The 144,179-nt window shown below is 38.8% G+C and overlaps 3 protein-coding genes across 5 annotated transcripts; 1 reads left to right on the top strand and 2 right to left on the bottom strand.

Moving 5' to 3' along the window:
* Window positions 1-13,813: 13,813 nt before the first annotated feature.
* LOC142841285 (mitochondrial glutathione transporter SLC25A39-like) lies at window positions 13,814-15,234 on the top strand. Of its 2 annotated transcripts, XM_075958113.1 has the most exons (2): window positions 13,988-14,222; window positions 14,264-15,234. In XM_075958113.1, the coding sequence occupies exons 1-2, from the start codon at window positions 14,125-14,127 to the stop codon at window positions 14,967-14,969; spliced, it is 804 nt and encodes a 267-aa protein (XP_075814228.1). In that variant the 5' UTR covers window positions 13,988-14,124; the 3' UTR covers window positions 14,970-15,234. The 2 variants fall into 2 exon arrangements, with proteins under 2 accessions (XP_075814227.1, XP_075814228.1); XM_075958112.1 differs by having other exon boundaries at window positions 13,814-15,234.
* Window positions 15,235-69,534: 54,300 nt separating this feature from the next.
* Window positions 69,535-88,794, bottom strand: Pwwp3b (PWWP domain containing 3B). Of its 2 annotated transcripts, XM_075957848.1 has the most exons (6): window positions 88,687-88,794; window positions 87,964-88,043; window positions 86,105-86,224; window positions 77,515-77,643; window positions 74,368-74,551; window positions 69,535-73,547 (listed from the first exon to the last, which is right to left on the bottom strand). In XM_075957848.1, exon 6 carries the CDS (start codon window positions 73,333-73,335, stop codon window positions 71,209-71,211), a length of 2,127 nt encoding a protein of 708 aa, XP_075813963.1. In that variant the 5' UTR covers window positions 73,336-73,547; window positions 74,368-74,551; window positions 77,515-77,643; window positions 86,105-86,224; window positions 87,964-88,043; window positions 88,687-88,794; the 3' UTR covers window positions 69,535-71,208. The 2 variants fall into 2 exon arrangements, with proteins under 2 accessions (XP_075813963.1, XP_075813964.1); XM_075957849.1 differs by lacking the exon at window positions 87,964-88,043 and having other exon boundaries at window positions 88,687-88,782.
* On the bottom strand, window positions 88,683-133,271 carry LOC142840296 (uncharacterized). The gene is made up of 4 exons (XM_075956884.1): window positions 132,722-133,271; window positions 92,498-92,601; window positions 90,832-90,916; window positions 88,683-88,891 (listed from the first exon to the last, which is right to left on the bottom strand). Exons 1-4 carry the CDS (start codon window positions 133,269-133,271, stop codon window positions 88,683-88,685), a joined length of 948 nt encoding a protein of 315 aa, XP_075812999.1.
* Between the last annotated feature and the right edge of the window lie 10,908 nt (window positions 133,272-144,179).

The raw sequence follows: 144,179 nt of genomic DNA, 5'->3' as shown, positions 1-144,179 counted from the left end.
ATCAGTTTTACAACCGAGAAGTTTTAAATGTTATGTTTATTTCTCACTTTCCCAAATCATATCATATAAGCTCGAAAGTGAAAGTACGTTTCCAAATGACCAAATTCTGAGTACTCAGCTGCTGAGCTGCGCTCCTTCACTAAACCCGTGAGTCCTAAAACCTGTTCTTCAGGCCCACACTTTCAAGGACCGTCTCCCACTTAGACAGGAGAGGCAAGGCAACTCAGAAGGCCGTACTGGTTCATTTTTCATCTTTAGACAATTGTTTTAAAATTATAGTGGATACTCTCCATTTAATGGGTCAATACTGTAGCACACTTAGGATTATTTGTCCAGTCTCATAGACCAGCATTCTTTCAAAGGTTCCCTTGCTTCTTTGGTTCCTAGTACTGTGTAACACTGGAGGTATCTAATACTCCTTGAAACTGAAATGATAGCACACACGGGGAATTGGAGAGATGGCTTAGCAGCTAAGTGCTGCTTTTCTAGAGGATCCAAGTTTGGTTCTTAACACCCACATCAGAAATGTATAGCTGCCTGTAACTCCAGCACAAGAGGAACTTGAATTTTCTTCTGGATTTTAAAGGCACATGCACTTTTTGTCTTAGTGACAGTGTCCTTTGCTTTACAGAAGCTTCTCAGTCTCAGGAGGTCCCATTTATTCAATGAGGCCCCTAATGTCTGTGCTGCTGGGGTTATATATAGGAAGTGATCTCCTGTGCTCACGTGTTGTAGGGTGCTTCCCACTTTCTCTTCTATCAGGTTCAGTGTGTTCAGCCTGATATTGAGGTCTTTAATCCATTTGGACTTGAGGTTTGTGCATCGTGATAGATATGGATCTATTTTCATTCTTCTACAGATTGACATCCAGTTTTGCCAGCACAATTTGTTGAAGATGCTCTCTTTTTTCCATTGTATACTTTTAGCTCCTTTATCGAAAATCAGGTGTTCATAGGTTTGTGGGTTAAAGTCGGGGTCTTCTATTCGATTACATTGGTCGACTTCTCTGTTTTTATGCCAATACCAAGCTGTTTTCAATACTGTAGCTCTGTAATAGAGTTTGAAGTCAAAGATGGTAATGCCTCCAGACAATCCTTTATTGTATAAGATTGTTTTGGCTATCCTGGTTTTTTTGTTTTTCCATATAAAGTTGATTATTGTCTTCTCCAGATCTGTGAAGAATTTTGATGGGATTTTGATGGGGATTGCATTGAATCTATAGATTGCTTTTGGTAGAATTGCCATTTTTACTATGTTGATCCTCCCAATCCAAGAGCAAGGGAGGTCCTTCCATTTTCTGGTGTCCTCTTCAATTTCTTTCTTCAAAGACTTAAAGTTCTTGTCAAATAGATCTTTCACTTCCTTGGTCAGAGTTACCCCAAGATATTTTATGCTATTTGTGGCTATCGTGAAAGGTGATGCTTCTCTGATTTCCCTCTCTGCTTCCTAAAAAAAAATAAAGGCACATGCACGCACATAAGACACATAAATAAAAATAAACATAAATCTTACAAAAAACTCATACAGTATTTTCTATTAAAAGATAATAGTAACTTATTTTCCTGATAGTGAGATATCTGTAATTACTAATATTCAAATGAGTGAAGAGCATGTTTATTTCTGAATCTAATGATATACTTGTGCTGTTATGATAAACTACAACATAATAGGCCATTACATTGTAATTTATCATAAGAACAATGTAATTGAATATAACAAACCTGTTGTGCATGAGACAGACCGAACTATCTCTATTCTAAACTAACACTAATAATTTATTCATCAATTACAAAGATTAATGTAGGTCTTAGTATAGTGACAGAGAAAAATGCAACTTAAAAAATTCAAGTCAGACACCAGTGCAATACAAATGATGCAGGTTTTATACTGGTCAGCTCTGAAATCATATACATTTGAGCAACATTATATGGACTGAACACATATTTACATATTTAGGATATTTGTGTGTGTGTGTGTGTGTGTAGGTGTGTGTGTGTATGTGTGTATGTGAGAGAGAGTGAGAGAGAGAGAGATTAATAAAAAAGAAGCCATGAATTTTAGAGAAATCAAGAGGACACATGTGAGTGATTGAAGGAAGGAAAAGGAAGAAAATTCTGTAATTATAATTTTAAATGCACACCATATATATTTACATGAACTGAGTGATGCCTTTAATCCCATCACTGAGGAGATAGAAGCAGGCAGATGTCTGTGAGTTTCAGGTCATCTTGGTTTACATAGGAAGATCTGTTGCAGAATAAAAGACAAACATGAACAAGAAACAATGCTACATATGCTTAACTCAACATAAAAGTGTCAGTGTCCTAAGAGTATAGAAATCTGATAACATGGATACAAAGTAAACAAAAAAGAACAAATATGGAAGCTGATGGTGAAGCAGGCTTCATTTTCCCCATAATACTATGAAAAAAGGGAAATGCATTTGCATATGTGTGTGCATTTATTATGGGATAGTCTTGGAAGATATAAAACACCAGATAAAAATGAATAAAGGTAATCACAGGAAAATGGTATTGCACAAAAGAGTATATGAGGAAAACATATTTGAAACTTTTTTAGACTGATAATTCACATTGATCATAGGTTTTGTACCTAACCACACAAAAATATGCAAATGTATTGCCTTGAGAGAGTCTAGAGAAGCAGAATATTTAAAGGAACATAATAATGAACAATAGAAAGTAGAATATTCAGGATGTCTTAATCAAATCTCCAATTGCAGCTTTTACACACCAAGACAGACACAAATACACACTCCTACACATCACCTACATACCTTGAAGGACAATAGCAAAAATTCCTAAGACCAAAGCCTGATGAAAAACTTGAACAAAAGTCAAAATGAGGCATTATCAACCATCTCCCGTTTTTTGAAGAAAAAAAAAACTTCAGTAAGAGCTCAATATTGTTATTTGGAGACCAAAAGAAACAAATAGGGACAAATGAAATAAAACAGAACAGTAGACAAGAACAAGCAGTAATCCTGATATGGGAAAAAGAAAGCAAGGTAAGACTCATGCCATGGTTCTAAAACCTTATCAGCATGAAGCAAAAGACAGCCAGAGCCAGGGCACCAGCCTCTTAGGAATTGGGATTGCCTACCTAGACAAAGTTTCAAATCACTCAACCGTCATGCAACTCAATGATGACAGTGACCAGATTGCTGCTTATACTACAGCAGTGGGATCTTGGAAGAAGTTACTCTCAAGGTTGAGACTGAAACTCGAAGGGCAGAGATTGTTCACCAGCATGCTGGCACTGGTCTTTCTGAGAGGAAAGAATGTGGAGTCTTAGAATTTGAAGACAAACTTTACCATGGATAATGGATCATTACTGAGACCACCTGGTCCTGATTTTGTGTAGGGCATTTACTAGGGTAGCACCAGGAGGAGCAGGGTCAGAGGAAGTCAAATACAGCTTCTCCTTCCTTTGCACTGTCTGTGTCACTCGAGTGAACTGAAGTGGAATAGCCTAGCGCAGAGTGGACTAGAGGAGGGAAAGTAGCCTTGGCATTGTCCCTATCACAGAACATGGGTTTTTAGCTGCTACAATTAGGTAGCCATTACCTAGCACTTGCTGTCTTCTCAAGCATGTATTCCAACAGACAATATAATAGTGGATCTCTCAGATGCTGTATATTTCTTTTGAAATCTATTGAATACAGAAATTAACATTGTTCCAGCAGTATTCACTCTAAAAATGTAAAAATTAAACGAATCAAGCCTGCCCCAAATCAGTAGATTTGCTAAGGGGCATGTCCCCTGGGTACTATATGTAAATGGGAAGCTATTTATTGATTTAAGACTGTGGGATGGTGACAGGAAATAACCTTTATTGCAAGTATTTGGGAATTCATGTATCAGCTATAAACAACTAGCACTATGTCAGAAGTACCAAGTGGTGATCACAAGAGTAGCTTTGAGAATTTATAAAGGAGCCCAAAAGGAAGAAATATGACGACTTCTCTGAATAGTGGCCTGTTTAGAAGACATGTGAAAGATAAGATATTGTGACCAAATGATTAGAAGGGATACTGCTAGGGAATATTCCAGGGGCTTCCAGGGATAGTTCATTATTTTTCTTCCATTAGTTTATTTTCCCACTCTGAAAAAGATGAATGTAAACATATAGGAAACTTACAGTAATGCCAGAGCTTCCTTGTCCATACCTATACCAAGCATTTCTATTCTTTTCAATTAACATTGTATTTTGTCCTACTAGAAAAAAAATCAGATGTTCAAAGTAGAATTAGTTTTTCACTTTCTTCATACTTACTGAGGTAAATATAAATTAATACGGCATATAATAATGGCATAAGAATCCCAAGGATAGCAGAATAACATATGAAATCTGGTACGGAGAGGCAACAAAAAGAAGTGTCCATGATGGGGCATGCCTTTAATCCCAGCATTCAGAAGGAAGAAGCAGGTAGATCTCTGTGAGTTAGAGTCTAGCCTGGTCCACAAAGTAAGTCCAGTTCAACCAGGGCTACATAGTGAGACCATGTTTCAAAAAGAAAAAGAAAAGTAAGAAATAGGACTACATCAAACTAAGCAAAATTCTGTACCTAAAAAGAAACAACAGAGAAAGGAGATTATCTAAATAGTGGGAGAAATTATTATTAAATTATACATCAGACAAGGGATTATCAGTAAAATAAGTAAGAAAATTAAACAACACAATGGCAAAACAAACAGGCAAATTACCCATCTTCCTTGCTGCTGGAACTCAAGCTCAACACTCAGTGTCCTTAAACTTTAGAGGAGCTCCAATGCCTTCCCACTGGCATTTATGGGAAGGCAGAAAATTGGAGATACTAAATTTAGGAAACTATTTCAGTCTTATAAATATATCAAATGTTTTCTCTCATTTTATACAGACATATATGACTTGAAAACAGAAATTTTGTTATCTGGGAAAGTGAAGACACATCAGCTCCTTTTCTGTGGCTGTGATAAAATGCTGTGACAAAGAACAACTTATGGAAGAGGTTATACAACCTTCTAATTCTAGAGGGATGAAAGTCCATCTTGGCAGTAGGCTTGGTGACCCCAACAGAAAACTGAGAGATAAAAATTTCAGCCAAGAGCACAAGGCAGAGAACAAATTGGAAATGAGGCAAGACAACAAATTCTCAAAACCCGATCCCAGTGATGTACCTCTTCAAGCAATGGTGCATGTTCCCATACCCTCATCAACCAGTGGGACCAAGTGTTCAAATGCCTGAGCCTATGAGGGCCATTCTCATTCAAATCACCACAGGGACTAATGTGGGAGGGAAATGAGAGGGGAAAGAAGCATGGGGGGAATGTGTTCAAAGAGCTTTATATACTTACACAAAAATGACTTTAGAAAATCTAATACCACATACAATGAATATGAGATGGTTTTTAAAAAGAAATTTTCTGAAGGTTTTCCAGCAGTGTCCAGATTTGATTCCATTGTCATAAAGAAACACCACTGACCTCCTTGGGATGAACTCCGATGACAGGAAGACATTCAACAGACGGACCATGTTACATATTTATAACATGTGCTACTGAGTAAAAGTAGGCTTTATTTGGCCACAGTTGAGAAAGATACTCCACCAAATATCAATGGGATCAAAAACTTCTACCTCAAAGTTATTCTTAAGGCCATGGGGAAAGGGAAATATTCATTTTTAGATATCTTAAATACAAAGAAAGATTCACATGGATCGTCTCAGATGTTTTGAAAAATGGAACACCCCAAACCTGCCAATCTCAAACGTAATTAGTGACACACAAGGTTGTTGAGGTTGGTGCCAGTACAAAGATAGGTGAAAGAAAGCTTAAAGACCTCAACAGGTCTTAGGCTTCCAGTGTCTATAAATACTCACTGGAGAAATGGATTAACATAGTCATTAAAGAGTTTGTCCAGGGCACGTGAGATGACTCAAAGGGTAAAGGGGCTAGCTTCACAAACCCGGCAAACCAAGTTCAACCCCTGGAGCCCAGGTAAATGGAGAAGAAAAGAAGCAACAACTCCGCAAGTTGATACCTGACCACCATACATGCACTGCGACACATGCATCCATATATGCCTACCATGTACACACACATATAACAAATAAAAACATTCAGAGAGTTGTTCTGCGTTATTTGGAAGTCCATTTGTCTATGTTGTACCTGAAGGATAAATCAAAGGGACTAGTAAAGTGAGGCAGCTTACCACTCACCTTTCTACCTTGATATTGGATGACTCCACAATAAGAGTTCTAGCTCAGAAATGCTGCTCTTTCATTCCAGAAAAATAACATTCTAAATATGAGCAATGATTCATTTTTTCCTATTTATTCCTGTTGGTATTCCATATTCAATTTACTTGAAGACCTCACTAGTCACTGTAGGTAAAAGGCCTCCACTCTAAGGCCTGTAACATCCCTGCAGTTTTCTCCATAGCTGTCTTTAATGAGGACTCCACAGTAACATTAGAAGGAAGACCACTAAGCCAAGAAGACTGAGTACATTCCAAGATAGGTGCAGCATTTATGAAAATAATAGCTGAGTTTTCTGCTAAGCTCTCCTTCTATATTTAAAAAACAAAACTATGTTAGATAACAAGTTAAACTTGCCACAACCTAAAATTACCTTGGAAGAAAATTTTAATGTGGAATAATCTAGATCAGGTTGTCCTGTGGGCATATCTGTGGAGGCTACCTTGATTCTTTTTTTTAATTAGATTGATTTATTTATTGTATGTATATGAGTGTTTGTTTTCCTTTCACATATGTCTGTGGGCCACATGTGTGGCTAGAGCACAAAGAAACCAAAGTAGTCAGTGGATCCCCTAAAACCGAAGCTACAGTTGGTTGTGAGCCACAACATTTGCTGGAAATCAATTCGGGGTCTCCATAAGACCAGCAAGTGTTTTAACAGCTGAACCACATCCCCAGCCCCACTGACTAGATTCTCAATTGATGTGGGTATACGCACCCTGAATGTGGATGGTACCACTTCATGGTCTGGCTCTGGATTGTAGGACAGTAGCGAATACTAGTTGGCTATTTGTTTCTTTTCTATTGCTTGGATAAAACATCATGACCAAGGCAACTTATAAAAAACTAGTTTTACTGGGCTCATGGTTTCAGAGGCTTAGAGTTTATGATGAAGTGAATGCATGGTAGCAGGAAGCTAGAACAGCAGCTGAGAGCTTACAACTTGATCCACACATAGGGGCAGAAAGAAAGAGCACACTAGCAATGTCAGTGTCTGGAAGCTTCAAAGCCCACCCCAGTGACCCACTTCCTCCAACAAGACCATAACTCCTAATCCTTCTCAAACACTTCCATCCAACTCGAGATCAAGTATTCAAACATGTGAGCCTATGGGAAAGTGCCATTCTCATTCAAACCATCACATTCACATTCCACTCCATGGTCTCCAAAAACGTAGCCATATCATAATGGAGCGTGTATGTATCCCAACTACAAAATCTCCATAATCCGTCACAATATAGTCTAAAATTACAAAGTCTCTTCTGAGACTCCATGCACTATTTTAGCTGTAATCCCCATATAAATCAAAAAACAAAATACAAACTTTCAACATACAGTAGTATAGAATATACATTACCATTCCAAAAGAGAGGAACTGGGGCATAGTAAGGAAACACTGGACAAAAGCAAGATAGAAATATTGCAGGGACAATTCCAAATGCTACATAGCTCCCTGTCAGATGTCAAAGGAGTGGTTCTGCTTTTTGGGCTTTGCTGCCTGCAACAAACTTCTCTCTCTTTAGCTGGTTCTTACTGCCTGTGTGTAGCTTCATTGGCACATATCACACGGCTCTGGCACCGCTAACATTTTGGGGTCTACAACACAATCAAAGCTTCACTTTTACAGCTCCATGAAGTGGCCTTTCAGCACGTCTATGTAGGGCCTCTCTGCAGGGCCTTCATTTAAGGACACACCTGCCACACACTTGACTCATAGCTCACTTTAACCACAGAAGAATATTCCACAACTACTTTGCTCATGTGTCTTTCATGACTTCAAAGCCAGAACTGTGTGGATAGCATTGCCATGTTGCCTGCCTGCTTGCCCTGGAACCTGGCCCCTTGAGTCACATTTGCAGAAGCCTTGGCACACTGTAACATTTTTAGGAACAAAAAATAGGTCTTTTCTTCTCCTAAGTTGGAAGCTTAGCTGGGTGGTTTTGCCCCAAAGTTGCCAATCCCTTTGTTGCAATGAGGATCAGGTCTCTCCTTAACCTCATTCCTTCCACCTTGTCTCCCAAATTAAATTTCCTGGGGCTTTTTCTTTTCAAACTGTTCGTTTTGTTTTTCTTTCTGCCACACTTGCTCTTTTTCCTTGAAGATTTGCATAAGAGTCATAACAACCATGAAAGAAAGTCAGGATAAGGCTGTCTTAAAATCTACTCTGCCAAAGAAATTAATGCATTGCCTTTTATTTAGCCTCAGACAAATTCTTAGAACAAAGGCAAAAGGAAGTCACATTCATGAAATTATCACAAAAGTCTCTAGACTAAATTGCTAGTATTATTTTCGCTCTGAAACCTCTTAAGTTGAGATTTCAAAGTTCACATAGCTCTCAGCACTGTCTAGGTTCTCTGATATTGTGAATTGTAGGCTGGTTTTTCTTTGCTTTGTTTAAAAGTCACTTTATGAGTGAGTACACATGATATTTGTCTTTCTGAGTCTGGGTTACCTCACTCAATATGATGTTTTCTATAGCCATCCATTTGTCTGCAAATTTCGAGATATCATTTTTCTTTTCTGCTGTGGAGTACTCCATTATGTAAATGTACCACATTTTCCTTATCCATTCTTCAGTCGAGGGGCATTAGGTTGTTTCCAGGTTCGGGCTATGGCAAACAATGCTGAACATTATTGAACACATATCCTTGAGCATGGCATGATTGAGCATCTTTTGGGTATATACCCAAAAGTGGTATTGCTGAGCCTTGAGGAAGGTTGTTTCCTAGTTTTCTGAGAAACCACTATCCTGATATCCAAAGGAGCTGTACCAGCAATGGAGGATTGTTCCCTTTACACCACATTCTCTCCCACGTAAGTGTCATCAGCGTTTTTGACATTGACCATTCTTAAAGGTTTAAGATGGAATCTCAGAGTTGTTTTGATTTGCATTTCTCTGATGAGTAAGGACGTTGAATATTTCCTTTTAAGTGTCTTTCAGCCATTTTAGATTCCTCTGTTGAGAGTTCCCTGTTTAGGTCTGTACCCCATTTTTTATTGGGTATTTGTTCTTTTGATGACTAATTTATTGAGTTCTTTGTATATTTTGGAGATCAGATCTCTGACTGATGTGGGGTTGGTGAAGATCTTTTCCCATTCTGTAGGCTGCCATTTTGTCTTGTTAACCATGACCTTTGCTTTACAGAAGCTTCTCAGTTTTAGGAGGTCACAGTTATTAATTGTTTCTCTCAGTGTCTGTGCTACTGGGGTTATATTTAGGAAGTGGTTTCCTGTGCCCATGCATTCAAGTGTACTTCCCACTTTCTCTTCTATGAGATTCAGTGTGGTTGGTTTTATGTTGAGGTCTTTGGTCCGTTTGGACTTGGAGATAGATAAAGATCTACTTTCATTCTTCTGCATGTTGACATCCAGTTATGCCAGAACCATTTGTTGAAGATGCTTTTTTTCCCATTGTATATTTTTTGCTTCTTTGTCAAAAATCGTAGGTGTGTGGATTGATATCCAGGTCTTCAATTCAGTTCCATTGGTCCTCCTGTCTGTTTTTTATGCCAATTTTAGGCTGTTTTCAGTACTATAGCTCTGTAGAAGTGTTTGAAGTCAGGGATTATGATTCCTTGAGAAGTTCCTTTATTGTACAGAAGTGCTTTGGCTATCCTGGCTTTTTTGCTTTTTCATATAAACTTGAATATTGTTTTTTTGAGGTCGGTGAAGAATTTTTTAGCACTGTCTTCTAAGTTCCTACCAAGATCACCAATTAAGCCCTACTCACATTATTCAGCTACTTATCTACTCTAAAGTTTCTCCAAAAATAACATGGTCAAAATCTGTCACAGCAATAGCCCAGTTCCTGGTATCAACTTCTGTCTTAGTTTCTTTTCAATTACTATACTAAAAGATCACAATAAGAAACTATAAAAGAAATACTTTAGTTGAGATTATACTTCCAGATGGTTAGCATTTGTGATGGCAGAGTGGAGGTACTGTTGCAGGCGGCTGGATCAGCAGTTAGAAGCTCACAGCTTGATTTATGTGCAGGAGGCAGAGAGCACACTAGGAATGGTGTGAATCTTTTGAAACCTCAAATCCTGCTCCCAGTGACACATCTCCTCAAACAAGAACACACATGCTAATCCTTCCCAAACTGTTCCACCAACTGGAGACAAGTATTCAAATATACGATCCTACAGAGGCCCTTCTCATTCATACCACAAAATATTTACTGTACATATGATACCACAATTTCTTCCTTGACTTTCCAGCAATAATGTACTGTGACCTGTAATTGTAATGAAACTAGAATGATGATCTACCAGGAAGGTAGAAAAAGGAGAACAAACTTTCCATGTAGATCACCCATGTAAACTCTTAGCTTAGATGGATTACTCATCAGATTAGATGGATTACTAGGCATTCAAAATTTCCTGGATAGTTACTGTGCCTCCATACTCAAATAACTGTCAGATCAGTTCCAGCTCAATTACCCCAACTTCTAAGGCAAACTATATCATGTTTTCAGCAACAGGTCCTTGCCTTCAATTTCTGGGAGACAACCAAAGAAAATGGCAACAGCCTGTATTATTTTTGTGGAGGTCTCTTGAACTCCCCCAACTAACAACTCAAGAGAGGCTTCCTCATGCAAAGTACTAGAATTTTGGTTAGCGAGTTCTTGGAGAGGGCATTATCACCCTAAGTGGCATAACTTCATATATATGCATGCATATATAATTTTAGGTAAATATAATGTAAAAGTGACTGACTCCCTATGTCTTTCTCAATCATCTTTAGTTGTTACTAATCCCTCCTCCCTCACTCTCTGTTTCACCAGTATTCTTCCTTTCCCCAGGTAAAGCCCCACTCCATCCTCACTCTCTAGTTAAAGCTCTTCTCCCTTCTCCCTCCCCAGTTAAAGCCCCCATTTACTACTATTTCTTGGCATATGCCTAAAAGCCTTGATATTCTATTCCACAGATACCTGCTCAGCATGTTAATTGCTGCTCTAGTCACAACAGCTAGAAAATGGAAACAACTTACATGTCCTTCAATTGATGAATGCAAAATGAAAATGTAGCACACATTCACAATGGAATTCTACTCAACTCTAAAGAACAATGAAATTAAGAAATTTTCAGGGAAAATAGATGGAAATATAACATATAATACTGAGTAATATAATTCAGACTGAGAAAGACTAATATCACATATCCTCTCTTATTTGTGGTTCTTAGCTCTGAATTTATAGATGTTGGTATATAATATGGAGCAACAACAGAATCCAGGAAGCTAAAAAGGGACCAGGGAGGAGTGAGCTCTAGAGTGGGTGACAGCAGGACATAGGTACTCAGAGACTTCCTAAAGAATTCACAAAATAATACTTTCACATGTTATGGGGTAATCTGAGGACATAGGAACAAAAAATGATGATAGGTGACTAAGTCATAACCTCAGATTCTCTGCAGTATGAACTTCTAGACTATTCAACAAAGCAGGAAGATTTACAGCCTCTAATATCTAATAAAACAACTTACCTTACACACACACACACACACACACACACACACACACACACACCGTACTTATCAAGTCACATTTTTGCTATTTACCCCTTCTAACCTGTAAACAGCTTTGTTAAACATTTCTGCCTTGAGTATTTAGTTGACATATCCTAGTTGTCATAGAAACCAGAATCTCATTAAAAATTCTATCGTTGGTGTAAGCATTCCAAGGAAACCAGAAAATTCACATAAATCTCATCTTACTTGAGCCCCAAGCCAGAAGATCAGGCCCCTACTTCAAACGCTCCCCTGAATTTAGAGAAAATGACAATTAAAGGGAACAATAGAAAAAAATGGTTTTTGTTTTAGATTTTGGCAAGAATTGGGAAAGAGAGAAATCCTCAGTCCTGCTATACCTTGTTTGAAGCAATGTTATAATTTATAGAAAAACAAAGGGCATGGAATATGTCCCTGTAAATTTAAATTTCAGCCCAATTTACCGGAGTTAAATGTAGGTCATCTTTCTTTTGGTGATGTGGGAGAGTCTTCTGTTTTGTGTTGATTTCAATGGTTAATAAAGAAACTGCCTTGGCCCTTTAATAGGACAGAAAATTAGGTAGGTGGAGTAAACAGAACAGGATGCTGGGAAGAAGGCAGTGAGATCAGATGCCATAGCTCTCCTCTCCGAGATGGAGGCAGGTTAAGATCCTTCCTGGAACACATTAATAGAAATGGGTTAAGCAAGATATGAGAGTTAGCCAGTAAGAGGCTAGAGTTTATGGGCCAGGTAGTGTTTAAAAGAATACAGTTTCCGTGTAATTATTTCGGGGCATAAGCTAGCCAGGCGGCCAGGAGCTGGGGCAGCAGGAACGCAGCCCATCGCTCCTACTACTACATCGTGGGAGAACAGTTGCCTCTCTGGTGCCAAGCTGGAGGACCTGGATATGATAGCAGGGATCTAGATGGTGGAATGAAAACAACCTACCTCTGGCTTTCACATCTTTACCCCATGAACACAAAGAAACAAATATAAGTATTTTTTAAGGAAAAATGAAGATGAAACACATGAATTCCAGAGAAAAAATCAATAACTAGTTTTGCCAGGGCCAGACAAGTTGAGCCTGCATTAGGACAGATGTTCCTTTGATGGTTTGTGAGGACAAAACAGCTGCTGAGGACATAAACAACCCCCACAAAGTACATGGTCACACTGGATTAGATATGCAACCTATAGGAATGAATGATTCCACAGGTTCTTAGAATAAAAAACACATATCAACATGAGTTTCTCCAGTTTAATGATCAACCTTATCGAATTCAAGAGATCATGAGATTCTGGAAACAAACAAACAAACAAACAAACAAACAAACCCAACAGATTCCGGTTTTAGTCTTTCAAGTGTCATTCACAAGCTCTGTCATTTTAAATCTCCTAGAAAACTTTACAATCCAATATATTAAATGATGTGGGATTCCCCTCTGTATACTGTAAATAACATAGGATAAAAAAAAACTGCTTTGGGCATGTTGCAGTGCAGGATAGGGCAAGGTGGCAAATCTGATATATAGAGAAAGTAGGCAGAGTCAGAGAGATGCCATGTAGCTGCCAGAGGAAAAAGACACCCTCAAGAGCCTACTAAAAACTTGCCTGTAGGCCACGACCTCATAGTGATGCACAGATTGGTGGAGATGGGTTAGTTTAAGATATAACAGCTAGCTAGCAATAAGCCTAAGGGATTGGCCAAGCAGTGTTTTAATTAATACAGTTTCTGTGTGATTATTTCAGGTCTGGGTAGCCAGGAATGAACAAGCAGCCTCTGCCAATAGTTAAACTGAGTAGCAACATCATGACTGGATATTAACTATAAGTACTTTTTCAGAAAACATGAATTCTTATATTGAATTATGAAATGGATTATTTTGTTATTATTAATAATAATGTTATTATTTTGAGAGAATAGATTTGAAATAGTATTATTTTCCAGTATTAGTAGACAGGAGTCACATAAGTAAAAAACTGGTAAAATTTTTTTCTATGAAAATGTTTCAAAACAAAAACACAAATAAACCTCCTAGGCGGCAGCTGTGCGGAGCGGGCACGCGCGGACCCTGCACCGGCAGCGGAGCCGCTATGGGCCCGCCAGGCCCCTGGCGCGGCGCGGGCGCAAGCACTGGCTCAGAGCCAGGATTGAACCTCCAAGATGGATGATCAGGATCCTGGGGGCATTAGCCCCCTTCAGCAAATGGTGGCCTCAGGAGCTGGGGCTGTGGTCACCTCCCTCTTCATGACACCCCTGGATGTGGTGAAAGTCCGCCTTCAGTCTCAGAGGCCCTCAGTAGCCAGTGAATTGACAACTCCTTCCAGATTCTGGAGTCTCTCTTACACCAAATGGAAGTGTCTCCTCTACTGCAATGGTGTCCTGGAGCCCCTGTACCTGTGCCCCAACGGCCCTCGCTGTGCCACCTGGTTTCAGGATCCGACCCGATTCACTGGCACCTTGGATGCCTTTGTGAAGATCGTGAGGCATGAGGGCACTAGGACCCTGTGGAGCGGCCTCCCAGCCACCTTGGTGATGACTGTGCCAGCTACTGCCTTCTACTTCACTGCCTACGACCAACTCAAGGCTTTCCTATGTGGTCAGTCCTTGACCTCTGACCTCTACGCACCCATGGTTGCTGGTGCCCTCGCTCGCATGGGCACTGTGACAGTGATCAGCCCCTTGGAGCTTGTGCAGACCAAGCTACAGGCTCAGCACGTGTCATACCGGGAACTGGCTACCTGTGTTCAAGCTTCGGTGACCCAGGGGGGCTGGCGCTCACTGTGGCTGGGCTGGGGTCCCACAGCCCTTCGAGATGTGCCCTTCTCAGCTCTGTACTGGTTCAACTACGAGCTGGTGAAGAGCTGGCTGAACGGGCTAAGACCAAAGGACCAGACATCCGTGGGCGTCAGCTTTGTGGCTGGTGGCATCTCAGGAATGGTAGCTGCCACCCTCGCTCTACCCTTCGATGTGGTGAAGACCCAGCGGCAGATCGCACTGGGAGCAGTGGAGGCCATGAGAGTGAAGCCCCCAAGAGTTGATTCCACCTGGCTCCTGCTTCGAAGAATCCGAGCTGAATCGGGCACCAGGGGACTCTTTGCAGGTTTCCTCCCAAGGATCATCAAGGCTGCTCCCTCCTGTGCCATCATGATCAGCACGTACGAGTTTGACAAAAGCTTCTTCCAGAGGCTCAACCAGGAACAGCCTCTGGGCCACTGAAAGGCGAGGAACAACCAGCTCTTGCATGGGTGGGGACAGGAGACTAAGCCAAGTGCCTTCCCCCCAACCCAGTCATCTAGTACCCCACATTTCCACTGTTTCCCTTCCTGTAGTCAGCATTTGTCCACCTCCAAGTTGAAGACCAAATCTGACAGCTGCCCCTTTCATTGTATCTTCTTGATGTCTGTTGTAGCTTGGCCCTTGGTAACCAGGCTCTCTGGGCCAGGCAGCCTTGTTTATCCCCTGTCTAAAGAAGATGACCTTCTGTGCAAAAAACAAACAAACAAAAAAAAAACAAAAAAAAACACAAATAAAGAATCCAGGAAGATGGCCTTAAGTCTGCATCAAAGTGTCCATGAGCTGATTTTCCAAAGAGCAACTGTCTCTTAATTTTTTTTGATGGGGAGAAGAGTGCTGTAATAGATCCAGCATTTCCACATATAATAGTGCACATACTACACACAATAATATATCAGGATGGGAGTATATTCAGCATTTCCCAGTGGCAAGAATTCAGAATATGGTCCACTGATGGGGGAGAGTCTCCTGTTTTGTGTTAATTTCATTGGTTAAATAAAGAGACTGTCTTGGCCCTGATAGGACAGAAAATTAGGTAGGTGGAGTAGACAGACAGAATGCTGGGGAAAAAACAGCAGAGTAAGTCAGTCGCCATGATTCTCCCACTCCAGACAGATGCAGGTTAAGATCTTTCCTGGTAAGCCAGCTCGTGGTGCTACACAGAATATTAGAAATGGGTTAGATCAATATGAAAGAGCTAGCCAATAAGAGGTTAAAACTAATGGTCCAAGCAGTGTTTAAAAGAATACAGTTTCCGTGTAATTATTTTGGGTGTAAAGCTAGCCGGGTGGCAGGACGCAGCCCCGCTGCTCACACAACAGTCCACCAACCAGATGCTCTTGTGAACCAATTCTCAGAAGTTCTATACTCTTTACCTAAAGAGAACAAGGCAGGTATGTGCATCATCATATCTGAGTGACAATTTTACCCAGACATAATATTTTGACCTCTATTTCATACCTGAATTACTTTGCTCATAGAACTTTGCATCATCACTATTCACTACATTGAGGTCTACTTCATGTTTTAGGAGCTGTGCTCACTTTCATTGTGTGTATGCAATATGTGTGTGTTCCCACTATATACTCCATACTATATTGTGAGCATCCTTGTCAATACCTTCTTTCTGAGGAGTTGCAAGGGTATACAAAGAGGCAACCTGTTGAACAAAGCTTGTGCTTTGATCAAGACACTAAAAGGAAACAAAAACTGGAATAACCACAGATAATTCAGAAAATATTTTATAGTCACTCAGATATTCTACAGTGACCAATAGATTACAAGGATGACCTGAGTCTGTGTTTCCTGTGTTATTATTTGAATACAAATTCAAATAATTCTCCCAAAGCTCATATGTGCTAAAGACTTCACCTCACTTGGTAGCACTATTTTTGGAGGGGCTGAATATTTTAAAGACGGGCCCTACCCAGAGAAGATAGGTAACTCTTGGGCTTGCTTGTAGAAGGGTTTTTCAATTTTGGCCCCCTTTTTAAAATATCTTCTAACTTCCTAGCTATCATGAGGCAAGCACCTGTGAGGTTCATGCTTCAAAACCGAGAAAGCCAGGGAGGCACAGAGACTGCAGCCTGAAGAGACACTGAGAATCACTTGAAGACTGGGCACAATTTATGCATTAGAACAGGATGCAACAGAGGAAAGAGCTGCTGGTACCCACACACATGGCCAACACGCACTGTACTACTTTAGCTATTTTGTCTCATGTCAGGTATCCAACCAGCTAGATGTTTAAACATAAACTGGTTCTTATTGTCCCCAGTTTCCGTGGTGGCTCTCCTTAGTTACCAACTTGACTACATATGAAATTAACCTTAACCCCAGGGGCTGGTGACACATGTATTGGATGTTTATTTTAATTAAATTGTTTACAGAGGGAAGGCCAACATTTAATCCAGATTTTTTGAGGTGGCAAGATCCAACTTTAATCCAGACCTTTTGAGGTGGGAAGATCTACCTCTTATCTAGGCCACACCTTCTGATGGCAGCCTATTTGTAGGACAGGTAAGAAGGAAGCTTGTTCTCTCTGTCTACTTGCTCTGACTCTTGCAGGCAAATCCGTTCCTTTACTGGCATTAGAGCCTACTTATTTGGGATTCTGGCATATACTGAAGGCCATTTGAGACATCCAACCTTTTAGATCAAGCAACTACTGGATTCTTGTTCCCTCCATTGGCAAACAGCCACTTTGGGACCAGTAGGACCACAACCTATAAGCCATTCTAATAAATCATATGTATTCAGTTCTGTTCCTCTAAAGGACCTTGACTAATACAATTCTTCAAAGTGCCATCTGCCTCATGCTTTCACCACCATGGTATTACCTTTCCTCATTTCCATAGCAACAGACCTGAGCCAACCCCATGACAAAGCCTCTAAAAGAATGCACCAAAAGAAATCCTTCCTCCTTTTAAACTGTTTCCTCAGGTGTTTGCCACATGATGAAATAGTCTGAGTGACACTGCCGCACTCACAAGTTACATAAGGACACATTCATCTCTTCATTTCCCCAGCATGGAGGGAGGGAAGTCCTTCAGAGCCCTCACAGTTGCTCTGCAGGTTCAAGGTAAACAAGCAAGTCTATCCTGCGCTCTTCTGTTCTGCCTCTAGACCCATTTTATGAAGACTATGACACATCATTTAAAATCAGCCCTTCCCACATTGACCAGCCCATCAGAATTCTCATCTGCCTTTATTCAGTGTGAATTACTAAACATGATTCACTTGGGAGCTATGGGAAAGGTGACTTGAGGGAGGAGTAGGTTTTTTGACAAAAGCAGCAACTCCATTTCAAAGATGAACAAGAAATAGAGGTTTTCTCTCAAGCCAAACCCATGAAGTCACCTGGTCACCTCATTCAGCTCCTTTCCAGCTCAGTAGAAGCTGATATGTTTAGGAGGATATACTGGACATGACTCAAACTGTTTAAATAAATCTCAAATTCCTCAGAAGTCCTTGGGTTTACAAAAGTACCCAGAACTTAAAAATGTTTTTAAAATATGAACTCTAACAATTAAAAAAAATGAATACTAAGGTCTGGATTTACTTCAAGTGTTTCTCCAAGTTCACAGGCTTCTAAGGGTCATCTTAGGATGAGTTCCAAGCAATTCCTTATTATTTACTAAGATATTCTTATGACATTTATGTTTTCTACTATACTTTTACACGTTAGAATCATGTTTATATGTTACTAACATATAATACTTGGAGGTCAGATGTTGGTAGCCCAGTTCCTATGAAGGGTCTGTGAACATTTATGAGAATAATCTTCTGTGTGTGAAATTTCATTTCACAATGACCAAATTTCATAAGAGGGCCTTTAATCCCAGAACTTGTGAGGCAGAGGCAGGCAGACGTCTGTGAGTTCGAGGCCAGACTGGTCTACAAGAGCTAGTTTCAGGACAGACTCCAAAGCTACAGAGAAACCCTATCTCGAAAAAAAATTCATAAGATCATGTTTATATGACCTATTGAAGATTTGGTAAACGGGTATAGATGATTAGATATCTTGGGGTAGTATCAGTGATTTGCTGAACTCAGGTCCAGGTGCTCTACCGACATTCTCTCTATGAAGGTAGTTTTCTCATTGTCTTTGATCAGGTGACTTTACTGGCCTGATAAGATGGAAGCTGACTTGTACAAAGCTAATGATATCAATCTTTCCTGTTATTCCTTCCCTAAGCAGTTTCTATTCTCAAGTCAAACAAAAACATAAGTAATAGGTCTTACCTTGAGGATCTGAGAGGCAACCAAGGGGTAATGGCAATAGTCTATATTGCTTTGGGTATCTCTTGAACTTCCATAACCAAGACAATTGAATTCTATTAAGCTGTGAATAAAAATAAATCATGAAATACCACAACGAGTGAGGAAACCCAGACCAAAAAAGACAAAGCCTGGATGTGGTTTCTAATTTATGGATTTTAGCTCTGAAACTTTAGATGTAATTATATAACCTAGAGTAACCACAAAACTCAGGAAAGTCAGAGGGACCATGGGAGAGAGCTCTAGGCAGGAGGCTGGTGGGACACAGGTGTTATTAGAAAGGAAATGGGAAAATGGGGTGACTCTAACTGGGGGTGAGGAAAGAAGGCAATATAGAAAGGGGGAAGAAAAAAGGCACAAAGACTTATTGAAAATGTCATAGGTAAACATTATTTTACTTAAATATATATAATATATTATATTTAGGTGCATGTGTATATGCATATAAATAGTTTAAATGAAATACGCCATTTTAGGTAATAATCTTTCCCCCAAATGCCATAGATCATCTAGCAAATACTCTAGAAATGTTGCTGCAAGTTAATATTTTTTTACTATTATTTAAAGTATGTTTGTTGTGTTGGACACACCTGGAAAAGGAAACTACCACAAAAGAATTGTTTTCCTAAGACTGGCTTGTGCTGGGCAGTGGTGGTGGACACCTTTAATCCCAGCACACTGGGGAGGCAGAGGCAAGCAGATCTCAGTGAGTTCTAGGCCAGCCTGGTCTACAAAGCAGGTTCCAGGACAGGCAGGACTACACAGAGAAATTTTGCCTCAAAACAACAACAAGGCCTGTAGGAGGTTGCCCCTTTCTGAACAGAAACAGAGGAGGAGTAGATTGGGGTGGGGCCTGGGGAAGGAATGGGAGGAGAGGAAGGAGGGGAAACTGGTCAGGATGCAAAATAAATGAATAAATAAGAGTGGCCTGTGGGTATGTCCTTGGGGGCATTTTTTGATTACTAATTTATGTAGGAGGCCCAGCCCACTGTGGGAAGTGCCACCCCTAGTGGGTAGGCTTGGGATGTATAAGAGAAGAAGTTGTGCATACAAGAGGGAGCAAGTCATTAAGCGGCATTTTTTAATTTCTGCTTCATGGTTACGTAAGGAGAGCTATAATGTTGGCAGACAAATTAAAATTTAAGCACAAATTTATAAAATAGAGATGCTAAGAATTTGTGCCACTCTTTATATACAGAATTTTTTTACAAAAATAAATACCACTAAAGTTAAAAGAAATTGCCTCTGAGTTTTCTGATCCCCAAACAAAAAAAAAGTATTGTCCTGGTTGGGTTGACAACCTTTGTTGGGTTGACAACCAAAGAGATGCAGGAAGGGACCTGTGATCTGCTCCTCTCTCCCTTTCAGGATTATTCCATTTCCCTATAACTTTATCAGTGAACAAACTGGTACAGCAGCCAGGAATCAAAGGAAAATACTGATGTGGGAAATCAACATGCATCATCGGCATATATGATAAATATTAGATTCACATTTTCAAACACTTCTTCACTGATACCCGATTGTCATTAAGCACAATTTAAGTACAAACAACATGGGACATTGAGTCTTAATCCTGTCACTAAGAATATCTGGTGCCATGCACAAAAACGAACACAAAAGAGCCATTTCTAAGAAAACTGCAATGCCACACACACAGGACTATCATAGAGAGATCTAATTAAGTGGCTAGAAAACACACAGAATTCTAATTTCCAAAGTCATTCTCTACTGTGGCACAATATGCAAAGCAATGGGGACATTAAAATAAAGAGAATAAACAGTAAAATTTGCAAAACTTTCAAACATCCGTTCTTTTCTAACATCAGTTAACAAATGAATGGACTGAGAGTGCAGGCTGGCTTGCCATGTCTCTATTTATTTTTCTAATAAAATGTATTGGCACTCAGTGACCCTCAGTTTTTATCCCAATGCAATACCAGTATTATGGCAGAGTTGAGCAATGGGGGGGGAATTGTATGGCTTTTAAAAACAGTAGTAAGCTAGTTAAGAAAATAATTTAAATAATAGTTTTGAAGGGTAGATAATATTTCTCCTCGAAGTCCTCCCTTATTCAACAAAAATTCCAGGGCCAGGTATGCTATATTGTCATATGTATTTCAGGAAGGAGTACTGTGGATTAATGTATTCTAAGTATGACATCGCTACTGCATCCATGAACACACAGTAGTAGTTACCTGTGGAACCACCATCATTCCATCATAGTTAAGGGAGAAACTCACATGACTTCATGCATCCCTCAGGAACAATAGGCCGTTAATAGCTACTGGGGAAGAAAGAATCATATTTCTTGGCAACGTAGTCACTATTAAGTTGCCTTTATCCACCTATGCTCATGCAATTAAAATTGAATGCAGCAGGCTAGAAAAAAGACATGAAGATAGAAAGGGAATGTTTTAGTAATATGAAGGGTTTTGTGGGAGTAGAAACAGAATAAAAGATTATAATGGGGGAAATGTGATCAAAGTACATTATATATTGCATGTGAAAGTAGTAAAAGAATAATTTCTATTGCTTGAGAATTTAAGACTCTAGTAAGATATGTTTTAACAAATCTACACTCCATTCACTTTCCCTAAATTCCTCCCAAATCCCCCTATCACAGAATATTCCCAAAGGCATATCCTATTCTTAAACCCACTAAGTCACTTGGTATAATTACTTTAAAATATAATTGATCCATACAACATAATAAGGTCAAATTCTTCCCCAACCCAACTCATCCCAGATGCTGCCCACTCCCATAAACAACAAACTTTATGATTTCTCTCTGTTCTCAATAAAATAAGATAAAATAAAATAAATAAGAACAAAATTAAATGCCATATGACAAAAATTAAACAAAAACAAAGCTAAAAGTACACAAAAAAATCATGAAGTTTCAATTAGTCAATTATTCCCGGACATGGGGCTAGTGTGGTTGCTATATCAAGTGACAGACAATAGGAGAAAATTGATTTATGCTTTCACAGAAGGTATTAATTACAAATAAGTAAAATCTTAAGTTTACATTTAAGTTAGCAATAAGTCCTACCTGGCGCACCACTGGAAAATGTGCCACATTCTCCATTTTAACAATAATTATGAATGGGTTTCTTAACCGGCCATAAGGGATATTATGCCTTCTGTAATTTCAGTGACTTATGATCCAAGTTAGTGGTAGTCTTTCATTAATCAGGAGTGAATCCAAGGTCTCCAACATGCTAGGCAAGTGTTCTACCCCTGGATACAGCACAGGCTAATGACTCATTTTTAAAAAGGCCACAGAAAAAAAGCCTTGAGGAAAAGAATGCTTGCTTATAGAAGTTCAGAAACATGTGATTCATGAAAGCAAACACTCAAAGGCTGCCTAGCACAGCAGCCCTCTCACCTGAAGTCACGGAAGCAAGCAAGGAAAATCTGTGATGGTGACTCAGCCTCTTCAGGCCACTCTCAGCAAGAGCTGGCAGAATCTCTCTCCCTCCCACACAATAGGAAGAAGCAAGGACCTGCATCCTAAAACTAATACGTCAATAGCCAAACACGACTCACACAGACACAATGACATCACTGACTCTCTGTTGCTCGCTAATTGATTCAAAATTTAAAACATTGTTCCTCTAAATACAGCTGATTCATTTCTCAGGGAACAGTTGCATTGAGAGCTCACATAAACACAGGCATGCTGTGTTTATCCTGCATTAGAGTATGTAAGCATAACGTGGAGGATCTATGCCACTCTTTCTCATGGAGAGGTCCATCATGGAGCAGTCATTCATTCAAGTCATATCAAGTCAAGACATGAGGTACCACACACAGGAATAAACTAGCTATATTTATGTTATGAGATTTTTTTTTAATTTTTAAAAAGAAAACAATCTTTTTTCATTTTATATATGAATCCCAGTTCCTTCTCCGTCCCCTCCTCCCATCCCTTCCACCTTCCACCCCCCACCCCACCCCTATCCACTCCTCAGAGAGGAGAAGGCACATTGCTTTGAGGAAGAACTCTAGGCCCAGCAAGGTATCCATACAAAGAGAATGGGTTCCAAAAAGCCAGTACAAGCAGTAGGGATAAATCCTGATGCCACTGCCAGTGGCCTCGCAGTCTGCCCCAGCCACACAATTGGCACCCACATTAAGAGGTTCTTGTTTGGTCCTATGCTGGTTCTTTTACTGTCTGGCTGGATTTGGTGAGATACCATTAACTCAGGTAAACAGTTTCATTGGGTGTTCCCATCATGATCTTGACCTCTTTGTTCATATTCTCATTCTTCCCACTCTTCAGCTGGACCTTGGGAGCTCAGCCCAGTGCTCTACTGTGGGTCTCTGCCTCTGTTTCCATCAATTGCTGGATGAAGGTTCCATGGTAATATTTAAGACAGTCATCAGTCTGACCACAGGACAAGGCCAGTTCAGGCACCCTCTCCACTATTGCTTAAGGTCTTAGCTGGGGTCATCCTTGTGGATTCCTGGGAATTTCTCTAGTGTCAGGTTTCTTGCTAGCCTCCAAATAGCTCCCTCGATCAAGATATAACTTTCCTTACTCCATGTCTGTCCTTTCCCCACTTTGACGTTTATATATGTGTGTGCTCTTGTATTTGGGGCATAGATATTCAGAAATAAGACTTCATCTTGATTTTAGTTTGATATTAGGATAGCTACAACCTCTTCTTTCTTAGGTCCATTTGATTTGAAAATCTTTTCCCAACCCTTTTCTCTGAGGTAGTGTCTCTCTTTGAGGTTAAGGTGTGTTGTTTTTATGTAGCAGAAGGATGGATCCTGCTTTTGTATCTATTCTCTTAGCCTGTGTCTTTTTATAAGTGAATTTAATCCATTGATATTAAGAGATGTTAATGACCAGTGATTGTTAATTCCTGTTATTTTTTGGTGGTAGGGTTTGTGTGTTTCTATTCTTTGGGGTTTGTTGGTGTGAGGTTATCTGTTGCCTGATTTTTTTTTATGTACGCAATTTAGCTTTCTTGGGTTGGAGTTTTCTTTCTAGTACTTTCTGTAGGGCTGGATTTGTGGATATGGATTGTTTAAATCTGTGTGGTTGTAGAATATCTTGTTTTTCCCATCAATGGTGATTGAAAGCTTTGCTAGGTATAGTAGTCTGGGCTTGTATCTGTGGTCTCTCAGTGTCTGCAACACATCTGCCCAAGACCTTCCAACTTTCATGATTTCCCTTGAGAATTAGGGTGTAATTCTGACAGGTATGCCTTTATATGTTACTTGGCCGTTTCCCATTGCAGCTTTTTCTTTATTCTTTCTTTATTCTATATGTTTTTCATTTTGATTTTTATATGGTAAAGTGAAGTTTTGTTGTTTTTTTTTTTTGTTCAGTCTGTTTGATGTTCTCTAAGCTTCTTATATCTTCATAGGGATAGCCTTCTTTAGGTTGTGAAAGTTTTCTTCTGTGATTTTGTTGAATATATTTTCTGTGCCTTTGAGCTGGAGTTCTCCTTATATTCCTATTATTCTTAGGTTTGGTCTTTTCATGGTATCCCAGATTTCCTGGATGTTTTGTGTTAAGAATTAGTTAGATTTAATATTTTTCTTTGACTTATGAATTTATTTCCTCTATAGTGTCTTCAACACCTGGGTTCTCTCTTCCATCTCGTTTATTCTGTTGGTAATGCTTACCTCTGTGGTTCCCATTCATTTACCCAGATTTTCCATTTCCAGGAATCCCTTGGTTTCTGTTTTCTTTATTGCCTCAATTTTAATCTTCAAGCCTTTAACATTTGATTCACCTGATTGATTGGGTTTTTTTTCTTGGTTTTCTTGGGTTTCTTTAAGAGGTTTATTAATTTCTCCCATTTTTTTGTTTGTCTTTTCCTCTATGTCTTTAAGGGAATTTTTCATTTCCTCCTTAAAGGTCTCCATTATCCTCATAAACTTATATTTAAAATCATTTTCTTCTGTTTCTTCTGAGTTAGGATGATCAAGTCTTCCTTTTGTATAACCATTAGGTTTGATGTTACCATGTTGTTTTTTAGGTTGTTGAATGAATTCTTGCATTGACACCCACCCGCCCAATTGGTGCTGACAGTGTCTTTGCCTCTTGGTCCAATCTTTGCAGTTTCTGTCTGTGTCTTTGGGAACTGTTCTTGGTCTGCTCTGTACTGTCACTGTCTGTGTCTCAGGGAGCCACTGTGGTATCTGTCGGCCAGCTCTCTTGGTCCACTCTCTTGGTCTGCTCTCATGCTTTACTATTTTGGTCCACTCAGAGCAGTCACAGCCTGTGCTTCAGAGTTCCTCTCTTGATCCTCTCTGTGTAGTTGCAGCCTTTACTTCAGAGTTTCTCTCAGGTTGTGGGGGGATGGCAGGATTTCATGGAGGAGTGTTACTTGAATCTATATGTGTGATTGTTGGGTGGAGTGTTGGAGAAGACTACCTGCAGGAAGCTTGCCTGCTTGTTGACTAAAGAAGCTGAGGCAGGTTGGGGAGGGTCCCGGGTTTTGCCCCAGTATGGAAGGCCTAGAGCGTCGGGTACCATGCTGGTTGCATGATCACTTACCTCCTGGTTCTCTCTATGTAGTTTTAGCCTGTAATTTAGAGAACCTCTGAGGTGGCAAGTGATAGGAAGATTTGGAGGTGGAGTGGGAATTATAGCTTACATAGTCCAGTCGATGGTTGCAGCCTACCTGCAGCATGTTATGAAATTTTTAAGAGACATGATTTTTCAGACACTATGTAAGGGCATAAAATTTGGATTGTCCATAGACTCTAATTTCCCTTCAGACTCATTCTGGAGAATTATTTCATTCCAACATTTTCCCTGTTTGGTTGGGAGAGGATGTCACCATTGGTATACTCCCAACTTTGCTCTGATAGTTGGTTAACAGAACTAACACCTAGACTCAAAGATGCCAAAGTTATATAAGAATGTATGGCATTCCCTTTATTATGAGTGACTCCCATGAGACGAGGCTTCTGCTGTTTGCTACCAGTGGCCAAACAGAACTTCAACTCCTTCTGACTGATTGTCAGAGGAAGTCCTGGCAGTCACCATTCAGACAGCAGAGATAAGCTAGCTCTGCTTCCTGCTAGATGTATTAATCCCGACATAATCACTGTGGCAGTGGATGGACACATTGCCTAAGTCCCTGAGTCACAAGATGGAGAACTCCTTCCCATGGTATATTAATTTTATCCTCAAAACGTTAGCACAAAAACAGATTCAAAGGTCTCTCTTATGACTCATGTAGCTCTATGGAAGTGAAGGCAGTAGCAGAGAAAGTGTCAGAATCTGAACTTAAGGGGACTTGATGGTCTTCCGGGTAATACATAAAATGTGAAGTGATATGTTATTGTAACAGAAGCCCCCAGGGTGTAAGTCACGTGGATAAGCTATCTCTGACCCCTCGGGACACTTTAGCCCAATGCCATGATGTCAGAAGAGAGAGTTGTCATAGTCTCCAGGTGCCACGGAAGCAGCCAAATGCTGAATTCTGCTTCTCCCAGGACAAACAACACAGATAAGTCAATAAATCAATGACAGAGTAACTCCAGTATCATTCTTGGAGTATGCCTTTTCCCACAGTCTCCACAGCTTAGATAGCTCAGTGATTCTCAACTTTCCCAAAGCTATGAATCTTTAATACAGTTACTCAGTTTGTGGTGAACCCCCACGCCATAAAATTATTTCATTGCTACTTCTTAACTGTATTTTGGTACTGTTAGAAATCTTAATGCAAATATCTGATATGCAGGATATCTGACATGTGACCTCCAAAGAGGTTGAGACCCACAGTTGAGATCCACTGTGATCCATGAAGATCTTTTGGGAAGCAAATGTATGGCTTTGACCAGCAGCACAGGCATGCATCACTGTCTACAGATACGTCAGTGTAGCGTTAAGAGCCACTTCTCCCTGATTTAAAGAGCAGAGACAATTGTCCTTGTTATTCATTTCATGACTATGATGGATAATTCCCTTGTCAGATGGTTGAATTAAAAATTGCCTTGGGCTTTAGTGAGTCATTGGTATGTGTGCGGAGTGTTCTGAGAGATGTTTAAGTGAGAGAGAAGAGCAATTCTGAGTGTGAATGGCACCGAGCAGGGACTGTAGTCCCAGTCTATTAATTAGGGAGAAGGGAGGCTGGCCTCATGAAGCATGTAATCATCCTAAGACCTGGGAAGACAAAGCAGGAGGATGAAGACTTCAGCAAGAGCCCCTGCTTGCCACATGCTGAGTTTGTTGCCAACCTGGCTGACATGAGATACTTTTTATCACCTTTCCCATTTAAAAGACAACAGAGGAGCAAACAAGCCCTCTGTGAATGCTTGCTGGCTCACATCTGTGCCTCCATCAGTCATCCAGTTGAGGGAGGACTGTTGTGAGCTTAAGACTTGCCATGGCCCATCTACCCTTCCCCACTCTGTAGCAGGGAGGCCCACTTGTTTGTCCTGGCCGCCCAGAACTGAAATAACCACACGGAAACTGTATTAATTAAATCACTGTTTGGTCTATTAGCTCTGGCCTCTTATTGGCTAGCTCTTACGTCTTAATTTAACCCATTTCTATTCATCTCTGTATCATCACGAGGTCACATCCTACCAGCAAAGTTCCAACACATCTATCAGCAGATCCATGGCGTCTCTCCAGCTCTGCCTCCTTCCTCCCAGCATTCCATTTAGTTTTCCCCACCTACCTATGTTCTGCCATATCAACAGGCCCAAAGCAGTTTCTTTATTCATTAATGGTAAGCACAGTTATACATAGGGAAATCCCATATCACCATTTTCCTTAAAATTCTCATCTTTTTTTCACTAATTGTTGGAGAGATGGCTCAACTGTTAAGGCTCTCTCTGTTTGTCACATTTGTGAGCAAAGAAGCTAATAAGCATAAGAGTCCCCCATCTTTCCCTGGGATACAGAGGAAGGCCCTGCCTGGGCAGCATCATCATGTCAAAGTCTAGAATAGTTGCCAGCCTCTGTCTATCAAGATAAGAGAAGACAGGTAACCAATGGCATCCTGGCTCTTGGCCTCTTCTGAGTGTGAAATAGTGTTGCAGCTCTCTGGGTAGCCTTTTCCACCAGAGAACAATCTGGAAAGGCTGTTGGGGATTAAGCATGTCGCTGCTACTCAGGGGAGAATGGCGATAAGTGTTTTCCTCAGCTGGTCTGTCTCCTGGTCTCCTTTCCTGAGACACAAAAAAGTCAACATTGCTCTATGCTAGCTATGGTTGGAGGACACAAAAGGACACCATGGGATTTAAAAATATCCAGGGCAAAGACTGAAGGTAATCCCTGGTGCCAGGAGCCACATCTGAACCTCAGGAGCATCAGAGCCTGTAATTATGAGCATTGAAATTGCCTGCTCATAATACATGCATATGTAACATTTGTCACAGGTGGCATGGGGAATGCAAATGTGCACTTTGTACCCCTCAGGTCCAAATAGGGAAATAACATATTAATGGACACTGTTCTTGTGAAGCAATAGCTTATCTGGCAATAATTAATGATCGTAAGTGGGACCATTCTATATTTTTTCTTAATTCAATCATGAGAAATATAAAACCTATACAGTAATGTTTGTTTTGAGTCTTAAGGATCCCTGTTTGTAATTAACTTGTTACTTCTGAAGTTTATACCAGGCAGAATTGAGGAACTCCAATTTCACTTATTTTTCATATGTAACTAAATCAGGTACTCATGTTTCTTAAGTATTCATTACCCCTTCATGACTTTTAAACTTTGACATGTAGTGTCTCATTACTTCCTTTCAAATCATTATATAACCTTTTCATTTCTATTTTCTTCTGAAAAGTAAAACATATTGACAAATGTTAATTAAAGCTAGAACTTTCAAATTCGAATGAAATCACTCATGGACCTTCAGCCACTGTATATCCCAGTTTTCTATGTCATCTTATTATGTACATGAACAATCTAAGTCTTTGGTGTGGTAGTCTGAATAAGAATGGACCCTTCACGCTCCTACATTTGAATGCTAACCTATCAGGGATTGCACTACTTGAAAATGTTAGGAGGTCTGACTGTGCTGTAGGTGTGACCTTATTGGAGGAAGTATGTCACTGTAGATGGGCTATGAGGTTTCAAAAGCCCAAGCCAGTTCCAGTGTCTCTCTTCTTTCCTTGCTGCCTGTGGATCCAGATGCAGGATTCTCAAGCTGTTTCTCTAGCATGTGTGCCTTTATGACACCATGTTCACCACCATGATGGTAATGATGTAAACCTCGAAAAACGTAAACTAGTTCCAATGAAATGTTTTCCTTCAGAAGAGGTGCTGTGGTCATAGTGTCTTCACAGTGATAGAGCACTGACTAAGACATTTGGGAATAGATGGAAAGTTTATCTCAAGCTTGATAAGATTTTGATTTTAATGTCATTTCGTTTCTGACATGAGATTGTTTGCTACCTTTTTTTCTCATTTTCTTTTCTGTACACTTTACTTTCTCTTGTTACATAGCTTAAAAAAATTTTGTTAGGCATATTTTAAATTATAGACATGAATGTATACATACCCTATCCTATCATATATCACATTTTAATAAATTAATATCATCTATAATAATATGCAGAGTTATAAATAAAAAAATCATGTGATGCCAAGTATTGTGTACACAACTAGACAGCAAGGGAAGCATACCCATGAGACAGCAGGAGAGTTTCAATTTTAATTAAAACACTTTCTCTTCCCTCCTTGCTCTCTCTCTTACTCTCTTTCTCTGTCTCTTTCTTTCTTTTTTTTGTATGTATGTAGGAGGTTGTGAAGTTGGAAGAAGACCATGAAGAGATAGTGCTCTTAAGAGAGTGGGACAAAGGAATAGAAGGGGAGGCTAATGGACTACATGTGAGCGTGACATTAAAGCAGAACGGGGCATTATATTTGAAGGTGAAAGAAGCCTAGGGAGAGAGGAATAGGAGGAATGAGACAGGGCAGTGATAAGGCGGTGAGTCAGAAGAAAACACAATGATAGAAATGTGTGGAAATGCCAAAAGGAGGACCATTACTTTGTAAGGTAACTTCTAAATTTTAAAATATATTTAAAGAGACCAAAGCTGTCTGGCCTAGTTGGTAATTTCTAGGACAGGTAGGACTCTGTCTCAAAATGCATGTTGGATGACATCTGGGAATCAACACTAGAGAAGATTGTCCACTGGCTTACATTAGCATGTGTATCTGAATACACCCCACCCCCCCCCCACACCCCACAAACACCTTCACACTCCCACACATCCCCATGCACAGGAATGTAGAGACACACAAACTTAAGAAATTGAAAGTATGACTTTCCTAGCATTTTTACATTTCTTTAAAATGTGTCCACATTTACAGTAGTGTTCATAGACTTGAGTTTATTTTTATCATTTTTGTTTATAATCCATGTCACTGAAGTGAGTAATTTCACTATGTAATCTCTGGAAATTTAAGAATTGTTGGGTGATTGTTTTTTTTTTTTTTTTGCTTAAGATGAGCAAGTAAATGTTTTTAGTATAATTACCACAGTTCATAATGATACAGGGCGATTGAGAAACATGTAAAACATGACACTGCAAACACCGCCCACTTCAGAATAAGCAAAAGGCAGATGACAAATAGCAGACGCAGAAGCATTTGAATCTTTCGATTGCTTTCTGCAGTCAGAAAATCCAAGCTTTGTTGTGAGAGATATACTCTTTCTACCAGAAAAGAGGACTATTTCTTCACTGGGGAATCACAGCTGAGAGAATTCTGTCCAAACAGACCCCCCGTTGAAATGAATCTTATCTTCCTTTATTCAGCCCACAGACTTGTTACTTTTCCAGAATTGTCTCTCTCTATTCAAATATAAAAATATTTAGGTTTTTTTTTTTGTCATTTCCCCGAGTCTTTTTCTTCTTAAGAAACTTTTGATAATGACTTTGGGGTCGGATTTGTAAGACAATTGAGGGAGAATTTAGGGCTTAATATCTTTACAGTCTCAAAAGTGTATTCTTGTCTACCAGCAGAATTCAATGTCGAGAATCAAAGGCTAACGAACTGGACACTCCCTGCACAGGTGCTGGATTATTTTAGGCCACAGAAACAAGGGAAGTGGCCGAGTAACTGGTGACTCAGCTGCTTGCATTGCTTCTCATGAGTAGCCAGTGGCTCTCAAGTTCCATGGTTGGAGCAGGGGTGGGAAGGTGAAGGAAAGAATAAAAACCAGATTTGTCAGACAGAAACACACATTCATACATTCTCTCTCTCTCTCTCTCTCTCTCTCTCTCTCTCTCTCTCTCTCTCTCTCTCTGTGTGTGTGTGTGTGTGTCTGTGTGTGTGTGTCTCTCTCTTAAAGTGATACATACCAAAAAGATTGTTATAGATGCTTATAAATATTCTGGCAAACTGGTTTTACCTTTTGCCTTTAGAGAACATAACCTAGTTGTCATAGCAACCAGAGTATCAGAATAAAAATCAGTCTTACGTTAGCTTTCCACTGAACTTAAGAAGTACAAATTCAGCCTCAGAATCAATATAATAAATGACTGAATATTATAAGAGATCATATTATTATTTCCCAATTGTTACCATTAGAATAAAATAAGAGGAGTTGTAAACAAAGGGATTAAATGAAAGAAAAGGCTGCTTTACTATCCTTTTAGTCACTTCAAAACTGGTCGCAGTCAAACTCTGTTTAGGATAGAGGTAGAATCTGAACTAACTGCTTCTAGTGATAGAGGAAATCTCAAAATCAATACATTTCAAAACTCCCCTAATCCTTGCACAAACTTGCAGGGTAAGACCTCTCACAAGATTAACACATTCTTTCTATTGCATGTGGAATTCATTGTGTGGGTCAGAAATTTCCATCACGAATCAGTGGTTTACATATGACTCATTGTAATTGAATAAGGTAGAAGACAAAAATTTAGAATTTGGACATTGAGCTAGTTATGTGCTCTGTGTAATATGTGAAAATAAATTTTGTCTTCTCTGATATCTTTGTTAACAATGGACCATTTGCTTGCAGGAATGCTCGGGAGTATAATGATGTCATATTTAGAGATATTCAGTAGCTGAGGAACAATAAAGAAGAGGAAGCTTAGTATTAGTCCTCCTGATATATGTCTAATTATATGACTAAATGCCATAAATTCACTTCCTTTCTTCTAAATATCACAGGAATAATTCAAGAATCGATCATCAAAGGATTCTTAAAGTGTAAGGATGAAGTTGTTAGGTCAGGGAAGCCAAGGCAACACCACTGTGATTTCCTCAGAATTTCTTTTGATCTGATGTATTTTCATTCCCGCCTTGGTTCTAGAAATTCCTCTAACCGAGAAGTTGCAATAGGCATAGAAGGAAAATAATAAGCAAGCAAATCTTAGTCTTTGTGACCCAAGGAACTGGACACAAATGAGACATAAGAGGTGTGCTCTATCCAATAGTGGGAGCAGTGCAAATAGGATTCAACAGCACAACAGATGCATCAGGGTTCAGACAGTAATTTTTCCTACAGTCTATGCACGGAACTGTTTTGGGCCATTAAATCATGGCATCAGTTACCAATGCCCTCTGTTTTATGAACTCTTATCCAATGACATTGAACAAACAGAAAGAACCTTCTGAGGTCAGTGGAAAACTAGCAGAGCCAGAACACAGTGAAGGAGATAACGCTGACCAAAGCTCTGAACACTGAATTGCCATTGAAGATCAAGGTCATAAACATTGGCTAAGATATTCAAGCTAGAACCAGATGGAGTGAGTGCCTATTAAAACTGAATGTTATTGTAGGTAAAAGAACCCTCTGACATGATGTTCAAAATGTTCAAGCTTGAATCAGAACTAACTCTTGAAGACAAGTATGGTACTACATAACTGTTTGTCTCAGAACTAGGCTTACTGGTAACATTCTAGCAACTTTCTCCTTCTGCAACTACATAGTGTCGCTTTGATTCTGCCTACTCCCGATACATATCTCCCTTCGATTTCCTTCCTGACTTTACTCTGCTAAACTACTGGTCAAAACAGCTTTATTCATCAGCCAATAAAAGCAACGCATAGACAGAAGGACATCCTACATCAGGTTAGTTTGACTGGCCAGTGAGCACAGGGTTTCATCTGTCTCTACCTTTCCATACAAGTGCAGACCTTTTTTAAAAGTACCTTGCCTTTTTTACATAGGTTATGAGGTTGTGCTCAGGCCCTTATATTTGGAAGGTAAGCACTTTACTAACAATAAAAAAAAAAACACTTTAGACATCCCTTTCCTTGAGGATCAAATGGGGGCTTGAAACCAAGACACAGACTGTATCCTTTATATTTTATGACAGAAGATAAACAGTAGTAATATACTGGATTTAGTACCTGATATTACAGAATGGTCAATTAAATTTGAATTGCAAACACACAAAAGATGTTACATAAGTTATGCTCACATACAGACGGAAAAGGTGCAGAGATCCACAACCAAGTACCAGGCTGAACTCTGCTAATCCAGTCAAAGAGGGAGGAGGAAATATATGAGCAAGGGAGGTTAAGATCATAATGGAGAAATCTACAGAGACAGCTGACCCAAGCTCGTGGAAACTCATGAACTCTAGACCGACAGCTGTAGAGCCTCCATGGGACCAAACTAGCCCTCTGCATATGGGAGACAGTGGTGAAGCTTGGACTATCTGAAGGGAACCTGTCAGTAGGACCAGGATCTATCCCTGATATGTGAACTAGTTGTTGGAGCCTATTCCCTATGGTGGGACGTCTTGCTCAGCCTTACTGCACAGGGAGGACCTTGGTACTGCCCCAACTTAATATGCCAGACTTTGCCGACTCCCCATGAAGCCTTTACCTATCGGAAGGAGTGAATAGGAAGTAGCAGGAAGAAGCGGAGGTCGGGAGGAGCAGCGGGAGGGAGAACTGTGGTTGGAATGTAAAATTAAATTTAAAAATTTAATTAAAAAAGGACCAAGCTTGCAGAAGGTGAAAAAAAAATGATACGCCCACATTAAAAATGTGTTAGTCTCTACAGATACAGGGAATATCTTAAATGAGGGAACAGAATGCTTAAAAGAGCCAGGGTACTAAGAACACTGCTTAGACTTAGTGTCTTCTGGACATGAATGAGAGGTTGCACCCATAAACTCCCAATTATTTGTTTACATGCACAAGATATACCCGTGAACATTTCAGTAGGACTGGGGGAAGGGCACTCAAGGACCCACCATTAGTTGAGCTATATAGGTGGTTCATGGCTGCTGAGGGAGGAAAAGTCAGTATTTCTTGAGACATGCCCCCTCATAGGTTGCCCATACCAAATTAGCAATGCGCACACTCCAATACAAATGGACAGCAGTAACTGGACCCAGTGGAGGATACATATATACATACATACACATTGAATACATATATGTATGTGTGTATATAACAATAGTAATTATAGAGGAAGGGGACAGGGATTTGAGAGCAGAATATTGAGCCATGAAATGAGTTGAGAGGGAAGAGAAGAGTAGTTATAATGAAAATATATTGTATTCATATGTGAAATTATCAAAAAACAGTCTAAAATGTTATATTGTACATCTGAAATTCAATTTTGTATCCTATAATTTTTTCTCTCATTGGAATCATTCATAGCTGTGCATTTTAATCAGAAAGGCAGCTAGGAAGATGTGTGTGGGCTTGAATCTCAGCTCTGCTACTCAGTAGCTGTATTATGCTCGGTGCATCCTGTTTCTTATTCTTTTTTGTTGTTTCACTTGCAGTTTGTTTTAGCATTTCATAGAGAATCTTTTCAATTTAGCAGCTACGTTAACTGTCCTCTCTAGAAAAGTCACAATCAGTCAACAATTCAACAGGCCAACATACTTTTATTATTCTCTTTAGTCTATTCAATAGGCCAAAAAATCTTTTATTATTCTCTTTCATCTATTATTTCATACCGGAAAGTCTGGAGATTTCATATGAAACCTCTGTAACTTTAGATGACTAAGAAATGAGGCCTGGAGTTCAGTATCCAATGGTGTATCTTTCAGTGGAAATATTGCTTATAATGAGAAACTGTACGTGAACTAGATGTGCCATTGTTTCATAATCTATTAATATATCTATGCTGTGCTCAAATCTTTGTCACAAGATTATTATATTCCTTTCATAAGTAATAAATGCAAGCAAATTGCAAACAAGAAATGCATTTTGAGGGGATAGAATAAGTAACAGAGAGACTTGACTAAAATGAAATATTGTAAATAAAATACAAAACTAAAATAGATCTTAATATATTAATAGAGACAAGCTGATCAGATGAAAAATCAGATTATATATCACAGAGGCAAAATTATCTCATTTCCATTATAGGTAGGTAGGTAGATAGATAGATAGATAGATAGATAGATAGATAGATAGATAGAAAGTTATAAATACCCTATAGTTTTTTCTTAGGACTTTAAGATATGCCTATATCTACAGAAAAAGGTCTCATATACAAAATGGATGAAAATAATTTGATATGAAATAAGTTAAGTGAGACAATAGAAGATGATGTTGAAGAGAACCGGTGGTAGTATTGCAATTATAATTATGGACTTTAACTAGAAGAATACATTTCTATCTGACTTACACACATAAACAATATCCTTTGAAAAGCAATAAAGAGCTATAAAATATATATGTTGAGAATACATCTTAGAAATGTTTGACAAGCTAATATTGATATATAAAAGAAAATTTCTAGGGAATACTTTTATTGATAATTCCACACATGAATATAATGAATTTTGATCAAATCCACCCCCCATATTTCATTTCCTCCAATACCTACCTTATTCCCCAATAACTTTTCCTCCAAACTCCATGTACTGTGTACAAAATGATCAGCCCTGAAATATACGTACAAGTAACATTATAAGGGCCCAATAAGATATAATTAGGACTTGTCTTAGTTAGGGTTTCACACCATGACCAGAAAGCAAGTTATAAAGGAAAGGGTTTCTTTGTCTTACACTTCCACATCACTGTTCATCATTAAAGGAAGTCAGGACAGGAACTCAAACAGAGCAGGATCCTGGAGGCAGGAGCTGATACAGAGGTCATGGAGAGGTGCTGCTTACTGACTTGCTTCCCTGGCTTGCTCAGCCTGCTTTTTTATAGAACCCAGGACCACCAGCATCAGGGTGGCACCACCCACTATGACCCTCACCTACAAATCACTAATTAAGAAAATGCCCTCGAGCCAGGTCTTATGGACATATTTTCTCAATTGTGGTTCCCTCCTTTCAGATAACTTAGTTTGTATGTAAAGTTGACATTAGACTAGCCTGCACAGGAATAGAAGTCTGTATAATATACATATATGCATATAACAACAATCCATGGATAGAAGAACAAGGGTTTGAAAGAGAACACAAAGGGTAAGATTTTGAGGGAGGAAAGGGAAGGGAGAAATGATATGATTATATTATAATCACGAAAATAAAATTGCATAAATGGAGGTTTCTCTATACCATCCAACAGCCATTTCTAAATAATCACTCAGAGGCTTAATATTAATTATGGAATGATTTACCTATAGTTTAGGTTTATTACTAACTAGCTCTTAAATTTAAATTAACCTATTTCTTTTAATCTATGTACTGCCATGTGGCTGTGCCATTACCAGACTGCTGACATCTTGTTTCTTGGGTGGCTAGCTTGCATTTCCTCATACAGGATTGTTTTAGCTATCCTTGGTTTTTTGCTTTGCCGTATGAAGTTGAGTACTGTTCTTTTGAGGTCTATGAAGAATTTTGCTTGGATTTTGATGGGCATTGCATTGAATCTGTAGATTGCTTTGGGTAAGATTGCCATTTTTACTATGTTAATTCTACCTACCCAAGAGCATGGGAGAGCTTTCCACTTTCTGGTGTCTTCTTCAATTTCTTTCTTCAAAGATTTAAAGTTCTTGTCATGCAAGTCTTCCACTTGTTTGGTTAGATTTGCTCTGAGATATTTTATGCTATTTGTGGCTATTGTAAAGAATGATGTTTCTCTGATTTCTTTCTCAGCCCATTTATCATATGTGTAAAGGAGGGTTACTGATTTTTTTGAGTTAATCTTGTATCCTGCTACATTACTGAATGTGTTTATGAGTTGTAGAAGTTCCTTGGTAGAACTGATTCTCTGCAATTTTGAGGTCACTCTGGTTCCAGGGTAGCCATGCCTACATAGTGAGGTCCTGTCTCAAAAAAATCAATCAATATATCTCAATTGGCAACTCCTAATCAAGCATGTATAAAGAGCAAGGAAATGGCATCTCTGTGTATGTCTTTCAGTGTTTGGAAATCTAATCTAATTCAATAAGTGTTGAAAGACAAGGATGTGATCAGAGATTTGGATTCCCAGAACAAGTGCCACATGAAGGATATGAAAGCTTTTATGTGTGTCCTAAGGGGATTTTTATCCTGTGTAGTTACAGAGGTCAGACTGCTGAATATCAAATACAGACTATCTTCCTTTGATTGTCTGAATTACAGTGCATGCTGAATTCCTAGCCTTTCAGGGGCATTGGTTGGGGAAGAATAGTAACCTGTACCTTGAAATGAGAATGTGTGAAAAGATCCCAAAGAATCTGGGGACATAAGCTGAGTTTTCTTTGTCAAAAGGAGTTTTCTCCACATTGAATATTAGAGGCCTCTCCAGCCCAATTGGAGAGGACTAATTTTTCATTGCCTGATAAAATAGTAATGACTATTCATAGTGTGTGTGTCATGTCAGATTATTTTCTGATTGTCTGTAGGATTCATCTCAATACAACCCCTGTGCCTCTAGACTTATAAACACACCCAAGGCCAACAGGTCTCTAAAAGTGAAATAAAATGTGTTGCCTCTGCACTATGAAAGAACTTGTTTCAGTTTTTCATTTTTATATACAGAAATCTTGGGAGTATGTGGGGAAATGGATATTGAAGATGTAAGATTATGGTAGATGGAAGATAAATTTGGGTAAGTCTGAGTTAGTTAGAGTTTTAGTAAACAGAGTTTCTGTATTTAATCCTACAGCCTAGGGATTTAGGAAGTGCTCTGGCAGCTGATTTTGATGGCTGAAACATGGACACCAAAGTGGCTCATAGTAGATGAATTCTGTACTAAACTTGTCTTGAGATAATGTAGAGAAATTGATTAAATATTTTAGGTGGATTGAAATGGTAGAATGAATTTGTCACTTAAGAATTGTTCACTCATGGAGATGTCCATAAGATGTACCTGTTGTCACTTACTCTGAAAAATAAATCGGTGAGCAAAGCCTCAGGCCAGGATCTTTAGAGAGCTATGTTATTGTGTTACTAGAAAACTATAATCGGAGGCCTGTAGCATACTTCCTTGCAAAAGAAAAATGGGAGACAAGATTTAGTAAAGAGAAAACGGTTTATGTATAGTGTGGGGTAGAACATCAGTAAAAAAAAGATTTCTCAACATCTATCCATAGCTCCTGTATCAGTGTTACAACTGATAGAAAAAGATGAAGCAAAAGCCAAGAAATGTGGTTATGCACATTTATCTGTGCACCAAGTTATCAGTCCTTTCCTGGGGATGAATAGTTCACAAGGTACCAAGGTTTCTTACTACATCTATTCTCAGCATAGGAGTTCTTGAAGGAAATTAATTTTTTTAGAATCTATTATTTCAAGTTCTCTGTGATACAATAATAATTATTCTTCAACTCTAGCCAGTTTTTAGAGTGGGCACTGAAGTAAATCAATTTAAACCCCTAATGCAATGGAAATAATAGGATCCAGGAGGATAGTAGGGGCCAAGAGTTAGCACTCAACCACTAAAAGTAATTGTAGTCATGGTTACTGTTATAAACAGTAGTACTGAATAAGTACTCAAAATAATTAATATGAGTTATACAGACCTGTGGCATTTGCGACATCACTGTGCTGTTTTCAGAGGTGAAATAGGGAGACTATGACTTTTTTTTTTGGTTTTTCAAGACAGGGTTTCTCTGAGAAACCGAAACACTGCTTTCCAGAGTGGTTGCACAAGTTTGCATTCCCACCAGCAATGGGTGAGTATACCCCTTCCTCCACAACCTCTCCAGCAAAGGCTATCATTGGTGTTTTTGATTTTAGCCATTCTGACAGGTGTAAGATGGTAACTTAAAGTTGTCTTGATTTGCATTTCCCTGATCGCTAGGGAAGTTGAGCATGACCTTAAGTGTCTTTTGGCCATTTGAAGTTCTTCTGTTGAGAATTCTCTGTTCAGCTCAGTGCCCCATTTTATAATTGGATTGATTAGCCTTTTATGGTCTAGTTTCTTGATTTCTTTATATATTTTGGAGATCAGACCTTTGTCAGTTGCCTGGGTCTGAAAAAGCATGGGATAAATCCGGACTAGCTGAACATAGCGGACAATGAGGAATACTGAGAACTCAAGAACAATCGCAGTGGGTTTTTGATCCTACTGCAAATACTGGCTATGGGGGAGCCTAGGCAGTTTGGATGCTCACCTTAGGAGACCTGGATAGAGGTGGGCGGTCCTTGGGCTTCCCACAGGTCAGGGATCCCTGATTGCTCTTCGAGCAGATGAGGGAGGGGGACTTGATCAGGGGAGGGGGAGGGAAATGGGAGGTGGTTGCGGGGAGGAGGCAGAAATCCTTAATAAATAAATAAATAAAATAAAAAAAAGACAGGGTTTCTCTGTGGCTTTGGAGCCTGTCCTGGAACTAGCACTTGTGACATTTTTACATGATCTTCATAAACAGAAAGGTTATATTTTAGCTAAATAGAAATCTAATTTGATTTATGACAATAGAGAATTATAGTCCCTCGATCAAATTTCCAGAATAAAATCAGTTTACAGATTTAGAACTCCTTGGGTAACAGGGAGACCAAGGCCCCTTGAGAGAAAATCTTAGTGTACTGCCAAAGTTGTATGCTTCTGTTCTTTCCCCGAGTCTTCTAGGTATCCATGGCCTTGTCTCTGAGTAGCCAGAGTTTGTGGAAACAGTAAAATCACAACAGTTGATCACAAATAGACAATAGATCTTACCTGACAAAATTCCAGAAGATTCAAGTGTATTACTATGGTCCACCAATCAGCATAGGGGATTATGGAGATCAGGTGGTCAAGAGAAATATAGCTCAGGTTTCTAAATCCATTTTGAAGCAGTTTTCTTATTCCAGGATGCATAATTGTAATAGAACCAGTCAAAAGTGGACATATTATCCACATTGATTACTTAACCTGTAGAATGAGGATCATTGTGCTGGGAAAGACCAAGTTAAAACCACTAGAATTGTATCTGCCTAAGAATATAGCATATTTGAAAGCAATATTATGTAACTAGAAAGATTTTTAGGAATTAGTGTCACTCTCAAAGACTTCGAGATGCAAGGGTATGGATATTTACCATATTGACATCTACCTCCTGTTCTGGCATTTTAAGAAGACAGGTGGATCTATGAAAATGACAGGAAACAATCCTATAATTAAGGCTATGGCGAATGCAATATGAGGTATTGTGCAGTTCTGGTTTCCATACTCGATCACATTTCTTGTTAACTAGTGTATAATTATTTATGTACTGAGTGCCTTTTCTGCTACTTATTAGTAAACATCACCAGAAGCTGTTTTCATCTGAGACTACATCTTCACTGTCCAACGTTAAGGAGATATGTCAGCCTTGTGCTTAATTTAATTCACCGGAATCATGAATAGCCTATTATTCTTCATGGTATCACACAGGTCCATTATTGGTAATCTCATGATCATTGTGTTAGTGATTAAAATCAATAGCAAATATTACAAATTTATAATAAACATTTCACATAAGAAGGCCAGAAATACACCTAACAAAAATTAAGTGAACATTTATCTCAGTGAAATTTCTAAGATCCTTAATGATAACTGGCAATAGAAATGCTAAGACAGCTCTCAACCCACATAACCTCAGTGGGTTAAAACACACACACACACACACACACACACACACAGAGAGAGAGAGAGAGAGAGAGAGAGAGAGAGAGAGAGAGAGAGAGAGAGAGCGAGCAGATCACCAAACCAGGAAAATACAAGGAGGACGTGTTAAAATGAAGGAGGGGTTCACTGGGAAGAGAGGAGCACAAAAGAGTAATGGGTGTAAAATGACTAAAATATCGTATATAACTGTGAAAATACTGATAAATAATAATAAAACAGCAATAAGATATAAAACAATAACTAATAATAAACAATAACATTGATAGCAACAAATAAACAGTAATAATACATAAATAAGAATAAAAATCCAACCAATCAAACAAACAAAACAACAAAAAAAGGAGCTACACATCCATTAGCATCTACCATCTACTTAGAGAAAATTATCTTTTGGTAGTTAGAGGCCAGGCAGCATTTTAAAAAAGAAAAGATCTCCTGTGCCCATCTGTTGTAGGGTACTTCCCACTTTATATCTTCTATCAGGTTCAATGTGTTCTGACTGATATTGAGGTCTTTAATCCATTTGGACTTGAGTTTTGTGCATGGTGATAGATATGGGTCTATTTTCATTCTTCTACAGGTTGACATCCAGTTATGCCAGCACCATTTGTTGAAGATGCTTTCTTTCTTCCATTGTATACTTTTAGCTCATTTATCGAAAATGAGGTGTTCATAGGTTTGTGGGTTAAAATCCGGGTCTTCTATGCGATTCCATTGGTCGACTTCTCTGTTTTCATCACTGTAGCTCTGTAATAGAGTTTGAAGTCAGGGATGGTAATGCCTCCAGAAGATCCTTTATTGTATAGGATTGTTTTTGCTAACCTGGGTTTTTTCTTTTTCCATATAAAGTTGATTATTGTCCTCTCAAGATCTGTGAAGAATTTTGATGGGACCTTGATGGGGATTGCATTGAATCTATAAATTGCCTTTGGTAGAATTGCCATTTTTACTATGTTGATCCTATCAATCCAAGAGCAAGGGAGGTCCTTCCATTTTCTGGTATCCTCCTCAATTTCTTTCTTCAATGCCTTAAAGTGGACTGTGACTGAAAAAGCATGGGATAAAACCGGACTCTCTGAACATGGCAAACAATGAGGGCTGATGAGAAGCCAAGGACAATGGCATGGGGTTTTGATCCTACTTAATGTGCTGGCTTTGTGGGAGCCTAGCCAGTTTGGATGTTCACCTTCCTAGATATGGACGGAGGGGGGAGGACCTAGGGAACCCTGACTGCTCTTTGGACTGGAGAGGGAGGGGGAGAGGAGTGAGGGGAGGGGGAGAAGGGTGGGAGGAGGGGGAGGGAAATGGGAGGCTGGGAGGAGGTGGAAACTTGTTTTTTTCCTTTTCTCAATAAAAAAAATATAGTAAAAATAAAAGAAAAGAAAAAAATGTTAGCAGACTCACATGCAGGATATTCAGTATTTTATGTCTGTGTCTTTGGCGCTTTGGTCTCAGATGTCTATACATGCCTATGTGCATGGTTACATGCACAAATGCACATGCGCTTTTGCACAATAATTCATGAAAAAAATGCATAGCCAAGCCCCTGTCCCTAGGTTTCAGTTTTTCCCACACTTGTAGCTTGCTTTGAATACCAATTTGGTGGTAGGTATCTATCATGTTCTTTGCAAGACTTGCTAGTACATCACTGGTGTTGACGCAGGGCATCATTCAGTGGCTGCTCATGATTACATGGCAGTGAGACAGGACGGCCTTTCTTATGGTCTACAGATGAAATATTCTGTTAGAGCAGTTACAATACCCTTTCCCTGCTTTTAGCAGACAAGGACCTAAAACAGATGGAGGAAGACCTATAAACAAAAGCTCTATGACAAAGAATAGTACCAGGAAGCCACAAACAGTGACAACCGTCACATCTCTATATTTCTGGAGGCAAAGGCAAAAGGATGCTCCTACCCAAGGTTTCAGCAACACCCCTGCCTTCTCTTCTATCCTTGTTCCCATATCATTCCCCAAATGATTTCGAACTCATCCTAACTCCATTTCCTGACTGAGTGCTGGGATTACAGATGTACACTTCCATAGTTGCTTTATATGGTGCTGGTGGGAATTGAACCTAGGGCCTAGTGCATGTTATGTAAGCAGTGAGTGATCTCCTCAACCCTCCTATACAGATTCCATTAGCTTTACCTTTCATAAAGATTCTGAATCTAACCATTTATTGCTATTTCCTCTGTAAATTGTTGGCCATAATCAATGGCAGCTGCCCCAGCAAGCCTAACCAGAATCTGAAGACTCTAGCAGGAACATCTTGTGGCCCTTACACTAAATTATGCCCATTAAACTTAGGAACCAGTGAAGTCAAAGACAAAAAAAGAGAAAAGGTTAAGATGCCCTTTCTCTGGTGAAGGATAAATCATCTGGCTCTTTCTGCATCCAAAAATAAAAAAAGAAGTAGGGGCAACATGCTCCTCATTTAGACTGTAATTGTGGTTCAATTGACGCATTGATCTGAAATTCTGCTAGTTTGGGGTGACCTCAGAATAAAGGAAATTCTCTGAAACAGCTTCAAGCTGCTTTGTAAGTTGCTCTGCCAATTGGTCCACATGGTCCAGCTTACCTAGTGGTTCTTCAAATGCCAGAGCCAAATGACAGCCTCTGGCAGGCCATGACAGGTAAGTTACACCACAGGGTCTTAAGATTGTGAAGCAAAGCCTTGCCATCCTCCTTGGATAACTATTTCATTTTTAAAGGTATTCTTTTAAGGTTTCATTGGAATTTTGCCTGTTTGCCCTTACATTGGATGGCAAGTTCATCCATCCGTCCAGTTGCTGAGGCATTCCTTTGGGATTCCAATGTAGACGGAAATTTGGCTGCTCTCTAGGACTTCCCTGGGACTCCAGCATTGGAGCGTCCAGTCTCAGGGACTGAAAAACTTCTGGATATTTGTCTTTTCTGTCATGGGGTAGCCACTGTTGAACTACCTGCACCATAGCCTATAAGTTACTCTAATACATCACCTTTTGATACTAAAAATTTCATTCATGCATACAATGCATCTTGGTCCTATCCATCCACTCTAACCCTCCTCAGCGCCAGCAATACATATCCTTCCCAACTTTTTGTTCCTATTTCTGTAATAGCGCACAGATTCAGATTAGTGTTGGCCATGTGCACATGGGAGTAGAGTCTTTAACCATGGCACAGCCAACCTATAAAAGGCTTTCCCCCAAAGGAAAGTGATTCTCCCTACATCAGAAGCCATCAACCCTCCACCAGCTCTTCAGTAGGAATGGGGTAGAATGTTGGGAGACCTTCTCAGCACTTCTGTGATGGAATTTGAACTAGCTTCATCTTATGTGGTCTTGTATAGGTAAATTGTGGGCTGCTGTGAGTTCATATGTCCAACAGTCATATTACAGCTCTCCTCCTCATCCTCCATCTCTTATGTTTTTTCTGCTCTATCTCCTTAAAAAAACAACACTTGGTCTAAAAGTTGACTTGGACTGACTGACTAAAATTATCATGTAACCTGAGCAGCTGTCCTTTATAAAAGCTACAAAATTGGGCCCTGCATTATGAAATGGAATATATATATATATATATATATATATATTTGTAAGCTAGTATTACATGCACAGGCAAGTTACATTAAGAAGAGGTTCAAATGCCTATGATAACGAGGTACTAAATGACTTCCTCTTTCTCAGCCCCCATCTGTGGTTTCAAACACAGTTCTCTACAATCATTTGAAGTAAGATAAAATTCAGATTGATAAACAATACTTCATAATATTCAGTCACTACTCAAGTGTCGCTGACTATAGCATTGCAGCCCCTGTCCAGCATATCCCAAATGAATGTGGGGATATAAACCTTCATGGCGAACAAATTTGTGATTATTATACTGTGTTATTCATTTTGATGGGAAGTAGCTTAAGAGGTGACTTGGTGCTAATTCAAATCATGTAGCCAGTGGTTTGGTTGGATGTTCAAACATTTGGAAGGACTGGAATGTGATAAGCAAGTTTTAAGATGTGTGTATGGATATATTTCCCTGAATGGCAAAAATGGGAGGCATTTGTGTTTATATGAACATGGAGTGGCTTTAGAAAAGAATATTTTAATGATGATGTGAGTAGGAAAACCCTTTTGTGGATATTAGCCAAATATGTCAATGGCCAAGGCTATGGTAGCATGAATAGGGGTACTCTCAAGAATGACCTTGTTCTTGCCGCTGCTGTGTGCCAAATCTCCCAGCAGCAGAGACCAACACTGAGCGTTCAACATAACTCAATTTCCTACCTGATGGTATTTGATTGTATCAGACTACTTCTATTATATGCTATTATATGACAGATGTACTGTTGCTTCTTATTGAAATAGATGCTTTGGGTTTGTATTTGTCTTCTTCGCACACAACACTTCTGCTTAAACCTATCATCCGTAGACATGGGGTAGCCATTTCTTTTCTGATGCTGTGATAAAATAACGCTGACAGAAACAACTTAAGAGAGAAAGGATTTATTTACTGGGGTTTACAGTTCCAGAGTGTGAAGCACAATTTTAAAAACTCAGAGAAAGATATTGGGGTTTCAACCTGAAGACCAGAAAAACAAAGCAGCCATCCACTGGCTCTTATTTCGACCTCAGTCTGAAATGGCGATCCTGCCTCTAGGAATCCTCAGAATGAGACTGTGACTGAGAGCTGTCTCCTCCTGTTTTATATTCCTCTCTAGTTCTGGGATTAAAGTCATGCACCACTATTGCCTGATTTCTATGGCAAACTAGTGTGGCTACTGAGATTAAAATTGTGTGTCATTGCTGCCTAGGCTGTAAGGCAGGCTAGTGTGCCTGTTTTACTCTTCTGATCTTCAGGCAAGCTTACTTGCTTGCTTGATTTATTTATTTAATTTTTCTCTCCCAACATTCTTTTTTTTTATTAAGTTTAAATTTTGTTTTACATACCAACCACAGTTTCCCCTCCCTTCTCTCTTCCTGTTCTCTCCCCACCTCCTTTTTACCCACCTTTATCCAGTCCCCAGAAAGGGTAAAGCTTCCCATGGGGAGTGAACAAGTTGAGGTAAGACCAAGCTCCTCCCCTGTGTATCATGACTGACCAAGGTATCCCACCATAGAGAATAGGTTCCAAAAAGCCAGTTAATGTGCCAGGGACAGATTCTGGTCCCACTTCTAAGGGCCCTACAAACTGACCACAGCTAGAGAGCCTGCATGGGGCCAACCTGGGCCCTCTGCATGTGGGTGACAGTTGTGTAGCAGGGTCGGTTTGTGAGTTTCTAATCATTTTTCTAAAACAGAGGTATTAGGACTTTTCTCCCAGTGGAATTCCTAAGAGGAAAATTCAGTTTCAAAGGTGGCCGGTAATGTTCCTTAACTTGGAACTATAGGACTCCAGTTTTCATGCGGCGTTCTCTAAAACAGACTTACGTTGTTGGGCTTAATGTGTATTAGGTTAATGAATGATGATCTCACCTTAAGATGTTTAACTTAATTACACCTGCAAAGACTATTATTTTAAAGTAAGTTCTCATATGCAGGTTCCAAGGGTTGTGACATGGGCATATCATTTGACCTACTGACACATGGTAATATATATATATATATATATATGTATATATATATATATATAATTTCAATTATTTTGTCTAAGAATGCAGGGGGAGGGGTGACCAAGGGAAAAGAAGATATAGACTTTGAAATTTTCATACTACTGGTTGTATCTGATTATGCCTGATGAAAACTGAGATAAAATGATTACTGTATCTCAGGGATTTATCAAGGAAGCAAGCATGCTTTATTTATAAAAATACAAATGAAATGCCACTCCAAGAGTGATGACATTCATCATGGTGGAGAAGGCATAGTGGGAGAAGCATGGAAGTTGTCACAGTGCATCAGCAGTTAGGAAGAGAGAGTGAATAGACAGTGAAGCAAGGTCACAAACCTTCAAAGCCCACCTCCAGTGATTGCTTCCTCCAGCCAAAGCTAAAACTTCTGAAGGTACCGTGACATTCCCAACCAGCACCATGAGTTAGGGACCAGGTGTTCAAACACATGAACCTATGAGGGACATGATTTGAACCACTGTTATGATATTTATCAAGGAGATAGGAAGCTAAAAAAGAAGTGAAGGAATCATCACAGAAAAAAAAAGTGAAGGAATGAGCCGAACACCCACAGAATTAGTTGGTTCGTGTTCTCCACAACCTGAAAGCAGATGATTAAATATAGCCGTGGAACATTTTGTTTTGTTTTGCCTCACCAACAAAATGTTTGTTTCTTGATCTTGTGCCCTTATGTTCTATTGGTTTAGAGGACTTAGCTTCACTAACAAAATGTTTGTTCTTGATCTTGTGCCCTTATGTTCTTTTGGTTTAGAGGACTTAGCTTCACTAACAAAATGTTTGTTCTTGATCTTGTGCCCTTATGTTCTGTTGGTTTAGAGGATTTAGCTTCAAAAAGTTGATCACTTCAACCAGAAGAAAAGACAAATATTTCATTGAAACAGAAGTTAAAAGTTAAGACTCCATCCCAAAAGGATAGTAGGACACAAAGGAGGTTATTTTTTTTATAATGGTAAAAGCTCAATTCTTCAATAACATGTAATAACTACTCTAAGGTTCTTGGTCTTCTGAGAAGTTGTCAGGGGTGGGTTCCATCTCATGGAGTAGGCACTAAATCCAATCAAATATTGGTTGGTTAGTCCGATAAGCATTGTACCTCTATTGCAATAGCACATCTTGCATTTTGGTCACTATTGTAGATTGGAGGCTTTTAGGCTGGGTTGGTGTATACCTTTCTGCTTTGTCATTGTGCAGAGTACCCTACAGTATCCTGAGCACTACTCAGAAGAGGTAAAGACTCTTGGAAAGCACCGGCTTGACTTCTCTATGTTAAGTGAGCTGTGTATGTGTTGTTTTCTGTAGTAGGGGTTTATCATCAATTTGTGGAGAGCAACCAAAAGCCTTGACAATAGACAAGGGGGTTCCCATGAACATATATTAGCTGAAAAGTCAATTAGAGGTAAACTATTCCCATAACTAGAGTCTTCATTTGGTGACAAGAGGTGTACGGTTTGGGCAAGAGGTACACAATTGGGGCTCCGTCTCCCCTGTTATTTGGTGTTTCCAGTTATATCACCATCATATATGTATACATTTTAGGAAACTTTTTCTATATTAGGTTTCCATACATTCCCCCCAAATGGTCCTTAGTTTTAGCTGTTCCTTCCTGTATAGCCTCTTCTACTTCCCTGTCCATGCCCTCCTCCCATTCCAGTCCTTCCCCAATCCATAACTATTCTATTTTCCCTTCCTAGGGTGACCCAATCATTCCCCCAGTCACTTAGTCCATACATAACCTTTGTTTGTATATGAATTGTAGCCTGCTTACAGAAGAGTGTTTCTCGGGCTGTCTTTAAAATCACTATTTTAGCCAAGGATGGCCTTGAACTTCTGATCCTCTTCTCTCTACCTCCAAAGTGCTGGGATTACAAGTGTGCACCCTTGCATCTTTTTTTCTCAGGGCTTTGTATGTACTAGGCAAGTATTCTATCAACTGAACTACACTCAGCTGCAAAGAAAACCGATGAAGTGAAATACACAAATATATTTTCTAAGAAGCAGCTATAGCAATCATATAGAATAGCATCTTAGACACAATGAGTGGTATAGAAACAATTTTCAGGTGATGTCTGATATAATACAACAACCTGAAGTGACAACAATAAAATTCTAAAATGTGGGGCTTTCATGAGATGCTTAAATGTTAAAAAAAGTGTTTACAATTTAGAGTTGGAAAAGAAAGTCCTCAAGTTCTGTCTAAAGGAGTAGGCAATGCTCACTATTCTGAGAGAGCTGATATTTCTCTTTTTCTTATTAGTAAACTTCATATCACATACAAAAATTTTATTAAAAAGCAATTAAATGCTAACCATAAAATTATATAACTCATAGATGAAAGTATTGGAGACCATCTTTGTGACCATTTTTAGATGTGATAATAAAAGCGCCAGTCATAACAGAAGAAATAGATAAACTTCACATTATCAAAATTAAATCTGTCTTCCTTCAAAGGCACTATTAAAGAATAAAAAAAAGTGACAGAGAAAAAGTATTTTGAAATCATACACCTGGTATAAGATATAAAATTTCTCAATTTGCCCACAAGTTCCATCTCAGGCCTTTGCAGCTGTCGTGTGAATTTTGCTCATCTTTCACGGTCAGTGTCAGAGGTGGGAATCTGTCTGATTTCGTATTTCCTAGAACCACAACTGACCTTCCCATTTCCATATGTTTGTACCACTACTTTTTTCTTTTCTTTTTTTTTCTTTTTCTTTTTTGTTTGTTTGTTTTTGGTTTTGGTTTTTGAGACAGGGTTTCTCTGTAGCTTTGGAGCCTGTCCTGGAACTAGCTCTTGTAGACCAGGCTGGTCTCGAACTCACAGAGATCAGCCTGCCTCTGCCTCCCGAGTGCTGGGATTAAAGGCGTGCACCACCACTACTTTTACAGACACACAAACAAACTCTGCTTTTACTAGAACTGAATTTCTGTGTTAATGTCTGGAAGCCAATGACCAAGACTGCCAGCAGATGCCCGAAAATTGTGGTGAGTAAAGATGTATGAAATATTATTCTTTATTCACTGAACAGTCACACTTCATGACTGTGGAATAATACAGTGAGAGAACTCAGCTTCTTACACTTGCCATGCCAAAGTCTCATTTGTTTGAAAATAAACACCCTCACATTTACTATACTACAGAGTTTAATCATGCATTTGTCAGCTGGACTTTCAGTGTAGATAATCAAATTACTATTTTTAATTAATATAATTCTATGCAGATAACCATTTCAAGTTCTAATTTTAAAAGAGAATTTTAAAACATTATTTTGTATAATATCCTTTTGTGCTTGTACTAGTTAGTTTTTGTCAACTTTCGACAAACTAGAGTCACCTGGTAGGAGGGAGCCTCAATTAGGGTTTACAGTGTTATTATTATTATTTGTTGCTTTTTTTGAGACAATGTTTTGCTATGCAACCCAAGCTGATCTTAAACACATCATCCTCCTGCTTCAGCTTCTTGAATCCTAGGGTTCCCCACCATAAACTGTTTAAAGTAATTTTTAATTTTCAAAATTTGAAATATTCCCAAAAGTTTCAGAAATGGAATAGCCCACAAAATTATTTCCTACATTTCCCATAAAATTTTATTTTATATTAATATTTAGTTTTAACTTTTTTCTTCTTTGTGACATCAATAAAATATGTTAAGTAGTTAAGTATTTATTTGTATTCTTTTGATAAGAACTAGTTGAAAACTAAGATGTGAGTAACAGTAAGATCAATTGATTTTATCCCTGGTAATCTATAGCCAAAATACTTTTAAATACTTTCCTCTTAAACAAGACAGATTTAATAATCTAACAGCCTCCAAATATGTTAGAAAGTCGATGCCATCACCAACTTCCAGCACGAGGAGGGTCTATATTAATTTATGGCCTAGAGAAAGTCAGAATGAATCTTCACTATGCACAACCATATCTTTTAAAAAAATGTCTGATAAAGTCATAATTAATTTCCTCATAAGTTTAAAAAGCTCACCAATCATTCTACAGAAGAATGGGAAGGCTAGGGGAGAGATAAAGCATATTACTCTCAAATCAGACTTTCCTCCCACAAGCAAGGAGTAAGAAAACTAGTTGATCTCCAATACTTTCCATTCCAGTGTTCCTCTAGGCCCTTGTTCTTTTATCACACATGATTTAATCAAGAGTGTAGTTACATTATGTCACTGGATCTTATTGGAGATAGCTTTCTTCCACATATTTCAATGTTTTAGCTTCCTTTTTGGGTCCTTTTTCAGACAATAAAGTCATGAATTGTCAACAAACTCTTTGGCCTCTATGCTCTCTCTTAAGCTAGGTGTCCCACAAACTTGTCAGTCAGATGTCCACTTACAAACACAGCTATGCTGTCTCTAGTTCTACTATTGTGCCATGTGTTTACTCTCCTTTATTTCTTATCATTTAATGTTTACCTACATTGTTCAATATAATGTACCAGAGAGTCTAAAAATAATAGATCACATGAAATGGCATCAATGTAGAGATGCTCCAAATATGAATGAGCTCTCCTTTTCCTTTAAAAATTCCTAGGAAATTAGCAAAAACCAATTTTGCTCTTGTGCCAAATTTAGTTAAAACCCCAGGAGCATAAAATCATGCATCATGTTTACTTGTTTGCCCTAATATCAAAGTGCTCCAAATTTTTGGTTTCCATCAACTTAATTCAGATACTACATTCTGGAAAACATTTTACTAGAATTGGTACAATGATTTCAAGGATTCAGAAATCATAGGACTCAAATGATAACTTTCTCATGAACCTTTGTTTCATGAAGGCAAATAAAGAATAATGACTTCAGAGATTTGGTTTGGATAGTACTCCTTTATTCAGTTTATTTCACAAATGTGTACTGCATATGTTTTAGAAAATTATTTTGCAGATCTTAAGATAATAGCTCTGTGTCTCAGAGCACAGTAGAAAGCTTTGGCAAGGCCTATAGCAGCAATTGCATGCTATTTGGTGAAAGGACATGTGATGCTTAATATTGCTGGTTGACTTGGACAGATAAAGAATCGCTTAGGGAAGAAACCTCTGGGCTTTGCTGTAAGCAATTTAACCCATATCTGAAGCTACGCCCTGACTATGGATAGCACTATCTCGTGGGTGTGGAGTCCAGATTGAATAAAAAGGACAGTGTGAGCCAAGCATCAGAATTCATCTCCATTTTCTTCTTCACTGTAAGCACAATGTGACTAGTTGCCTCAAGCTCCTATTACCATAACTTATCTGCCAAGATAGATTGTACTCTTAAACTGAGAGCAAAAGCAAATGGTTCCTTACACTGCTTTTCTCAGTAATTTTCTTAGAACAACATATCGTATCTAATATGGAAGGGCACAGGAACACAATTTTAGTTTTAGTTTTACCAATGATGTAATGCCTAATCATTAAAGTTTATTTTAGGGGGTCCATTATGGAGCCATATTATGCAAATATCTTTGGATTAGTTAGGAAGACCTACTTATTTTTGTCTTATTTTTCTTTCCTAATGTCTCTGGGTAAGCATTCCTCTAAAATATTTTGTAGAATCAGTGAAGGCAGTGAAATTGGGTTATTTCATTTGCTGATTTGTTGTTGTGTGAATGTGGAGTGGGGGCATGTGTGTGCCCTGTTGTGCCTGTGTAGATCAGAGATAACTTTCACAAAGATCCTTGATCTTTTTCCACAGTGAAATCTTTGGAGAGAACTCAGTTCATAAGGCTTTCACAGAAAGCATTTTTACCTAGTGGGCCATCTTGCCCACTCCTGTCTGATTTCTGATCTTAGATTTCAGACTTTCATCAGTGTGGGTGATGTTGTGATGTTATCTATTGGTTTTCCTTAAATTATCACAGTGAGGAAATTATTTTCCACTCCCATATTACTTTTTAAGGCAAATTGAGTTAAACATGTTACAGTTCTATATCTCAAAAGTATGACAAACCTCCTAATGTACTAAATTAAGGTACTGTAGTATTTTATTCTCTTTTGTAGAGTTTATAAAAAATCAGTTTGTTGGGGGAGGCCGCTTGTTGGTTCCTGGCTGCTTAGACCAGAAATAATCACAAAGAAACTATAGAAGTTGCAATACTTTTTGGCCAATAGGTTAAGCATATTTTTTGCTAACTCATATCTTAATTTAACCCATATCAATTAATCTGTGCATCACCACAAGGTTGTGGCCTACCAGCAAAATTCGGCACATCTGCTCTGGCAGTGGCTCCATGCCTTCTCCTTGACTCCACCTCCTTTCTCCCAGCATTCAGTTTAGTTTTCCCTGCCTACCTCTATTCCCTGTGCAGGCCCAAGAAAGTTTCTTTATTAGCCAATGATATTCATAGCATACAGAGGTGAATCCCATATCACCTCCCCTTTTCTGTTTAAATGAAAGGAAGGTTTTAATTTTAACATAGTAAAATTACATATCACAAAATAGGTATCAAGCAAAAATTATAGTTATATCATTTATATCTACTTTATCTTTTATCATAACTAAGGAAAACTATAACTATCAATTTTTATCAACTCCATCAAAGACTCTAGAAGGATATAATATTACCTAAGTAAACAGGAAACGTATTGTAAGAAAATTCTAAAACTCTAGATTTGACAGAGACATCTTGCTGCCCAGACAGTCACCCAAAGTTCTTCTGTACTGTTCTGTCATCCATCTTCCAGACAAGAGCAGTTTCTTTCCCAAATGGTTAGCAAACTCAATAAGGAGCCTCTTTGATGCCCATCTTCCTCTTGAAGTATATTTGTGCTGCTGGGAGCAGATGTATCTCAGTGTCACGAAAAGTCCTAAGTTCTTAAAACATTTTAAATGCCATATTCTGTAGTCTTTGAAAGGTTTGAAGAATGCCTATCTATCTGAAATATATCTCTGTACATCTAGAAAATCTCACTAACATGACTACAAGCTTGACTATTATGGATAAATGAGCTATACAAACAAAATGCCTTAATAAAGAGCAGAAATATACATGTAACAAAATTGACCTTAAATTTATATCAACAAACCAAGATCCATACCAATGCAAATATCTATAAACCCTCTCAGGTTTTAAGTGGATTTTAATCAACCATGTTGGTGCCAATTTTGGGGCGGAGGCTACTTGTTGGTTCCTGGCTGCTTAGATCTGACATAATCATACAGAAACTATATTAGTTGCAATACTATTTGGCCAATAGCTTAAGCATATTTTTTGCTAACTCTTATATCTTAATTTAACCCATCTCTATTAATCTGTGCCTCACCACAAGGTTGTGGCCTACCAGCAAAGTTTCAGATGTCTGCTCCAGCAGTGACTCCATGGCTTCTTCCTGATTCCACCTCCTTTCTTTCAGCATTCAGTTTAGATTTCCCCACCAACCTCTATTTCCTGTGCAGGCCTAAGACAGTTTCTTTATTAATCAATTATATTCACAGCATACAGAGGGAAATCCCATTCATCAGTTTCTTCTCAGTTCCTGAATTCTTATGTTACATAGCTTACCCTTTCTCCATTTTCAAGTCAGCAATAAAATAGACGAGTCTTTCTTACACTGTATCCCTCTGAGTTCCTCTTTGGTCTCTGTTACTATTTCACCTTAGCTTTATTAAGGTCCAGTGGGGAAATAGAAATTGTATATATTTCCAATGTATAATGATATATATGTGTTATAGAGAGAGCTGTTCCTTTTGTTTCTTCCCGCCTGCCCTGCTCATTTGTAACAGGAGGGAGCAGGCTGCTTGTCATCCCAGCCACCCCGCTAGCTTACACCTGAAATAATCACACAGAAACTGTATTCATTTAAACACTGCCTGACCCATTAGTTCTAGCTTCTAATTGGCCAATTCTTACATCTTGATTCAACCCATTTCTAATAATCTGTAAGTCACCATGAGGTTGTGGCTTACCAGGAAATATTCAGCATGTCTGACCTGGCAGCTCCATGGTGGCTCTCTGTCTTCCTTCTTCTCAGGATTCAGTTCTGTCTACACTGCCTACCTAAGTGCTGCCCTATCAAAAGGCCAAGGCAGTTTCTTTATTCAACCAATGAAAGCAACACATAGACAGAAAAACCTCCTACATCATATATGTATAAATAATTATATATAGTGATATATATTATAAATAATTAAATGGATAGTCACCTATTTATAACATCTAATACTTATTAATCTCTCTGAAAAGAACATTAATATCTAGATATTTAGCAGTTTTCAAGTACAGAATACATGATATGACTATAAGTTACTATGTTATACAGTGAACTTCCATATCTGCATATCTGAAACTTTGTTACTTTTGAAGAAGACCTTAAACAAGGTGCATACCTTGCCATCAGCCTTGACAACTACCATTCTCTTTTGCTATTTGTTCAACTTAAAAAAATTCTCACTGCATTTCCAACTAAGATCATGTAGCACTTATTTTCCCATGCTTGGTTTATTTTTACATGGTGCAATGACTGACACATTTATCCATGTGATTTTAAAAGGAATATTCTTTCTTTTTTAAAAGATGAATGACATTGTCATTCTTTGTTATGACTGATGGCCATAATGAACACACACACACACACACACACACACACACACCCACCACATTTTTGCTATCCATTCATCCTTTAAGAAACCCCTTTCTTTTTTAATTAATTAATTAATTTATTTATTTATTAAAGATTTCTGCCTCCTCCCCGCCACCGCCTCCCATTTCCCTCCCCTTCCCCCGATCAAGTCCCCCTCCCTCATCAGCTCAAAGAGCAATCAGGGTTCCCTGACCTGTGGGAAGTCCAAGGACCACCCACCTCCATCCAGGTCTAGTAAGGTGAGCACCCAAACTGCCTAGGCTCCCCCAAAGCCAGTACGTGCAATAGGATCAAAAACCCATTGCCATCCTGAGTGAGGTAAGCCAGACCCAAAAAGAGGATCATGGGATGTACTCACTCCTATTTGGTTTCTAGCCATAAATAAAAGACATTGAGCCTATAATTCACGATCCTAGAGAAGCTAAATAAGAAGGTGAACCCAAAGAAAAACATATAGGCATCCTCCTGAATATTAACCTTCATCAGGCGATGAAAGGAGACAGAGACAGAGACCCACATTGGAGCACCGGACTACAATCCCAAGGTCCAAATCAGGAGCAGATGGAGAGAGAGAATGAGCAAGGAACTCAGGACCACGAGGGGTGCACCCACACACTGAGACAATGGGGATGTTCTATGGGGAACTCACCAAGGCCAGCTGGCCTGGGTCTGAGACTCCTTTCTTTAAAATATTTTCAGACCATTCATTTTATTTTGTGAATGTTTTACTTGTATGTATATGTGTGTATGTGCACCATGTGCATCCCTGGTGCTTGGTGCCTGCAGAAGCCAGTGGAGGGTTTCAGATACCCTAGAAGTGGAATTATGGGCAGTTGTAAACCTCCATTTAGGTGCTAGGAATCCAATCTAGGTCATTTCTCAGAGTAACAAGTGCTCTAAATAGCTGAGCCATTCTTTCAGCCTCCTTTGAGAGACTTTCAAGCTGTCTTTTAAAAATTGTTTCCTATGATAAATCATACTTCAGTGAATACATTAGTATAGATATCTCCTGAAGACAGTGATTTTATTTTCCTTGTTATGCACTCAGATATAGGTTTGCTAGATCATAAAATAATCTATTTTCAATTGTTTTGGATTCTCATAGCATTTTTCCAAGCGGCCATTCTAAAGGTTTTCTTCCTTTCACATCCTCATCAGCACATATTATCTCCTGTCTTTTGGGTTATAACTAACATATGCCATATGATTCTAAATTTGTTGTTTCAGTTTTTATTCACTTGATTAAGAGTAATGTTGAGTGTCTTTTCATAAACCAGTTGGCCATTTCTGTGTCTTCTTTTGAGAAATGCATGTACAAGTCCTCTGACAAAGTTGCTTTAACTCTTTTTATGTTTTGAACATTAACCCTTAGTCAGTGGATAGCTTGGAAGTATTTTTCCATGGATTCTGGTCTCTGTTGATTATTTCTTTTCATGTGTATTCTTAGATTGTAGAGTATTTGATTTTAATCTAAAAATGACATTGGAAATTATCAAATGAGGTTTTCTACATCAATAATTATTACTATTGCATGTGTTTTATTCTTTTGTTCTGTTAATGGGTATTTTGTATTGACTTTTGAAAATTTGCTGTCGAACCATCATGAATTCCTGAGATAAGTCCAGTTGGTAATGATATTGAGAGTTAAAGTGACAGAGCCTTTTCTGACTTGCAATTTGCATGTCTCATGCAGTGTTAACTTGTAATTGGAAGGGTATAATGGAGCAAACCTGTTTTCATCATTGCCAAGGCATGAAAAATAGAGTCAGAGGAAGGGTTGGATCCTATCACAGCCTTCAAAGGCAAGTGTCCAATGACTGCAGTACCTCTCACTAGGTACACAGTTCTGTTCCCCACTACCTCCAAACAATCCCAAGACAGGGACTCAGCCATTAGTAATGAACTTTAGAAAAACATTACATATCCAAACTGTAGCAGTCATGATATATGATGCTGTAAATTAGCCATTTTATTCAGTTTCTTAGTATCGTCAGAATTTTTATATCTATATTCATAAAGTACTTGTATGTAGTTTTCTTTTCATTTTTTATTTTTTCTGGCTTTAGGATTGCAGTAAGAATGGCCTCATTGCCTGTATAAAGAATTATTTTCTTGATAAATAATATCTATAAAACCAGTAATTTTTAAAACATAAATTTTACTGTTTTTAAACACATTTGTTCCATATTTTCAGGAATATAAGAATGCAGATGACCCCTAACTTATAATTGTTCATTTTTCATAGTATGTGAGCAATATATGTTCATAGAAATTATATTTCATATTTTGAATTTTTACCCTCTCAGTGCCGGAAAGTGGAAGTAAACCATAGCTCTTACCCACATGACATGGCAGGAAATAGCTGATATGCTACAGTAGACTTTATTGCTAAGCGACAGTGTTCGGTAAATAGGGGGCATGAAATGTACTTCTGAATTACCGTGTTTTCAGGTTACAACACTTTTATAAGGGCAATAACCCCATCACTCTCAGAGGATCCTCTGAACATGTGTATAGTAAAATGGTTACTCTAATGAAACAAATTAGTATATCCATTGTCTCCCCTAATCACCTACTTTTCCTCACTTGCAATAAGGACAGTTAGTGATAATCCCTCATTTCAGAAAAATACTGAGTACACTTAATATTAGCTCTAGGTATCATGTTGGACATGAAATTTTCAATGTTTTATCATACATATCTGCTTATTATGTTCCATTTTATCAAAAGCTTCCCATCTCCTTCTTGCATTCTAACTTTGGAATCATAGTTTTACCCTGTGTTTCCACACTTAACCTTTGTAGAAACCTATTGTATGTTCTTGGTTACTTATCATTTACTTTCTCTATTGTAACCACTAAAAAAAATCCTGCTAGTATAGGTAGTCCAGTTCTCCTTTGCTTTCCCTCCCTGGGGTTACTGTTGTGTATTGTACTTGCTTGTTTACTGACTTTAAAATTGTTTTTCGTTTTGTTTGTTTTTTGAGACAGTATTTTTCTTGGTGTAGCTCTGGCTGTCTTGGAACTCTCTCTGTAGACCATGTTGTCCTTGAACTCACAGAAATCATCCTGCCTCTGATTTCCAAATGCTAAGATTAAAGGCTTGTGTCACCACACCCTACCTATTTAATGACTTTTATTGTTTATTTTTATAAAGAGTAATGAGTTACATTCTTTCTTGTAATATCATTCAAGTCTTTTCTACAAGATTTCTAAGGAAGACTTGTGATTTGAAAATATTTTTTTAATTATTTGAAGCCAACGAAAATATATAAAAGGAAAGGGCAAAAAGAAAAAGACTATAAGAATCCTTGTCTTGGTCTTTGTACTCACTGGGTCTAAGTTGGTGTACTCCTCCGTTTAGTTGGTTCATCAGTAACTCAGCCATAGATTTTACTACTTGAACCTGAAACCTTATGATCAGGCAGAATCGAAGACTTTAGTTTGCTGAACGTGTGTGCATATATGTGTGTGGATGTATGTGTGTATTATGAATCTAACTTGATGCAGCTCTCAGGTATAACAAGTGAAAGTGCCTTACTGTTCTTTTTCCCCAGGTACTCTTCTCTATCTTCTTCCTCCCCTGTCCCCTTGTTCTTTTTTTGGTTTGTCTAGTACTCACTCAGTCTTTTGAAATTTTTATAATGACTTGTATGTGTATGGGTGTTTTACCAATACATGTATATAGGCACCACATGTATGAAGTGCCCACATAAGCCAGAGGAAAGCATCAGATCCCCTGGTGTTGTGGGAGCTGTGGGTTGCGTTCCTGCCACCAGCTCCCGACCACCTGGCTAGCTTATGTCCCAAAATAATGACACGCAAACTGTATTCATTTAAATACTGCCTGGCCCATTAGTTTCAGCCTCTTAACCCATTTCTAATAATCTGTGTAGCACCGAGGTGCGCTTACCAGGAAGATTCTAGCCTACTTCCATCCTGGGTCAGAGCTTCATCGCATCTGCCTCAGAGAGCAGAGGCCTGGCATCTGAGCTCACTTCCTCTTCCTCCCAGAATTCTGTTCTGTTTACTCCACCCACCTATGTTCTAACCCATCAGGGCCAAGCAGTTTCTTTATTAGCCAATGACCTTCCTCCATCACCCTGGAATGGAAATTATACATGGTTGTTAGTCATCATGTCTGCTGGGTCTTCTGCAAATACGGCAGGTGCTCTAACCCTTCGCTCTCTCCAACCTCAGTTTTTTATTTCTTTCACAAATTAGTAGCTTGTTTATGTGTTTAATGATGCTGGCAAAGGTCATCAAGGGGTTATTGAATCCTAAAGTTCTAAAGGAGGGACTCAAAAGCACTGTGCAACCATCTCCTCTCTCTCTCTTTCTCCCTGTCTCTCTTCACCTCTCTCTCCTTCCCTCCCCGCCTCTCTGCCTTCCTTCCTCCCTTCCTTTCTCTCTCTTTCTCCTTCCTTCCTTCCTTCCTTCCTTCTTTCTTTCTTTCTTCCTTTCTCTTTTTTTTAAAGAAAAAAAATCAAGGTTAGTGTAGTGCTTTTAGTATTATCAGGCATTTGAACTGACATCTCAAGGTTAGTTGTACCCTAGGGGGTAAAGGATGCTAAGCAAATAATAATGCTTCGATAATCTACCACGATGTAGCAGCTTTCTTTTTTCCCTAATGGTATCTCTTGGTGGTAATATATAGATGCTACTTATCTATTAATTATGGTTAAGAAAATCTACAAAATGATCACCTTAAGCATACTTAAGTACACAGTTCATTATTTATGAAGTATATTCATGCTGTGAAGTACATCTCCAGAAAATTTTAATCTGGCTAAACTGTAAGTCTGTTCTGCTAATAAATAATGCTTTTGACAGCTAATAAAAGGACTTGCTGTAAAGCCTGGTGACCTGAGTTTCATTGTGATGACCCACATAATAGAAGAAGTGAACTGAATCAACACATTATCTTCTAACTTGCACACACATGCTGTGGTACATGGGCACTGGCTTCCCATACAACATAAATAAAGTGCATAAAACAAATCAAACAAACAAAACAACCACCTCATTCCTGATCTCAGTCTCTGATAAGCGTCATTCTATACTTACATGGATGAATATTTTAGATTACATGTATGAATGAAATCATTCATCTGGTTTTATTTCATCTTGAAATTCATTTTTCATTTTTTAGCATCTGACAGGAAGCCTCCCTTTTAAGGCTGAACAATGTCCTATTGTACATATGCAATTTTCATCATTATTTTAGAGTGTAAAAATTGTTACCTGCTGAACAGTTTCAGACAAGTACTTCAGGAGATATTTCAGAATTCATTGCCACCTTAAGCAAGTTCTTACATTTTACTATGCACTGGGAACTTCCTGAGACAAGTGGAGGTGGAAAACTTGATGACCCTAATTCTGTGTAGACTAAGGCTAATGTGTGTGTGTGTGTGTGTGTGTGTGTGTGTGTGGCCTTATGTTTTACCAAAAAATAAAAGTAAAAAATTAACCGAACATTTAAACTGGAAAAAAATCTCCCTGAATAGGAACACAGAGAGCAGATACATAACATGTATGTTTGTGTTTTGACTCAAGCACAGAAACACAGTTTGGATTTTGGCCATTGTATATTCAAGCATATTGAAGTTACCTGAATTTACTTTTACTTTATAAGTAGTTTTTATACTTCAGTTAAACTTACTAATAAATCCTGAAATATACTTTACAGCCAGTTTTTGTTAATTTGGGTTCATCATAATGGCTGTGGTAGTTGGCACACATTTCACTAACCCAATCATAGTATGATCAGTCTTTACTGCTTGTTATCAATCTATAGTGTTTACTGTTTAATTTTTATCACTGCTTTGGTCTGTGGGGATGTGGTTGAGCAAAGTGCGCTAGTGCCTCATGGGCTTGATGCCTGCTCCTTTTGAATTCTCACTGGAATGTAGCTTCTGTGTAATCTCATTAGAACCTAATAAAAGGACAAGAATAAATCTATATGTTTACAGAGCTAGAAAATTGCATGGGGGTATTTTCAGTACTTTGATTTATATATTTAGCTATGTTCATTATCTAGAGAAAGTTAAAATATTTTATAAACCAGTTTGATAGTGCATGCCATTAATCTCAGCACTCAGCAGTCAGAGGCAGGTTAGTTCAAAGCCAATCTGGTCTATGTACTAAGTTCTGGAATAGCAAGAACTAGACCATGGCTCAAAAACAAAACAAACAAGCAATTTATGAGTTAGATTAAAGCTTGCTTCTTATTGATGTCATAATTGAAGGTTGTAGTTAATAGGATTATCCTAAATTAATGAATATATGAATTTTCTTGTTTGCTGATCTAGTTGGCAGCATGAACCTGGGAGAACAAGGCATAAAATGAGGCAGACTAAATTCTCATGCAATGGACAACTTTATTCAAAGCCTCAGACAATTTATACTCTGAGGGTTAAGAAAAATCACATGGACAAGCTGCATGATGTGGGATTTCCCTCTGTATGCTTGAATACCATTGATAAATAAAGAAACTGCTTTGGGTCTATAGCAGAGCTATAGGGGAACAGCGCTAGGCAGGGAAAACTAAGCTGAATTCTGGGAGAAAGGGCAGAGGCAGAGAGAACCCATGGAGCCACTGCTGGAGATAGAGTGCTGAAAATTTGGTGGTAGGCCATGACCTCATGGTGATGCACAGATCAGTAGAAATGGGTTAAATTAAGAGGTTAGCCAATAAGAAGTTAGAGCTAATGGACCAAGCAGTGTTTTAATTAATATAGTTTTGTGTGGTTATTTTGGTTCTATGCGCCTGGGATGAACAAGCGGCCTCCTCCTACAGCTGCATGTGGCAAAAACGTGTTTTCCCATACAGCATACATATGACAACGGGTGAAGTGAGCTCATTCCTGTCTTTCCTACCTGGGAGAAACACAAAAACACATTTCAAGAAAAATTTGGTGTTTTGAAGAAACTGAGGTCAAAAGACTCTTGTTTTCTTGGGGGTTTCTCACAAGCACTCAGAATTCCCCTTGCATGACTCCATTCCTGTGTTTCAACAGATTTTTATTTTAATGGTTGATCAACATAAGCATTTATATAATATTAATATAAGAATACATCAATGAGTCTAGAGATTTGAGGGAATGGTCTGAGGGGTTACAAGATTAATTCTGCATGTATGAGGTGTATCTATGTGGCCTGTGAGCATATGTGTTCCTGTGTCCTAGTTTGCCTTCTGTTTCTGTGATTAAACATCATGAACAAAAGCACCTTGGCGATGAAAGGGTTTATTTGGCTCACACTTCCATGTCGCAGTCCATCATTGTGGGAAGTCAGAGCAGGAACCCAAATTGGAGCAGTGGCAGGAACCGTGGAGAAATGTCCAACAGACTCACCTGGAGGCAATTTCTTCAGTTGGGATTCCTTCTTCCTTGGTGTCAAGTTGACAAAATGTAACCAGCGTATGTTATGCATGTATGTGTTTGAAGTGCTCTTGTGTAAGTGTGGACTGGAAAGCTCTACTGTCTATTAAATATAATGAGTAATCACCTAATGTTTTATGTGGTATATTCATTTGAAGTTCATCTATGAGGGGATAGACTGTAAAAGGTTTGATAGCGCTGCTGAATCTCATAATCCTTTAAATCAAAAGATAAAAAAGGATACAAACAACAAATGCATAACACCGTGTGTGATCATGTGATGATTGATTCTTTATGTTTAAGGGGAACATTTTATGGGTTTTTAATTAAACAGTCCTGAAAACATCCATTTATAATTTCTGTATAGAAATACTAAAAGGAGTTTCTGATTTCACACTGGTTGGTAGATTAGGAAAATCCACATTTGAGATGATAAGATTGTTTATAAGAGTTGTTTTGATTTAATGTACAATCAATAATAATTATGCCTTTTTCATTAGCTAAAAATGACTAATTAGTGTTCATGTAGAAAAGGATCCTATGTGATAGAAAAATTTAATGAATTTTGTACTTTATATAGGTTTATGTATATGCTTTGATGGACAAGAAGTACATTTTTTAATTTTATTTTTACTCATGTGTATGTGTGTATATCATATATGTTTGGGTGCCTGTGGAGGCCAGAGGAGTGTATTAGATACTTGCATTTGGAGTTACAGGTGGCTGTAAGCTGCACTAAAAGGGTGTTGGTAACTGACCTTGGGTCCCCTGGGAAACCTCAAAGCCTCCCCCCAGTTACACACTTTTTTTCAGCAAGGCTATACATATCATCCTTCCCAAATAGTTCTACCAACTGGGGTTCTAACATATAAGCCTACAGGGGTCATTTTAATGATAATGGCACACACAATACATAAATGTATATGGGAACAAAATACTTGCACACATGAAATAAATAAGTGTAAAAAGTATTTAAATTTACAAAACCCATAAACATTCTGGAAGTGATAGTGGGAACATATGGGAGCTGTTGCATTATAAAAATGGCGATTAGATGTGATCATATTTCTTTGCATAGGTGTCTAAAATTCTCAAGAATATAGTATAAAAAATAAGAGCCCATGTACAGAAATAAATGAAGAATGTGGAAGTTCCATTTGTGTAACTATATAGAACAGTTGAACCATGATTTACATCTTGACAAATGTGAGATACGTGACAAAAAGCAGTTATCATGTTTGAAGTATAATATATACATAGGGATAATCTGATTATTCTTTGGAAAACAGACCACAAATTTGTGTCTAATAGCCACAAATTTACCTACAAATTTATTTAATAGGGCTGTGAAATTAATTCATAGTTTATTTTAATTTGTAAAGACAGATTTTTTGATGTTAATCACAAATGCTTTTATTCTTGAAAACCATTGATTTTCTTAATTTCATTATTTATGGTTTAAAGAATTACAACATGCTTCGTATTATGTAATCTTCATCACCATTATTTTTTTCTTGTTTTATAGAATTTTCTTGAGAACAGATTTATTAGCATTTTTAGATTAATTAATGTAAAATTAGGATTATTAGTGGTAGAACTGGTTGTGGGATTGTACTAAATTTTGGTGTACCTTCTATAGTTTTGATCTTTTTAACTTTTTATAGCAGGATATTAGAATTCTTTGAGTATTCTACACTAACAGCACTTTGGTATCCTGAAACTTGCAGATATTTGTATTCATTTGTGATTCATACTGTTCCGTCTTTTAATTGAACTTGTTATGGTTATATGAATAAATTGTGAGACTGAAAGTATGTGAATTCACTTTAAAAATGTGAATGTTTTATTTCTGGTTTTAGATATTTTATTGTTTCTTTCACAATTTTATGTAATATATTTTGGTCATAGTCACACCCCTCCTCCAACTTCTCTCACACATCACCTCCCCATCACCCAACTTCCTGTTTGGATTTTTGTTTGTTTACTCCTGGAATCCAATTTGTGCAGCTCAGATACCGTTGGGTATGGGGCTGGCCCTGGAGTGTGTTTAACCTACCAGAGAGCTGATTTTCTCTTTCCTGGCAGCTATTAGTTGCCAAAAGCTCTCTAAGTAGAGGTGAGAATTCATTCCTATCCACTCGCATTCCATGATGGTATTTTGCCTGACTTGAGCTTGTGAAAGTCTTATGTGTGTTCCCACAATACTTATGCATTTATATGTATGCAACATCTCTTATGAGACTGGAAAAACTGTTTCTGTATAGTCAACCATCACCTCTGTCTCTTACAATCTTTCCACCTTCTTCTCCAAGATGATCTATGACCTCGGGGAGAGTAGTGTGATAAAGATGCTTATAGGTTTCTCTAAAAATTAGTTACTTCAAATTGATTTTTATTGTTTTTAATTATGTAGGTTTGTATGTCTGCTTATGGGTATGTGAACATAAGTGTAGCTGAAGTGTATAGTTTACATGAATATTACAGAAGTGCACTATCATATTTGAGGCCTTCATGTTCCCTCACTACTGACTCATTCCCTCATCCAGGGCAATTTCTAGTTCCAAAAAGATATGCCATTTATTTGTTATGGGAACTCCTTCAGCCAATAGTCTTTAAGATACTGGCCCAGTTTGGGCATGATCTCGTATCCTATAAATGCGGATGAAAAGCAAGCATGTCTCTCTTTGCTGCTGGATTCAGTTCCAGTTCCCAGTGTATGCAGAGGACTGCAGATTGTTACCTTTACTGTGAGTTTATCCCCAAATAAATGAAACTTTGTTATACTCCATGCCGGGCTATTGTGGGACTCTTTGGTATGACAACAAACTAGCGAGTTATTTTGTCATATTGTATACATGTAATAGTGAGGCTGCTTGTTTGTTCCTGGCTGCTTAGCCCCTAAATAATCACCCAGAAACCATATTACTTGCAATAATGTTTGGCCAATAGCTTAAGCACATTTCTGACTAACTCATATCTTAAATTAACCCATTTTCATGAATCAGTTTATCACCATGAGGCTGTGGCTTACTGGGCAAAGTTCTGGCGTAGGTCTCTGGTGGGGCTGCATGACGTCTCTTGACTCTGCTATTTTTCACCCAGCGTTCAGTTTAGTTTTCCCTACCTACCTCTGTCCTGCCCTGCTACAGGCTCAACTCAAGCCAGCTTTTTTTATTCATTAATTGTAATCACAGCATACAGAGGAGAATCCCACATCATATGCATGTATGTTTCTACCTCTGCTTAAGATATTTTGTATATTGCTGCAATTTTAGGATATATTTATCATATTGCACTGTACATTTCTACCTCTGATCAAGATACACACACATATGTGTGTGTGTGTGTGTGTGTATATATATATATATATTCTGCACATTTGTTTAAAGATTGTTCAATATTTTAATATGAAGCCTTAGTCTTTAAGCTATATAGGTATTAAGACTTAGTCAATAGTCATCCATGTTTGTCATTCTTATAGTTAGACTAGTCAGGTTCTTTAGATGCATAGAGATTGTATTCCTCATGGATAGGTAATTTTTAACCACTTCAAAGAACTGTACAATATGGCATTTAAGTAACTTAGGATTCTGTTGATGTGAGACACAATTGCTCCTGGCAGTACTGATCTATTCCTGAGAGAATGTTGGGCACTGAGTTTGTTTTCTTCTTGGCAAAACTGGCCTTTGGACAAAGAACTGCCCCTCCCTCAGCTACTGACACAGTGTATGGTGTCCAAACTGGACAAGCAGGATACAAGCAAAAAGACTGCCAAACCTTGCTAAGACAGGGCAAGATGGTTTTGAAATTTTTCCTGCCTCTGAAAATGGTCTGTCAGATACTCTAGGCCTTAGCCAAAGTTGGTTGCCCCAGCTTTGCAAATGAGACTTTGGGTGATTGCACAGGTAGCCAAGTGTCTCTGTCATTTCTTGTGCCGTTTGGAAATTGCTTGATTGCACTTCCTGTTTACTGAGGTAATATTATTTCCCTCCTCACATCTTCGATGGGATTGAAGAATAGACAGCCATAGTTACTTTCCTCTCATGACTTAGCCAAGAAATTTTTAATGTAAGATCTAGACTCCTTAGGATAGGATAGTTATTGTAACATTTAGCACGTTTCTTGTTTGATGTTGTTCATTCTGGTTGTAATTCTAATTTTTTTTTATTGAGAAAAGGAAAAAAAAGTTTCAGCCTCCTTCCAGCCTCCCACTTCCCTCCCCCTCCTCCCACCCTTCTTCTCTTCCCCCCACTCCTCTCCCCCTCCCTCTCCAGTCCAAAGAGCAGTCAGAGTTCCCTGCCCTGTGGAAAGTCCAAGGTCCTCCCCCCCCCCTCCGTCCATGTCTAGGAAGGTGAACATCCAAACTGGCTAGGCTCCCACAAAGCCAGAACATGAAGTAGGATCAAAACCCCGTGCCATTGTCCTTGGCTTCTCATCAGCCCTCATTGCTCGCCATGTTCAGAGAGTCCGGTTTTATCCCATGCTTTTTCAGTCATCTGGTGATGGATGGAGATAGAGAGAGAGACCCACACTGGAGCACTGGACTGAGCTCCCAAGGTCCCAATGAGGAGCAGAAGGAGGGAGATGAGCAAGGAAGTCAGGACCATGAGGGGTGCACCCACCCACTGAGACAGTGGGGCTGATCTATTGGGAGCTCACCAAGGCCAGCTGGACTATGACTTAAAAAGCATGTAATTCTAATTTTTATGTGTGTTTTTGCCTCTTCTTTTTTCTGGACAATACTTGATATTTGTTCTTATTGTATATAGTTTTGTACTAGGCTTAGAACGTTCTTATTTAGACAAAAGGGAAAGGTGTTGTGGGAACTTCTTCAGCCAATAATAGCCTTTAAGATACCAGCCCATTTGGGGCATGGTCTCATATACTATAAATGCAGAAGAAAAACTTGTGCAGCTCTCTTTTTTGTTGGATATGGTTCCAATTCCCAGTGCAAGCAGATGACTATGGGTTTATCCCCAAATAAATAAACCTTTGTTATACTCCATTCCAAGCTACTGTGGAAGTTTGGTAAGACAACATTTAATCACCCATGTTTTGGTTTTGCTCTATCTTTTATATGTTTAGGAATGAATACTTACCATTGATTATAGTTTCCTACTGTATTCAGTAAAGTAGCATGCTGTAGAAACTTATGACCCGTGAGTGATAAGATGCATCATGGAGCCTTGGTATGTAGCAGAGCTAGATCATCTAGGTTTGTGTAAATCCATGCTGTTGTTTTCACAATGATCAAAGTGGCAGATACAATAGTTAAATGATTCATGTATCATATTTTTAAAATTCACTCATCCAACTTTCAACATCAGGGTTGCTACTGTATTTTTTTTCAATTTGACTGAGTATTCTCAAAGAATTAACTGAGAAAATAAATGATGCCATGTTTGTTGTCTCAATGAATTACTTTGTCATTGGGCTTCCTTAATCAAGCTTCAGAGAGCCTACTCAAATAAGGACATTTTAACTGCTTTATTCCTGAAAATCAACATCATAAATGTGACAATGTGTTGTATTTTTTTTTTTATTTTCGAGACAGGGTTTCTCTGTAGCTTTTGGTTCCTGTCCTGGAACTAGCTTTTGTTGACCAGGCTGGCCTCGAACTCATAGAGATCCGCCTGCCTCTGCCTCCTGAGTGCTGGGATTAAAGGCGTGAGCCACCACCGCCCGGCTAGTGTGTTGTATTTTTAATGTCCTTTTATCTTGGCTGATCCTGTCTCCTCTAAACAAAAGTATATTAAATAAAAGGAAAATGGGGATTCACCCATTAAATAAGAAATACAACTTAATTTACATTAAAGGAAGCTTCTTTTAAGTGAAGGGGAGAAAGGAAAACTATTCCCTTCTCCCAATAAAAGATGTACATTGAGTTGATATAGTCATTATACTGAATATGCGGGGCATCACAAATGAGGTTCAGGTAAACCATACAAAGAGGTAAAAATGTGGTTAGGTGTAAGCATTTAGTTTTATATGAGCATTAGCTTTGCTAACATTTATTTTTTACAAAAGCTCATATCAATTTAGGATTGTCAATTCACTCGCTTTGGATGTTAACTTCATATTGTATATAATCATACATATTACTTAGTCTAAAGGGGAATATTTCTCTGATTCATTTCTAAACTCCCAGATGCTTACACATATGCTTTCAACAATTTCAAATTAACTGCTTTTGTTAGGCTGAAGGTTCAGATGATTTAGGTATTCAAGATTCTCATTTTCCTGGACAAGGTGGTTCACTCCCAATGGCAGGAAGAACAGGAGGATCAAAAGTTCACAGGGAGCCTTAAATACATTTTGAATTCCAGGCCAGTTTGTGCTTTGTGAAATTATATTTCAAAAAGTTAATTGTTTCTATCTATATTCTATGCCTCAGAATTCTATTCTTTCCTTGTTTGGATACAGATACATAGATGTATAACCCTTTGAATACTGTTCAAGTCTCCATGCAGCTTGGCAGACCCCTAAATAAAATCTGGTTTTGAAATTGAGCAGGCTTCATTTAACTAGAGATGAGGGTCATCTTTACCCAGTGGTTAGGGTAGATGGCAAAACAGGCATTTCCCTTGGATTAAAAGCGTATGCTAAGGATCAAGCTTGAGACAAACGTATAGCCTGCATTAATATTCACATAGTCTGAAAGCAATTTGAGGAAGTCAACTAAGCTCATTCTTTTCTACAGCCCAAATAACATTTGATAACCTATTCAAAGGGCACAGATGTCTCAGTTCAGTGTATGCCAAAAGATAGATGACATTTCTAAAGGGATCAGATTTACCTCAAAGAGAATAACAAGGCATTCCCTAATATGAAAAAAAAAAATCTGATGCTCGTATTTTCAAATATAAGCAATCTGTAAGTTTACTATTTCTCAGTGTGATGTAACACAACATGGTCACATTAGAAACTGTCAATCTGGGTCTCATTAATATGGCACCCACAACCTACCCTCAGAACAAAGATTTAAACTGCATATACTTGATTTCCTAATTCACAGCAATGAGTAGAGTAATTAAAATATATTAGAACCAGCATACAGAGATAACTTCCTGGGGAGACTGAAGGGGGCAATAAGTTGGAGCCAGAGGGACACAGTATATAGTGTAAATATAATGCATTTTCCTAGGATATAGAGTCTACATATTGTATGGTGTGTTGTGTCCTAACAAACTTGTAAAAGCTAGGTGAAAAATATGGGCACTGACACATTGTGTATATAAGAAGAATATTGGTAAATTTTAGACAGGATCCAAAGATGATTTCATTACATAGAAAGCATAAACAGTCGGGAAGGTTTTCTTTTAAAACAATACAAAATCAATCATGAAAGTAAGCATTTATTTAGAATGACAATTCCTAACAAGAATTAAATGATGACAATGAGCAAAAGTTTCAAACAAATTGTGTGTGCATATATATATATATATGCATGTACATATATTAATTTATGCAAACCACCACCATGTTGCTATACAACTAAATTAACATATAAGGTGAAAAATATCATGGTTTCATTATAAATCAAATACCAAAACTTTGCAAATTGTACATAAACATATAGCCATGTGAAATGAACACAGAAGAACAGCCCAAGAGGGAAAGTTGTCTCACTCTATGAGGTGAAAATGTAGACAGGTTTGTGTCTACACCCTCAATATATCTTTTCCCATCAAGCTTTTTTTTTTAATATACTAGCTTTTCTAAGACTTATCAAAAAATCTTGTTTCAAGTTACAAGAACATCTGATTTTGTACACATAACCATATACAGAACAACTGCCACATGTAGCAAGTAAAGAACTTTTGCTGTAACATTTTTTCCAGATTTCCAGATTCTGGTCCATCTAGTAGGTTGGAATGATTTACCAGTTGGCATTTATGTTATTGGAACCAGTTGGAACCATTCTATACATAAGCTAGGTGCTAAAGCTTGCTTGGTTTGAGACAAATGGATTTCTAACTGGAGACAGGATTCTGAACACAGTGCTTGCTTTTTCTAGTTTATACTAACTAGGTAGAACTTGACACAGCAACCCTGGCGTGTGGAGGGCAGGACTGTTGATATGCTAATTATAACTGTCTTCTACATGTGCTCAGATAGCTATAGTAATAAGACCTACTCACAATTATGAAGATAACCAGAAACTCATCTGTTTTAAAAACGATTCGGCATCAAAAGACAGACACTCCTCAAACTGGAATTTCAGAGAAGTGTAGAATGAACAATTCTGTTCATAGATGCCAAAAGTCATTTTCTGCATGCTGAGATGTTGTACACGCACACACACACAGAATGCATGCAGATAACCCATATACTTTTTAATTTTAGATTGTTTCCTTGCAAAAGCGATTGTGGTTAGTTATGACATGTAGCAACATTTAGTCTATCTTTGGTTCTATGATTTAGAGATAATTTTCCAAAAAATAAATAAGCATGACAGGAAAAATAATTCAGCTATCTCAAGAGAAAACTTAGTATTTTATTTAAAAAATTGAGCAAAAAAATATATAACTAATATTTGTTTTCGACATCTCTTCTAATTCTCTAGCTTAAAATCTAACACCAGTGCAATTTTATCAAACTGAATGTGCATACTGTATTTACCTATACAGCAAAGACACAAAATATCATAGAACAAAATAGTAATTTCCCTCAAAATCGCTTAAGAATTATGCATTCTAAAATGTATTAAGAAATTAAACTGCTGAAAATATATTGACAATGCTGATTCTGAAAAAGTGCAAGAAAATAAAGATGGATGTAGTGGTATCTGCAGATTGCACAGATCTTCCAAAAATAAAAGGACTTGTAATTCAAAGACCCTCCCTGCACATATTTTCGCCAATATTTACATGTTGGAAATTCTAGATGATTACTTTTCCAAAGTTTCCTCTAGCTTCCCTTACGGTTTCAACTCTTGGAATAATTACTGAGCTTCGTTTGCTGACGACCTCCGTCTCTTTTCGAATATGATTTTGGAATCATATAATTCTCTCTCCCTATAGCCAAGGGACGGTCCTTTCAGATACTTTGCCTCAGCTGCCTTATAATCTAAGCCATCAACTACAGAAATGGAGCAAATAATCGCTTCTGGTAGAAGAACTTCCAAGACAAACTTAATTTTGTCATCTTTTATCAGAGTGAGCATCTTCTGATCGATTTGTTTATAGATTTCTTGTAGATATTTCACCACCTGATCTAGTTGATCTTCATCTTCAAAGTATGTTTCGATACAGGGTGTGAAACTCTTGGCATTCAAAAATGATTTCAGCCATTTGGATTTTTTTGTGCCTTTTAAAATGCCCAAGAGATGGCTCTCTGCACCTTTTTCATTGACAATGAAATTGACCAGGTTCTTGTTAGCACGGTCCCGCGCAGGCTTCATCCGATCAGGGAGAATTTTCTGGAAAGATATTTTCTTGGCATGGGAAGTCACAGACATTTGCTCCCCTGTGTCTTCATTGGGTAGCTTTGGAAAGATATTTCTGAAGGTGTCTTGATTGATTATTTTCCTGACTGGGTAACTAATGTCAGCAGCATAGTACTCAAAGAATGAACCCTTGAAAGATCCACAACCTAGTCTAACTCTGTAGTCGCAAATCAGTGACACGCACCAATCGATGCTTTCACCATACTCCTCCCTAGCTTTCTCCACTAGTTCCTGCTTCTCTTTACAGTCATATTTTTTTAATCTTCTCAAAGAGACTCTAACACCTTTCTTTTGAGGATTCATGTTTGCCTCAACCAAAAGCACACTTGCTTTCCTCTCTTTTCGCCTAATGCTTTTTATCACTGCTGGCCAAAATGGGCATTTTTGATATTTAAACCACACTATCATTCCGGGTTCAAATGCCCGCGTCTCGTAGCGGAGAAGGAAACGCGGAAGCTCTTCTTCGTTCTCTTCATCATTGCCTAGTGCAGCTGCACTAACAGGATTTAGAGAAGGTAGCTTGTCAGAAGCTTGAGCTTCTTCCTCAAGATCTTCAAAATCCGGTCTCTGAAGTAGTAGGTCACTGTTGACCGGATTACTACAGACAGGAAGTGAAACCTGAGAGTCCCCTGAGCAGCCTTCAAGGGAGGTCTCAGCATCCATTTCTGATTCCACAGAAGATTGATTCTGGCTGCCATCGAGATTCTGGCTGCCATCGAGATTCTGGCTGCCATCGAGATTCTGGCTGCCATCGAGATTCTGGCTGCCATAGAAGCATGGAATCAGATATGATGGGCCCTCTCCAGGATCGTCCATATAATCCTCTGGGAAGGTGGAGCACTCAGAGGAACCTGCTGGGGCTTCTGGGTACATGCCTTGGATCTCTTCTTTGGCTACAACCAGATCGTCTGCTGATACAATAACCTTTTCTTCTTTAATGTCTTCACTTTCCTCTTTGAATGATAAATTCACAGACATAATTGCTGAGATGTCAACCTTTTTCTTTTCTTCTTCTTTTTTATCATCATCATCATCATCATCGTTTATAAACGAAGGGTAAACTGGGTACCAGCTGAAGCCTCGGGGTGGCTTTGAATCCTCTTCACCTGGAATGCCCCCATAAATTGTGTACACTTGCATCTTATCGTCAGCTAGGGAATCATCACTCTCTGAGCACAGTAAAATGGAAGCTGAGTCTTCTTGGAGGCTGCTTTCCAGTTTCCGATACTTTTTAGGGGGAGGTGAATCAGACCCCTCCACCGGTTCACTTTCAGATGCTCTAGCGGTGTCTTCTTCATCTGGCATGCTTTCCTGGCTCTCATTTGTCTCTGTCACCACTTCCAGCGCCATTTTCAGCGATTTTTCATAGGCTGTCTCTTCCCTAGGTAGAACTTTGACCTCTGACTGTTCTGCTAGTGAGGCCAAAATAGCTTCAACCTCGGATTTAGTTAGTGGTATTGTGTCTCTGCTGTTCACGGTAATTTTCTCACCTATTGGAAGTAACTGAACTTCCAGAGAATATGCCGTTACCCTTTTACTACTTGACGCAATTTCAGACCTACATAAGACTTCTGCTGGCCATAACTGTTCTTTCCAATAACATAGGATATAGTCACCCTCCATTATGATTTAGATTAGTGTGACAAGTAGTTAGTATTACAAAGATTGGTTGGCCTTGTGTCTGCAAATACAAGTGCTATCAAAACAACAGTCTTATTAAAGTTTCTTTTGGTTTAGAGCCACAAAGAGTTTATGGTTTATGTGCACTGTTTTCTTCCACAAATATGTCACCAGGATACTTGAACATGTTGTTTGAATAAGAACTCTGGAAGATACTGAAATAGGGAAAACACTATTAATAAATAAAACTATCTTGCCAAAGTAGCAGGTGAGCAAGAACAAACAAAAGAGATAAAATAAAGAGAGCTGTGTTCGTTGAGAGACCAGATAGAAAAAAAATATCAGCCTAATGGACAGGGAGGTAACAGTGGGAAATAAACTTGTATGATAACCTCAATTCAAGAACCCTTACAGTTTTGTTAAAGAATATGCTTCATTATAGCTAGAAGTACTTGTAATTGTATGCTACGGAATCTATTCATGTCATCTAATACTTTGAGTTTTTTGTATTCCTAGTATTACTTCTGTGGTAGTGAAACTTCAAATCTAGCAACCATGAGGATCATATGAAGGGCCTCATAGAATGTTAGCCTCTGTTCTTTTTTGGGTTTTCGTGACAGGATTTCTCTGTAGCTTTGGAGCCTGTCCTGGAACTAGCTCTTATAGACCAGGCTGGCCTCGAACTCAGAGATCCATCTGCCTCTGCCTCCTGAGTGCTGGGATTAAAGGCATGTGTGACCACTGCCTAGCATTAGGCTCCATTTGTAAAGTCTTAGTCAGAAGTTCTAGAATGAGCTTAAAAATTACAATTCTACGAAGTTCTAAAATGATTCCAATACTTCATTAACACTACAAGGCAGTGTTTTAGCTAAGCACAAGGCTTTGCTTCAAACTTTCAACTGACTTATGTTTATACAAAAGTTGCTTTTAAATTGTAATGCTTCAGATAGAAAGCAGGAAGCAAAGTCAAGTATCCTTTAAGATCTCATTGTATTTTCAAATGTGAAGCATCTCCTGATATGGGACATGTCTTACCTTCTGTCACATGGATGGTGACAGTCTTGCAATGTGATCCAACTATCTTGACTCTCAAGCCAGTTGATTTCCAGGCAGCCCTTTTACCCTTGGGGGCACGTATGTAGTCACACTGCCTTTCTGGGCTCAAGTCGAATCACATGTAGAGTTCCCACAGGTCATGAGCCTCTGATATCAGTCGAGGCTGGACAAAAAGAAGACAGGGAACCAAATAAGTAAAAGGGAAGTGGTAAAAATAAAGAACAACAACCTGCCTACCTAAACTCAGTGGCATGCCACTGTGAAACACAGGCATGAGATAAAATCTCAACATTAATGTAGATGTCATGTAGTGATATTTCATTTGTATTTTAATAAATAAGGCTTACCTAAAGGTCAGAAAAGCAAAGCAGCCAGCTACTGGCTCTTGCCTCTACCTTAGTCCAAAATGGCGATCCTGCCTCCAGGAATCTCAGAATGAGACTGTGTGTGAGAGCTGTCTCCTCCCGTTTTATAATTCTCTCTAGGGCTGGGATTAAGTACGTGCACCACTACCACTTGGTTTCTATGGCAACTAGTGTGTCTATTGGGATTAAAGGGGTGTGTCACCACTGCCTGGTCAGTAAGGCTGACCGTGGGGCTGTTTTACTCTCTGATCTTGAGACAAGCTTTATTTATGAAATACAAATGGAATATCACTACAATGTCATATTTGTTTTCCCTTGTATCCTTACAAGATGAAATATTCCTTACCATTCATGCTGAAATGATCTCTTTCTAGAAAAGTAGGAGGTGAGGCATGAGGGAAGGGAGGTGAGAAATTATCTTGTGTCTACTATGAATCACAGTTTAGACTTTCTGATTGAATCTTTACCTTAGTTATCAAGTGGATTTATTTAAACTTGCAATTGTTTATAATAGAATCACAGTTATATGGCACACTCTGTCTCATAGTCTAATTAATTAAAAAATAGTTTCTCTGCTTTGTTTCCCTGCTTATAACAATGATTGTCTGAAGAAAATTCAGGCTTTCTGGCACATATGCCATGTTATGACTAGAAGCAGAAATGTAGTCTGTTGGTGATATAGATAGGACCTTAACACAAGATCCTTCTTTTTTTTCATGGAGATATGTATATTCTTTTTTTAATTAATTAATTATTTTATTTATTAAAGATTTCTGCCTCCTCCCCGCCACCGCCTCCCATTTCCCTCACCTCCCCCAATCAAGTCCCCTTCCCTCATCAGCCCGAAGAGCAATCAGGGTTCCCTGCCCTGTGGGAAGTCCAAGGACTACCCACCTCCTTCCAGGTCTAGTTAGGTGAGCATCCAAACTGCCTAGGCTCCCACAAAGCCAGTACGTGCAGTAGGATCAAAACCCAGTGCCATTGTTCTTGAGTTCTCAGTAGTCCTCATTGTCCTTAACACAAGATCCTTTTTATGGGAGGTTAGAAACTGTGCTAACCATCAGGAGCCTTCTTGGGTTTTTAGAATCCTTTATGCTAAGTATAAGGATTTAAGGGCTGAGGCTGTGGCTCAGTGTCAGAGTGTTTGCCTGGCATCTCTAAGGTCCTAGGTTCCATTCCCTGTACCACATTTAGAAACATTAAATAAAGTACATTGAAGGGTTTGTAGTCAGGATAGAAATAGGGTAATATTTTCAGCACAGTTATTCTGATGATTCAGAAGCTCACTTAAAATTGAAATGATACCACATACATATAAAAATAAAAGTCAAGTACAACTTGACACTAATATCCACCATGAATATTCTCTTTCTAGAAAATTTTTACATCGGAGAATGAAAGCCCATTTCAAACCAGGTTCAGGAACCCCCTTTAAGAGTCTGATTTCAATATGATTCTATATAAATAAGTTTTTTCCACATGATTTTACATAACTTATTAAATGAGCCTTGTAACAAGTCTGTAATATTTTATCTCAATATTTCACTGAAGATGTAAAAAAGCCCAAATATATAGGGGTTGCTATTTTAAATATACAGAATGGTAAAGGCAGCCCTGATTCTCTATATAGATAATGCATATTTTTGTTAGAGATGAATTTCTGATATTTAATTGCATCCATTATAGTAACAAACATATATTGAGATAGCAAATGTAGTTACTGTTCCATAATTTTCTCTATTTATCAGGTTTTATATTTCTCAGAAGCTTTGGAGGCTTCTGTTTTCTATTTACCAGCTATGTAATACTACAGAGTTTGCATGTATAATATAATATTCTTTAAATGGCTTATAGGACTAAGCCAAATGTGTCATTTTGGCCATACACTTAGATGATGCAGAAAAATAATTTTTGGCAATCCAGGTTCACCACGTGAAGTGCAAGGAGGACACACACAGAGTTAGTTATAATCAAAACAGCAACTAAGCTACTCATTTGACCAGATGTAGGGAAACTTTCACTCCTGGCAAAAATAAGTATGGTTTAGAAGCATTTATGTATGTTTATAAATGCATGTGTGCCTGAAACAAAATGAGTATGCTGTTTGAAATACACTTTTCTTTCACAATCAAACAAATAACCGTAAGGCAATCTACACTCTAATGGTATTGAAATGGGATAAACTTATTACAAATAGAACAGCAGCCTGACTACCCAGAAATGCTGAATGCTAACACAGGAGTTTCTGTCACTTTTCTTCAACCACACATATATACACACATAGATTATGTGCCCATGTCTTCAGTCAACTGCACATTTGATCCCCTTCCTATACTCCTACGCATGGAACATATACACACTTTTCTGTGTATTCCAATTAGCAGACGCATGAATACACTGTTGTTGAATACTTTTGTCAGTTTTAGTTCTGTGTAAATGAATAAATGTTTGAAACTTCATAGAATAACAGAACGCCTTGTAATATTAACAGGGTCTGCCAAGTTAGGAAATTAGCATGAACGGCCATGCTGCACTGAAGCCTTAATTTAGAGGCTGTAATCTGATCACTCTTTCCCCTCTGTGGACTTAAAAAACCTTGGGAGACACAAAAGTTCCAGAGGATTAATGCCGTCAAAATGCCAGCAATTCTTTAAAAATCACACAGTGTTCCTTCCACTCCAGGATCATCCTTCCTATTTTCTCATTTTTGATCCCAGAGCTCTGAGAAGTCACTAGAAAATACATTTAAGTCAGACATTACCTTGATGCTTCTTGTCAGCTGCAGCCTGGTAAAATGCGGCTCCTCCCCCAAGGCTGGCAGAGTAGAACTCACAGGCACGGATCCAAGAAGGCTCCGCCTCCGCAGTGACGCCGAGCAGAAGGCCACTCCCTGAATTACAGGAGAGACAGTTGCCAAGAAAAACTGCTGAAGTGTGGAGACGTGGAAAGTGGAAATGTCTCCCCTTACAGAACTCTACAGTGTAAGAGCAACAAGGGTCTGTCCAAGTTCCATTCAAAGCCTGAGAGTGTATGATGTCTTGAGGAGGTAGCAAAAGCACTTTATCTCACAAGAAAACCCCAGTTTAAATATTCTTACATATTTTAACTAGCCTTCTCTGGCATCCTATGTCTATAAGTGATTATTTTCTCTTTTTTATTAGTATGTCTTCATCGCAAAATAAAGGGCTTCATTATGAACTTTTCCATATATGCCTATCATGTGCCTTGCTCTTTATATATCCCTCGTTGTCCTTTCTTGCTCCCACTTCCCACTCTGAATGATCCCTTTCCTCTTCCCTGTGGCATCCCCCGACTCATACACATGCGTACACAGTATACCCACAACCCCCATACTCTACTTAGAATAAGAATACAACAGAAGAAGAAAACTATATGCCAAATTCTCAGAAGAACATTGATGCAAAATTCCTCAATAACATACTTATAAATAAAACATATTTATAAGTGAACTGAAAACCATGCTGGTATCTAAGAAATGGTGAAGATGGACAGTCTTGCAGACAGTTTTAAGGGCTGTGTCTGGCAAATATCACCGCTGTCCTCTAACCAGAACACAGGTACGGAAGGCAGACTACAGTAGAGCCTGGAGAATGTCGTTTCCTTCTGACTGAGGAAGAAAGTGAAAAGTTTGGTGAACACGTAGCACTCTCTCTGCCACATAAAGGTTTTTTTTCTTTTCTTTCCATTTTTACTGATGTCTTTTGCATGTCTAATGGCATGGCTGTGAAGATTCTGAAGGCAATGCTACCACACGCACATACGCTGCTAGCCTGGGCTTTCTGCCTCACTTTCGCTACTTTTCATGTTCACTGTAAATTGACCACGATAGACAGATACAGATTGGAAAGCTATTCGGAACTAAAAAGAATGATGTAACTCACTTGAGATGGCAGATCTTAAGCCCCTAGCAGAACTACACCTTCTGCTAGCAACTTATGAAACACTGAACTTGTGTCTTAGCTATGTCCCTGGATTTACCTGTCTGTCCTTTGAATAGCAGCACAAAAATAGTTGATCTTATAGTGCTAAACAAAAATGAATCACTTTTACAGAATACTAAATATTATTATTTAGCCTAAAGAGGATTACTTGGCTAATGTACTATATATTATTTTATTTAAACGAAGAGGGTTATTTGATTACACACTTTATAACATTTTTCTGCCTATTAATTTACATGCCCAAGTGCATATAAATCGTTATTACAATTTAAAACTATACTTTGTTGTCTATTTCCTATAGTATGCACAAATCAGTCAATATTGTACCCATTCCATGGATATAATTTTATTTTACTGTTTTGTAGAAGGCTATAAAGGGTGATAAATACTAATAAATGCTAAAATTATATTAGTGCTATTATGAAGTAGATGATATAAAAATCATATATAATACCTATAATTTTTACATGCCAGGCAATAGTATTAGTATTTGACTGGCAATTCACTAAAAACCAGATAACTTATTTCATTCTACACAAATATTATTAGTATTAGCGTTGAGGATAGATGCCAGTGATTTATTGCCACATGCCAGACTGTCTATTATGCCATCTACATATATTACAAACTATTGTTGGAAAGTCTCTAAAGTTTGAATACATCCCCCAAAGTTCATGTTTTGGAAATGTACATCCTCAATGCGTAAGTGCTGAGAAGTGAGAGACCTTTATGTGTTGGTTAAAACCTTAATGAACCTATTCTACAGCCTTGCAGCAGTGCTTTATTCATTGTGGGAATGGGGTCCAGAGAAAACGAGGAACTTGGGTCTCTCTTTCTTTTTATATGCTACTTTTGTGACCTTACAAAGGTCTCTGGCAGACATGGTCTCTCAGTTTTTCATTATTTCAGCCTGTACAACGGTGAGTCAGACATATGCCCATTGTGAAGAAATGTTCTGGTCTCAAGTACCCTGTTAGAACAGTGCAAATGGACTAAAGTGGTGAGCGTTTTCAGCACTCTCATTTTGTAAATGAGGTATTAGAGAGATTAAGGAATGTTTACAAGAAGGTCCACAGTGTATTTGGCACAGGACATTTCGACCTAGGTACTCTGACTCCAGAGTTAATGTTTGTAATCACTAAGACACATTGAAAATCCTTTGTTGCAAATAAAAAATGTTCTATACCTGTGCGTGGGATGAATAGCTGAGCAAAATAATTAATCTTAAAGCATTATGTGCTGAGTCACTGGAACATAAAAGAAAATGTTGTACCTGATTCTGCATTTAGCTTGCCTCCCTCTTTGCTCCTCTCCCATCCTCTTCTATTTCTCCTCCATTTGACTAAGACATTCTCAAACAATCATGGCAGTGAGTGACATCCTATCATCTTTGCAAAGTTTACGCTAATTGCAAATGAGGTGTAGCCTGCATGCCAGGGCTCTGCAATGGAGTGGGCTACTTAGAATCTGTCCACCACAGCACCGTATGATTTATTATGCATGACATTTTCAAAATAATAGAAGGGTAATAATAGTGAAAAGATCACCGATGCTGGTGCTCCAGATGGGAGGGGGTGTAGCTTTAAAGGGGCAGCACAAGGAAATCATGGGGGTGATGCAATACTGACTTTTGACTGTAGTGGTGGTTATAAGAACCAGAATATATGTTAAAGCTCAAGTATAATACATTATGCTTAAAAATACAGTTTGAATCTATAATAATACAAAGAACAAAAATGTAAACACAACATAATAATAACTGGCATACAAAAATCAACTCTATAAATATACTTTAGGAACCACCTGTTTCTAGGATGTGTTTAATATAAACAGCAAGAATAACACATGCATACATTACTAAAAAGCACCAGAAGTACTTTCTCTTAAGTACAAGAAGCATAAAAAAATGTCATTACCAATTTAACAAACTTAACAATGACAACTCTCTAGATATCTTATAAGGTCCTAGCTATCCCTCAGTCTATCATCATAGAACTATGTTAAATTAAGTATCAAAAGCTGATGAACTTTGTGCTAGCATGAATAAAAATGGCCCCACAGGCTCATATATATGAATACTTAGTCATTGGGAACTGTTTGGGAAGGATTAGGAGGTATGGCCTTGTTGGAGGAACTGTTTCCCTAGGGATGGGCTTTGAGGCTCTCTCTCTCTCTCTCTCTCTCTCTCTCTCTCTCTCTCTCTCTCTGTGTGTGTGTGTGTGTGTGTGTATGTGTGTGTGTGTGTGTGTGGTAGTTGGTGAGCAATAGCTGCCTTCCAAAGTTCACTTAGAGATTCAAATTGGAGCTTACCTGCCACTAGGACAGGGAAGACTACTGAGAAAGCTCTAGCTTTCAAGGTCCAGGCCCAAAGGCACCCCCAAACATTGGGACCACCCTGTCTAACACTTGCTGCCTCATTGGGAACCTAGTACTAGTGGGCAAAATGGGAAGAACATGAAGATAGAGAGAGATCCCCTTCTGGTAGTACAGGTATATAGGGGCTGATGAAAATTTAGGGCAAGGAATCGAGGACCAAAATCTTGTAGTGCACCAGCCTCTACTTGAAAAATCAATACTGCAAACTAGTAAGAATAAGGTGATAAAATATAGGGAACAACATCAAACAAATTTTTATGAAACCAGTATTTACTTGATACCAACAGCATAAAAAAAGTACTGAAAGCTACAGACTAGTATCTCTTATAAACATAAAGCAAAAATATTCACCAAATACTACTTCTTGAAACAATGGCAGTTATAAATGACCTATCAAGATCAAATGAAACTCATTCTGGGGAATGGAAGGATTGTTCAACATCACCAAATCCATCAATTCAATTGACCATCCTAGAAGACCGAAAATGGTGGAAAATCATGGTAACTGAGGCAAACAAAGAATCTAACAACGTTCCACAAACATTCAGGATAACAACACTGAGCACGTTATAAAACAAATGAATCTTCTTCAATCAAATCACTAGTATTTACAAAAGCCATACCGTTACCGTTATACATAGTGGTGATACGTGGCATGCCCTTCTGCTGAAACAAAAACATAGTAAAAGTATCTGCGTTGAGCATTTCTAGTCAACATTGGGCTGGAGGCCCCTGTGAATATAATGTGGCCTTGAAAATAAATTAATTTTATATGTCCTGGAAAGGAAAAGTAAAACTGCCTTTGTCGATAACATGAATGATCTATAAAAAGAATCCTAATGAATCAATTAATCTAGAGTTGACTGTGTTTCTATACAACAAAGATTTAAGGTTAAAGTTCTTAAACTCCATGTATAATTTTATTTAAAAAATATACAAGAAACATGGCTGGGAGACAGCTTAGCTGGTGAAGTGTTTGCATTGCAAGCACAACGTGAATTGGTTCCCTATGGCCCATATTGAAAAGCCAGGTGTTGTGGTTTGTGCTTGTAATCCAGTACCTGGATGACAGAGACAGATGGATTCCCCAGGGCTTGCTGGGCAGCCACACTTACCTATTTGGTAAGTTTTGGGTCAAGGAGAGATTTCATCTCAAAAAAAAAAAATCAAAAACAGAAACAAAAACAAAAAAAACTAAATGCAAGATTAGTATGTTAGAAACTAATTAACACGCTCATGCAAATAATTAAAGATCTAAATAAATAGGACTAAATACCGTGTGAATTGACAGAAACACGAATTTTAGGGTGTAACACCTCCCATACATATCTATAGTCACTGTAACTTTAATAAAAATGAGGTGGAAAAAGATGGGACGTAGAGGAGCCAGTGTGATTTCACACTGTAAAGACCCAAGTTTATCCCAAGTACCTATGTAAAAGCCAGATACAATGGCTTGTGCCTGCCATCCCAGTCTGTGAAGGGAGACAGGAGGATTCCGGGAGCTGGCCACTCATCTAGGCAAGACAAGGAAACTCCAGGTTCAATAAGATACCTGATATCAAAAACATATGAAGAGTGATTGAGGAAGACACCCAGTGAAGACCTCAGGCCTCCACATACATAAATGCACACACAAGCATGTGACACCCCCACCATGAACAGAGACAATTCAATAAAAGAAAAAAGCTTGAATAAATAATTTGAATGCAAGACACTAGAAAACAGTCATTTAAAAAAGAGAGATGGGGGTCAGTGGAATGGTTCAGTAGTTTATAGTGCCTGCTGCTCTTTCAGAGGACTTGAGTTCAGTTCCTAGCCACAACGTCAGGTGACTCACAACTGCCTCCAAGATCTAACACTTTTTTTTTTTTGCCTCCGTAGGTCTCCACACAGAGAGGTGAGCACACATGCGTGCGAGCACACACACGTATCTTTAAAAAGGACAAAATTACTTGGCACCAGGTCAAGACATAAGATTGTGATTAGGAGAATTACTTAAATCATTTAAAAATGGTCTTTTTATAATGTCCCAGTACACAGTCCTTATTGTAGCCAATGTATAAAAGGAATCAGTATGTGTGCTGGTGACAAATGAGAGACGGGCAAGGGCAAGGAGAGCTGGGAGAACCCAGGGGTACCATTTCCATTGAGGGAGTACTCTGGGATCTTTCAAAGTTTATTCTAAGGACTCTTCTTTTAACTTACCTAACTCGTCTGTGCTGTTTTATCTACCCATACCAGCCAGCCAGAATTCAGGGCCTGTGTCTCCTATACTGGCCCAGATAACACAATAACCTATCATTAAGAGGGTGACAGTCAGAGGTTTGGAATGACTGACATGGCTACTTATCGACAGGATTCTTTTCAAGGGTCTCTAGTGAGTCATACAGTTTGGCTTGGACATGGCCGTCTTCCAAAAGTAGCTATCATTGTGAACATTTGCCTAATTTGATTATAGAGCTTTAGCACATACATTTTTCCTCAAATTATAATAGAGTCATTCTCAAATAAACTCAGAGCTTGAAAATATCAGTTAAACTGCATTTCAGGTAATCTATGGACACAGTGGGATACACAGACAGACAGACACGCACATGCCAGAATCACTGGTAGAGATGGTTATGGCTGTTAATACCTATTATTCCAGCACTAGGGAGGCAGAGACAAGAAAACAGCTGCAAATTCTAGGCTGATCTGGTCTATATAGCCAGTATCAGGCCAGCCTGTACTCTAGAGTGAGACCTTACCTCTAAAAATCAAACCACATGGGGCTGAAGGGATGTCTCAGTATGAAGAGTACTGGCTTTTCCTTCCGAGGCCCTGAGCTTGAAAGCCAGGCGCCACGTGGTGGTGCACACACCCGCTGTAACCTTGTGCCAGGGGATCAACCAGGGGTCCATCACCCTTCTTTGGTCTTTAAGGGTATTGCACACAAATGTTGCACAGACATACCTCATACGCCTGTACACACAAAATAAACAAGCAAGCAAGCAAACAAACAAACAAAAAGAACACTGGCAATAGTGCACTGAACCAAACAGTTTTATGTGTTTCCTGTCGTTACCACATGACTGACTAATAGCTGTCTTGATTCTCCTTCCAGCTGTGTTCCCAGCAAAGCCTTTTGGATACTTCTGCTGGACACCTCTGCAGCTGCATTGCCTTTCAAGGGCTCAGAGGGATCACAGGTCAACTGCCCACATCACTTGCTAATGTGGAGAAACCCTGTCTCGAAAAAACAAAAAAAAAAAAAAAAAAAGGGCTGACTGGAAAGCCGGGCCTTGTCGTAAGAGCTGGCTGCGGCCGGGCGGTGGTGGCACACGCCTTTAATCCCAGCACTTGGGAGGCAGAGGCAGGCGGATCTCTATGAGTTCGAGACCAGCCTGGTCTACAAGAGCTAGTTCCAGGACAGGCTCCAAAACCACAGAGAAACCCTGTCTCGAAAAAACAGAAAACAAAACAAAAAAAAAAAAAAAACAAAAACAAAAAAAAGCTGGCTGCGAAGCCGGGCCTTGTCGTAAGAGCTGGCTGCGAAGCCGGGCCTTGTCTTAAGAGCTGGCTGCGAAGCCGGGCCTTGTCGTAAGAGCTGGCTGCGAAGCCGGGCCTTGTCTTAAGAGCTGGCTGCGGCCGGGCGGTGGTGGCGCACGCCTTTAATCCCAGCACTCGGGAGGCAGAGGCAGGTGGATCTCTATGAGTTCGAGACCAGCCTGGTCTACAAGAGCTAGTTCCAGGACAGGCTCCAAAACCACAGAGAAACCCTGTCTCGAAAAAACAGAAAACAAAAAAAAAAAAAAAAAAAAAAAAAGCTGGCTGCGAAGCCGGGCCTTGTCGTAAGAGCTGGCTGCGAAGCCGGGCCTTGTCGTAAGAGCTGGCTGCGGCCGGGCGGTGGTGGCGCACGCCTTTAATCCCAGCACTCGGGAGGCAGAGGCAGGTGGATCTCTATGAGTTCGAGACCAGCCTGGTCTACAAGAGCTAGTTCCAGGACAGGCTCCAAAACCACAGAGAAACCCTGTCTCGAAAAAACAGAAAACAAAAAAAAAAAAAAAAAAAAAAAAGCTGGCTGCGAAGCCGGGCCTTGTCGTAAGAGCTGGCTGCGAAGCCGGGCCTTGTCGTAAGAGCTGGCTGCGGCCGGGCGGTGGTGGCGCACGCCTTTAATCCCAGCACTCGGGAGGCAGAGGCAGGTGGATCTCTATGAGTTCGAGACCAGCCTGGTCTACAAGAGCTAGTTCCAGGACAGGCTCCAAAACCACAGAGAAACCCTGTCTCGAAAAAACAGAAAACAAAAAAAAAAAAAAAAAAAAAAAAGCTGGCTGCGAAGCCGGGCCTTGTCGTAAGAGCTGGCTGCGAAGAAGCCGGGCCTTGTCGTAAGAGCTGGCTGCGGGCCTCTTCCCACAGCCCGGCTCCTGGCTGCCTGGCTAGCTTATACCCTGAAGTAACAACACACAAACTATCTATTTAAACACTGCCTAGCCCATTTCTACTAATGTGTGTAGCACCGAGGTTCGCTTACCGGGAAGATTCTAGCTTACATCCATCCTGGGTCGGAGCTTCAGCGCGCGAGTCTCCTCAGAGAGCAGAGCTAAAGCGTATGAGCTCACTTCCGCTTCCTCCCAGCATTCTGTTCTGTTTACTCCGCCCACCTAACGGCTGGCCTATGAAATGCGCTGAGGCGGTTTCTTTATTAGCCAATGACCTTCCTCCATCAGGGGCTCTCTGCTCTTACCCAGGATTGAGGCAGCCGAGTGGCACTACACGTCTTGGAAAACATGCAAAGGCAAAGCACGACTTCCCCCGAAGGCCAGTGGGGTCTGTAGCATACTAAGGTTGAAGAGACACAAATCAAAGCAGCACCAGGAGGAACCGTCTGTACTTATCTCTTTCCCAGCCTTACGGAGAGCGGCTTGTAATTTAATACGCCACAGCTACCAAACCAGAAAAAAGCTGTACTCCAGATCTCCGAATTCATATGTTCTTAACATGAAATGCTTTATGAAAAGGGAAGATTCATACCTTCAGCCACGTGAACTGTGGTGCTCTGGTCCTGCGATCCGGCTGTCTTGAGTCTCACCCCAGCCGCTTTCTCAACAGAGCCTTTGCTCTGCTGGACAGTCCTGCAGCTGCTTCGCCTTTCTAGGATGCAAAAGGATCACAGGTAAACTGCCCATATCACTTACAGATGGGATATGAACTGAGGCTGCTTCAAAAAGGAACAGAGAAGCAAACCAATAAAGTCGGTCTTTAAAAAGTGTAAATGAATTCCCCTAACGAAACTCTTGTAGGCGTGCCGTCTTGGTCACAGATAGAGACTGAAGAGAACAGAAGCAGCCGGAGCTTTCTGTCTCCTTTGGGCCAAACCTTATGAACTCCAATTTTGAAATGTTTAGAGTCCTCACAGCCGTCTTGAATGGGGCTTTGTCTTCCTTACACAACAGCTTGTGAAATGAATTTTCACTATATACTAATGCTGTCTTAGATTTTCCTAACACAAAATAGGTTTCATGGTTTGCTTTGCTCATTTTATAAAAAACGCTTGTCCGGGGGAAAAATTAGGCTATCTGGCAAGCGCCATCTTGTGTCCAGAAGCAGAACTGTCACTAGCGTGTCCCAGCCTGCAGCTTTCTCAGGCTTCTAGAATATACCAAACTGAAAATCAGAGCTTTGTCATGCATTGCATAAAAGGCAGGGTCCAAATGTCCTCATCCTCAAAGTTCTGGACTGTAAAATAAATTTCATGCCTATTGAAAATATAAAATATGAGAAAGCTACAAAAATAATTTTAGAAAGATAACTCTACTAATAATTGTCTATATACCTTATATATTTTAGATATACTCACAAACTCATACTATCACAAGCCAATCGTTTTTAATTTTTTATTTGGTTTTGAGTCTGGGTTTTGGTTCTTTGATTTGCTCTGCAATCCAGGCTGATCTGGAAATCACTATGCAGTGCCTAGCTAACTTGGAAACGCAAGGCCATCCTCCTGCCTTAGACTCTTGAATGCTCAGATTCCAGATGTAAAACACCATGCGTTGCAGCCAGTGCAGGTCATTAATGCATTGTTTCAAATTCTATTTTCCCCCAACTTTGAAGCATTTTATTGCAAGGTTTAGTTTCTGATATCATTATAAAATGATCAAATCTAGATTAAAGATTATTTTAAATCCAGCCTGTTTGCTTAAGCCTATATTCCCATCATTCATTCAATGAGCTGAGGTATGAGGATTGCCACAAAGCCAGCCTGAAGCCACATAGTTCCCGGTGAGCCTGGTCTATAGTCTGTCTTCAACAACAACAACAACAACAACAACAACAACAACAACAACAACAACAACGCTACTTTAAAACAGTAAGACCACTTCTATCTCCAGTACATAAAAATTCCATTAATACTAGGCTGACCCCCTTTTTTTTCTGATTTGATTATACACATTAATCAATTAACAAAATTGTATTTTTTTTCTCCTTAAACAACTTAAAACGCTGCTTGTCATTCTAAACTTACTTTTTTTTTTCACGATTTCTACTTTGCAGACAGCTTTTCAAATCACCAAAGCTTCATCCTTTTATTTGCCTGCTACGTATAACGGTCCATAGCATTGAAGTAGCATGCTGCACAGGACTTTTAAAACTGCTTAGGGAAATAAACCCAGTCCCCTATCTCACGTTTAAACTGAGCTAATGCTGAAAAAATAATGGTTCCTGCTCATCACTGCTATACCTGTGGCCTGACAGGAGCCCTCCCAAGCAGGATGCACGCAGGGCTGTAGTCTACACAACTTGATTCCTTGCTTGACTGGGTCCAAAAAGAAAGAATTAAAAAAAAAAACCCTCTCTCAGCAAAAGAAATGGATTATGAGAGCACTTACCTCTGTGTGTACTGTGTGTGTTCACGCGCGTGTATGTTTCAAATGAAATAGGTATGCGATCTCAGCATCATTTGGCTTTTCTAATTATAAAAATTATCAGGGAATAAAGCAATTCAGAAAACGCTGAAAGCATTTCTTCTTATTTTTTTTTTAAATAGATTACGTCTCACCTCGCCACCAACCAAGTAGACCCAAAACACTCCGAGACGCAAGGAGTCTAGTTTCTCGCCCCCGCCCCCAGTCAGGAAAACGCGCATTTTTTTTTACAAGTGATATCACTCAACAGCGTATCTAAATCTTGTTCCAAGCCCATGCACCTTTCTGTGTCATTCATTTTCTGATTGCGTTTTCTGACAGTAATTTTTTTGGCAGAATGCAAATGTTTACAACAAAATCGTATTTAAAAACAACAACAACAACAAAAAAACTGTACCAGAGACGAAAACATAGAATGCCACATAAGAAAATGAACATGAACGGCATGCCTCACTGAAGACTTAATTTAGAAGCTGCTGATCACCTCTCCCCACACTACGGACTTTCAAATTATCCGAAAACCCCAAATTCCAGAGGATTAATTTTACCCGAGTAACGACAAATCTATCCAAACATTATTCCATCCCCACCTCTTCCCAGGCACTAATTTCTGTTTTCTTTTCCCACCTTTCCCCTCAAAGCGCGAAGAAATTCCCAGAAAATAACGGGCTTAAAGACAGCCATTACCTCCTGGCTCCCAGTCTGCTGCCACCGCCGGGAGAAGTGCAGCCCCTCCCCCAGGACAGGAGCCTCAGCGAGCGAGAGCGAGCTTCCCACAGCTTCCCACAAGCTGGCAGAGGCTCCTCCCCTTCTCCTGCTGGGGGCTGCAGGGGAGCGAGCGCCCCTCTGGGATGGACGAAAGCCTTCAACTCAAACCCAGACTTGTTTCCGTCTGGGGAAAAAAAAATTGAAAAAAAAAAAAACAAACTCCAAAGCAGAATGGCAACATGTGTCCCTTGGTTTGCATTCAAAGCACCAGGGTGGATGATACCCCTCCGCAGAAAATGCAGATATGCCTTTACCATATATTAAAGACCCAGATAATATCTTTTTGCATCATACATAGTTGCTTTTATTTTTCTTTCTTCTTCTCCCCCCCCTTTGCCTCTCCAACCATATTATTTCTACAAACTCTATTAAGGTCCAGCTGCTCAAAAATGTATAAGAAAGATCTTGCCAGGTCCTCATTTGTAACTGGGGTGAATTAATAATACCTTATTTTGGGGGAGAATTAAGCCTTTGCAAGATTAATTTTCCTGGTCCTGAGATATGTGCCTTCTCCCACTTGGATGTGTGTTCTCTGTCCAACCCCGTGTGTGTGTGTGTGTGTGTGTGTGTGTGTGTGTGTGTGTGTGTGTGTGTTAATCAGGTCTTCTTAGTCATCCTTTCAGAAACTTTAGCACATTTTAGTCATTTCTAAATATGAAACATGAATTAAAATTCTTTCAAGAAATACATGTATCTAATACTGAAGTTAGCGAGGAAAGCCTTGTAGTAAAACATAGCATAAGCTAAAGCGGAAAACTCAACAAACTTGGCACAAGGGTTTCAATGCAAAAACATCTCTGCTCTAAAGTCACTCTTAGGCAGCTGTGGGGCCTTCCATCTGTAAATCAAGCACTGAGGAAACTGAGACAGGAAGCTTGGGGGGGGGTGGCGGCTGAAGGGAGCCCGAGTGAGAACCTATGTCAAAAACTAATACCCCCCCCATAAAAAACAATACAATGTCAAGGGCAGCCTAAAGTAGCTCTTACATGTTGATTAGAAACAAACAGCAAAATAAAAATAAACGGACAAAGGACAAGAGGACATGAATAGTTCATGAAATTCGAAGGGAACAGTCTGCTTCTTTTTAAGTAGCCTCCTGCAAAACAAATCTAAGTATCTCGGTTCTCAAACCTGTTTGGCAGTATTTACTTCAATTTGGTGCTCGGCCTGTCCTAAGGCCCACTTGGTTTCAGTGTTCTGCAACTTACCATTGGACTAAAGCCTACACTTTAACCCCTCCATACAACTGTCTTATACCAATTTATTCAATGGAGAAAGGCAAATCATCTTTATTGGAGCTCCTTAAAACCAAAATATTCAAAATGGAAACAGAGCAGCACATGAAAGATAACCACTGACTTTAATAATCAAAATAACGCGAAAGTAACGAGCACTAAGACTTTGCTTTCCTCTTTTAGGCAAGTTGGACTGAAACACAGCAAAGAAACTACTAAATAAACAGTCACCAAGATTACAAGGAAACAGAAACGTGTGCCTGCTGCAAACCCAGGTAAGGGACAAGAAAAAAACAGCCAAAGTAAGACTGACTCCTTCCTTCCCAGTGACTTCTCCCCAGTGCATCCATTGCCTTGGGGCTTAGATCCCGCCTGTTTGCTAGTCTGCAGGTTAGGTCATTTACTCTGACTGTAACTGTGAGGAAGTCAGTGGTGTTGCTGTCATGCTCAGTAATCCCTATACTTCTCCACATACTCTCCCTCTTATAATTGGTGCACTATATCTTTGTGTTGACCATAATCTGCATGGCTGCATCTCCTCGGCCTTAGTCACTGAGGCAAGTCTTTCTCTGCTGCTGAAGCCTAGTTCCAGCTTCACCTGCTCCGGTAATGGCGCCGAATGTCATGATCTTATGCAGTGAAGTGCTCATTTCTCTCCACTTTATTAATGATTAGCCATCCTTTGTTCCTGTGCTCTGCTTTTAACAGCCAGATCCAGATGGGAAAGCTGTGTTGCTGTCTTCCTTTGTTACGCTTTTATTTTTTTAATTCCAAAACGTCCAAGAAGTTAAGACGAAAATTTAGAATTTTCTTTTCCTTTAACCCTGACTTGTTGCTTCCTCAGGGGAGCTGTAGCTTACACGCTGCCTGTGGATAACAATTATGAGCTTTACATCTCTTAAGATAATGTTATGCTAAGTTTAAAACAAAAAAAAAATGTAAAATGTTGAACAACCCCATTAATTACCACAGTGAACAGGTAACATGAATCTCTTACTCATTTTAACAACCAAGAATAGAGAAACTGAGCTGGACTGTTAGGAAAGCTCTTCCCGCAATAACAAACTGGAAGGGAAAAAAAAAGGCTTGCAATTGAAACTCTACAAAAAGAAGAGTTCTTCCAAGGATCCTAAGCAGAAGGGTCAGGCAAGTTCAAAATGGTTCTGTAACCTATCCTGAAAAGAGCATCCATGGCTTGTTGGTGAGGCGTGGGTCTCTGTGGGTAGGATCCAATGTCAGAATTTACAATGCTTCAGTAAAGGCATTATGGTTATAGCTTTCAAATAGGAAGTCAGACAGTTCTGAGTTTGAAATCTTTATTACCTTTGTGGAAACAGTTTCCAATTCTTCACACAAATTTAGGTTGTCATTTCCACATCGCAGACAGCCCATTAAATGAAGATTAATCTCTAATGTTAACCTAGGTTGTTCAATATCCAATAGTAACTGCACTTCATGATGTGATAATAAAAAATTGCAGACCCCTGCAGTGTTTCCCAAGAAGCCTTATGATAGGTGAAAGAGATGCTAAATGGTTCTTACTTCCCAGTAGCTTCTCTTCGATCCCCTGAAAATTCACGAGGTAACTTGACAAAAGAAATATTTTCAATGAGTGATAACTTGGTTAAATTAAAACATGGCCCCAAAGAAAGGGGGCTAGATAAAAAGTTTACTTTGTCAAGTGCAAAGGACAATGAAGAGGCCAGACAAGGTTCGGGTCAGAAAAACAAACAGAAGCAGGCAGAAGGCAGGGCAGACAAAACCAGAGACGTACTAAGATAACACAAACAGGACACCTTATCTTTATTTTTTTTCTGCTGTAAAAGAAGGAAGAAATGTATGTAGGAGGGTATTTGGCAGTGTGGGGGATATTGTTTGTGTTCCTGAACGACTGGATACTTTTAAGCTTCTTTGGTTATACTGGGGAATGTTTTCTGAGCTGCGACTGCTGCCCTGTTTACCCAAGATAACTGAAGAAAATCTCATGGACAAAGGACAGAGGGCTGAACTTCAACAACACAGCATAAACTTTGGAGTCAGAGATTTGAGACAGTTGCTGGAAGAGAGGTGAATGGGTTGAACCGGTATGAATACTATTCAAGAAAGCACACAAATTTCCTTCTAAGGAAAGCTTTGGGGCCTTGAAGGTTTCTGAAGCAAGTTACTAAGTTACCTTAGTAACTGCAGTATGTGATGACAACCTAGAGACGTTCTCAAGGACTTGGAAGTCCGCTTCACAGCTCTGGATGGCCACTCGCATGGCTTCTGTTTAAAACAAGATGGACTTTCACAAAACTGTGACCTTTAATTCCCTTTCTTCTGGATTCAGAACAGGGATTATATATAATCTGTACCTGCGAATTTCCAACTGAAAGCAGCTTTACTACAAAGGGGAGGTTTACATTGAAAACGCCACAGACACAAAATGCAGTGACCTTTGTGACCCCCAAATGTCTCTAAGCGGCAGAAGTTTGTTGACATCAGAAGAGCCTTACTTGGTACATGGACTGTGATCCAGCTGTCTTGACGGCCACTCCAGGGCCAGTGGTCTCACAGGACAACTCGCCCACGTCACCTGCAAGTCTGATATCAACTGAGGCTGGGCAAAAGGAAGACAGAAAATCAAATCAATAAAATGAAAAACAAATGTGGAGAAACTGCCTAGCCAGACTCCAGCTGTTCCGTGGCACAGACGTGAGGAGAAATCACATCCCTGATAACCGCATGACACCCCGATTTTTCCCTCTTACTCACATAGGTTGAAATCACTTTTTAGGACAGCTCTGTGTGTGTTTCATGCTGAAATCACCTCCATTCAGAAAGTTAAGAGGTTGAGACATAAAAGAAGGGACCAATCATTGCCTTGTGCGCTCTCCCGGCCAAGTTCTGGCAAACTACCTTGGCTTTTTGTTTGTTTGCCTGCTTGTTTGTTCTTTGGTACTCTGTTGATAAATCCTCATAGCACTCACTGTCATTGTGTGGAGTTTTCCAGGTTTATACAACAGGTATATTCAGTCACACCCTATGTGAATGCTCAAAACCTGCTAAAGCAAAATAGAATTTATTATGTGTCTACTTTATAAAAACAATTGCCTGGAAAACATTTAGTAAACCTGGTAAGCGCCATCTTTTGACCAAAAGCAGAACTGCAGTAAGTTGCAAGGGCACAATGATCCTGTAAAGAGTAGCTTTCTCAAGTTTCCAGAATTGTTTTCCCAGTCTCTCTCTCTGTCTCTCTGTCTCTCTCTCTCCTTTTCTTCTGTGTGTGTGTCTGTTATGAAAACAAAACAAAACACAAAAACGGGATAATAACCCTCATTTTAGGGTGTGAATGATAGAATAATGTTTATTTTCTACTCAGATTTAGATTCCAAATACAATAGTGATCAAAATATGATAGTTTTCTTCATATATTAATGTACATTTATGTATAATATATGTAATGTATAAAGTACACTTATGTACTTATAATTTGAATGTTTTTGAAATTATACTGCTTATCCCATCAATAATATATTTGTTATTTTTCCATATCAATAATTTTCACATTATTATTTTGTGAACCATTTTAAAGATTTTTCCATATCTCTAAATTTGAAATTTTCTTCTAATAAATACAGCTCAAATATGCTATTTTTAAAACTGAAGAGACATAATACCTAAGTTGAAATAACTTCTTTCTCTCCAACTTTACTTACATTCCCATTTTCAAATTACCATTTACGTAGTCATTTTTCTCTTCCACTCATTCTATTAATGTACAGCATTCATTTTTTTTGTAAAAGATTTGATATTATATTATGCAGAAGTTTCTGGAAGTTGCTTAATTTTAAAATGCACCTTAAACCTATTCTCTTAGCAGTACATTTAGTGTTATTTCATTCTTGAATTTCTTTCATTAATGGAGTGTGTGTGCATGTGGAGGTAGGGAGCAACTGACTGGGTCTGCATGCCCTGGCTTGCATATGGAGAGCAGAGGAATTCTGGATAGCCAGTTCTCTCTGTCCACCTTTACACGGGCTCTGGAGATGGAAAGCAGATACACAGCCTTGCACAGCAAGTGCATTTCTGAGTCATCAGGCCAGCCTGTGGCTACGTCATTCTTTTCACAACTAAATAGTATTCAATGATACGATTTTGCTTGCCCACACATTATCTCCCACATAGGGCTCTTCAATATAGTGTTGGAGCATTTTCTAAATTCTTTCTCGAGACTATATAAATATTTTCTGTTTGAACCGGAGTCTGGACTGTAGCCTGACTATCTGAATTTTAAGCAAACATAAGGAATTGGGTAAGCAGCCTTCTCAGAGCAGCAGGAATATCCAGCAGCAGCTTAAGACAATGGAATTATGTGGGCATCTGCTCAAGCACCTGTAACAAAACAGTTTCTTCTCTTTTCAGCTACATCTTTATTCCTGAGTGTAAAAATACATAAAGTGTAAATCAAAGACCACACATCTTTAGTATGCAGCGCCTGAGCTGCTTACAACTTTGCTTTTATTATTCCACCCCATGTACACTTGAATGAGCTTCTTGAAATTACATTTATTCAATCTTCATACATAGTTCCCAAGTAGCTTTTCCCCTCTGACTTTAAATTCTCATCTCAGTTCATTTATGCTGATGGGTACAGCACGCTCAGGGAGCATGGAAATACATTGAACATCCCCTTCAATGGTCTTTAATATGAGACATCCTTTATTATAAGTCACATTGTTGATTCTGTTTAGTTTAGTGATATGTTTACTGCTTTATGATCTCTCAGGTTTTGGCTTTGAGAAAAGGCTTAGTGTAGCCTGGACTAAGTATTGGACACTGGCTTTTAACGTCTGATCATCGTGGCCCTCCTCCCAAGCACTGGGATTCCAGGTTTTTCGCACCCCCATGCCAGTCTCTCACTCTTACCGTCTTTAAATTTTAATACCTTTCGGGATTCATCCCTTTCATATATAAGCAGATGTAGATCATCTTTGTGTTTATTTGCAAGTATTTAAAATTTGATTTTAAAAAACAACAACAGCAACACGGAATTGACAACTAAATTTCCAGCTCACTGAGGCACTGGAATCGCAAATTATACTTTGCTGTATACTATTATACAAATGTCACCACAACACTAGTATCTGTGGGAAATATAATGAAAGCCAGCATCCTGAACACTTTAAATGTTTATTTATGACATCAAAACTTTTTTCAAAATAAGAAAGATTAATTTGCTAAGATTTTTCTAAACATTTACCATAGCCACGACTGCTTTTGGGCTGAAATACCAAATGATCCATTCAATAGTTATTGTTTGCAACCTCATGGAGAATGATTTCCTACAGGTGAAATCTGATCGCCACCTCTCTCCCGGTGGACTTTTCAAAACCCTGGCATTCAAAGCTCAGTTATCATTTCTCTCCTAGAAACGACTGGCACAAAGCGACACTCCTTTTCCGGGACTTTAAACCGGCAGCTGCGACTTTTTCTCACCTTTAACACTCAAATGTTCTTCAGATCTCGGGAAACATCAACTTTGCAGACAGCCAAGGCCATGGCCTGAACGCTCAGCCCTGAGCCACCGCCGCCTTAGCCTCTCCGCAGTTTTTCCCAGCAAGCAGCCAGCGAGTGGTGGGCCCAAGCCTCCAAAGCCAGCAGAAGAGCAGCTCCTCCCTCAGGCTTCAGGGGTTTCCCCGCCTTCCCCTCAGCCCAAGGATACTCCGCCCCCAACCATGATGGAGGGGTGGGAAAAAAAAAACCTCAAGGTCTTTGCAAGCCCTGAGAGGAAAGTACACAAGTAAAAACCAATGCACAGCTCAAGAGAAGAAAATCTTCTTTTAAAGAACTTTGAAGTGTGGGGGCCAGGGACATAGCTTTGCTTTCCATTCAAATACAGGAGATGAGTGACCCCTGAAGGGAGAGAAAAGGGGAAGAGGCAGCTGCTGTTTTCATATAACAAAGATGGTAGTTAGAATAGTCCTCATTGGGTTTTTGCTTGTTTCTTTTTATGTTTTGTTTTGGATCTTTTTTTGTATGTGTGTCCGTCTCTTGTACTTGCTTCTCTTCTCCTTCTCCATCTTTTTTTTCCTTCCTCCCTTTCTCTCTTTATTTTTCTCTTGTAAGAGCGTGCAACTCTTGATGCTGCACACACCCATCTTAAATGCATTGTCTTCCTGCCTCAGTTGCACCAGTGTAATTATAGGTGACTCAGTCGCAGCAGCTAATCAGGTAACTTCTACTGAAACCCCTTCCACGTCTGATCGTACTGAAATTGGAAAGAAATGTGTGTGTCAGCAATAAGAGAAAGCAGAAGAAAGGGCCTGAGGTTGGGTGGGTGGGTGGAGCGGTGGGAGGATTTGGGAAGAGTTGAGGGAGAAGAAACAATGAGGAGATTGTATTGTATGAAAATTTTATTTTCAATTAAAATATATAAAACTAATAAGACTTACTAAGGTATGGTGGGATATATTTTGTAATCAATCATTTCATTAGGGAAGCCCACCATGGCTATGCAATGAAACACCTTCAAAAGAGTGAACAAGAAGCCAAATTCAATAATCACCCAGAAATGGAGATGTGCTTTCTAATGCAAATCATCAGATAAACAAAAATACTACTAAACTTGTCTTTACATTTCATTAAGAAAAAAAACTTCACAACAGAGTAGAATAGGTGGCCTGGGAAATAACCAGACAATTCCCAACATTCTCCCTTCATTCTGATGATTAAGCCCCGAGAAGGACGTTTCCACCATGCAGCTCTGTGGTCATTTTCTACTTGTTGACATAAGCGCGACAACTTGAATTTAATCCTAGAAGCCACGTAAAAGCAGAAAGAGAGAACTGACTTTGCAAAGTTGTCTCTGACCCTACTGCACATAGGGCTGTGACACACAAACGCACACACACACACACACACACAATCACATGAATAAAATATTTTCAATTCATTTTTAACATTTATTATGTGCATGTGTGCGTGTGTGTGTCCCTTTCATGGCTCACATGTGAAGAACTTTAGGGAGTCAGTTTTTTCCTCCCACTGTGTGATCTAGAAACTGAGCTCAGGTCATAAGGCGTCAGCAGGAAGCCCTTTTACCCACTGGACCACTCTTGGCTCCCATCTGATTGTGATCTTGGAAAGATTTCAGTCTTCTACCACTGCAAATAATGTTAACTATAGATTTTCCATAGATGCCCTTCATCACAAAAAAATCCATCTCAGTTCTCGGATTTATTTTTTAAGCAAGCACATTTTCCAGATAACTTGCCAACCACAAATTACATTTTGTGTATGGTGAGACACTGAAGATCCTCTGCCATAGAAAGCTTCAAATATACATTATGCTACAGTAAGTATACTGTACATTAAGTCACTAGAGTCTATTAATCTTATAAGTGAAAGTGTGCACTATTGACTGAAGCACAATTAATAAAAACTCAGAGAAATTGGGGTTCAACCTAAAGGTCAGAAAAGCAAAACAGCCAACCATTGTCTCTTACCTCTACCTCAGTCTGAAATGGTGATCCTGCCTCCAAATATCTCAGAATGAGACTGTGTCTGAGAGCTGTTTCGCCCCATTTTATAATCCTCTCTAGTTCTGGGATTAAGGGCATGCACCATAACCGCCTGGTTTCTATGGCAAATTAGTATGGCTACTGGGATTAAAAGTGTCTGTCATTGCTGCCCGGTCTGTAAGACTGGACAGTGCAGCTGTTTTACTTTCCCGATCCCCATGCAAGCTTTTTATTAAATATTTTTTAAAAACTAAGCAAACATAAATATGACAAAATATATAATACTGTAAATACAAATATTGGTAAGGAAAAAAATGTCAGGTTCATACGTAAGTTGTAAACAAAATTTCTGAAAATGTTTGGACATCACTGCCAAAAACAAACCATCAGAGAGACAAACCAAAGCAGTTAAAGCTTTCAGAAGAAAAAAGACATTTGTGCATGATCGTGGGGAAATGGCTTCCGCTAAAGCTTGTGGGGCTCTAGAGAGAACATAAGCCGATCCCATGGAGCATAGGAAGTAAACGTTTTGAGTTTATTTTCTTTGAATTTTTATTTGTTTTATAAAGTTCAATTTACAAGTGTTTAAAAGCATATGATAAAATATTACTACTATATTTATAAAATTATATGTTTGACAGAAGTCAAATTATTTGAGAATGAGTGTCAAAATTCTTTAGATTGGTGTCAAGTAAATATATGAAACATAGGCCTTACAATCCACATAGTCTTCTCAATTGTCTTCTAGATTTGCAAGGTTTGGGATTTATCATTACAAAAAGAACAACCTCAGTTTCTATATACTGGGCTCACTGATCAGAAAGGCTGATGAATTCAAGTATTCAAGGTAAGAATAAATTGAACCTCAACTTGCCAAGTCTTGGCAAAAATTTGCTTCTTAAAAATTTCAAACAATATAAGAAGGTATATAGCCAGAAAGTCAGTCATTCTGTATATACTTTAATATTATAAGGCTCAGGTTTTAGTCTTGATTCTATTTTTCTTTAATACCACTCTAAATTTAATTTCTGAGGTCTTCAAATAAATTTAAGACTTTGAATAAAAAGTAAAAATTTTTGTATCTAGGAAATTCCAAAGAGTGTAAAAACTGATAAAAACATAGCATCAAACTGATCAAGTTTCATATAAACAATCTTATCTACATTCTTATTAACAGCACTTTTTTTGGAAGCTTAAGTTAAAATGATAAAATCAATATTGTGTATGAATAATTTCCTAATGTATTAAGTGATTAATAATAATAATAATTTATATTTAGGGGCTAGAGTGGTGGTTCGGCAGTTAAGAGCACCTGTTGTTCCTCCAGAGGACTGGGATTCAGTTCCCAGCACCGACCTGGTGGCTCATAACCATCTGTAACTCCAATCACAGGAGATCTGATGCCCTCTTCTTGCCTCCACAGGCACTAGACATACATGTAATGTACAGACATACATGCAGGCAAAACACCCTTACCCATAAAAATGAATTAATTAAAAAGTTATACATAAACTATTCTTTAATATGTATTTAAGTGTATCTATGGTTACATGTGTCTGTATGTTCCAATACACACATACAATGTATTAATGTACTATGTATTTCAGAAACAATAGAATAGAGGGGGTAAAAATAAAGTGAAAAATAATCTTAGAATATATAATTTATTCTCATAATGAGAATAGATTTATTGTTTATTTTTGTATTCCCATCATAGTAGTGAAATATTTGACATCTTCTATGTGCTTAAGTCTTCAAGTGCTTTGCAGGGTATGGTGGTAAATACCTTAAATCTCAACACTCTGGAGGCAGAGGCTGGCTAATTTCTGTGAGGTCAAGGCCAGCCTTGTCTATAAAGCAACCAAGGCTGTTACGCAGAGAAACCCTGTCTCAAAAAAAAAAAAATACAAAAAGAAAAGAACAGTTTTTCAGTGTACCAAATTTAATTTATATCCTTTAATTCTGATTCATATAAATAGATTCTTTATTTCACAAAAAGATAAATTTTATTTGTCTTTTGGCTTGATGTTTTTTGTGCCCTGTTTATCCTAAGTATCGCATTGTCATTGCAGTTCATGGCTAGAACTGTTTCTATTCCCACATAATTACTAACCAGGAGCTACACTGTTCAGCTGTCTGGGTCAGGCACGTTCAGGGTGATATGACCGTAGATAACTGTTCTGTTCTCTTTGGTATCTATGTTCCAATTTTATTTGAGCAGCCGCCTTCCCCTAACAGTCTCTTTTATTTTCTTCTTCTGAATTGGACTCTAAATTTAGAATAATAAAACTGTCAAGGTGTTTCTTACATTAAAATCATCTTTATCAGTTTCCAGATGGCTAGAAATTAATATAAAAGTCTCTTTCTCACCTTATAAAAAGAAAGATGAAAGATATACTTCAGCATACTTTGTGTCTTCCATATTTATAATTAGATTCAAAGTATCAAAAAGCTACTATCTGTTTTTCATATGTTGGGGGAAAATATCCTATCAAGAGGAGAAAATCAGTCTTCCCTAAATTAATTTGTATAGCTAAAGGGTTATTGGTATACATATGATTCAGTGATAGATAAAGGCATTTTCTAATTTATATACACAGAAAGGTACCATAATGTTTTACAAATATATATTATTCCCAAGGAAATATTATTATTTGATTGGTAATTACAATCATGAATATACTTTATGATATTATTAAAATTCTTAGTGACTTGTTAGCTGAATCCATAAAACATTCTGATGTTTAATTATGACAATTAGTGCCTAGTTCCTCAGTAAAAGGTCATGACTAGGCCCATAGGTTTATGCCTTATATCCAACATGAAAGGCAATTCTCCATTTTCATATACTTAATCACTTTAATAAGTGAATCTGTGCCTGTCTCTCTTGCATCTACCTATGTAGTTTTGAGGTACCTGTCACAATCTGCAGGACAAGGGCTAGGGTTAACTGAAAAAGACATTAAAAAGTCTTAGAACCACAATGAAACATATTAAACAAAGTATCTGTGATTCAGATTTTCCCAGACTTTTGGAAAGAAATCAGTTGTTATATTCAAGATAAATGGAACAAGAAGTAGTTACTTGAGACTAAGGGAGAGTCAAATGAAAGGAATGATAAAAATGTAATTCTGATTGGTTATGCTGGGATGTTTTGCATTTTGTACTTGGTATCTCTATTCTGACGTTCCAATACAAGTTTTATCTTAAAAAACATCCCCTCTCACATTTTTTATTCTAGCTCTCAATAATCACATAGAACAGAAAAATCTCACTCTTTTAAGCTGTCTGAAATTCAAGTTGTTACCCAAAAGTCTATGGAAAGAATACTGTATGACATATACTGCCAAATCTAAGATATACCAGATATTATGCTATCATCCGTCCATCAGAAACCAGAACCAAAATTGCCTTTTCTTACATTAATAACTTTTAATGTAAGAAACAATTTTGAATATAAATTTTCAGGAGAATAGAAAACTTACTAATGAGGCTAGGTACATAGGAGACTATCCATTAGGACCATTGCTTGACTTTGCTTTCATGTTACCAGTGAACCATATGAGAGGAAGGTTACATATTTTATTAATTTTAATATGACAGACATTCTAACCAATACGAATTTGTTTCTCAGGTCAGCCATTTACTTATACATTTTAGGTGATTTAATTAACCACCATGTACCTTAGTTCATTCATTAACCTTAAGAGTTCCAAATATTCAAAACAATACCTGAAATCAGAATTGTTTGCTGTAACCATATCAATATCTATATATGCCTTTCTCTGTAACCCAGGCTATCCTGGAACATTTTATGTAGCACAGGCTAGTTTAGAAGTAACAGCAATCTGCTTGCTTTTCCAAAGGTCCTGAGTTCAATTCCCAGCAACCACATGGTGGCTCACAGCCATCTGTAATGAGATCGGGTACTCTCTTCTGGCCTGAGGGCATACATACAGGCAGAATACTGTATACTTAATAAATAAATTAATAATAAGTATACTATTAAAAAATAGAAGTAACAACAATCCTCCTAACTCAGCTTCTCAAATGCTGGGATTACAGATGCGAACCAATTACCTGGTTTGGAAAAGCTACATATGTGGGTCTCTCCATCTATATCTGATTCTTGTGCCTTTTCTTGGTCTCTTTTTCTTTTATTTGCCTGTATTGTCCTTTTCTGATAAGTTAGTTTTTTGTTTTATATTATGTGTTTTATTTTATTATTATTCCTTAGAAGCCTGTTTGTTTCCTTTCTTTTTTTAGTAAGTAAATTTATTTATCTATTTTACATCCTGACCATGGTTTCCCCTCCCTCCTCTCCTACCATTCCCTTCTTCTACCTCTCCTGTCCCCCCTCCCATCCCCAATCTATTCCTCTTCCATTTATGTTCAGAAAGGGGCAGGTCTCCTTTCTGATTAAGGCAAGATTAAGTTGAGGTAGGGCTAAGCACCTCCCCTTGTAGTAAGGCTGGGCAAGGCAACCCAGTACAAGGAGTGGGTGTGAAATGGCATTTCAATGTTTTAATTTTCAATTTTCTGCAAAGGTCAAATGTCAAATGAGGGAGAAAGGAACATATATTGTTTATTGGACATTTTGTTTTACTCTTTTTTTAAGTTGGCCATTGGTTTAATTGTCAGTGCTTTTTTTGGTTCACGTGCAGGAATTTCTTATATATTATAGGTACTAATCCTTTGTCAGGCTGTGGCCCATCTGGTGTCTTGATTCTACTAACTGCAATTTTAAATTGATGTGATTATTTGATGCCTGTCTTATTTTTTCTTAGACTATAAGCCCGTGAAAAGAGGGATGCCCCTTGTAATAGATGTAGTATTTAATGCATGCCAGGAAGTCAATAAATATTTCTGGCTGAACAAAAAATAGAAAGGCTACACATAAAATTAAAGTTATTTAGTCTAAATTGACAGACATACCTACTACCCATATAATAACTGTAGTTGATAAGTTTTTTAAAAGGATTTCTAGGAAACTTATCTTGGCCTATTTACCAAGAAGTCTCTGTTTTATGGTAATCAAAGTGTATCTCTTAAACCAGTGGGTTGCTCTCATCTGCAACCTCAGCATTCAGGAGACAGAGACAAGAATTGTGAGTTTAGGGCCAGCCAGGGCTACCTGTTGTGATCCAGACCAACCTGGCCTACAGAAGGAGACCTTGTCTTCCCTCCCTGCCTGCCTGCCAAATGTCTCATATCTGTAAGATGAGAAGACCATGAAAGCTCCAAAAACTATGGGGGTTGCCATGCCATAGTAATTGGGCACAGAAAACAAATGGAAGTCAATGGCCTGATTTGTGTTTTCTTGCCTTGGAGGAGGGAATGCTAATAGAAACCACACAATGCATGTCTGGAATAATAAGGATCATTTAAAACAGAGATTTGGATGATTTTCACAACCTTTCTGGAAAAGTTATTGACATGAGGGCTTTATGGCACACACCTGAATTCCAAGCACTTTGAGAGACTAAGAGAGAAGGATCAGATGTTTAAGTCCTCTCTTAGATACATGACAAGTTTGATGCCAGCCTGGGCTACATGAAACCTGGTCCCTCAAAAATATTACTTCACTTAGTAAGGAATTTTATCAGTTCCATGAATGATCCTGAAAAGGTCAGTTTTTAAAAATAATTCATTTTGGCTAGATATCCTGCCTATTTACCATGTTTTCTTTTTATTTATTTATTTTTTAAAAGAAAACAAACGATCTTTTTTTCATTATACATACCAATCCAAGTTCCCACTCCCTTCCATCCTCCCATTCCCTCCACATACCCTCCCACCCCACCCCCATCCAATCCTCAGAGAGGGTAAGGTACTTTGCTCTGCGGAAGGTCCAAGGCCCTCCCCACTATATTTAGGCTGAGCAAGGTATCCCTCCAAAGAGAATAGGTCCCCCAAAAGCCAGTACATGCAATAGGGATAAATCCTGGTGCCACTGCCAGTGGCCCCTCAGTCTGCTCCAGCCATGCACCTGTCAACCACACTCAGAGGGACTAGTTTGGTCCTATGCTTGTTCCTTCCTAATCTGGTTGGAGTTTGTGAGTTCGCATTAGCTCAGGCAGACTGTTTCAGTGGGCGACCCCATCATGGTCTTGATCTCTTTGCTCATATTCTCACTCCTCCCACTCTTCAACTGGACTTTGGGAGCTCAGTCCAGTGCCACATTTTCATTATCCTTTCATCAGTTGATGGGCCTCTAAGCTGATTCCATTTCTTTTTTGTTATTAGTAGAGCACCAATAAAAATGCATGTACTAGTATTTCTGTGTCAAGATATACAGTCTTTTATACATATTCTTAGGATTGGTAGAGCTAGAACCCATGACAACCCTATTTTCATTTTTTGGAGAAGCCTCTACATTGATTTCCATGTACTGTAATCTGTTTATATGCCTACGAATACCAACAAGGGCTCAGAAAGTCAAGTACGGCATGTTTTCTTACATATACACATCCTAGTTTGTAATACTTGCATATGTGTATTTCTCTAAGAGTGAATGTGAATAGAGGCCAGAAAACTGGGACAGACACATGAAAGGGAAACAAAGAGGTGTTAAGTGGGGGATGGGGAGGGTATCAGAATACATGGGAATAAAAGTGGAAGAGGGAGTATTAGGAATAGAATGGTACAAATGGAAACAGGAGGCATAGGGATACAGGGAGAAGAATGGAGGGGGAATCAACTAAAATGAAATAGTATCTTGTTATATATAATAATTAAAAAGAAATTTTACCTTTAATCCCAGCACTTGGGAGGCAGAGGCAGGCGGATCTCTGTGAGTTCGAGACCAGCCTGGTCTACAAGAGCTAGTTCCAGGACAGGCTCCAAAGCCACAGAGAAACCTTGTCTCGAAAAACCAAAAAAAAAAAAAAAGAAATTTTAAAATAAAAATACAAACAGTAGTATCAGGATGTGGTATTTTAATTACAGAAAAAGGTTTAGTAATGCTACAATAAGATGTGTATATATTTGATAAATGATATTATGTATTTCATCCAGGGTATATAGGAAAAGATCATACTCTAAATGTCTAGATTAGTGGACAAATTTATTTGTTATCAGTGAGATTGATTTACTAGTTGGGTATAGTGGTACATTTCTAATATCGATATTTGGGAGGCTAAAGCAGGAGTATGTTGAGTTCCAGGACAAGGGCTTCACAGCAAGTTCCCAGATCACACTGAGCTATATAGCAAAATACTCCTCAGGGTGCTCTCTCCCCCCCCGCCCCTCCCCTCTCTCTCACACATACACACACACACACACACACACACACACACACACACACACACACAGAGAGAGAGAGAGAGAGAGAGAGAGAGAGAGAGAGAGAGAGAGAGAGAGAGAGAGAGAGATGGGGAGGAGACTACCCTTGTCAACAAAGAGTTCTAGTTCTAGGGCAGCCTGAGTACCATAGGGAGACCTTGTCTTAAGCAGGATTGATCTACTTGATAATTTTACTTGGAAATTTGTTCTAGGTGTTGAACACCGAGGGACAATGTAAAAATAATCATATGAAATGAGTAAGGATAAACTTTGCTGATGGTAATAGCTCTAACAACAATACAAATAAGCCCATGTCTAAGAAGCCCCTTATATTTAATTCTTAAATGACAATAACTTAAAATGCTTTTGAGGGAAAGAGACCAAAAATGTGGCTAAACTAAGGAATGTGCAGACCTCGTAATCTGCATCTCTGAAAATAATCCCCCACCACCACTCTGCTTCTAATCTCCATGAACTCTCTTTCATGCTTTCTTCTTAGCTGTTCCAATCACACAGCATTCTTGGGGATGAAAACTTTTTGTCTCAAGCCTTACCATTTGCTACTTGACTGCACTCTTTTTATCTGATAGCCAGCATGTACTGTACTGCCCAATCTCCTTTAGTTGGCTTGCCAAGAACATTATGTGTTCAAGACCTTATGAACAGATGATTTCTTAATTACTGCAAAATTTTACCTTTTAATGTAAGCATCCCTAGTCCCTCTGTTTCAGTATTTTTCCTGTTCTGGAGTACTCTAAACTGTGTTTGTGTGTGTTATGGTAAGCATCCCTAGTCCCTCTGTTTCAGTATTTTTCCTGTTCTGGAATACTCTAAACTGTGTTTGTGTGTGTTATGGAAAGCGTTCCTAGTCTCCAAATCTCTAGACATCCTATTTTGATATGTTAGTGCTCTTTCTATTCTAGGTTACTCTTTGAGATTTGTGCATGTGTGTGTGCATTCCTGTGCTGCTGAAATAATAAAATAGAGCACTGTTGGAGGTAAATTTATCGAAAGCAAAATTTTCTCAGGTTTTATAACAAACCATAAGTCACAGGACTCAACCAATAGCCAACACTGGCTCTAAACAAAGAATAGGACCATAAGAGTGCACATTGGCTAAACATGAGCCCTCCTTAAGGACTTAAGTACAAGAACAGGAGAAATATGCTGTTGAGCTCTTGAAAACCAAGAAAATGCAGTCGGTCCATATATCACTTCCAGAGCCAAATGGGGCCAATAAATCTCTGTCCAATGTGTGTGACCAGGGGAGAGGGGAATAGGGTTCCCAGTGAGGACAGATGAGTTCCCAAGGGAATTTTCCAGCACCTGCTTCATTGGGATGCACTTTGAGTTTCTCACATATGCTAGTTGGGTTCTTCTACATTGCTGCCAAGACTCATAGGTGGCTAGCGGCCATTACGCTCCTGAGTTAGACTGCTCCGTGGCACTGTTGTACAACACAGATTGAAATTTAAGTGTAACTAACATTACTGAGCACCTACCAAGTGCAAGATCACTGTGCATACAGTAATTGACAAACCAAAGTCCTAGATTTTGCCATACTCTGAGCATCCTGTGTTGTTCATCTTGGGGATTCGATTCGATATGATATTCCCTGGAGGACTCATCACAGAAGGACCCGGCTACATCAGCTATTTCCTTTATTGAATTTGAGTAGATCATTGTCTAGTGAGGATATACAGGGAACCTGTTCCCAAGGCCTTCAGTTTAGGTTGTGACATACATGTTGTCCTCCTTATGACCCATGATCTGATAGTTACAACTTACTTCCCCCCCCATCCCTAGATGTGTCATCTTAAGTTCCATGATTCTTCCAGACTTGTTTTATCTTCTTTAATATGTGACTCATCCTAATACCTATTTCTTATTTTTGATAGAAGCAATGACATCAATACTATTGTTTATATAAGAATCAGTTGTGTATGAATTTCAAGGAAACTTCTGCGAAAGAAGTGTAAGGAAAACTAATACTATGATATATGAAATCATGTTTAAAGGCAGTATAAAAAGGATGTATGGTACTAACTTATGTAGGTATGGGCAAGAAGCAAATGAAGGCAGAGGACAGATGGGAGGAAAGGAAAATTAAGCCCAAAGAAATAAGGCAGTTTGTTATTATTTGTGGTCCACTGGTGTATATAGACTAGAAATTTAGCATGGATTCTCCACAATTTGTTGAAATACTTAGATCATCCATTTGCTTTTAGTTCCTTATTCTCTATGAAAGCAGTGGGTTTTTTTTTCATAAGGCCCTTTGGGTTATGCACTACTTATTATCTCATCTTTAGTTATTTCATCTTTTCCTTCTAAAACATGATGTTTTCAATGGGCACTACTTAAGGATATTAGAGTAAGGACAAGGTACAAAGGAAGAACCCACAAAGCAGTGGTGTATGTCCTTGAAGGGAAAGGTCAGTGAGCATGCAGAACTAGTGAGAAGAAATAGAAAAGAATGGGATTTACAGAAGAGCCCCTACTTAGACTGGTTAAATAATGAGCTCTGAGAGGTGTAGCCTCACACCCTCAAACCAGTATATGGTCCTCACTGGTAGTCTATTCTAAAATACAGGTTTGTGCATCTACACTCACATGTGTGAGGAAACAGACGCTGCTGTCCTCAGAAGGAAAACACACCAGAGTCGTGAAGCTGTGGGAACGCAAACATGAACTTCCACTCTTCCCTGCGAGCCAGAGTCGGGACTGTGCACCTTGCTCGTCTGCCAGAGCATCTATGACTTCCCACCACAGCTAGTGCCTTTCTCCCTGCGCAGGAACACGGAAGATCATGTTTCTACCGAGGAAATCACACTTTCGCTCAAGAGCCAATTCTCTCTGGCCCCTGCTGCCACAGTTCTTAAAATCATTGAAAGAAGAGGTGAATAGAGACCGAAAGAGGCAGACTGAGAGAGACAGGGCAAGAAGGATTGGAGTAAGCCAGAAATGTGATCATTCTCTTTCTCACACCTTCCGATCTCTTAATGATTAAGTCTTCCTTTGAAATGATCGAACATAGAGCTGGCAAAGAAATCTTGGCAAGACAGTCTATCGCTTTTAACATAGAAGGGAAGAAGACAAAATGGGAAGCGTCAGAAACAAAGGAATGTGCAGCAGTCAGCTGGCTGGAGTCCTTCCGCTCAACTCTGAGAGAAATCATGAGTAGGTGAGGACAAGCTCTTCCAGGGTTGGCAATCCCAGGCCTTTGAGTACACAAGGCCTAACTACTTACAGCTCCAAGCAAGGAGATCCAGGGCCCTGTTGTCCTAGGTTTTAGCAGGCAGAGGATTATAACTCTAGACAAGGGGGTTGGAGTTTATTGTCCTGGACTTTAACCACAGGAACCCTAGCATTTGGCAACAGTTTTAATCCTCAAGTTCTAGCAGCAGCGAGCCAGTAGCAGCAATAGGAAGCAGCAAACAGTACTTGCTATGATTATAGCTCCTAAGCGGGTCTGAGATATTGTAACCTTCACCCCTTAGAGCAGTGTTTTTCAACCTTCCTAATGCTGTGACCCTTTAATATGATTCCTCATGTGGTGCTGACCCCTGGCCATAAAATTATTTTGCTGCTACTTCATAACTATAATTTCACCACGTGAATCATAGTGTAAATATCTGATATGCATGATATCTGATATGTGACCCCCCCAAGGGGTTACAACGCACAGGCTCAGAACCTCTGTCTTATCGTGACTAGTATTGCAGCTTGTGAGCCTCCAGTGTCTCAGCTCTGTGGTCTGTAATGTTGGCCACTACTTGGAGTTCTTCCAGAGATCAGGCACCATAGTTTTTTTATCCTTGGCTCCTTACGGTCTTCTGTATTAATTACTTTTCCCACTTCTGAGACTGAAATACCTAGGAAGAAACAACTTCAAGGTAGAAGGCTTTATTTTTAGCTCATAATTCTAGAGGACACGGTTACAGTTCGTTCTGGTAGGGAAGCATGGAAAGCGACTGGTGACATTACGTGCACAGGAAACAGAGAAATACAAATGCTAGTGTTCTGATCACTTTTTCCTTTTTATTCAGTCTGGGACCTAGGCCCATGGAACTATCTACATTAAAGGTCAAAAGCCTTCTCTCTTCAGGTAAACTTTTCTGGAAACACTCTCAAAGTCTTATAGGTGTGTTTCATCACTATTAAAAATCTCATCAAGGTAACAATCAAGACTAACCATCATAAGTCAACCTCTTTTCCAATTGATAACAATATTTTTACATAACAGCATTCCACTTCTTACTTCTAAAATCTCATGCTTATTTCATGATGAAAATATATTTACTCTATCCCTAAACGTCCTCTTAGTCTTTACCAGTTCTAATACTGTTCCAATGTTCCAGCTTTTTCTGAGACGCAAGGCAGTCTTCTATTTGTGAGCTCCTACAAAATTTAAAATAATTACATATTTCAAATATACAACAGTACACAGTAAACATCCACATTCCAAAAAAGGAGGAATATGGCAAAGAAAGATAGGACCAAGGGAAGACCAAACACCGAATCTTGAATCTATATGTCCAGCATCTATAGGATGTGATACAAACATCTGAGCTCCACCAGGCTTAGTAGCTCCATTCTTAGAGATCTGCTACCCGAAGTACACGTCAGTTCTCTCTTGGGCCCACTTGACTTCATTCCTGGAGTTGCCTTTGGTGGTTGTTTCATGGTCCTGGTTTCTTTTGCACCTCTACTTTTACATGACATTCACTTTCATAGCTTTACACAATGGCCTCTTGGGACATCTTTATAGGAGCTCCAGCCCTGCCACACATTGCCTTGCCTCAGTAGCCATCAGGAACTTTGATTTCCTTAATGTAATGATTGTTCTGTCTCTTTAAGAGACAAACCACGCCCACTCCCTCCCTCATCCACTGAGGCAAGCTGATCTTCAGCTTCCAGCTCTCTCTTTTCTAACTCCCTCTCGGAGAGGCAGCTATGGTCTTTCCTCTTTCTCTCTTTCTCTCTCTCTGCTCTTCTCCCCTTCTTTTTCCCACCCCCCCTCCATAACCACTTAATAAATATCCAACCTCACTCTGCATGGTGTGCCTATCTGTCTGTCTCTTGCCCACCCACCACAGCCACATGACTCACCGATGGGGACCAGCCTCTTCAGAGACCTGCTGCGTGATCTCATGCACCGTCCCTGCCTGGGACTGGCTGCTCTAGGAACCTGCTGCCCCCTGCCTGCTGCCACATGGGGACCTGCAGTGTTTCTGCTGTCTGCCACTGCTGGGGATCCTGCAGCATTTTTTAATAATCCATTACACTTACTCTTAGCATCTCTCATTCAATAAAACAAGTATAACATGGATGATGCCAGCAAGTTACACTGCTAATCTGAGATTGAGCCTGTCCAGCTAAATCTTTGTTCAATTTGCCTTTGTTTGCTGATCCTGGAGAAACACTTCCATAAGCATCTGTTTTCCAACAGGAAGTACCTTCACCACCATCTCAGGTTTTATAACAAACCTGTTTAGGCTTCTCCCTTCAAATAAATTCCTCTTTACACAAGTAGGAATGTTTAAAAAGTGAGGCCTTATTCCCAAAGTACCTTTCCTATTATCACATGATTTAATGGAACTAAACAATTTAACAATTACCTCTGCATTTCTGTTCACCTTGTCTACAATTTTAAGCCCTTCCACACCCCTTTCCTTGAAAAAACCATACATTTTTTCTTACCTTTCTCCACTTGCTGTTCTTGCTCACTGTTGACCAGGATAAGAGAGGTGAACAGTAATTGTGCCACAGCCTGAATGTTATCTGCTCTCAAGGTTCCCTATGCCAAACAAATTGGTTTATTACTTTTGATTTTAAGATCTCAGGACACAGGCAGAAAACAGACATATTCTCTGATAGAACATCAGATAAATAGCTTCTAGCTCAACTTCTGTGAGAGTCAGCCTTCCCTGAAATATTATAAACTAGGCTTACAGTATCTGTATGCCTCTGAACATTTTGGATTTCCTAACTCTCACAAGAATGCATCATTAAGCTTAGATTGATGTGTTCTAGTGATTTTATAGTTCTAAGTTTCAGAATGTTCTATATTCCTCCCACGAAGCAGTTCTAATGGCCTAAAATCTACCTGGCTGTGTTTTCAAAGCACTGTCCTATTTCTTATTACTGATTTTCTGTATTAGTGACTTTCTCTTTACCATAGCCAAAAGACCAGAGAAGAGTCAAATTATGGAGTAGACTTTATTTAACCTAGAGTCTGAGGGAATCTAAGTGCATCTTAGTGGAGAAGTCGTGACAGGAGGCACATGGTGGAGCTGGCCTAACTGTGTCCACATTCTGTAAGCAGACTGCTCATCTCACTTTTTCAGTCCATGGGATGATTCTGCACACATTCTGGGCACATCATCTTTTTGGTTTAGCATTTCTGGCAGCACCTTTTTAAATATACCCAAAGAAAAATTTGTAGCCACACTGTTTCTAACTCCATCAAGTGTGCTGTAAATGCCTTAACCATTGAGATATCTCCCTAGGCAAGTGCCTGATTTTTCTGGTAGCCATTTAGAGTGAATGAATGATGTAATTGCACAATATAGGTATCTCAGAGTTACTATTGCTGTGATAAAACACCAAGATCAAAAACAGCTTAGGGAGAAAATGGATTTATTAGGCTTACACTTCCACATCAACGTTCATCATTGAAAGGAGGTCAGGATGGGCATTCAAACAGGGCAAGAACCTGAAGGATGGAACTATGCAGAGGCCATGGATGGGTGCTGTTTACTACCTTGTTCAACCTGCTTTCTTATAGAACTCAGTACCTCCAGCCCAAGGGTGTCCCCACTCACTGTGGGCTAGACCCTCCTACATTAATCACTAATTAAGTAAATGCATTATTGGATAGTCTGCCTACAGCTATAGCTTCTGGAGATATTTTCTCAGTTGAGGTTACCTCCTTTCATATGACTATGGCTTCTCTCAGGATGACATAAAACTAGCTTTCACAAGATATATTGGTACATTACCACATTTCTACTACTTCCAATCCAATCCTTGCCTATCTCCCCCAAATATTCTCTGTTAATTTTGGTATTTTCCATTCTTTTAACATATTGATTAAATTTATTCCATTTAAAAAACTAGAACAATAAGATTGATGGAACCATGAATTTGACTTTGACCCCAAACACCCATCTTGACAAGTTTTTACATAACTTCAAGTAAATAAACATTATTTAGCAATAATATATTGTCATCTCTTATGGATAGACCATTTGTAATTGTGCAGATGTATATGTTTCTCCCACATTTGTTTGTTTGAATTTAAACCCCCATGTGATAATACAGAGAGGAATGGTCTTTTGGGAATTGAATAATTTAGAAGCTTTCTACCTTGTAAATGGTGTTAATGCTTTTATAAAAGAGGCCCCATAATAATTTGGCTGAAAGTCGTGTTTGAATTTTGAGATTAATGCTACACATAGCCTTCATCAGAAATGCTTCTTACTGTAGCAGACAGCAGTTAATGTAGAAATCCATAACCAGCTAATGTAGAGAGATTAAATGATGGTAGAATGCTCAGCCCTAAATGAGACAGTTATATCACTCTTTCCCAGACTCAGAAAACGTCAAAGAAGAGGGCTGGATTGCTCGGGAGAGGGCTTAGAGCTTAAGAGAGCGTGCTGCTCTTCCAGAGGATCTGGGTTCTATTCCCAACACCTGCATGGCAGCTCACAACTCTCTAACTCCAGCTCTATGGGATCTGCTGCCTTCTTCTCGTCTCCTTGGGCACTGTATGCACATGGTGCAAAGCCATGCATGCAGGCAAAGCCCACACAAATAAAATAAAATAAAGTAAAATACAATAAATCTTAAACAGAAGAGGGACAGAAAGAATATAAGAGCCAGAGGATGGAGAGATGGGCAGCAAAAAGAGGTCTTCTGGACATGACTTCGCCATTACACTCATTAATTCACTGAGCTGTGGTTATTTTCATAAGACCTGCATAGGATTGGACAGTCAGCACTTCATCATGGATGGATGGGGTTCCATAAGACCATTGCCCCGCTAAATGACTATTCATATTTAATGGTTGGGAGGTGTTGAGTTGTCAAAGAATAAAAAACCTTTAAAAATTAAGCAAAATCCAAACCAAAGTAAAAATTAAAAAAAGAAAAACCCAAGCAGGTTTCATAGGGGTGCTTGACTTGTCAATCTCTGTTGCTGTACCAAAAATCTCTGTTGTTGTACCAACATACAGCATTCACTTCTATTTAAGAAAGTAATGAGAAGATGCAAGCCCTCACTAGATAGTAGGCCTTTATCTTATTTTGTTTTGAGGCAGGATCTTAGTATGTAGCCCTGGTTGTCTTGGAACTTGCTATAGAGACCAGGCTATTCTTGAATTAACAGAGATCCACTTGTCTCTGTCTCCCACGTGCTGTGACTAAAAGCATATGCCAGTATGTTTGGCAAAGCCTTTTTTTTTTGGTTTGAGACCTCTTGATGTAGCCCAGGTTGCTTTAAATGTCTTCTCCTGCCTCTACCTCCTGAGTGCTGGAATTACAGCCATGTACCTGTTTTTATGAGATATTGAGAATTAAACTCGGGGCTTCCTGCATGCTAAGTAAGTACTCTACCAGCTGAGCTTGCTGGTGTTTTGATCAGAATTGTGGGAACGAAATTACAAACCTAAGAGATTCCTGCGATAGCTTCAGGTTAAGACTAAGAAATAATACCAGTGTTTCATTGCTTGCTTTTTAAAAATAGCTTTATTAAAGTACAATTAACATGTAGTAAATAAGCTGCATATGCTTATGAGTTATAATGCCATAAATTCTTACATATAAATGATTTAAATGACCACCACAACCCAGATAATGAACTTTCCCCAATCCTTTCATAATACTTCTCTCTTGAGTTCTTATCTCCAATCATTGATTTACTTTTTGTTGCTACACAAATGCCCCCACCCGAGCTTTACATAAATGCATTTGTACAGTGACCAATTTTCATCACTATTCTTTACTCATAATGATTATTTGAGATCTATTACTATTATTATATGTACCAATAGTACATTCTTTTGTTACTATGAAATATTATGTTAAATGAATATGCCAGAGTGTTTCATACATTTATGTTTTGATTTCAGGTTTGGGAGTTATAAATAATGCTGTTGCATAAATACATGAGCAGGTCTGTGATGTATGAACACAATTTTTCTTTCTTTTGGATAAATATCTAGGAGTAGAATGAATGAATCATCTGGTAATTGTATATGTAACATTTTAAGAAATTGTAATTAAGTAATTGCACATTGAATTCTCATGAGAAGTGCACGAGTTATTCATTCATACCTTTACCAAGAGTTGATACATGATATGATCCTATGCTATTAAATATACACATTCTGATTTGTACTTCCTTAATTACTAATGGTTTTATGTATTTTATAGATGCTTGTTTATCTTATATGCTTATTTGTCATTTGTAATATTTTCTGCAATATTTGACTGACATAATTTCCCTCTGATTTTACTTAAATTTTACTTTGTAGTGAATATACAAAACTACAGACTCAGGATGTATTTATGAGGGGCATGTGGTATTTCAATATGCAAAAATTGTGCAATGTTTATGTCAGGGTAAACATTATCTAGCTTCTCAAGAATCATGGGCTGGAGAGATGGCTCAGAGGTTAGGGCTGGAGAGATGGCTCAGAGGTAAAGAGCACTGATTGCTCTTCCAGAGGTCCTGAGTTCAATTCCCAGCAACCACACGGTGGCTCACAACCATCTATAATGAGATCTGGTGCCCTCTTCTGGCATACAAGCATACATGGAAGGAATGTTGTATACATAATAAATAAATCTTTTAAAAAAAGAATCATTTCTTATGGTGATAATATTCTAATCCTTTCTCTTTTGTAATACACAATACATTATCATTATCTATAGTTATTCTACTGAGCAATAGCACATCAGAATTTATTATCCCCATCTAAGTATATCATAATACTTATTGTTCAACCTCTTTGTATCTCACTCCTTATTCTCCAAGGCCTCTGATTACCAACACTGTAGTCTCATTTCCTACGAAATTGATGTTTTTATACTCCACATGTAGATGAGATCATGTGGTACATGTCTTTCTGTGCCTGAGTTATTTAATATAATGATTTCCAACCTCATCCATGTTGCCATAGAAGCTATGGTTTCATTTTCTTCTTAATATAGCTGGATATTATTCCATTGTGTATATTGTGGGTTGTATTCATTAGGAGGAAAGCAGGGTATTAAGCATGGAACCTTGTTGTGGAACTTAGTTTAAGACTTGGAAAATGTAGCACTAGGAAAAATCTCATGGCTTCATCTCCAGCCAAGTCACTGAAGATGGAACCTGTGGAAAAGCCCCAGTGTTAGGAAGAATCATGCACACTAGTCCGTCAGACTTCCAGCCAGTGTCACGTGTTGCTGGTTGTTGTGGACCGTAGCTGATGAGCAAGATTTACTGACCACGCTGTCTGTATCGCTAAGACACATTTGCACTACAGGGTAAGTAAGTCCCATGGAAATTTAGGGACTTGTGTCTTTAAAACATTTTCTAGGTAATCGGAGGTCTAAATAATGTTGAATTTTTTTTCTTCTAAGGGGATATGGAAGTTGCATCTGCATCTGGTCCTCACTACCAGGCCACGACATCTCCTGGACTTATTTTTTAGTGTGAAAGAATTATATATGTATTTGAGATTATAAAGCGTACCCTCTTTTTTGAGTAATCCAAAAATCTTCTACTTTCAAATGTGTCCCAGAGCAAGAAAATACCTCATAATAGCTTCAGATAATCATGTAATATTCTGTGCCATTTGGTCATTGTGGTCCAGCAGATCTAGTAGCAGTGGCAGTGATGAGCAAATTAGCATTTTGTGTGAGCATTTCGAAAGCTTCTGTAGGTGATGGATCTGATTGTATATTTTCTTAAAAAATATTTTTATTGTTCATGGAAAATACTGTAGCTTCGATTGACACTGTTTTTAAAATATTTAAATCACTTTTTATTTATTTAGTGTGTATGCATATGTGTGGGGATACTAGTGTGCTAGGGGATATAGGTCAGAGGACAATTTGTGGAAATAGATTTTCTTCCTCCTGATCAAACATACGTGATCAGTCCAGGCACTGTTGCTCACTATCTTGACCAGGTTGACTTTGAACTCACAGTCTTGCCAGTCTCCCAAGTGCTAGAATCATAAGCATCTGTCACCACACCTAACATCTGTCTTTTTTTCACTTGTTTGCCAATGAAGAGCTTAACAATGTGTCTAGATAGCAACAGGCACATTTACATAAATTTCTAGTTGCCTTAGTCTTTTGTTCTATGAGAAATTAAATTCCAAAACCACAAATTGCTTTTTTATCTCATTTCAGGCTGTGTATAACAGGAGAGAAAGTGTAGTAGGAGCTGCAGGCCTCTTCCCACAGCCCAGCTCCTGGCCACCTGGCTAGCTTATACCCCAAAATAACAACACACAAACTGTATTCATTTAAACACTGCCTGGCCCATTTCTATTAATGTGTGTAGCACCCCAAGGTGTGCTTACCGGGAAGATTCTAGCCTATGTCCATCCTGGGTCGGAGCTTCATTGCGTCTGCCCTGGACTGGAGCGGCAGGGCGTCTGAGCTCACTCCTCTTCCTCCCAGCATTCTGTTCTGTTTACTCCACCCACCTATGTTCTAACCTATCAGGGCCAAGCAGTTTCTTTATTAGCCAATGACCTTCCTTGATGGAAGCAGAGAGGCCATGCTCCACTCCCGGGCAGATGCAAGCAATGAAGCTCCGACCCAGGATGGACATAGGCTAGAATCTTCCCGGTAAGCGCACCTAGGGGCGCTACACAGATGATTAGAAATGGGCTAAATTAATATGTAAGAATTAGCCTAGAAGAGGCTAGATAGGAATGGGCCAAAGCAGTGTTTAAATAAATACAGTTTGTGTGTTGTTATTTCGGGGCATAAGCTAGCCAAGCAGGCCTCTGCTCCAGAGAGGAGAGCTGTCGAGTCTGAGCTCATTTCCTCTTCCTCTCGGCGTTTTGTTCTGTTTACTCCTCCTACCTATCTTCTAACCAATGAAATGGGCCAACGCAGTTCCTTTATTAGCCAATGACCTTCCTCCATCATTTCCCCTTTTTCGGTTTAAACAAAAAAAAAGAGGAAGGCTTTAACTTTAACATAGCAAAATTACATATAACAAAACAGTTATCAAGTAAAAGTTACAATAATCTTTATCATAACTAAGGAAAACTATAACTATAACTAACTATTCTTAACTCCATCAAAGACTCCAGAAAGATACAATACTACCTAAGCAAACAAGAAAAAAAGCAACTTCCAAACTCTAGAAATGACAGAGACATCTCACTGCCTGGACAGTCACCCAAAGTTCCTCTGTACTCTTGGGGCATCCATCTTCAGCCTTCAGGCCCATGGTATCCAGCAGACATTTCCATAAAGCAGGAAAATTCAAAGTCAGTTCAGTCACTATCTGTTGTGTCCTGTAGAATGTCTCGCAGACTCTTTCATGAATCAGGAACCCCGAAAGATCATCTCACCTTAGGCAAGTTCAGTAGTCCTCTCTCTGTGGGTTCTCTGTGTCCAGTTTATGCAATAGTCCAGGCAAGAGCAGTTTCTTGCCCAAATGGCTATCAAACTCCATAACGAGCCTCTTCGATGCCCATCTTCCTCTTGAAGTAGATTGGTGCTGCCAGGAGCAGAGTGTCTCATTGTCATGAAAAGTCCTAAGTTATTAAAACATTAAATTTCCTATTCTGTAATCTTTGAAAGACATGAAGAATGTCTATCTAAAATATATCTCTTTATATCTAGAAAATCTAACTAACATGACTACAAGCTTTACTATTATCGATGATTATCCATTAACAACCTATATTTTTTAATTATACAGTACATATTTAAATGAACTACACAATCACAATACCTTAATCAAAATCAGAAACACTTATACATATAACAAAATTGACCTTAAATCTCTATAAATAAAGCAAAATCTATACTAATGCAAATTATTCATATCTATATCATATCCCCCTTTAAACGTAAAAGAACATTTATAAACCATATTTGGGAACATGGGCGCAGTTTTTTCTCTCCAAACTGCTTCCTGCTGAATGGGGGCGTCGTTAATTAGGTCTTTCATGGTATAACCTGTGTGCTAGTTTCATCTCAGTTGGCAGTTGAGCGAAGCAATTTTCTGAAGGTGTTCACACCAACTCTTCAGGAGGGCGTGGTCTATCATACCAAATCTGGATAGAAGAAATCCAAAGGGTCTGGTCCTCTGTGAAAACAAAAGAAGACCCTCTCCAAAGCATCATATCCTTAGACCCAAATTTTGAAATCGTAATACCCTTATCATATCCGTTCTGGTTCCATTTGGCAGTCCATATAATGAAATGTCTGTCTGTACTTAGCTCCTTTACAGTCAAAAATTTTAAAGAAAACACAATGTACATAATCTAGACTCTCTGTGAATTTTCCATTTTTACGTGGCTTATTTTTTATTTCTTTTAATCTCTTAACTATCTGTATTCTGTCTCTTTAAAGACTTTACCTTTTTTTTTAACATTAACTTTATTTTCTATATTCTTTTTCTTCTCTCTCCCAAGCCTACGTACATTCATCCAACAGTGTGACTCATTTAGTGGTCTGAATCTGTCCTATTGTGAATCTGCAATTTTTTTACTATCCAGGAGCACTTTTGATTTGCGCCTTTAAATCACTAGGCACTTAAGAATCTAAGCTGTGACATTCCTAGGTTAACTTTTTGCTTTTTGAGCGTACATCTGTAGACCAGGCTGTCTTTGACCTCTCAGAGATCCGCCTGTCTCTGCCTCCCAGGCATTGGGATTAAAGGTGTTTGCTACTACACCTTGAACTCACAGAGATCTGTTTGTCTCTGCCTTTTAGGCACTGGGATTAAGGGCGTGTGCTACCATACCTTGAAGTCACAGAGGTCTATCTCCCTCTGCCTCCCAAGTGTTGGGATTAAAGGTGTGTACTACGACACACAACTCTCTTCCTTTTTTTTTGTTTTTTGCTTTAAGAACTTCAACTTTCAGTCTGCATATATTTTTAACACACTTTAAACCATTCAGAAATTTTCTGTCTTTGAATCTCTCTTTACTCTATATCTCTCTTTTTCTGACCACATGAGTCTTTAATTTAGCAAGCAATATCAGTAGAATTAAAGGCGTGGCTTTGCCAGCTAGATCCAGTCCATTCCTTAGCTTTCCAGCCTCTTGGCTGAGGTACTGGCTGTAGCCATGTTTATAAGAGTCAGAGTTTGCCCTGGCAGGACAGCCCAGAAAGGTGGCATTTTTAAATGGCGCAGCTTTTTTTTTTTTTTTTTTTTTTTTTTTTTTTTTTTTTTGCTACGGCTGAAAACCGAAAAGCATGTGTTCAGCTTTTCGTCAATACTGTTTAAGTGTTTCGTGGCAGGACCTCTTAATGAGCTGCAGGCTTTGCAGCTAAAGCTGAGTCAGGAAGCCTCTCTTAGATGAGGCGCTTGCTTGCCTCTGGCAAGCAAAGTAGACCCGAAAGAGTGCTGCTACCAAGAAACCATGCACAAAGCTGTCATTTTGTTCTAGAATAACTTCCCAAGCTGTCTCAGGCTTTATGTGGAAGCAGTTGTCCACATGGGCACCATTTGTAGTAATATGGGGTGGCGGGGCTGTGTCCCCAACACCCCCGCTGCCTGCTCGGCTAGCTTATGCCCCGAAATAACAACACACAAACTGTATTTATTTAAACACTGCTTTGGCCCATTCCTATCTAGCCTCTTCTAGGCTAATTCTTACATATCAATTTAGCCCATTTCTAATCATCCATGTAGCGCCCCTAGGTGCGCTTACCGGGAAGATTCTAGCCTATGTCCATCCTGGGTCGGAGCTTCATTGCTTGTATCTGCCCGGGAGTGGAGCATGGCCTCTCTGCTGAGGCGTCTGCTCCAGAGAGGAGAGCTGTCGAGTCTGAGCTCACTTCCTCTTCCTCTCAGCGTTTTGTTCTGTTTACTCCTCCTACCTATCTTCTAACCAACGAAATGGGCCAAAGCAGTTCCTTTATTAGCCAATGACCTTCCTCCATCACTTCCTCCATCAAGAAAGTAAATAGGATAGTGATAGATCAGACATGAGGGCAATCGGAGAAGCAAAATATCATTTGAAAAGTTTGTGATGATCCTAGCGGACTCTACATAGGTATGCCTGATTTAGCTGATGGGAAGCAGCCTCCGTGTAACTATTTTCATGTGGGGAAAGAAGAGAGTCAATCCTTGAGTCCAAGAAACTACATAAAATGTGTGCCAAAAAGTAAGTTATGTGTTAGGGAGGATGGGCATGGTTAGGAGTGTGTGGAGGAGCAGGATGGTTGATCTTAGCCTTGCTGACACTAGGTCTGTAGGTTCAAGACCTAAAGAAAAAAGGAAAATGAGGTCAAGGTGAAGGTTTGCTTTCCAAGCCAAAGGGCAGTGCTGTTTCTGTGCTTAGGTGGCAAAGTATGACAGGAAGAGAGGAAGAGGTAAGGATAATAAACCAAATATATAAGATGAACCACCTATAACTTGAGTAACATATAAACATGAGAGTTTATTTGTGAGCCCATATGTGATATATAAAAAGCAGTTGAAAGGATTAAATTAAGTGTTAAGTAAAATGCCTTTCCTTTATTATGAAGAATATGACTTCTCAATCTGAAAGACTAGGTAGGTTTCAACTTAGAATACTTGTATATTTTCAATTAATTAATTAATTTTAAAATTAGCCCACACTATTGGGTTGTATTATTGTGTTTTTGAGCAGAACGTTCTTTTGTTCCTCCCAACCCCTCCCTGCCCCCGCCATCTCTTGTGACCATCTACCCCAGAAGTCTCCTTACTTTATCACCACATATGGTCTATTGTTTTCCACTCCCTTCTCATCACATCGCCCTACCTCTCCTTTGGGGACCTGTTCAAGTTTCAAGGATTATATCCATGGCTTACACCTGCCTACATATATATATATATATATATATATATATATATATACACATATATACATATATATGTGTGTATATATATATATACACACACACATTAAAATCTGGGATGCAAGACTATTTTTTTCTTATTTAGCTTACTAAAACCATGAGACTTTCATTAACAGGTACATATCAGGAGTGGTTGAATAGTTTAATCTATTCACCTAGAAACCTGACAGCTCCAAGGCTGCCCTCTGCTAAGCCCCGTGCATTAGTTTTCTATTGTTGCATAACAAAATACAAAGGATCTCTCTCTTCTAGAAGTAATCAGTGAACAGCTTTCTCAGTCAGATGTGAATGGGAATGACTGTAACCCCAGCATATGAGAGCTGGAGGCTGGAGGATGAGAAATTCAAGGCCATAGTCAGCTGCACTGTGAACTTAAGACTAGCCTGGGATCCATGAGACCAAGTCCCAAGAACAAACTAACAAATTAACAGCAAAATAAAAACAAACAACTGAACAAGCAAACAAAAAACAAAATCAAAAGCAGAACTCAGGACTTAGCTACCTTAGGCCCCATTCCTTCTTCCCCATAGGCTACCAGCTTCCTGATTGGCTCCCCTCCATTTTTGTGCCTCCAACAGATGCCAAATGCCAACTTCTCCCAAAGACCTTACACCAACAACTGTCTGCTAAGCCCCATTTCTTCTTAAAATCCCTGCCTGCATTCCATGGGACCTCGAGCTGAACATGCATGTTGGGTACATCTCTCATATTTCCTAGATCATAAAAACCCACCTACCCTTACCTAGACCCCATCCCAAAGATTCACAGGCTCTTCAGGCACTGTCCACACACAGGGCAAGGCTCATTTAAGATAGCTGACCCAGTTGCACTCCTAAATCAGAGCCCCACCTAACTGAGAGCCTCTGCAATTCCCCAACCTACCTGACCAACCCTGACAAGAGAACCAAGTTTTTGGACTCCACCCCTATGACTCCAAGGCTACTCAGACCTCACTACACTGTTAGGACACCCAGGCTTCCTAGTACGCATCCTGCTCCCTTAATTAAGCTTTGCCCCCTTGGAAATTCGGCAAGTTATTCTACCCTGTAACCCATGTGCATACACTGTCCCCAAGGCAAGAGACTAGCTTCTCCCAGCTCTTTTCCTTTGGAACTCTCTCAAAGTTTCCAGTCTAACACTGTATGTGAAGACTGTGGACTGGAAGGCCACAACTTCTTATTAGAAAACACAACAAACAACATAACTCCAGATTCCCATGTTCCATCATAAAACACAGCCAACATGAAAAATCAAGGCTATGTGTCTTCCACAAAAATCACTCACGCCTGTAGTAAATGCCCCCAAGAGCATCCCAAGAATAAACTCAAGGCATAGAGTTCCAAAGAATAAATAAATATATACAAGAGTTCAAAAAATTAAAAGTGGCACAAATGTTGGCATGAGCTTTAAAAGGGAAGAATAAATTCATGGTTGAAGTACAAATAATCCCACAAACAAATATAGATGAATAAAATTATAGGGACAATAGAGAGTGCAATGTTCAGGATCTGAACATTGACTTCAATAGATGGAAATACTTACAACAGACAAAACTGAGGTTTATCTGGAAACAGTGACCTTAATAAGGCTAATAAAATCCAGTGAAAACCCTCACCATGTAGAAAATAGAATACAAAAGCATGAAGACACGGTAGACAATTGGATCATTCGACATGTTCTTTTCGTATTTGTATATCTTTATTTCTCTTATTGCTCTAGCTAGATCTTCAAGCACCATTTTAAATAGGGGTCATCCCTATAATGGTTTTGATTTTAGTGAGACAACTTTAACTTTTTCCCCATTTAAAACTGTGTTGGCCATGGGTTTGTAATATATATTCTTTATATGTTTACCTGTGTTTCCTCCAGTCCTATATTGTTTCAGCCCATCCAAGAAAATTATGAATTAAAAAATTAATATAAAGAATATATAGAAAATTTTATACGGCATAAAAGGCCATACCTATGAATTATAAATATAGAGGGATAATTTCAAGGCATAGGCATAGAACAAATCCTCAGTGAAATCATAGCAGCAAACTCCCCAAATCTAGGGAAAGAGAAGCCTATTCACTATGGTAGGCACACACAGCATCAAACAGGACTAAAAAAGAAAGTCCTCATTTTATAGTCCTTATAGTATAATTCAAGTACAAATATATAGAACAAGGAAAGGGTATTGAGAGAAGCAAGAGAGAAGGCTCCAGTAACATATCAAGGCAGGTGCATCATAGCAGCTAATCTCTCATCAGAAACTCTAAAGATGGGAAGAGCTTAGAGCAATTCCAAAAGAGCGTACATGTCAGCCTAAACTATGTTAATTGGCAAAATTGTCCATCAAAATAGAAGGGTGAAAGAAGCTTTCCAAAAGAGAAGCAGACTAAAAGGAATTTATGAGCACTAAATCTTTACTACTAAGACTACCAGAAGGGCTGTTTTGGAAGATAAGGATAGTCACATACAAGGGTCTATGGGTGGAAAATAAATAATGCCAGGGAAGCAGTTATTTAAATTAGGAATAAGGAAACAAAGACCACAAAATCACCAAAATGGCTTAGACATGTGAAGGCCCTGTGCATGCTACTAGAGTCTCAGTGAGTGCCTTTGTGTATCAGTTCCATTGTGTCTAGAAGGCCTCTAGCAATAATCAGAGTATGTTCCAGTACTGTGAACACCAGTCAGTAGGGATGAAGGCTCCAGGTAGGCAGCAGCTCAACCTCTCTGTGTTCAATGAGTTTGTAGGCAGTATCTTCAGGAAGAGGGCTTTACCATCAGTTTGTGGAGAGTGACCAATAGTTTTAGCAAAAGCCTAGGTTGTTTGGAGTTTCCATGTATTTCCTTTGGCCAACATTGCAATTAGATATAACCCATCCCCAGCACTGAAGGTTTCATTTGGGGCTTTTCCTCTCCTATTTGGTGATTCCATTTAGATTTATTTCATATATGTATATATTTTAAGAAGCTTCTACTGTATTAGGGTTCTATAATATCCATGAAATGCCAACTAGTTCCAGCTGTCCCTACCCTTATTCTGTCCCATATGTGCTTCCTCCTACTTGGTCCTCCTATTCGTCTTTCCCCATACACCTCCATCCATCCACAACTATATATTTTACTTATCCTTCCTATGGAGATCCCTTCATTTCCCCTAGTTTCTTACTCTATCACTAACCTCTGTGGTTATGTGGATTGAAGCCTGACATCCACATATAAGCTAATACATATCATAGTTGTCTTTTGAGGTCTGAATTATCTCACTCAAGATGAGGTTTTTTTTCCTGAGGATTTCATGATTTCATTCTTTAAACAGCTCAATAATATTTCATTATTGTGTAAATGTTGCAGATTGTTTGCATCCATTTATCCACTTATGGACATCTGGGCTGTTTCTAATTTCTGGCTATTATGAATAGAGTAACCATGAACATGGATGAGCAATTATCTGTGTAATAAGATGGAGAGTCCTTTGGGTATATGCCTACGGGTAGTATAGCTGGATCTTAAGGTAGATCTATTCCTAGCTTCAGAAGGAACTACCACACTGATTTCCATACTTTCTAGACTTCAATCTAAAACTAATTAAAAGAGGCTCACTTAATTCTGATCAAGAGACTAGTCAACCAAGAGGAGATTACAATTATTGCCTCATATATACACAACTTGTGTCTGCCCAAGTTCATTAAACATGCACTGAGGGATATGAAAGACTTTATTAACCTAAATATATATGTGACTTCAGTACCCTGATTTCATCAATGGACAGGTCATTCAGACCAAAAACAAGCTGGAGAACTGAAAAGAAATGGATTGATTTCTAAATAAATCTTAACCATCAACTTAAAACCAAGAAGAGAATCAGTATTTAAAAAGCTCTACAGCAAAAGTGAGATTTAAACAGTAACAAAAGTATCCTGGCTTAAAAATAAATAAATAAATAAACCATCCTGGGTCCAGATGGATGTGAAGGAAAAATTTACCACACCGTTAAAGAACTGCAAGAAGTATTTCCCCCTTATTAAAAAAGATAGAAATATAAGAAACACTTCCAAACTTCTTCTATAAAACTCTAACACTAAATCCAGGTGGACACACACAAAAAGAGAACAATAGATCACTATCACTTATGAACATAGATGCAAAACTTCTCAGACAAATATAAAACAGTTCATCCACCATGATCAAGTTGTTGCTGTCCCAGTGATGCAGGTAAGACAATATAAACATTTTGGTAAATATAATAAATCATCCGAATGAACTTAAAGACCAAATTCATAGGTCTTCTCAGTAGATACATTTGATAAAAAATGAGCATCATATTTTGATAAATTTCTCAGAGAAATAGGCCCAAAGAGAATTATTTAAGCATAGAAAAATTTATATATGAGAAATTCATAGCCAACATCACCCTAAATGAAAAAAAAAAACGAGACAAGTACATTAAAATCAGGAAAAATATAGGACTGTCTACTGTCTCCATTCCTGTTCAAAACAGTATTTTATGTTCTTGCTAAAACAGGAGAAGGCATAACATATATACAAAATAAACTTACAAAAACTTAGTAGTAGCCTTTTAATATACCAATAACAAAACCATAACCAAGAAATTAGGGACACAGTTCCATTCATAATAGTTTTAGGATGCCAACAGAATAAGCCTAATCAAAGATATGAAAACCACTACAATAAAAACTTTGAATTCACTCAGGCATTAATGCTGATTGACAAATGTGACCTTCTGAAATGTAAAAATCTCTATACAGCAAAAAATATGGTCAGTTGAATGAAGAGGGAGCCCGCAGAGCTGGGAAAAAATTCTCTCCAGACATACATTTGTTAGAGGATTAATATCTAGAATAATCAAAATCAAAAAACAAAGCATCAAGAAAACAAACAATTCAGTGAAAGGGTGGGCTTTAGCTCTTAACAGAATTCTCAAAAGAATAAATTCAAAATCTTTTAAAAAAATCCTAAAAAGTGTTCAACATCTTAGATAACGGAGAAATGTATTTTTTTAAAAAAAAAAATCTTTTTTGGCCATTTGAAATTCTTCTGTTGAGAATTCTCTGTTCAGCTCAGTGCCCCATTTTATAATTGAGTTGATTAGACTTTTATGGTCTAGTTTCTTGAGTTCTTTATATATTTTGGAGATCAGACCTTTGACAGTTGCGGGGTTGGTGAAGATCTTCTCCCAGTCAGTGGGTTGCCTTTGTGTCTTAGTGACAGTGTCCTTTGCTTTACAGAAGCTTCTCAGTCTCAGGAGGTCCCATTTATTCAATGAGGCCCTTAATGTCTGTGCTGCTGGGGTTATACGTAGGAAGTGGTCTCCTGTGCCCATGTGTTGTAGAGTATTTCCCACTTTCTCTTCTATCAGGTTCAGTGTGTTCGGACTGATATTGAGGTATTTAATCCATTTGGACTTGAGTTTTGTGCATGGCGATAGATATGGATCTATTTTCATTCTTCTACAGGTTGATATCCAGTTTTGCCAGCACAATTTGTTGAAGATGCTCTCTTTTTTCCATTGTATACTTTTAGCTCCTTTATCGAAAATCAGGTGTTCATATGTTGGAGACAGAGACAGAGACCCAATTTGGAGCACCGGACAGAAATCTCAAGGTCCAAATCGGGAGCAGAACGAGAGAGAGAGTACGAGCATGGAACTCAGGACCGCGAGGGGTGCACCCACATACTGAGACAATGGGGATGTTCTATCGGGAACTCACCAAGGCCAGCTGGCCTGGGTCTGAAAAAACCTGGGATAAAACCGGACTCGCTGAACATAGCGGACAATGAGAACTACTGAGAACTCAAGAACAATGGCAATGGATTTTTGATCCTACTGCACGTACTGGCTTGGTGGGAGCCTAGGCAGTTTGGATGCTCACCCTACTAGACCTGGATGGAGGTGGGTGTTCCTTGGACTTCCCACAGGGCAGGGAACCCTGATAGCTCTATGGGCTGACAAGGGAGGGGGACTTGATTGGGGGAGGGGGAGGGAAATGGGAGGCGGTGGTGGGGAAGAGACAGAAATCTTTAATAAATAAATAAACGGGAAAAATCTTTTTTTTAAAATTTTCTAACTCTAGTTAAAAAGGCTTAAGAACTGATTGCAAATCAAATGACATCAAACGCTGGTGAGGCTATTGGGGGAGAGCAGCCCTCATTCTCTGTTGGTGGGCATGGAAAACAATGCAGACAGGATGGACATCGGTGTGGGCTCTTAGAAAGAGATTTGACATTGGACAAGCTCTTGTCTTCCCGGGCATATATCCAAAGGACTATCCAGTGACAGAGATACTTGGCCATCTCTAATTGCTGCTCTACTCGCAATATCCAAGAAATGGAAACAGACTAAATAGCTCTCAACTTATGAATGGATAATGAAAATGTGGTACCTACATACAACATAATTTTATTCATCTGTAAATAAAAATGGAGCTATATAATTTCCAGGGAAATGGATGAAATTGGAAAACGTGTCCTGAGGAAGGCAAGCCAGGTCCAGAAGGAACAAATGTTGTATGTTGTTTCTTATATGTGGCTCCTAGCATCAGAGTTTCAGATTTGTGTGTTTAACTTGGAAATCCTGTAAAAAGCCATGAAACTAGAAAGAGAGGCCATGGGGTGGGGTGAGAAAGAGATTAAGGCAGCTGGTTGTAGAGTACAAGTTCACATGAAGGGAAAAAGAATAATGAGGAAGGTTTAAGTTGGGAGGGGATGGATGGAAGAACAGGGCACAGGTTGGCATAGCTGGGGGGATAGCTATTAGTTAGAATGCTTTAAAAGGTCCTATAGAAACCTATTTTTTAAACGCTTCCTAATATATGTATGCTAAAAGTAATTTTAATTGGAGTTGCCCTATGTAAGGGAATAATGCTGCTTTGAGAAACCATAGGGTATCAATGAAAAAGCTAGTGTCAAGTGAGAGATAAACACTACCATTTGTGGTCATAGGCATCACAGAAACTCCTCAGTCAATTCAGCTGATTGCCATTGCTATTGGTCATCCATCAGAACATAAAGGTAAGTCCCTAATGTTGAAGACATCACACACTTTGGTATAGGACACAAGCCAAAACAAACAAACAAAAACAAAATCCAAGGTGAAATTGACCTAGAAGCTCCCTCTCCCCTCAATTGGCTAGCTGACATAGTGCTAGATGAGGCTATGCAGGTTTCCAAGGGAGAAAAGTTACCAGGAACCTTACCCAGCTGTGAACCTTGTGAGCTACCAGAATGACTGTTCTAGCTAGGTATGTTCATTGATGCAGAAGTGCCATGAATGTTATGGTGGTAACTCGCAACTATCTAATTGGAATTAAAAACTGAATTCACAGAAGGGCTTATGTCTGACCAAGAATCCATGGCTAGGGAGATCATAGGCCCTAGGGGTAAACTTACACTATTACTTTGCTAAATGGAAGAGTATCAAATCACCTCCTAAATACTTATTTTCACACCCATAGATCAGTATACTTCTTACCCTGTATCAGGGAAGCTTCTTTTTGTAGTGGATGGAGAACACCATGGAGATTTGCAACAGGTCAAAGTTCAGAGAAGTAGTGACGGTGGAGTGGCCAGCCCTAAATGGGAGAATTATATCCCATTCTCTTCCCAACCCAAAGCCTAGAGCATATTATGTAAGAGGGGCAGAAAGTTTGTAAAGGCTAGAAATTAGGGAGAACTGCTTCAAAATAAAGTCTTCTAGACATGACAAAGTCATTGCACACGTGGACAGCAGTTGTGGTTGCTTTCGTAAGACATGCACGAAATTAAGACAGTCAAAATTCCAGCAGTGATTGTGGAAGGCCTCCCAGTCCCCGACTTCTAGCTGAGTAGCTACTGGCAGTTGATGACCATTAGGGGAGGAGTAGTTGTTTTCTTTAGGGTGTGGCCTGTGTTAGGTGGCCCCACAATCATGATTGTGCAGATTATATAAATAGAGGACACGGAGTTAGCAGAGGCATGTTGGGGATCCTGGAAGAAGGCAGAAGTGAAGAGTGGAGTGTAGATATAATGTAAATGCATCGTATATATTTATGAAGTTACCAAAAGATAAACTTACAAAAATACTGATTGCCTAAATGGAAGGTCTGTCCCTAAGTAATCTCAGAAGAGACCAAAGGATTTGTGGCTATACTTCCTGTAGAATGGAAAGACTGTCAATATAATTTATAGAAGATTTATATGTTGGTTTTAAGTTGTATTAGCAGAAATTCCAACCAAACAATTAAAATCAATGGACATCTCTTCAATGGCACTAAGATAAATTCCTACTGGGACTCTCCACTCACTTTAAGTGTGATAAAGGACATATTTTGTGTCTCTGTACCATCTGCTTGACATAAATATGTCCAATTTCTGATAATATACACTATGTAGATTACATTATCTTTAGTTTTAATGAATGTTTAGTTGCATTTATTTATGGAGTAGTAATAGTGTGATAGTTTGGCACATATATTTATATACAATATTTCACGATGAGATCAAGGTAATTCACACTCTTATTAAACATTTGCATTTCTGTATTGAGGACCTTACAACCTTCCACCTCCAATTCTTAAAAATATAGAATATAATGTAAACTATACTTAAACTTTTTAAATTACCTTTTCAATTATTTATTTTATATGCTTTGGTATTTTTACCTGCATGTATGTCTGTATGAAGGTGTTCCCCTGGAACAAGAGTTACAGACACTTGTTAGCTGCCATGTAGGTGCTGGGAATTGAACCCGGGTCCTCTGGAAGAACAACCAGTGTTCTTAACACATCTGAGCCATCTCTCCAGTCCTGTATAGTTATACTTTTGTGCTATATAACACTATAATGAATTCCTTCTGTCTATTTGTGTCTTAGTCCTGATTATCATCCCATCACTGACCACATGTTTTTAAATGTCAACATTGGTGATCCAAAATGGAATTTTGTGTGCACTAAGTAAGCCTTTTTGGTAAGAAATGTTTATCAAGCCCCTACCAAGTGGAGAACACAATGGTAAGTGCTTTAAGAAAGATACATGACTCAAACTTTTAAAACGTCCTAATAATTTAGAAACTTGACCTTTAGAGAATGAGATAGGTAAACATGTGAATAATGCTACTTAATGTTGTAGAATGAGATGTACTCCCATAGAACAACAGAAGAAATTAAGGCAAATGAATACCTTTGAAGCTTTAAATACTAGAAGAACATACTTTCCCGCTCTCAAAGATCCTGTCCTTTCTCCTCTGATTCTCTACTCTGGTCACACCCAACCTTTTTCTTTAAGGAGATTATAGTTGTTGAACCATTTTAGTTTTAATTTACTCTTTGTATTTTCATTTTCTTCAGGAAATACCGCTAACCTAAGGAAGGTGTAGTGTGTACCTACATATATACATCCTAGAGCTAACCTAAGGAATATACTATGATGCAGCTGAAGTTCACCGTGTATCCCAACCCAATTAAATACTCTCTTTCCTTAAAAATATATCTAGAAATCCTAAATAAGTATTTCTAATCGCATACAAGATTCTTTTCATGCTATATAAGTATGCATCACACATATTCACTTTACTATATGTGTATATATACTTGTAGTTATTGTTGCTTTATGTTTTTAAACTTTATATGTAATAATGTATCACAAAGTTAGGTTTTTTTTCCTTATATCTTTTTCTCCACTATACTGTCCAATATTTGCCCTTTTAGGTCTTTCTCTGTGTCTTAGACCTCTCAGAACTGTAGTATCTCCCTGTACCACCCCTCATTCAGCACCCAGTATTTATTGTTTTATTCAATTTATTTTAAGGGTCTCAAACCAGTGATATAATGCTGGTCCAATTATAGTGAACCGTTACTCTAAACCATCAGTTCTCAAACTATGCTGATATTAAGAATAAACTAATCTCTGCCAGATCAATTTGAGAATTTACTATCTTGAATGCAGCTAAGAAGTTGGTATTGCTCACAAATTCCCAGGTATTGCTGCTGCTGCTGCTGTTCCAGGTGTTCAAGGGTCCAGTCTTGCTTCCAGACAAGCTGGGTCACTTTTTCGTTTCTGTGAGTAAGATTCAGACTATGCTAGACCTCAATCTGTTTTTATATAAGTGGTTTAAACTTACTAATACAATTTATAGAGAGTATAATAAGAGGACTTAAAACATTTAAAAGTGATAGGCTAAAACAAAAAGAAATATATGTCAATTGACTTGAGTTAGTATTATTGATATAAAAAGACTCTCCCATTTATTCATTTCATATTATTTTGGTTTTTAATGTGAAGAGCACTTAAACAGTGGGGAAAGTTTTCAGTGAATATATTTGGATGAAAAAATTTAGAACAGGATCACTGATGATATTTTTCATATGTTAATAAATGTTAGATGATCTCAAATCCACAAAGAACCGATTCACTGATTCTGTCTTCATCCATAGCTTCTTTTGCCCTCAATCTGTATGAAGAATAAGGGATAATTAACAATTATAAAACAGTAACTTGAACCACTAATTTTTATATCTTAAGAAAATAGTCCGTCACATGCTTTCTTAACCAAAGTATTGAACATATTTTCTTCTTGAAACTCAAACTCGTGTATCAGGATACTCTGGTATCGTCTAATGTCTTCAATTAGTTGACCATGATAGGTTCTCTAATACCATAAAGGCCTAGTTTTCTTTTCTGGAGATATACCATGACCTTGCAAAGATACAAATAAGATTCTATTTTAAAATATTCTGTCCTCTCATAAACCATTACTTTTAAAATTTTCATGCCCTTCCACTAAAAGAAGTAGGCAAACAAAATCCAATAGTCGTGGCAGCATCCCCGAGGTAGGTACTTTCATTAACTTCATATTTCTGCTGCATCATGTTTTCCTTTATCATGATTTCCCCCTTTTCTAAGAGCATGAATATCCTGTCCTGTTAATTATTTCTGGTCCTTTGGAAGGAATTAGAATCATCTCCATCTTGTTGAACTTTAAATATTTTAAAGCTTTATTGAAAAAGCATTTGTTATATTTGAAATCAAATTCTCTAGTGCATCTATCTCATTGATTTCCCCAACCTCTTCATATCTGAATTTTATAGTTTTCTTGTATTTTCTCATAGAAGTTCATTGTCTTGGATTATCCTACATTAGATCATTGCATTTTTAAAACCTTTATCCAAAAAAAAGCTATATATATATAATTTACTTGTTGTTTAATACTGGTCTCTTCCTTCCTCCAAGGCTTCTTCCTAAACTTTCCTTAACCAGCAACAGTCAGCTACTGCAGGACTGCACACTGAATTTGTAATCTTATCTAAAAGATTAGTAGAAAGCAGCAAGTCACTCCCCCCAAACTCCCCAATAGCAGGGTATTGATAGAATTGGGTTTCCACTTTGACACTAGGTTTTCAGAGTATGGCCTGCAAGTGAGCTACCAATGCCAACAGATGCTGAATGGTAAACAAATTTGCTGAAGCACAGTGGCCTTGGTCCCTTTGTTGCAAAGATCAGCAGCGGCTAGAATACAGAAGTGCTAGTCGTGAACTCACTGTACTAGAACATGTTCTCACAGTTCTCTGAGTTGTGTGATGTACCTTGGGATCCCTTTGGGGGTGTTATAAAAGACAGGCATCCTAGAGGTAGCTCCTGCTATTTGCCACTCACCATCCCAATTCTGTTTCCTTTGCCAGGTTCTTGACTTCTTGGAGAGTCCTTCCCTTTCCTAAATCTGTGGGTTCCCAAGGACTGAACTTTACTCATCTTGCCTTGGGTGGAGCAGAATGTGGTCATTAAGAGCATGTATACACACTTTAGTGGCATGGTTTATTTAAGAGAAACACTATTCTCTATAGGGACCACCCCCCCCTTAGGTGAACTCACAGGCATGCAGGATAATTTTCTCCCCCTGATGATTCTCATCATGATCTTCTTCATTCTCCTCTTCCCCTTCGTATTCGTAGTCATCATCCTCATCGTCATCTTCATCGTACTCATCTTCGTCCTCCTCCTCCTCCTCCTCCTCTTCCTCCTCCTCATCTTCGTTATTGTAGTCCTGGTTGTCTCCAGCTTCCTCCAGAAGCTCCTGGTCATCACTCTCCTGGTCGCTGTTCCAGATATACCAGTCGTCTTCAACGTCAGGCCACACCTCCTCTGCATTAGACCAGATATCCCTGATACGAGGCCAGACATCTTCCACAGGAGGCCAGATCTCCTCAACATTAGGCCAGATCTCTTCTTGCCCACAGTCTTCCTCAGTAATGGCTCTCACGACTGCCTGCGAAACTAGAAATGCTGCGGTCCCATCGATGTCATCAACAGCCTCTTCCATCGGCAGCACATGTAAGACAATTTGGCTGGTGTTGTGCTCCATCCCACCACCTTCTTGCTCTTGGTCAGGTAATCCAGGTTCCTGCTCAACAATAGCAGACATTGCACAAAATACCTTCCAGTCAAGATCTTACCGAAACTTCCAGCTTTGAAGGCATTGGTTGGGTTGGTCAGGGTGACTACCGCGAAGTAGAGGGAGGCTGTTGGCTGCAAGTACCAGCTTGGAGGCAATGAGAACAGTTGGGCAGGTTTTCCGCTAGTAAGCTGATGGAATTGGTTCCTGTGGAGTACCTATAAAGGAAGGTTTAGATAGCACCAGGAGGAGCAGCCTCGTGAGGCCGGCACCAAGGTGGTTGAGGATCAGGTATAAGGGGGCGGAGCCTTGGGGAGTAACAATGGTCCCTCTCATATGTCACCAGAGCTATAAGCTCATTTGCTGAGACGTAGTGATTGACATACATTGTACCCAATGAGCAACAAAGGTCCTTAAAATCTAGGGACTGCTCAGAATCACACCTTTTTCAGTTGAGGCCTTATTGTCTCCGGATACCATTTAAAGTGATAGGAACCTTGTCTTTTAAATTTTATATTGCCAGCAAATGAGCCTGTCCACACTGATTTGTATTTCTCCTAAGTTATGCTGATATAGACAGAGTTATAAAACAGTTGTAGAGGTGCAAGAGGGATGGCTCAGAAGAGTAATTATTACTCTTCGAGAGGACCCAGGTTCAATTCCCAGCACCCACATGGTGGTTAATAACCATTTGTAACTCTGGTTTCAGGGAATCTGGTGCCTTTGAATCTCTTGGGTATTGTAGACATGTGATGCACGGCCATGCAAGAAAATGCTGCTATACACACATAAAATACAAATCTAAGAAAATGCTCCTATACACACGTAAAATACAAATCTAAGAAAATTAAAAAACCCAATTGTTGTGTAGTTCAGATTTCAGTGGTAGTAAAAATAGAGACAGAAAAGAGACAAATACTGAAATGTTGAAATGATTACAATCAGAACAAAGGGTTGAAAGTGAAAAAAACCAACCAACCAAAACAAACCGGAACCTGGACAGTATTTAATTTGCACTGCCATATTCACAGCTGTCCTTCCATCAATGCATACGAAAAGAGGAAAATATGTCAGAAATAAAAAGGCTTTCCAGGATGTTCTAAAAAAACTAAGATTTTCTGTTTCCTTCTTCCCAGTTAGACAAGAATAAATCATTCCAAAGCATAAAGCATTTTTCTACCAAGAAGAAATCAAACACCTTTTCATATTTATAGTGAAAATCTTTAAACATAAAAATGTTCCATTTCAGGAAAATGACACCCACCAACCTCTTTAATCATGCCCACAAAATTTAGGTGTTAATGACAATTTGGCATACTCTTTCCACTTCAAAAAGAGAACATGTATTTTTTTTTCATAAAACACATAAATATCAAAGAAAATGTAGAGAGGTTAATTAGCCAAATACAAAGAACGGTCATGGCCCTCAGTGGGCCTAACCAGTCTTTCTCCACCTTTGATGAGAGACAGTGTTAGATGTTTAAAGGCATGCTGTAGAGTGAGCTTTTCAAAATCACAGTACGGGTAATGGTTGAACCTAAATGGCAGAAAGATTTTCACATGTGTTTTATTTTGTCTATAAAATATCAGGGTAGAGAGCTCTTTCCTGGAAAACAATTTTTCTTCCCGTTCTCAGCACTCCTTAGTTGCCCAGAGTTCTTTGTCTGGCTGGTTGAAAATGTGCCTATCATCTGGTAAATTGTGTGATTCACTGCTGTGGCCTGAATGTTTCTTTCTCTACCAAAGTTTATATTGAAGCCAAATGCTCAGCACAACAATATCAACAGTCACATTAGTAGGTCATGAGATAGTAAGGGCTACCCTTTAATGAAAGGTTAAAACCTTATAAATTACTACCATACAATAGTAATTCCCTCTGGAAGATGAAGCAAAACAGCACCACCATACACGCAGATGAAACTCTTTATAGGACATAGCAATGGTCAGTGACTTAGGCTTGAATTCACAGCCACCAATATACTAAGAAATAAGAAATAAAACACAATTATTTGTAAATTACTTACCTACTCTATGGCATCTTGTTATAGCACAAGTAAGCTATTTTCTCTCTTCTGGAAGGAACTGGCTATTTGACTGCATACTTTGATGGGAACTTGTAAAAACAATATTGTACAGGTGCTTATTTAGAACCAAGTGTGAGCCTCTACTCACAGAATGTGGTGTCAGAAAGGAAGAGTGAATATAAATGGAGGAATATATGGAAAATGGGATATGCAAGAATAGAAACTCTCACTCACTCTGGTTTTGTCTATCTCTAGGCAAACAGGCTTACTGCCATGTGGAACCCACAGGAGAAATGTTTGTATTCCCCCAAAACCCCCAATCCTGAACCTGGCAAAGAAGTTAGAGAATCTGGCACCAGTGGATTGTCATATCTATAGCCATGAAGGTAACGACTACAGTTGGCATCAAGACAGACCAGCAGAGGGAAAAGAGGGCTTTGGACCTACATCATTGTTCAAACAATAAAGCAGGGCTACGTTTCCAAAACTCAGAAAAGTTCTGTTGTGAGCAACCTAAGGATAAATATCTAAAGAAAGGTATCTAGGACATAGAGTTAAGCTTAGCCAAAGGGACACTTTAAAAAGTGTCTCACAGTACAGCCTTGCAATTGTGGCACATACATGCATCATTTTAGTACATATTTCATTTTCTACCATAAAAAATAGGAATATCATCTCTCTGTTTCTCAGAGTGCTACCTTCCTTCCTACATGCCACTAGATGTGAAGACTTTCCATAAAACAGGGTACAAAGCCCCTGCTTTTGTTTCTGCTGTGTTCCCCTAAACCTTATTTTGAGCTCCTATTCCTGGAGGTGATGATAGTAAATGATGCATCCTTTGGCGTGGTATAAGGTCCTGCTGGAAATGCTCTCATCAATGGAACCAATGCCCTTCCAAAAGAGGTATTGAAGTGGCCACTTCCCCATGAGAACATAAAGAGAAGCCACCATATGGGAACCTGAACATGTTTTCTCTCAGACACTAAATCCTTTAGCTTCTTGAACTTGGTATTCTCAGCCTGTAAAGCTCTGATAAGTATGTTTTTATTGAGTAAAGCACCCAGTCTACGACACTTTCCTTGGCATCCTGAATAAACTAAAGGATCCCTTCCATCTGGGTGCAATCCTCATTCCTCCTTCAAGTCTCCTTTGGCATGCTCTGAAATTAAGTTCAATAAGAATCTTTTATATAAATATGAATCAATATGAGAATAAAAATGGAATAAATGATTAGGTATTGATGCCAGGTAGTGGTGGCACATGCCATTAATACAATCACTCAGTAGGCAGACACACTCAGATCTCTGTGAGTTTGAGGCCAGCCTGGTCCATAGAGTGAGTTCTAGGACAGCCAAGGCTGTTACACAAAGAAGCCCTGTCTTCAAAAACCAAAATAAAAAAAGAAACATGCATTGATATAATTATACTGATATTAACATGAAGGATAAATAAAACTGCCTCATTCTAAAGGATTTTTAAAATCATTTTTATTTTTAAAATTGAAGTATAATTATATTACTTTCCCTTTTACCTTTCCTCTCTGCAATGCCCCTTTCCATGTATCCCACTCTTCTCTCTCTCAGATCCAGGGACTGTGGCCTCTTTTTCTTTAATTTATGTATTTCTAATTTTATAAATACAACCTTCTTAATCTGTATAAAGTTACTTGTGTTTGTACAATCTATTTTCCAGGGTTGATTATTGGTTATTGGATAAGCTGTGCTCATCCCAGGGGAAGACTATGTCTTCCTCTCTCAACATTTCTTAGTTGCCTGTAGTTCTTTGCATAGGCTTGGGGCCCTGTGAGATGTCCCCTTTCCGTGTTTGCTTGTCTAGTGGTGTTGTCCTTGTCAGTCTGAAAGCTTGCAAATGACACATTATAGACATCATTCAAATTGACAACCTAAAGCCCATCTGTGTTCAACTCTACAATATATGCAAGCATGTAACACAATGTCAGGGTACTCTAGCCTGAAATTAATTATTGCATTTGATTTGGGTCAGCTTTACATTGGTTTGGTAATCAGCATAGGCACTGTTCCTATGTAGATACAGAACATACAGCCTGCATGACATACTCCATATAACCAGCATGACATCTTCCAAGGTTATTCAGGCATCTGGAGATGCATATGAATTCCCTTAGAAATCAGATAAGAATGACAGAAGCAGTAAGGTTACAAATGCTTGCTTTGGTCACTTAACTAAAATAAACCATAGGGTGATTAACCATGTTGGAGTCAAGAAACAGAAAAACATTTATTTCTCATCATTTTAGAAACTTCCTGTGTTTCACAGATCTCTATCTGAGGTGCTATGGTAGTGTGTCTGTCACCTTTGTATTTCTGTGATAAAATGCTTGAGATAAATATTTAGCAAGGGTTGAGAGTTTATTTTGACCTATGGTTTTAGTCCATGGTTTTGGTCATGTTGCTTTGGGCCTGTGGTGAAAGATTAAATCCTGTTTAGGATATGTAATGGAGGAAACAAGTTGACTTTAGTATAGCCAAGAAGAAAAGTGATAACGTGGAAGAGGCATATGCCTAGTGACTTAAATTCCTTACTGTAGACTACAAAAAACAATGATTCTATAGAACTCCAGTAAAGATCTAAACCCTAGCTATTTAGTCTCCTCCTTAGCTACATAGTTTCTTTGAACTAATCTGGTAACTATTACTTCTTCCCTCAACTAACTATTGTAGCACAAATAATAAAAACCAGATACAGATATTGGGGTTCAATAAGAAGATGGGAAAAGCAAAGCAACCAAGCCACCAGAGAGCTCTTACCACTTTGAAATCTTCGGACTGAAAGAGAGTGAGTTCTAGTCTCATCCTGCCTTCTATTCCTCTCTAGTGTTGGGATTAAAGCTGTACACCACCACCACCCAGCCTCTATGACTAATTAGTGTGTCTTCTGGGATTAAAGGTGTGTGCCACTGCTGCCTGGCCTGTATGGCAGACTAGTGTGGCTGATTTACACTCTGATCTTCAGGCAAACTTTATTTATTAAAACACAAGTGAAATATCACTACAACCTATAGCCAAACCTCTCTCTCACACACACATCTCTTTCTCTTCCCACTCTCTCCCCTTACCTCTTTCTTTGTTGTATTTACTTTACTTTTTATTGATTTATAGATAATCTGTTTCAATAATAGTTCTTTGGTTATATTGCTTTTGTTTTGTTTTTAGATACTTGTTTTTTTAAGTTTATTTGCAAATGTGTGTATGTTTGTTTTTGTGTATGCATGTATCTCAGTGTCTGCCAGTCCCTAGGTGTGCTCATGCATATAGAGCCCAAAGAACAATCAAGTTTTCAGAGACAGGGTCTCTTACTTACCTACAATTCTCTGAATAGGCTAGACTGACTGAGTAGTGAATCCTAGATTACAAGCACAGGCCATATATTGTAAACGAAGACTGCTCTTTCATTTCCTGGCCACCAAGACCAGTATATCCAGTATTTTTTATGTGAGTTCTGGATTCTCATGCTTTGCAAAACAAATCCTTTTCTGATTGACCTATTCTTAGCCTTATACTCTATTTTTTAAAGTTATGATTTACTTATTTTTGCTTTAACCTGAACTTTCTTTAAATTTTTTAGCATCTTTTTTTATTTAAATTTATTTATTTATTAAAGATTTCTGTCTCTTCCCTGCCACCGCCTCCCATTTCCCTCCCCCTCCCCCAATTAAGTCCCCCCCCAGCCCGAAAAGCAATCAGGGTTCCCTGTCCTGTGGGAAGTCCAAGGAACCCCCACCTCCATCCAGGTCTAGTAAGTTGAGCATCCAAACTGCCTAGGCTCCCACAAAGCCAGTGCATGCAGTAGGATCAGAAACCCATTGCCATTGTTCTTGAGTTCTCAGTAAATGGATGAGAAGTATAACCAAAAATTTTTTAGCATCTTAAAATGGAAGGGTCAATAATTGTTCTGAGGTCTATCTTTTAATATAGGCATTTACAACGATTGTTCTTTTAAGTACCACTTAACTTACAATTGCTATGTTTGTGTATGTCATGTTTTTTCATGTATCTTAAAACGTTTTTTTTTTAAAAAATCCCTTCTGACTACTCTCCTTGACTCTTAATTATTTGTGTGATGTTTATCTTGCATTTTGTTTATATGGTGGATTACATTTACTGTATGTTGTTTTTTTTGGGTGCTGAACTATTCCTGCATCTCTAGGATGAAGCCTACTTGACAATGGTGGATGATCTTTTTTGATGTGTTTTTGAACTTAGTTTGCCAGTTTTTATTGAGTATTTTACATGTATATTCATGAGGAAAATTGATCTGTAATTTTCTTTCCTTGATGAGTCTTTATGTGGTTTTGGTATCAGGGTTAAATGTGGCTTTATAAAATTTGGCAATGTTCCTTCTGTTTTTACTTGGTGAAGTAATTTGAAGAGTATTGGCATTAACTCTTCTTTGAAAGCCTGATAGAATTCTGCATTAAAACGCTCTGGTCCTGGGCTTTTTTTATTTGGGAGACGTTTAATGACTGCTTCCATTTGATTAGGGATTATGAGTCTGTTTAAATTGTTTATCTGAGCTTGATTTAACTCTGGTAAGTGGTACCTACTGATGAAATTAATCATTTCTTTTAGATTTTCCAGTTTTTTTGGAATACAAGGCATTCAAACATGTCTTCATGATTCTCTGTATTTCCTCAGTTTCTGATGTTTTATCTCCCTTTCTGTTTCTCTCTCTTTTTAAAATTTGGATAATCTCTCCCTGCCTTTCAGTTAGTTTGGTAAGTTTGTGTATCTTGATCATCTAATCTTGGTTTAACTTTAGTAAGTGGTACCTACTTATGGTAGAGTACAGGTCTTTAAAGTAGATCCTTATGATTCTCTGGATTTCCTTGGTGTCTGTTTTTATGCCCCCTTCATGTTCCTGATTTTGCTAATTTTAATATTTTCTCTGTGTCTTTTAGTTAGTTTGGATAAGAGTTTGTCTTGTTGGTTTTCTCAAAGAACAAACTCTCTGTTTTGCAGATTTTACATATTGTTCTGTTTGTTTCTATTTTGGTTGATTTCAGCACTTACTGTTTCTTGCTTTTTAATCCTCTTGGGTGTGTTCATTTCTTTTTATTGTAGAGCTTTCAGGTGTGCTGTCAAGTTGCTAGTATGAGATCTCTCTGATTTTTTTTTTAATGTAGACACTTCGTGCTGTAGCTCCACTTTTATTGTGTCCCATAAATTTGGGTATGCTGTGTATTCATTTTTATGTACTGAGGACTAGACGTTTCTATATGAGGGGTAAATACGGAAACACATTGAGCTTATAATTCACTATCCTAGAGAAGCTAAATAAGAAGGTGAATCCAAAGAAAAACATATAGGCATCCTCCTGAATATTAACCTTCATCAGACGATGAAAGGAGACAGAGACAGAGACCCACATTGGAGCACAGGACTGAAATCTCAAGGTCTAAATCAGGAGCAGAAGGAGAGAGAGCACGAGCAAGGAACTCAGGACCGCAAGGGGTGCACCCACACACTGAGACAATGGGGATGTTCTATTGGGAACTCACCAAGGCCAGCTGGCCTGGGTCTGAAAAAGCCTGGGATAAAACCGGACTCTCTGAATATAGCGGACAATGAAGACTACTGAGAACTCAAGAACAATGGCAATGGGTTTCTGATCCTACTGCACGTACTGGCTTTGTGGGAGCCTAGGCAGTTTGGATGCTCACCTTACTAGACCTGGATGGAGGTGGGTGGTCTTTGGACTTCCCACAGGGCAGGGAACCCTGATTGCTCTTCGGGCTGATGGGGGGGGGACATAATTGGGGGAGGGAAATGGGAGGCGGTGGGGGGGAAGAGACAGAAATCTTTAATAAATAAATAAAATAAATAAATATACAAAAAAAGATATTCCTCTCTGAAAATCTGTCACACAGCTACATTCTTTACATATAGCTGCATATCTCTGTTACATGCATACATCTGTGTCCTAGATAGCCAAACATCTCTTTACACAGGTACATCTATTTCCTATACTGCTTCATCTTCCTTGTCTCTACACAGTTACAAATCTCCATACAGTTGTATTCTTCATACATTTTCCACATAGTTACATACCTTCACATTTCTTCTCCCATCTCCCTTTCAGCACACACATCCTCTCATTTACATCCTGCAAAGCTCTTTTTCCAGCAGCTCCCTACATAGCTCAACAAAGCTTCCTATTCCCACAGCCAAACTCTGGACAATTATATGTTACATTTCCAGGGCCAAACCGATTCTCACAACACAAGATAAGCCACATAGTTTCTCTTAGGCTAGAGAGGTCACATTGACCACCCAATGAGGAACCCTTGGTCATGCATGTAGCTCTAAGTTGGTGAGTATTCCCAAATAGAAAGTAAACAGTTAGTTAACTGAACTTTGAACCTTTAACATAAACTGAGGCTGAGATTATGTGCAAAAAGTCAATTGCTGAGAAAGTTATGCCTACTAAAGTTACTTCAAGCTCTGACCTTGAGTCAGTAACAAACACCTGGGAAAATGGCCTTGTGTATTTGTCTCTAGGGGCAAACAGATATTCGTCTCCAGGGGAAACCAGTCTGTTCTGAATCTGCTCTGAAGTCTCAAATTAGCTGTCTTTGTGACTGAGAACACCAGTACGTTGAACACTGGTCGTCACCTGCTTGAATACTTCCACATCAGCTCTCAACATATACCTATATAGGCCTCTCCTTCTTTAGGTTAAGAACATTTGCTTCTATGATTCTGTTAAAAATATTTTCTGGGTCTTTGAGCTGGGATTTCTCTTTCTCTATTCCTCTTATTCATGGATCTTTTTATAGTGTCCCAGATTTCCTGGAAGATTTTTGTCAGGAAATTGTTAGTTGTACCATTTTATTTGACTGGGGTATCCATTTCTTTTACTGTGTCTTCAATGATTGAGATTCTTTCTCCTCTTGTAGTTATTTGGTGGAGCTTGCCTCTATAGTTCCTGTTCGCATTCCTAAATTTTTAGTTCCCAGAATTCCCTCAGCTTGTGTCTTCTTTATTGCTTCTATTTCCACTTTCAGGTCTTGAACAGTTTTATTTATTTCCTTCAACTGTTTTCTTTGCTTGGCTTTCCTTAACGTATTTATTAATTTCCTCCAATTGTTTTGTGTTTCCCGAATTTCTTTAATAGATCGATTCATTTCCTCTTTAAGGAACTTTGTCATCTTTATATAGTTTGTCTTAAGGTATTTTTCTTGTACTTCAGCTATTTTGGAATATTCAGAGTCTTCTGTGGTATGGTAGCTGGACTCTGGTGGAGACATATTACCCTGGCTCTTGTTGATAGTGTTCTTATGCTGGCGTCTAGGCCTATGGGATGGGGTTTATTAAAGTCTAGTTGCTGATTTCTGTTTTTGTTATCTTTGTTTTTGTTGGAGGTTTTGTTCCTTGATTTCTGTTTCTTCTCTAGATTTTCAGAGTGTGTATTGGTTGTGTGATGCTTACTTTACTGCCCTGCTCTGCTGATGAGTTCATAGGGAATGTTTCCTGGGTTTAGAAGCATTGCTGCTTTCGGGGAAGGGGAGGCCTGGGAGAGAGAGTCTGTTGCTGCACTAGGGGCATCCCTTAGGTTTGCTTCTGGGGGAACAGAAGTAGAAAAGTCAGAGGGCAGCCTACATTGTCTGTTAGCAGGGGTGTCCTATGGTTGAGTCAGGACAGTCTCCCTAAGTTGGGGCTTATACACAGGGACAGGAGGGGAGGGAAGGGGTGGCTAGGTGATATAGTCTGTTGGACCCACAGGATGTGTGGACTGGGGAGGGGGGAGGAGGCAGCTGGTGTTTGGGTGCATGTGGTGAGCCTGGGAGTTGGGTCTGAAGGGAACAGAGAGCCCATTATGTAATTGTTGATTTGTTCACAATAGTTATACTTCATTTTTTGTAAGATTTTCATTTAGTTACCTTTTTGGAAGAAAAATTAGATTTATTAGAACAGAAATAAAGGCACTCTTGCCATTTGTGTGATTCTTCTGCTTCTATTGTGTTACTCTAAATCTATGTGTATTTTAATTCTAAACTCTCTTATAGATAACATATGATTAAACTGTGCACTTTTATCCAGTCTAAGACTTACTGCTTTGTGATCAAAATACTTATTACATTTAATGTTCTTATTGATATTATTGGATTTATGTATACCATTAGCCATGATTTTTCTGTATGTTGTGTGTAATCTTTTTTCTTTAGTTTTGTTTTAGGAACTTTTTTGATATTATATGAATATTTTATAGTGACATTTTTGGTTTACTTAAGGATTTTTATGTTAGGAGCTTAGCTGTAGTGGAGAGGATATCGAACTACAGTCTATCAGAATAGCTATAAGAATAACTTAAGCCAAGATTAAATTAACTGTATAGTCTTTAATTGTTTATTGCAAGAGGACAAGTTCAACAAAGGACTAGCTCCTTCCCCTCAGTTCTGTTTTTCTCTGTATAATGGCATGAGTAAAAAAACAAATGGATCAGTCCACACTGGAAAATTTTTTTCAACGTTCATGGCACCCTGAATAACATCTCTGCCTAGTTTAGGACCTTGGAGTCTAGGATAAAAGCTAGCAGCATAAAAATACTGATTAAAGAGCCAGAATTAAGAATCAGTAGAGACTCTCCATCCTTCTTAATGATGTTTTGGCAGAAGTACCATAGGCAGCTCTATGTTGAAGGCCTCTAAGTGAAAGCAACTGGACTAGGAATAGAAGTGTACAGAAAAGCATAGGCAGCCAAGTAGGCCTGAGTCCGTGACATGGCTCCTTTCACAGATTGCAGGGCATCGACATTAAAATAAGTTTATATTAAGAGAAGAACTTTGTGCCCTGAGGATGGACAGGTAAAGTTTTCACCTAGGAAAAAGTGTCAACTCTTATTTTAAGGCCCAGTGATTACTCTTAGATGGACT

Source organism: Microtus pennsylvanicus, chromosome X (assembly GCF_037038515.1).
Source record: "Microtus pennsylvanicus isolate mMicPen1 chromosome X, mMicPen1.hap1, whole genome shotgun sequence".
Taxonomy (NCBI): domain Eukaryota; kingdom Metazoa; phylum Chordata; class Mammalia; order Rodentia; family Cricetidae; genus Microtus; species Microtus pennsylvanicus.
This window is presented reverse-complemented; position numbering and strand designations above follow the sequence as displayed.

Excerpts from the sequence above, each read along its gene's own strand:
- LOC142840296 (XM_075956884.1), bottom strand. The coding sequence starts at position 133,271 with ATGTCTGCTATTGTTGAGCAGGAACCTGGATTACCTGACCAAGAGCAA. Across the intron at positions 92,602-132,721 it reads GAAAATTATCCTGCATGCCT|CCTCAGTTGATATCAGACTT; the intron begins GTGAGTTCACCT and ends CCTTTTGCCCAG. Across the intron at positions 88,892-90,831 it reads CTCCCCTGAGGAAGCAACAA|ACGGAAACAAGTCTGGGTTT; the intron begins GTCAGGGTTAAA and ends TTTTTTCCCCAG.
- LOC142841285 (XM_075958112.1), top strand. The coding sequence starts at position 13,914 with ATGGATGATCAGGATCCTGGGGGCATTAGCCCCCTTCAGCAAATGGTG.
- Pwwp3b (XM_075957848.1), bottom strand. The coding sequence starts at position 73,335 with ATGGAGGGTGACTATATCCTATGTTATTGGAAAGAACAGTTATGGCCA.